The sequence below is a fragment of the Aricia agestis genome, chromosome 10 (assembly GCF_905147365.1).
Source record: "Aricia agestis chromosome 10, ilAriAges1.1, whole genome shotgun sequence".
Taxonomy (NCBI): Eukaryota; Metazoa; Arthropoda; class Insecta; order Lepidoptera; family Lycaenidae; genus Aricia; species Aricia agestis.
The window spans coordinates 12,563,406-12,675,111 of record NC_056415.1 but is presented as its reverse complement, the minus strand read 5'-3'; the positions used below and the strand labels follow the sequence as shown (position 1 = coordinate 12,675,111).

The window sequence follows — 111,706 nt, the reverse complement described above, 5'->3', positions numbered from 1 at the left end:
TATAGCGGAACCACAAAACCCAACAAGATATTGCATTAAACGTTTACTAAACACTTTTATTATCACTCTTTAAACATTAAATATGCAGACCTACTCCTTTGTTATGTCCTGGGAGGTAGGACATAACATTACACGCTTTTGACGTTTATAAGGCGATATGAGCTTTCTCTTTCACTCAACTTACCGCATCGTTAGTCAGAAAGAGTAACAGTATCAACTGTCAAAATATAAGGCGCCCTTGACCTCATTGGATGACACAGATTAAGGATAATATTATAATATAGAGTGATGACAACCAATAACGACTAAGCGGCCATTTGCAAGTTACGTTAGATTGAGTTCTCTTCCCCCGCATTGGGGGCGCTGATTCCGCTTCAAATAGGCACAAAAAGCAGGTGGGTATCATAAGTCCAGCGTACTTGTATAATGGAGGTCAGTGGGGGGATGTTATCCATATTTTGTCACGGCAAACATGTTTTTGTGCTAGGCCACGCCACCCCTATACTGTAGTTTGTATTGCAAACATATTGTTTATTTTATATAATACGATGTTAGAAAACACGAAAACACGGCGCAGCGGAGCCGGCTTTATGGATATATTATATGGATAAAGACGATCGTACCGCGTAATCTATATTTACAACTTACGAATTTTGAATATGGCAACAGCGATTAAAAATGAAAAATTTGAACTACGGACTACCTATGCCAAAAACATGTATCCAAGCAAGACGCATATTAAAAAAATAGATATGGATTTTTTTCGCGCCGGCGCGAACGATAAACGCGTACGTGTCCGTTTCTGCTCCAAATATAATGTTTTAATATTGGCTTTAGCATGAGTTCCATGAGTTAAATAATTTGTTAGCTGCAAATTCCAAACATGTTTTTATTTCTTAGATTTGAAATGTGACAACATAAAAAAATTATTAAAAAAGTACCTAAAATTTCCTCGACTACTTGTAAAATATTAAATTAATAATGGGTTCAATAGTTTTAAAGAGTTTATCAATTCTTCTTGGTGTATTTTTTATTTTCGTTGGCATCACGAAATTAACACCGTTTATTTCTAAGGAATTGCACAAGGATTTGGTAAGTGCATAATTTATGTACCAATCTTAAACGTTAGTCTCTAAAATATATAAGTACTTACTTAATTAATAATTTCGTTCTATATATTTTTAGGAATAAAATTCAGAAAGGTCGCTAGGTGCATTAATATTTTGTTTCGGAGCAATACGCCTTTCTATTTTAGTATTTGGCCTGCCGCCTAATATTTCGTTGCTGTCTCGTGTTGCCGCTCCGAAGGCAAAATCAAATAATTTGAGTTACTTATCCATTTTGTAATAAAGGTTCAATTAAGATAAGCTTGAATTTTATGTATGAAATATAATTATATTGTATGAAAGGAAACATATTTCTCTTTAAAGAACACATTTTTTTTATAATTAAGCGCATGATACAGAAAACCTCCAAATTTAATGTTTTATTCGCAAGTTTATAAGTGTGAGTGGCGATATCAGCTGACCACCAAACCGAGATATCTAAATACTGTTCGATCGGGATGGCATACTGCGGGATTACGCCCGTACGCGTACCTAATTTGTAGACTGTAGTCTATGTAGAGAAGCTAGATTCACTAGTCACTAATCACTACACATAAAGATAAAGAATGTTTAATAACTTTCATAAACGCATACACCTATTATTATTTTTAACAAAAAATTAAAACCGACTTCCAAGGTAAAAACAATGAGAATATTAACTAAAAAGTATTAAATAATTCTTTCTCTAATAGTATTTAATACTTTTTAGTTAATATTCTTATTGTTTTTACCTTGGAAGTCGGTTTTAATTTCTTGTTAAAAATAATAATTTTAAAATTTAGCCAAATTAGTAACCGTAGTACCAAAGTGGTGTAATAATCTTATATCTTTAAACGAGAAATTCTTGTATATATATATAATTGGAATCTCGGAATCGGCTCCAACGATTTTCATGAAATTTAGTATATAGGGGGTTTCGGGGGCGATAAATCGATCTAGCTAGGAATCATTTTTAGAAAATGTCATTTTATTCGTTTTTTGACCGAGCAAAGCTCGGTTTTAATTTACGAAACGGAGGAGTGAGTAACGTAAAATTATAATAAAATAATAAAATATAATAAAAAAATAAAATAATAAATAATAAAATAAAGTGTCTTTTTTGTATTCACTTGCATACAAAAGTGAGACTTTCCGTTACTCACTCCTCCGTGTTGTTAGTAACTCAGTGATTAACTCACAAATGTACGATACAGAATCGACCAGCTGTTCTTAAAACAACGCCGAAACTTTTAAACGTGCATCTATAAGGAGTTAGGAGTTCTCTCAGCACCTTCGGAACCATGGCATACCTTGATGCAAAATCTTTCAATTTGGTAGTTTATGCTTAGAATACTTCCCATAAAACCTAAATCACCATATGTTTCCATATAAATTTCGATGAGTTCTCTTGGTTACTTATGGTCCATGGATCCCATCATCAGGTCACCATACATAAATTTTATAAACATGGTAGCAAATTCGAGTTAAGCCCTTTACAATATAAATAACGCTCGAAAACCTCGTCTCAATCTTAAAGATTATGAAAATTACTAATAATAGGGCCATAATGTGATGATGCATGGTGTAATGTTAGTGATGATGATTATGATGAATATAAATTACACGATAGCATATGCTTTCTGTTCTTAAACCAACGCCGAAACTTCTAAACGTGTATCTATAAGGAGTTAGGAGTTCTCTCAGTACCTTCGGAACCAAGGCATACCTTGATGCAAAATTTTGCTTTTTGGTAAGAAATGCTTAGTATACTTCTAATAAAACCAAAATCACCATATGTTTTGATTTGAGGAGTTCCCTCGATTACTAATGGATCCCATCATCAGGTCACCATTTTTATGAACATGGTACCAAATTCGAGTCAAACCCTATACAACACAAAAAGAATTTTGAAAATCGGACCACAAACGGCTGAGTAATCGTTGAACATACATTAAAAAAATACATACAGCCGAACGTATTACCTCCTCCTTTTTGGAAGTCGGTAAAAAAGTGATTCTTCGTGAACTTGGCCTTCATTGTATTGCGAAGACGAAAGTTATGTATAAAATAGTGTTACGGACCTACAACATATAAGTGTCATCTAGCGTCAAACCAGCGAAACTTATCGAGTGAACAGAGACAACATGAATCCCCTGCTCAATACTAGATGGCGTTAGGTTCGCGAGTACATGCTCGAACTTTGTAGCAACATTCCACACTTGTTTACGCGAATCGGGTAAGGAACGATCGACGACGAGGAGCGATCTTCGAGACGACTTCGGAGTGAAAACAAGTGATCAATAGTGAGTGAACCAATGAAACCTACGACTTGTCTACGACCTAGGACAGTGATAGTGCTTAGTGTTTTGGACCTAGTGCTTTGTGTGACCTAGTGTTTGTGAATAAAGTCTTTAAGAGAGTCACCAAGTCTTTCTCTCCAAATCCTTCGAACCCTAGCACGTAACATTAGTAATCCCTTACTCGCAAAATATTTACACAGTTGTAGATATAATGTACAGACGCGACATTGTATTTATATAGAAGTTTTCGACCTTATCTGTCAAGCCACATTTCTAAAGACAAACATTATATAATTTTAATTTCCATAGTAGATACACTCGGTGTAAATATTTTATTACTTATTATTTTTTTTTTATGAAATAAGGGGGCAAACGAGCAAACGGGTCACCTGATGGAAAGCAACTTCCGTGGCCCATGGACACTCGCAGCATCAGAAGAGCTGCAAGTGCGTTGCCGGCCTTTTAAGAGGGAATAGGGTAATAGAGGAGGGTAGGGAAGGGAAGGGAAGGGAATAGTTGAGGGTAGGGAAGGGAATAGGGTAGGGGTTAGGGGATTGGGCCTCGGGTAAACTCACTCACTCGGCGAAACACAGCGCAAGCGCTGTTTCACGCCGGTTTTCTGTGAGAACGTGGTATTTATCCGGTCGAGCCGGCCCATTCGTGCCGAAGCATGGCTCTCCCACGTATATTACTTAAGTTTATCTCAAATATGAACCTTACAGGTTAGTTAAAAGTTAAAACCCTTGGCGGTGACCCTCGCTTTCGGTCTTCGGCTCAGGCTTTTACTGTAGATTGATTGTTATTCGTGCGAAAATTATTAAAATTATTGACATTTTCATTGCAGCGAAAGGAGTACGTCAGATATGCAAAAGTGTTTCCACTCACTGAAATGCTGGACTTCAAGATACCGTCGAAATGGTATCGAAGGGTGGTCGGGGGCCTGGAAATATTCTTCGGATTGGCGCTCGCTCTTATTCCTAGCCGTAAGTTTATTTTTATTTTTCTTCTATTTTTTTCTGACTACAGCTGCAAAACAATCTGGTCTCCCACACGGGTCCTCTGTTCTTCCTCTCTTATATCAAACATATTTGCCCAATGTGCAGTCGATCGACGCAGTCGATGATATGCAGAGCGAATTTGAAACCTGTTGGTACATAATGGTTTAACTAGATTTAATAGGCTTGACGGAATTGGCTTTTTCGCTTATATTAGGTTGGAGAAAAGTTTCTTCGCATTTTATATAAAAATTCAAAAGATTAGCATTAACACCTCCCAGCCAAACTCCCGTAATTTTTGCTGAGTGGCTCAAGATGTGTGAAGTCTAGCGTTATCATGGTAAAAAACCACACCCCTTCTGTTGGTTAATTCCGGCCGCTTTCTCTCAACTTCTTGCTTTAATCTCATCAGTTATTCGCAGTACAGTTCAGAATCGATGGTCCTGCCTGGCGGTAACCAATCCCAATCCCACCACACACACAGCATCACCGTGTTGCGAGTTAACCCGGGTTTCGCCACAGTCTGTGAAGCCTGACCGGCCTTTGACCACGATTTTTTTACACGTTCTTGTCTTACTTGATCCACTTTTCATCACCAGTTAACAGCTTCTTCAAAAATGGTTTGGTTTCATTACGTCGTAATAAAGAATCACATATGAGCACACGGTTCATTAGGTTTCTGTCAGTGAGCTCATGAGGCACCCAAATATCGAACTTTTTTATGTACCCAGTTTTTTTCAAATGCGCCAAAACCATTTTGTGGTCAATCCCCAGGTCTTGGGCTACATCGTAACTACTAATATACCGATCTTGCTCCACTTTTTCGAAAATGGCATCAGTTTTGTCCATAACAGGGCGACCAGAGAGATGTGCATCTTTGATATCAAAATTTCTGGATTGAAAACGCTTAAACCAAATTTGCGTTACTCTTACAGATACTACATTAGGTCCATAAACACGCAAATTTTTTTTGCGGCTTGTGTTGCATTTTTACCTTTGTTGTACTAAAGTTTTAAAATGTATCGAATTTCTTCATTAGAATCACTCATTTTAACAATAAGAAAAACAAATGAAAATCTCACATTTACCTAATTTAAATTTGGAATTGTCTTCTGTAAAATTAAAACTCTTTAATGATACCAAATTCCAAAATCAGCCAAATACAATTGGTATAGTGACTATAGTCCAAGAGATTTTATGACAAGTTCATACATACTATAATGCGAAAAGACTTTTTCCCCAACCTATTATACAGGGTGTAACAAAAATAAGTGATAATACTTTAGGGTGTGTGCGTGTTTTTCAGTATTGTATGGGGAAACTCGTGACGCTCAGACCCTTGCCCATACAAAAGTGAAAAAAAATTTTCGTCTTTCAGCACTGCTACTTTCACAGTGAACTTTCTACAAGGAACACGTACACACCCTAAAGTATTATCACTTATTTTTGTTACACACTGTATATGTTACGCTCAAAGACCGAAAACGCTCAGTGAGCGAAAAAATGGCTCACAACGCGTTGTGGTAATAGTGAAACGGCCACTACGGCCGTTTTCACTAGGGCGTTCTGGTAATCACAGAAATACCACAAAGCGAAATTCGTGTCGTGACTCGTGGCTGACGTGCTAATATTCTACCACAACGCGTTGTGGTAATCGAGTAAAACCATGACGCGTTCTGAGCATTCAAAAACAGAACGCGTCGTGGCCGTTTTCATTAGGGCCACAACACGGATTCGCGTCGTGGCTGTTTTTAAATGCTCAGAACGCGTCATGGCTTTTCTCGATTACCACAACGCGTTTTGGTCGAATAGCATGTCAGCCACGACACGAATTTCGCTACGAGTATGTGGTATTTCTGTGATTACCAGAACGCGTCGTGGCCGTTTTCACTAGGGCCACGACGCGAATTTCGCGTCGTGGCCGTTTCACTCTGACCACAACGCGTTGTGAGCCATTTTTTCGCTCACTGAGCGTTTTCGGTCTACTATCTGACTTAGAGCATTGAAATAAAGAATTTATTTAAGATGAAAACCTCCTCTATTTTTTTTAATAAAAAAGAACCAGTTTAATGTGCTAGATTTTTCACAAAAAGCCATTAATTAAAAAATGCACAATTTTTTTTCTTAAACTTTGGTTTTTCTATGTTTGATTCCACGAAATGTATAACATATTGCCTGTGTAAGCGTAGTCCACAAGTTTAGCTATCAAATGAGACCTTTTTATCTTCATAGGATATTTACATGAGAAGTACTGGATTAGTGTGAATGCCCGAGAAAAACTAAAATGGCTGCCATTTTACAACCGTGAGAGAGAGAAAAAATTTGAGAGCCAATTTGTCGATAAAATATGCCATAGATCATGACATTAAAGGATCGGACACCGGTGTCGGGACACATTGTATAAAACTTAAAGGTGACTGACTGACTGATTGACATAGTGATCTATCAACGCACAGCCCAAACCACTGGACGGATCGGGCTGAAATTTGGCATGCAGGTAGATGTTATGACGTAGGCATCCATTAAGAAAGTATTTTGATAAATTCCAACCCCAAGGGGTTCAAAAAGGGGATGAAAGTTTGTATATAATAATACTTCTTAACGCGAGCGAAGCCGCGGGTAAAAGCTCGTCAAATATAAAATAAGGACAGAAGCTGATATAAATACAAGGGAAAAGAGAGAATTAAGTCATTACTATCCAAAATATTTTTTACGATCACAATAACGTCTAATTTGAACGCACTATCTATATCTATATCTATATATAAGTATATAAAACTCAAAGGTGACTGACTGAGTGATTGACATAGTGATCTATCAACGCACAGCCCAAACCACTGGACAGATCGGGCTGAAATTTGGCATGCAGGTAGATGTTATGACGTAGGCATCCGCTAAGAAAGTATTTTGATAAATTCCAACCCCAAGAGGGGTTCAAATAGGGGATGAAAGTTTGTATACATAATACTTCCTAACGCGAGCGAAGCCGCGGCACAGAATATATATTAGTAGTACCAAGCCGCGGGCAAAAGCTCGTTTCCTATAAATTAGTACGTCTACTGTAAACCAATGATATTGTATGTAAAACTATGTAGAATATCATTGGTCATATTTTTACTGTACGATCATTACTTTAGGAAGTACAGAGTATTAAAGGTGATAAAAACAAGAAGCTTAATCGTTTTACAAATTTAAATTCTAGATTGTTAAACTTGCACAAGTATGCCGACTTATCAATCAAATTGTGTTTCATCTTCGTCATCTTTATCATTAACATTGATGGGGGCTCCATTAGTACAAGCTCCTAGGTAGCCGTTACAGATAAGACTACACTATGCCCGCTTTGTGATGTGTGGGGTGTCGTTGGATAGGTTTTTTTAAATATTATTAGTATTCATAGATCATTTTCCGATTTACGGACCCATTTGTGAAATATTAAGTTTTAAAGTGGAAAAAATCATTAGAGTCCAGTGTTCCCCACTTCTATCAGCTAAACGGTTGTTTCAGGAAATGTGAAAAAATTTAAGGGAGTAGGAAATATGCTGAATTTATAAGGAAAACTATCACGGCTAAGAAGAATGCATAAGTCATTGAGTAGGTAATTATAGTCGATCAACTACAAAAATCTATTCGGCGAAGTATAAAGGAACTTTTCGTTCAAATTCCTTTGATCGTAACTGAGATGATGTTGTTAGTTTAAATACGTTATAAAATATGTACATTCATTGACTTACGTGGCGTGGCGCACTTGGCCGGTTTTAAACCTAGTAGTGGTATGTTTTGAATGACAGACAATGTAAGCGAACGACTGACTGAAAGAGAGAGCAAAAATCGGCCGCGCATTGTTACCCATAATTCATAAAGTTAATATACAGTTATAGCGTAATAGAGCAACAATCTCGATCTGTCAAACGAAACCAAAATTGGTTTTCATCTGTGTGAAAAATATGTGTACGTATACACTTACACAAGCATGATTGAACATGAATTCTATGAGATTAAATTGTCAACGTGCGGAACGTGCCGACTGGACGTCATAAAAAGAGTGCTTCTGTCATGTATCAGACGTCTCTTTTTTCCACGCAGTGTTACTGATAGTGACATCTCTCTTGTTCAGGCCTTTGTTTCTCTATTCCGCTAGGTACATTAACTTTATGTTGTTACCTGATCCGCCGTCCAAGGATGAGCGGTATGAGGGAGGGGTTAAACTACTACTGTGAGCGTAAATCTAAGGTGTATTGTCTAAGTCAAGACATTCGCTACCTTTCTAAGCGCAAATAAATCTTACCACATAGACGACAAAAACTACGTCGGTAACGCCGGTCTTGTACATTATTTCAAAATGTACAGTTGTTAGGGGCTGGGCGCCATATAACTTTTTTACCTACTCACTAAGAGCTATCTATGGCACAGAATATATATTAGTAGTACCAACAGAATTCCCACTCGTGAAACCCGTTTAAAAAAATAACAACTCATGCTACGATACCTACTATAAAGTTCAAATTCCGACCGCGCAGTGCTAGGTGCCTACAATTATATTTACCTACATGTCCGCTCTCTTTCTATCGCGTAAGGTAAGAGGTACCCTTTCTGACGAAATCAAGATTGTCACCTTTTAGAAAATAATATAATCTTCTTTTAATTACTATAGCTACTAATAGCAAACTTTTTTATAGTAATAATAAAATTTTAGTAACCCAACGTATATTTTATAATAGTTTTACAGGCCTGTCTATGGTATATATTTTATCTCTGTTGAGACCTCAGTTGAGACATATACCAAAATGCCCATGATCCTTTGTTTTATGGTCGGTCGATTGGCGGGGTACGGGGCATTCATTTTTTGCGATTTTTGATTTTTTTATTTATAAGTAAATTTAGAAAAAAAAACGAACGTAGATAGCTAGTAGTAGCTTTAACATATCCCAATGTTGTATAAAAAATAATTTGTCTAGACGCATTGTCCAGGGAGTAAATTGGGGAATACGTTTGTATGGAAAAACAGTGCGAGCGTACCCTTTTAATACTTTGTATTTCCTAAAGTAATGATCGTACAGTAAAAATGTTTAGACGTAATTCATAGGAATGTAGATAATTAATGTAGAAATCACTAAAGAGATATTATAAATAATTTTCGAGTCACAAGCAGAAACCTCGAATAAGAGACCTTTCCCCCCTCCCCTACCGCCGGCTTGTCTCTCTCCCTCGGGAGTCGGGGACTTTTAGTAGGTACGGTATATATTAATCTGGGCACCTTTGGGAACAACTGTACCAACTTTCAAAACTACATGAATTATCTGGTCTGAATTCCTTAATTTTCCCAGGCTATATTGCATAATAAATATAATCCAAAGCGAGTAACAAAACGCAAAAAAATTGAGAACGATATTATTTTTATAAGTTTCAGTTCTATTTTTTTCAGCGTCCAGCCGTGTGATATCGTCAGTAATTATTTTTAGACGCATTATTTTACTTTGGTATTTAGACGCAGGCATTAGGAAGTTTTCGGTCTCAGTTTCCGCTGTAGGAAATGTACGGCCTGTCGCCTGAGGCGTAATAATTTGATGTACGTAATATTTACTTACATTTTCTGTAACTAGTTTCTCGAATAAAGGGAGCCGAATCGACGAGAAGAAAACATATACCTATGTATTACTAGCGACCCGCCCCGGCTTTGCACGGGTAAAAAATATATAGCCAATGTCACTCACTGAATAAATGAGTTTTTAATCTAAACCAATATTATAAAGAGGTAAACTTTGTTTGTTTGTTTACTCATAGATCTACTACTACTACCCGACTAAGAGCTGATGACCAAATCAGTCATGACTCATGACTCATGTAGCTTCAGCTGTGTTAAAACTCCGTTAGCTACTTCCCTGAACAACCCTTTCTGATAATCTGCGTGCTGCGTGCAGATTATCAGAAAGGGTTGTTCAGGGAAGTAGCTAATGGAGTTTTAATACAGCTGAACCTACATTATTTCTTTTTTTCCCCACCCCACTACTCCCGCACCCACCGCCCACGGCCTGCCAGCACGCAGATTATCAGAAAGGGTTGTTCAGGGAAGTAGCTAACGGAGTTTTAATACAGCTGAACCTACATTTTTTCTTTTTTTCCCCACCCCACTACTCCCACACCCACCGCCCACGGCCTGCCAGCACTCAGATTATCAGAAAGGGTTGTTCAGGGAAGTAGCTAACGGAGTTTTAACACAGGTGAAGCTACATGTAACATGACTGATTTGGTCGTCAGCTCTCCGTCGATACTACTGATAGATACATTACTACTCAATAGTCAATACTCATAGATCTAAACTCCCCTCCCGCGGGCGCACCCCCGCCTTGGTAGCGCCCACTTCGAAACGGGCGTAAATCGCAATATTTTAATTTCGCCATAACTTCTAAACCAAACGTCCAATTTTAATCATTCAGAGACCAAATATTGTCCACATAAACTGTACTTTGAGATGAAATAATTTATTTTGATAAGGATTATTATCATGAGTAAAATAAATGCATTTAAATGTAGTCAAAAAAAAATCAAGATTTTTAAATAAAAATATGGTTGTTGTGCCTCACTTGACATAGATAGGTATAGTGTGTCGCGGACATTTTTGTAGATATTTATAAGATCTACATTTACTTAGAACATTGTATGGTTCTATCTTTTATAGTTTAGGCAGCGTACGCAAAATAAGTAAATTTTCTGGTTGTTTCCGAAAAACTGAAATATCTTACGGAACCCTTTATTTTCCAAAATAAAAAGTAGCCTATATTACTCGTAAATAATGTAGCTTTCGGATGGTGAAAGAATTTTTAAAATCGGTCCAATAGTTTTTGAGCCTATTCGTTACAATTAAACAAACAAACAAACAAAGTTTACCTCTTTATAATATTAGTCTAAATGTATATGCAAAATTGACCATAAAATTTCTACAAAATGTACCTATACGTTATGTTTTATGAACAAAATAATAATAATGTAATATAATATGCAAACATGTTATGTTTGCATTTAATATAACTTTACCACCATCAAAACAGTGTTTATATTGAGATGCTGGATGTACTCTGGTTAACAAGTGCCATTTTCGCTAAAACCTGATCTCATGCACCGAAAATTATGATTTTGATCTCATTCGATTCGGAATACCATCTACAACATTCTAACAAAATTACAAGAGGGGCTGAAAAAAAATGCAAAAGTTATAAACATTTAAGTACTTAAACATAAAAAGACGGGTTTTGTTTTTTTTAACATTCCGAAAACTATTTGAGATAATCAAAATTTGAAAATAGATCCTTAAAGAGCAGGAAATTTCCTAAGAACCTGCCTTTGATTGTTCATTAAAAAGTGAAAAATCAAAATTGTTCAATTTTTCTAACGGATATCTCTTCTAAGCCCTTTTAAGATTAGCTCAAAAGAATAATAAAAATTTTTAGATTTCTTGTTTTGAAATAATCAGAGTTTTTATGTTAACATTAAAATGGAGTCACCATTTTAATGTTAACATAAAAACTCTGTTTTTATTAACAAATTAACAAAAGCATAACAATTAAACAAATTGTGATAATTTATTTTTGTTGACGGATTATTGTTTATTGATATGTCTACTTAGTGCCCAAATTTTACATTTTTTATTTCTTTATATTAATATTTAATCAGTTAAAATATATTTTTTAGTTCACGTGGCAGATTGCGGCAAATCACGCGAAACCCGAACCACGCGTTTTTACTGTTACTTTCGTCGCTCAATAGCTATAAGGATTATTGATAAGGTTCCAAAATCTAGGGTTTTTTTAGGACATTTCCTGCTCTTTAAGGACCTGTTTTCAAATTTTGATTATCTCAAATAGTTTTCGAAATATTAAAAAACCAAACCCTTCTTTTTATGTTTACTTGTTTATAACTTCTGCATTTTTTTCAGCCTTTCTTGTAATTTTGATAGAATGTTTTAAATGATATTCCGAATCGAATGAGACCAAAATCATAATTTTTGGTGCATGAGATCAGGTTTTGACGAAAATGGCACTTGTTTTTTTTTTAAATAATAATAATAATATCTATGGACGCTTTACACCACGTCAGTCTGGCCCCGTGGTAAGTACCTGAAGGACTTGTGTTACGGGTACCAGACAACGGAAATATATTTAATACTTTTATACTATACATACATTTAAGATTTTTATTATATGATACACATATTTAATACACATTCATGACTCAGGAACTTTTCGTCCCCCGGCTTGAGCTACCAACGTGCTCACCACTGAGCCACAGAGGTCGTCAAACCAGAGGTTGTTAACCAGAGTAATGTGCCAGTGTTCGTTTTTCCTATTGTTACTAGTCTGCAATCCATGCTTACAGTAATTTACATCAACGAAAATTCAAGAAGGTACCTAAGTCGTCTAAGTACACACATTAAAGTAACAACAAATGGCTTTGCTACTAATAAAAATGTTTCACCTTGAAGGCATATTATTTAGGTAAGTATTAAAATAACTCACGTAATTTTCTAGATAAAGTGAAAAATGCGGCTAACATCGGGCTGGTGCTGCTGATGATTCTTGCGGCGTACTCCCACTTGATGGTGGGGGACCCCTTCGACCGCTGCGCGCCCGCTCTTGTCTTCTTCTTCATGCTCAGTGGACGGCTCGTTGTGTGGTAAGATCACAGACATAGATCAAGATAGATACCGCATGTGTATGTACTTCGCGTGCCATATCGCGTTCCCAAACGACGAGCAATGCTCGTCTTTCGAAAGTCTTTTCTTTAGTCTGCTACCGAACGTCAATCGGAATTTTAAAAATGCCTAAATGCCTAAAAGTGCCGTTTTGAGCTGTAGAAATTCAAATAGAAACGTTGAACTAGATAATGGACACGTTTCATATCATCGGTACATCACAATAGCACAGACGGTAGGTAGGAAAAAAGTGGCACGCTCGTTTTCATACAAATGGAGCGACATTTTCGGTGCCGTATAAAAAGCATATTTTTCAATCAACATTTTTATGGGTTTCTACTGTGTAAAATATTACATAGTTTTTTTTGTGAAAATGAATGATTAAGAAGCGATTAGCATGAAGAAAAAAAGTAGGTCAAGTAGCCTATTCACAAGTCGATCGGTCAAGAAGATAACATAGCAAGATTTAATATGAGCTATTGGTATTCGTGCAACAATGATAAGCGTTGATTGACAATTAGCTTTACGATATTGGCATCGTCAACTTATCCTCTTCCCTTTTATCTCATCTCAATCATCAATTTGTTTCAACTCTGAACAATAAAGAGCTAGGCAACCCACCTCACTCTCTTAGGCTTAGGCTCTTAAGCTTTAAAGGCTAGCCGCTAGATGTTGCCTTTAAAAAGCCATTAAGGAAATTTGGATTCGACCTTGAAATCAATGTCCACCTCAAGAAAATCTCACACGATTAGAAACCTATCACAGTAGCTTTAGTTATTGCTGATCAGCGCAGACGATGATGATTTAATATTAGTAATCGGATCACTGGCATAAATATATAATCATCAGCTATAAACAGTGGCGGCCGTTTGGGACGTGGGTAGTAATTGACGTCACAATTTCACGACATAGCTCATAACACTCGTTATTGATTGCTTTTGTACCCTTCGCTGAAGTTATTCTTTAAACATTTTGAATGGTCAGAGGTTACAATGGAATGAAATGGAAAAAACAAAAAAGGAATCATATCAGGGGATACTTACATGGTGGACAAATTACAGAATGTTGATCAAATTTTAAGAGTAAGATTATAGGTATTTTTTCAATTACATTTCGTATTTGTTCAAGACTTTTAAACGCTTATTATGTGAGAACGCATTTAAAACGCAGTTAAGAGCGGATGTTGATTTATACGGAGGAGTAAATTATTTCCATAGACCTTGGCTAGTTTTTATGGAATGTAAACAGGGATTTACTACATAAAATTAGTTCTATCGCTGACTAGCCCACGAATCACGATTGGCACTCGGCCAAGATTCCGCCGTGAAGAATTGCTTGTCGCGAGTACAATATTGTATGGATGTTATTAATCGTTCCTCGTTACTATAATTTGCACCTCGATTTCGTAATCGAACGTACTAGTTTATTATATTCAGCAGTAACGGTTACTTGAATTTAATCAAGATTTGCAAATGTTACAATGCAAAAACACGTGTACGGTATTCGAATTTGCGAATAACTGTAGAGTTTGTTTCAGGTACCAGACAAGTCGACGAGAGGAGATGGAGAAGGCCGCCGCCACGCAAAACGGGAACGGACTCAAGAGGGACTAAGACTTATCCCCGCAATAACCTATTACTAGTCTGTAGTTAGTGTTTTATATACATACAAACAAATAAAACCCAGCGCACTTCATTTTAATAGAGGCACAAATTATAGTTCGTTTGCTACCACTGTGATTGTTGCTAGTCATTGGACGCGAGTTCCGACGCTTTTTTAAATGTATCTGTAACGTTTTAGACATTTTATGACCGAAAGGTGGATTGACATTTTTTACATTTTCACAAAACGTTTTACGTAGGTAAGAATTTATACTTTAAAGTGATATTATTGTAAGCGATGCGTACTAGGTTCGTTTTGTGTGAATGTGTTTGTAGTGTGAAGTCTGTGTGGGTATTGTATTAGATGGGCCGAGAAACTGCCACTTTATAGTACATTTAGAATTAATATACTTAATGCACATGATTAATGTTTGCTCAATAAAAACGATTACCTGATAATATTTTGCATGTTGAGATTTGAGAAGCCAGTGGCGCCATCTATTGTATTGTCAATTTATAACATTGTGTTGTAAATTGTAAATAATTATAGAAAAAAAAACTGTCAGTCATGATGGCTGATGCAGTATTTTAACTTTTACGGTTATTGTAGTAAGTAACGCAAAAAGACTAAAATATTGTTTTCACCATTCGAAAAAAACTCATGCGAACAATAATTATTATAAAATGTACCAGTAATGATATAATAAATAAAATATAATTAGAAATTACAATATTTGTTTATTTTCAATAATAATATAAATTTTTATTTGCACATGCCACATAGCACTACACACAAGGCTTTTACTTGTTTGCCAACTTGGAAAATATGTATTTACATATTTAGATAAATAATTAAGTATACTTATTATACAACATAATTTATGTTTCAAACATTTGATAGTAATTTTAATATTAAATTAATTGTACAACTTAACCTTCAAAATATTAAAATAATACACATTCTTTAACTTTTATGATACTTTTTCATCAGTTACATTTTAGGAGTATTTTTAAAATTTGTGAAATAAGTTGCAGTAAAGCTGAGCATCTTGAATGAAACGACTATAGAGCTAGATTTGTAAGAAATTGGCAGAGCATTCATTTAAAAGGCACATTATTTTTATGCAATTTTGAATGCTCCTGCTTGCAAATGCTAAAATTGCATATAATTCAAAATTGAAAGCCACATTGCTCGTTTCTAAAGAATCATTTGTCACTACTCACTACCAAAGTGAAGATAGCATGTTTTTATTATTGCCAAATCAAAATATAATTTATAACAAAATAAGCACTTACTTTTCTTAATTTAAGCAGGATCACGTCCAGTCTGCAGCAGCTCTAAAGCATTTTTAAGATTACCTATAGCGGTTTTGACGTCGTCATAATTCAGGGCACTGCTTGCCCATTTACAATATTTCTGGGCTTTGGATATTTGGTCCGGCGTAAGTTGAGCAACGCTGTCGCTGTAGACCATGGGTGTCGGTGTTGGTTGAGGTTGCTGGGATGGATCATACGGCACAAACCCACCAGGGTTAGGATCCGGAGTGTATGGCACCGGTGGCAGCTGTGAAGCGGCTCTCAAAGCAGCATTAGGGTCCGGTAAGGAGTTATTAAAACTGGTGGGTACAGATGGTGGAGGTGTGGGATCAACAGGTGGAAACCCAATCGATGGGGGTGTATTTGCTGCATCAGAACTGCCCATATCTCCTGGGTTGCCTTCACTTTCAGTACCACCTTCTTCAGACTGCATGGGTCCTGAGGAATTAAAACAAAAAATGGTTTGATATTTTATAAAAACTATAGGTTGAAAAGTCTGGCTTTTAAGAAATTACTAAATTCACCATTTGGCTGGGTTGGTGAACAAGAAACGAAACCTTAATCCATACAGCTAAATGCGAAAGTGTGTCTGTCTGAGATACTTTGAGTCCCAGATGATGACATAGGATACTTTTTATCCCGAAAAAATGTACGGTTCCCGCGCGGTAAACGAATTTTGGCGCAACGTAGTAGCGTCCTGCGTCAATTGACTATAAATGAATAAAAAATGGAGCAAGAAAACATGTTGAATAAATTAAGTTGAAAAAAATACCAGGTACAGGAGTTTCCCCATTTTTAAGGCAATTATGAATGTAGGCAGCCTTCCACTTGGCATACTTCCTATTTTGTGCAGCTTCATCTGTCAGTTCTCCAAATGTGGTTAGCACATCATATATAATGCCTGCTGTGTAAAATGCTTTTACAATGTTTCTGTAAAAATCAATAGTTTCATGTAAGTATGTTTAGTAACCTTGCATTTCATAAATAAATTCACACATCAATTTTGTTTATCTATACTAATATTATAAATCCGAAAGTATCTCTGTCTGTCTGTCTCGCTTTCACGCCAAAACTACGGAACCGATTGTAATGAAATTTTGTATACAGAGAGTCTAAAGCCTGAGAAAGGACATAGGCTACTTTTTTACTAGAAAAGAGTGTTGTAAGGGGGTGAAAATGCGTAAATTTGTTCAAATTAAGTTAGTTTCATAAATGCATAATAGATGGCGCCGTGCGTCTCTTACATCGCGCTAACGCTTGCCCAAAAGTCTTTCTATAAGAGGTATTTTTTTCGATTGTTATCGATTGTTATCTGCACGGGATGGTGCACGGGAGTGCCCCCGCCAAGATGAGCCAAGCGAAGCGCGCAAGGGCACTACCTACATTTTTTTTATTTTACGTTATTTAATAAACCAGTACTTTATCTATGCAGTGACGTAAACTTAAACCTATCAATGATAAATAGTTTATGATAAAGTTGTGTAATTGGGGGGCTAAATAAGCTTTAAAATTTGGCATAAAATATAAAGTTTACTTAAAAAAATTGAAATATTATGTGCAGTTGTTTTGATTTAAGGGGTACCAGGGTTTTTTTTTTATAAAAGCTTTTGACACCAATTTTGTTAAAATCGCGCGCTATAAACTGAAGTCCACGCGGACGAAGTCGCGGGCAACAGCTAGTTTATTCATATGTGGTATAATAAAGTTGGGTTAATTATTAAATTTCAATAATGAAACAATTTAAATACAATTTAAATTGCTTCTCTTAGTGCAAAGTGCAATTAAAATGTGACTCTCACTGAAAACTTATGACCAATTGGATTTGAACTCAAGAAAATTGTGTGGAATAATAACACAATTTACATTTCAGGAAAACAAAAGAGTGTCCATTATGAATTCTAGCATTTACCAAATATAACATATTGTAATATCTTAATGTTAATTCTTCAAGCCCAATAAGAGCACCGGTGATCACAACAACAATAGAATACAAAAGCATTTCCTGGAATCTGCGATCGAAGTATTAATTAGAAAATAGCAAACAAACAAATTGTTAATTCCATATGCAACAGACAAATAAAAAAAATACTTACTTTCCATAGTTTTGTTCATGATCTTGTTTGTCAGCATAAAGGAATAATCTCAGAGCATAATTTTCTAAATGAGCCTGGGCAACTACCTCATTTGATATAGCATCATTGTCTTTGTAAGTTGTCTTCGCTTCCTCTAACCAGTCCATGATTGCTGTTAAAACACAATTTATTTGAGTAGGAGTGCTTACATGCCTACTTACAAAGATCAATGACATTCAAAAAGTAAAAACGGAAGTAGGTACATACTTTAAAAACTATATTTGTTTACTATAAATTGTATAAATATATTATAATTAAAGAACTGTGTTGAGTTAAAATTGTGTATTATTAGAAGCATCTTATATATTCACTTACCCATTAAAACTTTTGTTTCTTCTGGAGTTTTTTTTGTAGTAATTTTAAGCCCTGTCTGAAGTGCATGTAGACGGCACCAATAAGCAACAATGGGGTCCCTTGTATCATGTTCAGCAGCAGTTTTAAGATAATGTTGAATTGACTTTAAACTGGGTGGACACTCCGGAATATTCGCAGACATAGTAGATAGTAAAATATTAACCTTTAGATTTCGTTCACTATTATATAAATAAAGTAGAAAGCAAAAAATTTACGCAGAAATAATTTAACCAAGAAATTAATATATTCTGTTTTTAATTTGTGAAATGTGATGATTTCATACGCCTTGAGTTATCATGTCATGTATTGACATGTCAAAGTCAATTAGCTTTCAGTTGTCACTGTCATATACAGATTTTTTTCTTAATATGGCACTTCGGCTATTTAACCAAGGTGAATGTGAGGTGAGGTGAGTGAGGTGAATCCATAGACTTAATATAATATATACTGTAGCATTATAGGTTTATGTTAATTCCATGGGTGGTTGGCAGCATTGGTTTTCATGACATTTAGTTTTGACAGCTAAAATAAGTTTGGCACTGTGTGTGATTGATTACAATTTTTAACAAAAACACATTGTATTATTAAATTTTGCATGCTGTGTTATTAAAATAAATAATAAAAATGCCATCTAAACAGAGGAAGATTGCTATGATGGGATACAGATCAGTCGGTAACGTATTATTTTCTGAAACATTGGTACTCAAACAAATGCGTCACACTATTCATTTATTGTTATGACGTTTTATTTTAATATTGAAAAATTTTCAGGAAAGTCGTCGTTAATTATTCAATTTGTCGAAGGACAATTTGTAGATTCGTACGACCCAACCATCGAAAACAGTAAGTTTGTGTATTGTTATCATAAATTACTTTTGTTGTGGAGAATCTGGTCACATGTTTGGATTTTTTACACACTATACAACGCCTGGGGGTGAAACCCATTCATGTTTGTGTTTCAATAACAAATGATACATCACATTTTTATTTTTTCAGCATTTACAAAATTCATTCGTTTAAATTCTACTGAATATGAGGTGAAACTTGTGGACACTGCTGGGCAGGACGAGTATAGTATATTCCCACTGCAATACAGCATGGACTTCCACGGTTATGTTTTAGTCTATTCCATAACATCAAGTAAAAGTTTTCAAATTGTACAAATTATATATGATAAACTTCTTGATATGATTGGAAAAATTCAGTAAGTATATTTTATGTAATTACTGAAGTTTGAAACTTTGCAACTAAACATTAAATATTATGTTATCAAATGTATAATAGTGGAAATTTTTTAAATTTTATTGAATGTATTTTCAGTGTGCCAATTGTATTAGTTGGTAACAAGACAGATTTACATTTAGAGAGAAAAATAAGCACAGAGGAAGGACGTAGACTAGCTGAAAAATGGAATGCCGCATTTGTAGAAACTAGTGCAAAACAAAATGAGGTATGTTGACTTTCTCTCTAGAATATTTCAAGTTATGCTTGTATAGTAAAAAAAACCATTTAAGTAATCTAAAATTAATTTTTGTTTTTGCTTTTTTCAGTCTGTAACAGATATGTTCCACGCAATGTTATCTGAAATAGAGAGATCAGACGGACATATTCCTGAGAAGAATGGTTGTATAATTTCTTAATATAGATACTAGGAATGCTTATTGTATGCTTATAAAAGTTTGTATGTATAATTATTCATGCACAGCTATTTAAATAGCAATAAATGACATAGTACTCATTAATAGATAAAATCTATACATAGTATATTAATAGGTCAACATTTTAGTTTGGAGGTTATTAGTGTTAAGTCCAAACTTTACACAATTAACAGCTTAAATTTAAATTTGCAGTAAATCATTAATCACCTATGCAGTTAACTGTCCTAATTTTACTACTAGCAGTTAGTGTTAGTTATTTTTTAAATTCCATACTATTGTTTTACTAACCCAAAAGAAAGAGAGATATTAATTATGTTGCTTTAATTAATGATTAAATTAATCGAGAGTTTGTGAAACTGGCCTCACACTTTTCAGATTAAAGCAAGGCATTTTGACATTTACATGAATGACTCACTGTATATATACTCTGTAGGTTTTTATATTGCCTGACTCACAGTCGGGGTATATGAAATCACTGTAGTGAGTGGTGTTCTCATGCTCATTATTATCTGTCTGTAGATACTAGATTGTGCAAATCATGAGATGAGTGGTTTAAAAAAAAAATCATTTTTATGCATCATAGTTTTTTTAAACAACATTGTCTACCACCTATCAACTTTTTTAGGGACTAACAAATTCATAATATGGCCGTCTTTAACTGTCTTTGTCTTCTCTCATCTCTTAATGAGTGAAGTTAACACTTGGTTATACTTTGATTCTGATTAGATATTTGATTTATTTAATTATGGTTCTGTTACAAAAATTAACCTCCAAGTTAAAATATGGGCTTTAAGAATATAGTAGTAAGATGATAGTTACAATGCAATAGAAACAGCAATAGGTCTAATGCTTAGTACCTGAAGATGTTGAATATGAACTGCGGGGCTAAAATGGTCACATTTAGCAATTCCTCTCAATCAATTCAGCAAATGAATTGTCAAAACTGTCAAACTGACAAATGTCAAATCAGTACAAAAATACAGAAATGAATTGCAAGCAGAGTTGCATTTTGCGATTTTAGAAAAAATGAATCATATTATGATTCATATCATGATTCTTCAAAGCGATCATTTTAGCCCTGCTGTATTTTGTTTCAAAATCATAACCAGCTAAGGAATAATATTAAGTTGATTGCGATATAATGATATATCTTGGAATATCAAATTCATTTTATAAATAAGGCAAATCCTTTCTTCTACTTAATGTTTGGTAATGTAATGGTAGGTAACATCTGGAAAGTTAAATATGTTACTACTTTAATGGTGTTCCCGAAACCAAGACTATACATTAGCACTTAGCAGGGTTGTGTTTTGGGTATGTTGGTCGTCATGTGACCAAACCTAATAGCTGTAACAAACCAGTCAGCTTAGCCTAATATTTGTATAAAGTAACCATTGATTCTTACGGAATATTTAGCAGCTTCAGTTTAAAACATTGATAGGATTTTGATAGCAAATTATTATAGATGCAAAGCCCATCCAATAGCCGGCCTTTCTTATTTTTGTTCGGACACGCAATAAACAGGCCTCCCAATAGTATCACTATTCACTATTCACTACATATTATAAAACAAAGTCGATTTGTTCCCTACGCAACGGATTTTGATGCGGTTTTCTTTAATAGATAGAGTGATTAAAGAGGAAGGTTTATAAGTATAATAACATTCAGATGGTATATTATGTCCATCTCTTATAATGGATATCCCACGATAATATTTTTTTGTCATTTACTTTTAAGTTCAAATAATGGCTAATTTTTTAAGTGATTTTAGCCAATACGGCAATAATCCTTATTCAATTAAATACTTTAAATACATTATTGATTTAATATATTATGGCCCTTTACAGCATAATATGATTTAAATGAATATTTTCGAACATATTACAGATTTATAAATTCCGGCACGTAGCTTTTGTGTCGGTACCGACCAATGCGGGCCACGGGTAGTAATGAATATTATAATTATAAAAATTGGCCAAGTGCGAGTGGGAATTGCGCACGAAGGGTTCCGTGCTGTTATAGAGCAAAAAAGAGCAAAAATTGTGTTTTTTGTATGGCAGCCCCCTTAATTTTTAATTTGATTTTATTAATATTCTTAAATATTGAAGTAGACATAATTAAGGCCTTTGTGAAAATATCAAGTGCCTACCTGTTGCTTTTATTGATATCGAGCAAAAAAGGCCAAAAAAATCACGTTTGTTGTATGGGAGCCCCCTTTAAATATTTATTTTATTTTGTTTTTAGTATTTGTTGTTATAGCGGCAACTAATATACACAATCTGTGAAAATATCAGAACTCTAGCTATAGCGGTTCTTGAGATACAGCCTGGAGACAGACAGACGGACAGACAACCAAGTCTCATGAATAGGGTCCCGTTTTCACCCTTTGGGTACGGAACCCTAAAAAACTACTGAGTCGATTTGATAATTTCTTCAGTGAGTGACATTATAGGCTATAATATATTTTATACCCATGCGAAGCCGGGGCGGGTCGCTAGTATTTGTATATGAGGCATATTTCTTGCAAGAACAATACTGTTCTGCACAATAGCCTTGGCTTCAAAGTTCGAAAGTTATAATTATAACTTATATCTGTGTGTCCAAAGTGTCTAAATTCTAAACCTCACTTGCTAGTCGAGGGTTTCGTCAATAGTTGTAAAAACATTTTTTTATACGAAAAAGAGAGAGAGACATTGTATATCATGATATTTAATCCACAATCAAATTGGAACAAGTGGCTAGAAAGCTATAACAATCTAAATTATTTTTAAAATTCTGAATGCTCATAAAGTTTATGTAAATACCAAAGAACATAAGGACAAGAATTTTTTAAAGCAATACATTGTATTGGTAATTACCTACCATAACTAAATAATTATTATTTAAATTGTAACTATATTGTATGATTTATAATACTTGTGCACAGTTTTATTGTTTTTCATGAAGTTAAAAATATAGTGTCGCCTGTAATTACATGCTGTATAATGTTCAAAATCTGATTTTTAAAAAAACTCTTGATTCTATCAATTTTGATCTAAATGGAAACAAAGCTCGCTGCTGGACTCGTGGACCTATCAGACAGAGAGTGCTCACGCGGTCAAGCATTCAAGCGGTCACTTTTGCATTCTTGGTCTTGTGTTGTATTACGTTATAAATAGAGATACTCACACAGGGGGCGTTCTGACCGCGTCATAATTGCTCCTGTCTGTCTGACCGCTCGAACGCAGAATACTTGAACGCGTGACCGCTCTCTGTCTGATAGGTCCCTCAGAGGCATTTAATGACAACTTAACTTGAATTAAACAAAGATTTTGACTTAAGACCCTGCTGCCAAAATATCAAAGTACGCTAGCCCCGCCTACATACCCCGCTAACCTCCAATCGTGATATAATGATTCCATGAATCGTGCCCGCGAGGATTGTACTTTGCGCTGCAGCTAATAGTGAACAATATCGCGTAACAACGGTTCCCGCATTATAGCACGAAAGTAAACGTCGTAAGTCCCAAAACTGTTTTTGATGATTTCTTAAAAATTAAATACAATACTAATATTTCCTTTAGCCATTATTTTATAAAGTGTATGATTGTAGTAGTGCAAGTTATTTAATGATAGTACCTAAAAGCCCGGAAAGATTCATAATTCTAAAAATATAACTATCGAGTCAAAATAAGTGAATCATGTTTTCCGTTAGGCAAATATCAGATACAATGATTAAATAAATCTCAATTTCATTTGAGTCAATCGTCTTCCGGGATCGTAATACTTATTAGAAAACACAGCAAAATTTGGCAGCCCGCTCTTAAACTCTATACATGTTCTGTCAAACTATTCCTTAAATTACAGTTACTGAATAATGATTAAGTGCAGGTCTACCAGGATCTGATGGCAAAAAGTGAGAAAAGAAATATCGGGGTAGTTGGAATTAAACATTTTGGTCTTTTTTTTACCTTATTAAAGCGGCTGATTCTGTGTGTGAAACATGCAAATAAACAAATTTATCCAATGATCAAGGATATTTTTTAAAAATCTGCGAACCAAATTTGCCGTCAGACCCTGGTAGACCTATAATCATAAATGTCTCTTGTTTCGGCCGCCAGTCAATCAGCGTCTATGTATAATTTTACCAATACATATTATGTCACATATTGCCGCGCAATAAATTAAGTGCAGTGATATAATATTATATTCAATATTGGCTGAATTTCAACATTTTGTTTACATTTAGATGAAAATTAATTAAAACTGAGTATTCAGTAGGTACAAAATAGTCCATAAGTTTTTTTGCTATATTAATTAATATACTAGTAGTATAATAATTATTCACTGGTAATGTAACTTTTCTTTGTAAGTGTAGGTACGTGATTTATATGTAATATGTTTTCAATCAAGCTTAGTATATGAATGTGAAGTGTCTTGAAATAGTTGAACAAAATATAGTTGTATGTTTATGATGTAGAAATGTATGTATTTAACAAAGCACACCTATGCACGCTACTATTTTTCTGCCTAGCTACGACTATGGAAGTCTGTTAATACAGGGTGCAATCAAACCTTCCTGGCAAAATTTTTCCAGGGCTTAGGTATCATTACGAGAGTCGATTCAACCAAAAAAAATTGGGTGTTATTTTTTTAAATTACATTTACACAACATTTACATACACAATTTCAAATGAGCGGGGGAGGCGCGCGCTCGGGGGCATGTCACGCGCGGGTGACGCGACGTGTCCATTAATTATAGTGTTTTTAGGATAACTTTCGGAAGCAATTTCTCAACATTTTAGTACTGAGTGATTATAAAAAAAAAATACGTGTATTTTTATTTTTTACAAGGATCAATGTATCAAAATTTGGCAGGAAGGTTTAATTGCACCCTGTATTTTTAGTATGAGCCACCACATCCGAATCAAAATCAGAGGTTCGATTCACCAGCCGCTTTTATCGCAGACTGTCTTACGCGAGTAACACAGCTTAAAGGCCTATTCGTCGAGACCTTATCATTTTGAAGATGAAAGAGAACTACTATGTAATCTAAATATATTATATTATTATAACTCAAAGGTGACTGACTGACTGACTGACATAGTGATCTATCAACCCACGGGACACGGATCGGGCTGAAATTTGACATACAGGTAGATGTTATGACGTAGGCCTCCGCTAAGAAAGGATTTTGATAAATTCCACCCCTAAGGGGATGAAAGATTGTATATGTTACGCTCAAAGACCGAAATCGCTCAATGAGCAAAAAAATTGCTTACAACGCGTTGTGGTCACAGTGAAACAGCCACGACGCGAAATTCGCGTCGTGGCTCTAATGAAAACGGCCACGACGCGTTCTGGCAATCACAAAAAGACCATAACGCGAAATTCGTGTCGTGGCTGATATGCTATTCGTTCTTCTTGATTTGTTCTTGATTGATTAATCGTCCATAGGTAACGAAGATTTAATATTAATAGATATATATATAAGGTTAAAGGAGAACTGTCAAACACATGTCAACAATGACGTTTTTCTATGATAGAAGCGTTTAGTTCTTTTTCTCCCCACGTTCAAATAAAGCCTTGTCGAACTGTAGGATGATTTTAGAGTCACGCTGACTACGCGCACCGTCGGTGCTGATGGCCCGAGATGTATAAAATTGTAGGAAGCGTTTTTGAATAACGCGTATCGGTCAGCGCTGATATTTCATACATTTCGGTGTCGGCGCCGACGACGCGACTGTCAGCGAGCGGTCAGCGTAACCGGAGCACACCTGTTTCGAGATGGTCCGTCTGGTATATTGATACAAAAATTCATGAAAATTGACTTATTAATCTGACTGAAAAGATATTTTGTTTCCAACACTTTATTTTGCGCAGAGTAGGTCACACGTTTTGAATTCCCACTTGCCAGGAAAATTGACGTTTATTTTATCTTGTAGTATCTTCTAGGGGGTGGGGCAGCCTTGCCCCTACCTGGGTACGCCCATGGCCTTAATTTCAAATTATTTTCTTATTTTAAATGTAAAGCTTTATCCCTTTATAAATATTTAAACAGTGAATGACTATTCAGTGTACAGGGTCTACTTGTCTTCTGGAACATTCGAAAAGTCGTATTATAGACAAAGACTAGAGAACGTTGAATAGCTGCTATTCGCTGTGCATCTATTTAAAAAGAAAAATGATGAAAGTATGATTAAGTAATTATTTAATTATAAACTGATTAATATGAACATAATTTTATTTTGTTGCTAATTTCAACAAGTACCAAAATAAATCATGGTAATAGCAGTAATTATTGTATGAGGTAATGCCACATGCGTATATTTAGTTCATGTCCTATCTCCATTATTATTAAGTTTAAATAATATCATTCTTATGGTTAAAATTGCGAAATAACTGGCTTATTAACCGACTTTCCTAAAGGAGATATTATAATAATTATGATATATGGGTTCCTTATACAGCATGACTGGTGAGATATTATGTTCAATAGGTACTTGAGGACGTGATATTTGACTATTATATTAGTTGAAAAAAATATATAAAAATTATATCAATTGATCACTGAGTAAATGTAGCTTAAGAGGAGTCCACGCCGCCCTTTTTGCCATACAAACGTTGTCCCCTGTTTCCTCCCTGGATAATGCTAGTAGAGTTATAATTTTTCCCTGAATATCTACGGCCACTAATACAATGTCCCTATGTTTTCTTTTTTTTTTCATAATTTAATTATTAAATAAGATACGAACGATCAAAAACCCAAAAAAATGGCCAGATTTTCCGCTGTGTTCAAACATCCAGAAAACAGATTTGGCTAGATTTTACAAAAAAAAAACAAAACATAGGAACACAGCTCAAGCCTTTCTTTAATCTTTAATGAAAAAATTACTTAAATCGGTTAAGTTTTGGAGAAGGAATCAGGGGACAACGAATCGTTGATTTTCCTCAGTTGTCTCTATTGCGTTCTGCGGTATAGGCTGGAGGTAAGCGAGACAGCTATAGATATTACACGTACTTTTTTCATTTCTCTAGCCCCTGGTGTATCCTCTTAGAGTTAATTAATTATTTACCCAACGCATGATGCGCCCCGCGCCGGCGGCTTAGTAATTTCAAATTTATTAAGTATCCATGATTCATTTATTTAAAGGGAAATTTGTCCAAAAATTAAGTATATGTTTTAAATACTTTTCTTGTCTTGATAAGTGGGCTTTAATTGCATTGTATTTCCACTGTCTTAATCACAGAGAGTGTAGTTTATGCTAATTAAAATGTATATTTATTGTTTACTAAAATATTTTGTTAAAATATGTATTAACTTTAACAACAAATTTCAGATAAAAAATTTAAATTCGCCGTGATGTTGTTTGAACGTATATTAATTTGTATGACTGTATACTAATATGCAATATTGTACGTTAATCTTAATTAGGTACGTTAATCTTAATTTTAATAAGGAGAGAGTCCTTAGTTACCTCTAATGACCAATTAAATTTTTGGTTTGGGTGGGTTGTCAGTAGTTTTCAATGTAAAATTCAAATAAGTATACTTATTTGAATTTTACATTGAAAACTACTGACAACCCACGTTAAATTTTTACTATACATAGTAAAAATTTAACGTCACCGGAATATTGATTTTAACCCAGTGTTGCCAGATGATCTCGGTGCCGTACCCCTGAACTAATTTGTTTTCCCCCTAGAAATTCCCTAGATTACTTTTTCTTTTAAAATTAAAAAATATATTACTAAACTTTATTACAGCTCGACAAGGATTTATATGAACTTGGCGAGAAAAGGAACTAACGCTTCTATCAAACGAAAACGTCATTTTTGACAATTCTTCTTTACCAGCAGCGCCCATTGACATCATTGACATATTCATTTAAAGCCTTGTCGAACTGTATTCATCTTTTCAACATCTCGAATCTCGACCTCGATTAGTTGTTGTGGCGCTCAAGTAATTTAAAGATGGTAAAAAAATATAAGGGACGTGATATTTGACAAAAAAACTGTATTTGACGTGTATTTTGAATTTCCCCTAAAAATCGCCTAAATATTTTCCTCCCTGTTTTGCTCTTAACTTGGTCGAAAACCCTCTAAATCTAGGGGAAAATCCCCTGATCTGGCAACACTGTTTTAACCGTGGACTACGCAGTAGCGGCATAAGGCGATGGGCGACCGCCCAGGGCGCCGTACATAATTTGAATACCTACTAAGGCTGCCTTCACATTAAGTCGCGAGTAGTGCGGCAGCCGCGCTACTGCTATATTTCTACATTATATTGGACAGTGTTTAAGAATCCTTTAAGATCATGTATAAGGTACGGATCTGAGGTACGGATAGTATATTATTATGTTATCTAATGAGATTCTTGTAAAGTTTTTAGTTCGGTGATCTGAATATTGGAATACTTAACTACTGTCTTATTTTTGCTAAAAGATCGCATAAAATAGCTGATATACTCGATGCGCGAGCTCCTAAGATTCTTCAAAAAATATTAAGGGGAAGGAAAGGGTATTTTCTCATTAAATTATAGTAATTTGCGGCTCGGTCTTGGCCGCTCCTCTACTCCATATTCGTAGCTCGCAGGCAGAGTAGATATCCTGCGAATAAAAAGTACTATATAGATAATATCCCGATCTAGGTATCCTAATATGATACTTGTGTTCGCTAGCGATTACAATAATTATTTAAGCTTTTTTTTAATAAAATATGGGTTATAATCTAATAACTGATTATTTTAATTAAGTTTAACATACCAATTATTTATTAAGCTAATACGGTAAGCTAAATAGCGAATGTTGTACAGATTTTTTATTTGTAAATAAAATAGTTATCATACATCGTCTTTTTTCTTTAATGCTATATATATAAAGCTCGGTCAAATAGCTAGTGTACTAAAAGTTCTAAGGACTAAGACTGTCGATTTCACTAGTTTGAGTTTAGACTTTAGACCGATAACTGCTGTCTGCTGCTGCCTGCTGTACTGAATAAACGCTACAAAGAAATCCAGAGGAGGCAAGTTGTCTCTCTTTTGTTGCACAAATCATCCACTTCCAACCGTGTTCTAAAACAGATACAAAGCGATTAGCGAGCAAATGTCTCTGATATAGTCCGGGAATATAATCGCCGAAGCTCAGCAAGTCTAAGATATAATAATCACCAACAGGTACGACATTAATATAATGTACCCTATAAATAATTATAATACCCAATATTGCCCAATAATTTATTTAAACGAAAGCTGCTTATAAGTTGAACTGAGAGTCTGGCGGTCCTAGGGGGTGGCGAACAGGGCAATCGCGGGTCCTCGCTCTTGCAGGGGCCTCACAAAGTATTTTTTCGTAAGACAAAGACCTGCTGTCAAGGGACAAGATCTTCCGCCCGGGGCCTCGCAATGGGTAAGGCTGCCACTGCTTAGAGGCTAAAGACTTAAAAAAATAAAAGTCACTTTGACATTATTGTTTGTCAAAGTGATTGTTGTCAGTGTTGCCAACTTAGCATATTTTACATAGATTAAGTATTATAGTATAGATGTCTTAGCCCGTCATCGCGTGGCCATTTTGTGCTTATTTTCATACAAGTAGTGTGCGTTTATTTTCTTGAATATTTCTATTTGTCGATTATTCCGAAGCACTTTATGATACAGGAAAGAAAGTCAATTAGTTCATGATATCGATTTACTATAGTTCAAGTGATAAGAATCCGTAAACACACGTAAAAAGCTATGCAATTTTTATAGCCAAATTATTAATTGATGTGACATTTTTAGCCCTAATCCATACTAATATTATAAATGCGAAAGTATCTCTGTCTGTCTGTCTGTCTGTCTGTCTGTCTGTCTCGCTTTGAACCGATTGCAATGAAATTTTGTACACGGTTATTCTAGAGTCTGAGAAAGGACATAGGCTACATTTTGATGTGGGAAAATATCTTATTTCCATGAAAATATAGATGAAAATGAATTTTCATTGCGCGTGGCCTGCGCTCATCCCGGGGGTCCTGGGTTCGAGTCCCGCAGGCAGAACAAAAAGTTTTCAATGTTCCTGGGTCTTGGATGTGTATTAAAATAAAATTTCAAAAATCTTAAATATATTTTATGTATAATATTATAAAAAATCCAGAAATATATCGACGCAATGAACATTTTAGTTCTAATACGATTCAACAGATGGCGTTTTATTTTTTACTTCATTGTAGCATAGAACTAATCATACTTATTAGTTACTAGCTGTTGCCCGCGACTTTGTCCGCGTGGACTTCAGTTTATAAAGCGCGATGTCAACAAAATTGGTGTCAAAAGCTGTTATAAAAAACCCTGGTACCCCTTAAATCAATACAGCTGTGCAGTGTGCACACAATAAATATTTCATTTTTTTATATTAAATTTTATATTTTATGCCAAATTTTAAAGCTTATTTAGCCCCCCAATTACACAACTTTACCCATAAACTATTTATCATTGATTGGATTAAGGTAACGTCACTGCACAGATAAAGTACTGATTTATTTAATACCGTAGAATAGATTTAACAATGGAAAAAAATCTAAACTTAAATGTAAGATGATACCACCTGTTATAGACAGACTTTTGAGCAAGCGTCAGCGCGATGTAGAAGACGCACGGCGCCATCTATTATGAATTTTTGGAACTAACTTAATTTGAACAAATTTACGCATTTTCACCCCCTGACAACCTTTTTTTCCTGTAAAAAAGTAACCTATGTCCTTTCTCAGGCTTTAGACTATCTGTATACAAAATTTCATTACAATCGGTTTGGTAGTTTTGGCGTTTGGCGTGAAAGCGAGACTGACAAACAGACAGACAGACAGAGATACTTTCGCATTTATAATATTAGTATAGATTATGTGCACACTGCACAGCTGTTTTTGGGTATTTTGATTAATTAAGGACCGCGCTACACCGGAATGGCAGCGGCGAGGCGAGCACTTTCAGCGCTGCCATTCCGGTGTAGCGCGGCCCTAAGAGGGGTAACACTTACCAGGGTTTTAAAAAGTTTTTAAATTTGACACAAATTTTGTTGACACCGCGCGCTATAAACTAAAGTCCACGCGGACGAAGTCGCGGGCAATAGCTAGTGCCTTATATAGCACGAATAAGGGATTAATAAACTTATAAATTATCTTTTTAGCTTACAAAAATACCGATTGAAAAGCCTAGAAACCGTTGTTCAAAACTTACGTATTTAATGTTAAATCCACGTGTTTGAGGCATTCTTTGGCTATTCTTATGGTTTATTATTTAGCGGAACCACAAATCTCAACAATATCTAGCATTAAATGTTCACTAAAAAGCTTTATTAACACTTTTATTACATGAAATATGCCGACCGACTCCTTTGTTATGTCCTAGTAAGTAGGACATAATATTACACGCTTTTGACGCACACCGATATAAGGCTCTCTCCAGTATATAGTACCTCAATGATATTTTATGCTAAATTAGGTATATTTTTACGTTGTTTTGCATATTTATTTGTTGTTTAGCATATAGCATATTTTTTGGAATATTATTATTTTATAAAAATTGAACCATGAAACAAACGATCCGACTTAATTACTAAAGCGTGTGTTCTAAAACAGAGTAATAAAATTGCTCTGACAAGAATATGTATTACTCATTATTATTACTACCATATTCCAATGCCGAAATCAAACGCGTTTTCAGCCAAATGAATGTAGTTAAAACCAAAATTCGCAACCGGTATACGATGAAAACTGTAAATGCCATTTTATACATCAGATTCGGCCTAAGAGCACGTTCAGACGTGCGCGTGTTCTGCGCGTATTCTACTATAACGTATAAGAAAACACGCGAGCCGCACGCGCTGAACCCGCGCAGAATCTGCGCGCAGGCCGCGCGCGTGTTTTCCCATGCGCTATAGTATTTTATTTTATTTATTTAAGTAATACAAATTATAAGTTATGTCTAATTGAGAGTGTACCATAAACCTGCAAGGTTTGTCTGGTACAGCTTAAACACGCGCACGTAGAACACGCGCAGAACACGTGCACGTCTGAACGCGCCCTAAAGAGGATAGGGAAATGCTGTTATTCTTACTCAGTTCATAGGTAGGTACCTATGAACTGAGTAAGAATAATTAAATTGTCCAAACTATAACTCTCCTAGGTAGGAGAGTTATAGTTTGGACAATGAATCTTCTATGTCTACATGTAAAGTCTCTCAAAAAAGTGAAGAAATATCAGCAGCCTCAGCCGCTATCTATGAAGACAAAGATATTAATATTTTGTTCGATAACGTAATTGATTAAAACATAAAATAAAATGAGATTTCCTTGATTAATAAAGATTTAAAACAAACCTACCAACACCCAAACGGTCGAATTCGACCATAGATTTAGAGCGGATTCTTGGAAATCTATCTAAATAGATTTCCAAGAATCCGCGATTGAGGGATAAAATAACGTTTTATTTGACTTTGAAGAATGTTAGCATAATTTTTTAGCATAATTTTATAGTAATTGGCATAATTTTGGCAAAATTTTAACAGCAGTTTAGCAAATTTTGTTTTAGTCGTGTTGGCAATACTGATTGTTGACAACTTTGGAGCAAAGGACTCGTTTCCAGCTCCCAATAAATTAAAAAAAAATTATCAACTTGTCGTCTTGTCATATGTCAACAAATTATCGGTGTGAAGATGGCGACGACCGGAGTGGGATTTCGTTGGTTAGATATATTAGAAAAGGAATTTGATAAAGCATGTGTCGAATTAGATACTTCTATAAGTAAGTATTCCATGTTATAATTCTTTGTTGCAATTTTGGTTACAAGTCTTAAGACATTTCTTTGTTAATCTGCCACATTAATAGATCACCATTGCTATCAGTTTTTGTTTACGAGAAATTTAAGCAATAATATTCGTATTTCTATTCCATAATAAAAGATAAAGCTCCCCGTACTATGTTTAGTTTATGGTAATCTTTTTGAGTCTGTATGTAGTAGCTTCAATTACAAATACCCTTTTATTAGGTAACATAAATTATTATTGACTATTTGTACTGCATAAATTCTTGTAAATTGTTAAGAATAATGTATCGATAGATTTCACGTTAGTGAGTTAAACTACAAAGGGGCAGCTTCACAGGAGAGGCTTCTAAGCTTTTAATTAATTTTATTTTATGGTATTTATTAAAATTGATAACATCCTCATGTTATCATTAATGTTTTTACTAACCTGAGTCTAAAAAGAATGTTTTTACTGTAGTATTTAATTGGAATATGATCCAAGAAAGAATTATTTCTGTAATGACTTATAAAGAATATATTTTCAGCGGAGTTGGAAACGGAAGATCCAGAAATTGTTTTTTCTGCCCGTCAGAAGGTTGCTACATTGAGTTCATGCTTCGCTCAGCTAACACACAAAGCTCTTACTATTTTCCAAAATAGTGCTAAGCTGGAGGTAAGTTTTTTAATGCTAAAATTGATTAGTTCCTACATAATTCTTTCAAAACATTGCTGCTCTCTACATGTTTAAGTAAAACTGGTGTCATATTGGTGATGGTGTGTGTAATGTGTTCATGTAACTAATCTTATATCATATAATACAAGCAATTCTTGTATATATATAATTGGAATCTCGGAATTGGCTTCAACGATTTTCATGAAATTTAGTATATAGGGGGTTTCGGGGGCGATAAATCAGGAATCATTTTTAGAAAATGTCATTTTATTCGTGTTTTATCGAATACCGAGCAAAGCTCGGTCAAATAGCTAGTCTTATATCTTCAAGCAAGCAATTCTTGTATATATATATATTTATAATTGGAATCTCGGAATCGGCTCCAACGATTTTCATGAAATTTAGTATATAGGGGATTTCGGGGTCGATAAATTGATCTAGCTAGGAATAATTTTTAGAAAATGTCTTTTTATTCGTGTTTTATCGATAATCGATAAACTGAAAAATATGACTCTTCCTGACATCTATTGGGCTTAAACAACACAACAACAGCTAAAGCTATTCCAGTGAAATTTTGTTCATTGTAATTTGTATGGTTAAATACCATAAAGTTTTTGTATTTTTTACACAAAACCTAATTGAAACTGAATAAATTAAACCAATTTTTTAACATGTTAGAAATGTACCATGGGCTTATAAACTGGTGGATAGAAAATGAAATCTGGGCCTAATCATTATTTGAAGTGGATTATTATGAATAGTGGATATGTTTCTAGTATTTTTGGGATTTAAGGTAAAAAACATGAACATATAATTATGTTACACGTTGATACCAAAATACCAGTTACTATCAATAGTAAATAGGTTGGGGAAAAAGTCTTTTCGCATTATAGTATGTATGAACTTGTCATAAAATCTTTTTGAATTCGGCGCATTTGAAAACAACTGGGTACACAAAAAAGCTCGATATTTGGGTGCTTCATGAGCTTGCTGAAAGAAACCTAATGAACTGTGTACTCATTTGTAATTCTTTATTACGACGTAATGAAACCGAATCATTTTTGAAGAAGCTGATAACTGGTGATGAAAAGTGGATCACGTACGACAAGAACGTGCGAAAAACGTAGTATGGATGTATGGATTGTCGAGTGTAGAGAGGAGATTGTGAGGAACATTATTTAATCCTTTAGAGCAGCGGTAGTAGGGGATTCGAACCCGGGCAATTTTTCTAATCCCGGGATTTCGGGATTATCTACAATCAATCCCGGGATCTCGGGATTATATTGGTAATAGAAAATGACAACTAATACTCATCTTTTGGATCTATAATGACTAAGAATGCACTGTTATTTTTAGGGTTCTGTGCGTAAACGGTAAAAACGGGACCCTAATGCTGAGACTTCGGTATCTGTCCGTCTGTCCATCTGTATCTATGTCTCCAGGCGGTATCGCAATCTGTATCTAGAACTGCTATAGCAAGACTTCTGAAATTTTCACAGATTGTGTATTTTAGTTGTCGCTATAACAAAAATACTAAAATCAACATAAAATTAATATTTGAGGGAGCTCTCATTCCACAAATGTGATTTTTTGTCATTTTATGCTCGTAATTAATAATGACAACAGGTAGGTATTTGAAATATTCACAAAATCCTTAATATTTTTTTTATTTTAATAATTTATAATATATTTTTTTATTAAATAAGGGGGCAAACGAGCAAACGGGTCACCTGATGGTAAGCAACTACCGTCGCCCATGGACACTCGCAACATCAGAAGAGCTGCAGGTGCATTGCCGGCCTTTTAAGAGGGAATACACTCTTTTCTTGAAGGTTTGCAGGTCGTATCGGTCCGGAAATACTGCTGGTGACAGTTCATTCCAGAGTTTTACAGTGCCCGGCAGAAAGTTACGCGAAAAACGCACTGTGGAAGACTGCCACTCATCAAGGTGATGAGGATGGTATGTTTTTCGCGTGGGACGATAGCGAAAAGTTGCAGGTGGTATGATTCCGAACAATTCCTCAGAGCACTCCATATTATAATTTGAGGGCGGCTCACATAAAAAAATACATTTTTTGCCTACTTCATAACTATGTATATCTTAAGTTACAAAGGTTCGGAACCCTTCGTGCGCGAGTCTGACTCGCATTTGACCGATTTTTTTAAATAAATTCATTGATTTTCACTAATTAACACAAATGCCAATACTTACACGACGTAAAGTGTGGGTTTTACACATAAAACGATACCGGTCGTTAGCAAAAACAAATGAAATTAAAAATAACAAGATGATGAGTTATGTCGGCCGACATAACGTCAAAAAAAGTAAGTGCATTTTGTTTCACGCACATTTTTATCATCTTAATTAAAAATATTTATCAGTCCCGAAAAATTTCGGGACTAAAATATGACCGAAATTCCGGGATCGAATCCTCTAAGCAGTGGGCGACAGGAGGACCGTAAAAGGTCGAATCTCGGACCGCGAAATATTGTAATGTATTGTATACCAAGTACCAATTAATAAAGTATATGTGTAGTGTACATACCTTTAATAATTAAAATAATATTAAGTGTGTTTTTTTCTGGACCTCGTTAAAATTTTCCCACAGTATCTGGACCCCACATAAAATTACTTGCCGACCCCTTCTTTAGAGATTCAACCCTGCACTGTTAATTCAGGTAACAAAAAAGACCATAGTTAAAATGACTTTATTTTTATAATAAGTACAAACAATAGTTTATTTGCCCGTGTACTCTTTCCAAGTAGGTCCCCGGTCGTATGGGTGTTTGTGCAGATGTCTCCGGTGCGGTCGTGTGGGTGCGCTCTCTGTCGTGGTTATCTTGTTCCTCTCCCTCATCATGCTTTTATACTCCTCCTCTTCGATGAGATCGTTCATACTGTCCAATCCAGTGGCCTCCAGGTCTTCATCCCAAAAGTCATCTTCTTCCGAGCTCTTCTCGCTTCTAAAACATAATAATATATTGTGAGGATCAATCATAGAAATCATTGTTTTGTGGTTAAATATTGCATGTGAGCTAGACTATTTTATTAGCAGTGTAATTATAAAAATATTTGTAGTATGATTATATTTGACATAAATATAAAAAAGGTTGAAAAACCCTGGGCTGGACAGTATTTTCACAGGATTACACTGGTCATTAAATATTTAATCATTAAATGCAATATGCACATTGTACACTGCAACAGGATATCAGTTGCCTTGGCATTAATTGCTATGTAGTTATCACCGTACTAAAAGTCTTTACAAATTGTTTTAGTGCTCTAGCATTTAATGCAAATTCTCATATGCTAATCAAAGTTAAAAACACAGGACGGCAACTTACTTGCATCGTTTCGATCTTTAGGAAATAAACTGGTTTGAACTTATTTAAAAAGTATTCTTATTCTTATTTCTTGGTTTATTGTTTTATCGACAAAGAGCTGACGACCAAATCGGTCATGTGGCTTCAGCTGTATTAAAACTCCGTTAGCTACTTCCCTGAACAACCTTTTCTGATAATCTGCGTGCTGGCAGGCCGTTTTGATACAGCTGAAGCCACATGACCGATTTGGTCGCCAGCTCTCCGTCGATTATGTACCTACGGATATGGAGAGTTCAGCCTTTACCAAGGCTGTTGGAAAAAAGCCATTTGGCTTTTCTAAGCACTTTTCTTATTCTCGAAGCTATTTCTAGTTTCGAGAATAAGAAAAGTGCTCTGCCACAAACTCCTAAGTGCTTAAAACTGTTGTATGGACTGATTTCTTAAAAAGCAGGTAATATAGCCTCCCATTAGAAACCAGCTTATCACCAGCTCATTTACGATGAATTAAAACGATCACTCTCAAAATATGAGTGTCCATAATTCGCAGGCCAAAACTATCTTCTACGAACATGAGAAAAAAATTACAAAAAATCCTTTATGCAAGTGGTTAGCGATTCTACCGATACTACAATTATTAGTAGAAATAGTCACCTAATCCCGTTTAGCTTATTGAGCAACCTATCAGCTGCTGCTGTCACTTCGGATGGTTCCGCCGGTCCGTTTCCGTCGTCGCTAACTCGGGATTCCAGCTTCTGCAGAACGGAGTCAGCTCTGTTGGTCAAGTCTATGAACTTCTCGGTCAGTTGCTGCAACTCCTTCCCGCTGGAGGTTGACGGTGTTGTGTTTCTAAACATGTTCTCTATCCGCTTACATGTTACGTCGTTCTGAAAACAAAGCGAACGTAAAAATTCTAATACAATGGGCATTGTCCAAAAAAAATCACATGCACTTTTTATATTTATTTTCGTTAAAATAGGGTATTTTAAGAATATAAATTAAATAATTTTGAAATTTATTGGCTAGTTTTTTCTCAATAAATTTTTAAAGTTTCGCTCTGACGTCATCATCAGCGGACAATTGACCTCTGAGTATGTTTTAAATTTCCTTTCAATCTTATTTATAATGGCTGGTGGATCGTCAAATGCAAGTTCTCATTATGTGAAAGCTGATACGAGAAGCTTACCAAAAGTTCGAAACGTACTGTTGGTCGAATTTATTGCTAATTTAACGCCATTGAAGGTCAAACAAAGGTTAAACATATTTGTTCAAAAATATAAGTAACTAATGGGTATTTTTTTCGTTTATATACAGAAAAACGATCACTGACCTTATTCCTCGAAATGTTTTTGTAATGAGCAAAATTAAAAAAAAATGGACAATCCCCATTTTGTTAGTTATAATTATTAGTAGTCTTTGCCAGACCTGAATAAGAATAATATGATGCTTTCTTTTGAATACAAAGAAAAGTAACTATACTTTATCCATTCCCATACCTTTTGCCGAGATAGTGTCCGAACCGGTGGTGGGCATGATTTAGGATAATACCAAAAATTTTCAAAAACATTTGGATAATAAAGGATAATATTCTTTTTCATTGACTTTAAAACCAAAGTTTAGGGTTGTCCTTTTTGTTTCGAGGTCAACTTTTTACTATAAAAATCATCTTCTCTTAATGATATTAATTAACTCTTAATTTATTCAATTTTAATGGCTATAAAAGCGAACGTGTGAATTAGTGAATTTCGTTTACCTGTGCTGGCCGGGTGTTGAGTAGTTTTATAACTTTCGTGTCGTGATTTCTCATTGTGAGTTGGATTTTTTGTAATTCATGGAATGTTGAAGCAGTCCTGTAAATAATAATTGTTAGTATTTCAGAGAAACGATGAAGCACATACTAGAGATAACATAGATGACACAAATCCTGACCTAATCAAATGACACTCGAAAACCGTATGCTTAGCCCCAATTTCACCAACGACTGTTAAAGCTAACGCCGGAATTAGTATGACGTTACCTCTTTAGATTTTTATATGAATGAAAGAGAAGACATTACATTTTAACAAGCTGTTAACACTGACATACGTTGGTGAAATTGGGGCTTAGTTTAGTTTTTAACTTTGTTCATAAAAAAGGAGAAATATAACGCCGCGATACCGTTTTGTTTTAAGCAAAATTTTCAGAGTTTCTGTTGTAAAAGAACTTACTTATTAATAAGTGAATCAATCAGCTTGCCCAGCACATCGGCGACGTGAGTAGGGTCGTCCAGCTGAACTCTTTGGCATGAGTCGATGAAACGCTTCTGAGCGTCCAACACTTCTTGCATCTGTGAATATAAGTTTCGATGTAGAGTAGGATATTTACATAGTAAAAGGAGGGAAAGTAAGTTATCTTCATACAAAGGCACCGCGCGCGGCTTGTATGCGTGTGCCATAGTATCAATGCGTCGCAACGTACCACACACAACTAAATCTCGGCGGTACCCCGCGCCACGAAGCTAAACTGGCCGAGATTTTGTTGTGTGCCGTACGTGGCGACGCATTGATGCTATGGCGCACACAAATAAGCCGCGCGCGGTGCCTTTGTATAAAGATAACTTACTTCCCCTCCTTTTACTATGATATTTATGCCCGTTTTAAGCAACCGCACCCTAAGAATAAGTTTCTCCTAGCAATCATTAAAGCTCTGAAGTTTCTATAAAGTTATAAAGAAGAGGATTTTATTAACGCACTTAAAATACACTTTAAAATTAATTACACTAAAGTGTCGTAACTCGTAGCCCGAAAAATAACAATTTTTCAGTGGTTACGAACATAACTCGCACAGAGTAAACACAACAAGTAGTACAAAATAACAAATTAATATGAAATAGAGAAAGTGGATGACATTTTGAAATTACCAGTTAAATGTTAAAAAATGCTAAAAGTTAACATTACTTTATCAAAAACCATTCCTTCTTCAAAAATGTAAAGGTTATGATAAGGCTTCAGTGATATTTAACATTTATTTACGACTGTCTTAAAATTAATATTTAAAGTTGGATGCAATGACTAAAAATATGAGCATTGCTTTGTGTGAGGATTTGCATGTGTCCGCTAATGCAAAGGTATGTTGTAATCACTTACGCGGACCTTCGTGGGCCCTTGCCACACAGTTAAGGTAATAACTTTACACAAAATTATACACACCGACCCCACGTGATTATTGTATAAAATGCAGCGAACATAATATTCATGTACTTTAAAGCTTTAATGCACTTAGTTGACATGTGCAACATGGCGTACCGCGTAATGTTAGGAAAGATTTTTATAATACCAATTTCTTGTTGTTTGCTTAGTCTTTATTTCTCATGTAGAGACTAAAAAAATCTGATACATGGAACCACAGTCTGCTACTCTTCAAATATCTAACCAGAATAGTTAGATAGATGAGAAATAAATATTAACCTAGCTTAGGACCTAGTCCATAAGTAAATATCAGACTCAATTCCAATCTGACTGACATGTAGATTTGTTCTATTCCAATTTCGAAAACTAAACTAACTAACCTTCAAGTCAATTTTGAAATTGTTCTCGTGTATTCTCTTGGAGAAGGCCACCTCCAGGTCCGCTGGGGTGAGCCTGGCGTCCCTCTGCCGCCTGGCCAGGGCTCGCAGGCCGTCGGCGAGCTCTCGCCGAGTCACGTTTATCAGGGTCATGCCGTCTCGAACCATCGACTCGAGCAAGAGACCTCGTCGCCAAGTGTCCGTATAGGAACCGCTAACCTGGACAAATTAGTCGAGATCGGTTGAAGATACTTCAGTTAATTAGCCGTCGAGAAGCTTAGGCTCCAGGTTCTTATAGCCAATTTGTAGTGAAGAATATTGCGACTATAAAAGTTTTATGTTTAACCATTTCGTTATGAAATATTAACTGCAAATTGCAATGTTATCTTCTAGCTATATAAAATATTAATAATTTATATTTAAATTAGTATAGGCTATTAATAATAAGGATAACTAATTTGTACCTTCTCCAATAGGTGTGTATGGGTGCTTAAGTGACTCGTTAAGTTCTGAGCGATTTCAGCTATTTTAGTTTGACTTTTTTCTATGTGGTGGCTGCTCTCCTTAATTGTTGTCTGAAAATATATTTGCATTTTAATTATGTTTTTTTTATAAAAATTTCAAATATAAGTACGAAGATAGCCATCACGTTATGTAAAACTTACTTGAACTGTTGTTTCCAACTTGTGAAGTCTATGCTCTAACTTTTCAGCAACCAATTGAGCTCTTTCTAGCTTTAGAGATAGTGTGGTTTCTATACGATCTGGAAATATGTATACATATTAAATTATTTAAAGAAAAATATTTCATTAAGACGTTCTCACGACTGCGCTTAAGGGTACTTAATAATAATTAATAACTTTAGGAATAAACTTATGGAAGATTCTAATTTCTCAAAAAGTCTCATATTATACATTTACTATCAAACTCTACATTACATAACTGATTAAGACTTAATTAAGCCTAAAGTAATCACAAAATATGTCTCAAGTGCGGTCGTTAAAACATTTAGTACTGCTGCAGAAGCTGCTTGATTTTAATGATATTCACACAAGCATTACACAACCCTAGCCTTTCAATTACATTAACGCAGTAAAGTGTTATTGATGTCGCATAATATTTTAACTTTATGCTCTAATTAATTGATTAAGCACTGTTCCTGTTCATGAATGAAATGGAGCAATTGAAATTGCTCCTATTAAATGCGATGATATTGCGAAAGCTGTCGCAGCAGCCATTTAAAATAGGTTGTGACACGGCCGAATGATTCAGGGGTGTTTAGAATTAGTGAATTTTCATGCAATTGGCAACACGATTTGGGTCAGAACTTCAAACAGCGCATCCACGTGCATGGTAGGAACTTAGATATAATTCAAAGTTTGTGTGACAGCCGACGCGGAGTTTCCCTAGAATTGCACTTCTATTTATTATAATATGCAATATTTATGGATGCACTTCCCGCAACGTTTGAAACGAAAACGATATATAAACAAACAGTAAGTTTAAGAGACGTTTATGATGAAAAGAATGATAGGGACAAACAAAATAAAGAGATAGATTCCTATTTACGTTAAGATTACCAACATCAAGATAATGATAATGACAGCCAAAACAAGTTAAACAATGATAAGTGCGGGCGTGCAAACACCAAAACATACCTAATTTGTTCTGTATGACGTCTAGGCGACGTGCTTGCTTCGCTTGCACCGTGCTAACGGTCTCTATAACTCGCAATCTCTCGTCAATGCTGGCTAAGATGTTAGCAATATCCTGCAAAGAAAGGAAAGTAAAAAAAAGGATGTACTTATTATTATCAGCCCTCCATAGGGCTCCATAGGTGAAGCTAGCTTTGCCTGGCAGTGGGATATTATAGGCTGATATAAACAGCATAAAATAACCAAAAACGGCATAACGTTTATACAAAATTCCTTTTTGATTAGACATTTAACTTGATTTATTACTGTAGCGTAGATCATTATCGTATTAGATAATTATACCGTTACAATTTTTGCTACTAGAATTAACAAGTTTTCTAACAAGTTAACGCAAATAACGCTTATAAATTGTTCACATTATAATCCTGGTTTAATGACATTATTATGTCGTTACTTTAAAATCTTAATTTATAGTGAGATTGATCTATTAAAATAAACGCCTTTAATGTGTAGTCTTGTAATTAAATTATAAACTTGATTCCAAGTAAATTGAGCCACAAAATTGTACGTTATTCACATTTCTGCTGATTAGTTTATCGTGTAACTTTAGATATTTTAAGCGTATCCCCTTTACATAACTTAAAGGTAAATTAAATGGCTTTTGCGGAGCGGTAAATTATCAACATTTATATCAAGCTGAGGTCTAGCAGTTATAACATATTGTCTGGAACTTCAAAGATGAATCTGACTTTTTGGGTGTTACAAATAGGCAACCAATATTATTTATGTTTACGACTGTGGTCCTTAATGTTGTCTCAGTTAGTAAAAAAATATTGTTGAAGCAAGTGCTCTATTGATCTTAATCCTATTTTAACCTTAGGGCCTGCCGCCACTTTATCTGGAAAGATTTTGTCACGGCTTTCTTATTATAGTGTGATGGAGGCAAATGCAAACGAGCTATCTAGCTTACTCTCATAGAAGATGCGTAAATAGGCCCTTAGCCCTAAGAATAGCTTACCTTATTGACGTAGGAGTTGACAGTGTATGCACGTAGAGTGTGCGGTTCGGCCGGCGAGGTTCGCGCCAGGCAGAGGCACGCGAGCGCCGCCACGGTCGCACTTAACATCGCCCCGCCTGCAAATTACACCCAAGTTTTTGAAGTGAAACGCGCTGAGGGTAAAATTTCATGGTCGCGCCATGAAAAAGAGGGTAGAAACAACAATAATATTACGTCACCATGATTTTGGACAGAAGTAAGTACTAAGTACCACTTCTGACACGTGTAATCTGTACACAAACTGACTTTTATATTTAACTAGCTGTCCCGGCAAACGTTTCTTTGCCATATTGAAGTGGCTAAACAAGTATGTTACCATGGCAACGTCCATCGCTATCCTGTCGCGACTCGCGCACAAACAATGGTCGCCGTCAGTCTCGAGTTGTAATAAAATTTACTATTATTTATTCAGCAAATGCACTTATCAATATAAAAAGTACCCAGTAGCCGATTCTCAGACCCACTCGTATGCATATATAAAATTTGGTTAAAACCAGTAAAGCCATTTCGGAGGATTACGCGGCCTAACATTGTGACACGAGAATTTTATATATAAGAAGATTAATTCTTAATAATTTAACGGATTTAATTAATGTTATGTATAATGTAATAAGTAATTATTTAATTTTAGTACTTTTATGATAATTATGTTAATGCCACACAATTTAAAATTATTTTGCACGCCACTTATTAGGCAGACCGCAGAATGTTGGAACCATTTAAGCAAAATTGTAAGACTTTTTGTATCACATTTATGCAATAAATTATTCTATTCTATTCAAATGCATTTTTAAACTGGCAATTGCCCCTCCACACTTTCCCACCACATTGCAACGCATGTGTTTGCAGGACCAACAATGGTAACCACGAAAACCCTTTGATATCAAGGTGCCCGAGGGTCAAGTTAAATGTGTCTTAGGACATTTGGGACCCGTTACGAAATTAATCAGAAGAGACATAGGAGGAGTATGGAGATATTCCAATTCTCCTACTCTTTCTCCTATTCCAAGGGTATTGCTTCCGAGGAATAGAATAAGATGTACTGAGTCTAAGGAAATTACGTCCAAGGAATAAACTTCCGTTGTCAACACCCCGACAAATTAAGGCACACTGACTGGTTTCGTCACCCGCCGTCTCAATACCTGGTCTTGCAAATGCTCATCTTATTGTGAATTTATGCAAATGAACGCAACTGAAGATAATTGTGGGCAATCACATAATGCTCTTAAGTGATTGTATCAAAAAACAATAAAATAATGTGTACGTGGTATAAGTATGGTATTGATAGAGACTAGAAAGAAGCATGCAAGTAAAAAAGTGGTATAAAACTCATGAAATCAAACAACAAATTGTTGTTTATGATGATGACGGTGGTTGCACAGATTTTTTAAACTATCATGAACTTGAACGACGTTTCCCAAGAATCTCTACATGAAGCGCGGAGTAATGATTCCTGACACATGATTGATGATCATATTCACCGCGCCTGCAATCTCGGCGTTCAAGAAAATTTGTGTTTATTCATGAGCCACATTAACCCTAGAAGCCCAATCTACGTCGTTTCGACGTATACTCCGACGAAAATCTGCTCTCTATTTCTCGCGCAAGATCGGATCGCCGCAAACTCCTGAACCAACTTAGTAGCCGCCGAGACGAAACAAGGGACGGTTGTTTCGCTTTGGTAAGTGCCGCCATTTTGTTGTTACACACATGTTGCACGTCGATTCGACGTATGTTTGGGCTTTTTGTAACTTTTGGTAATAGCTTTGATGATTTATTATTCTGATTTTTATTTAATTATATTTTGTTTTGAGTGGTTTTTCATTCGATATTCACTTTTTGGATCCAACCATACCATGACGTCCAGTCGGCAGCTCAATCAAGATGAAATTGCTGCTATTTTGGCAAATGAAGATGATGTTTTGGCACTTGATACAGAATCTGAAGATGAAGATTGTGTTACTCATGACGATGTTATGGGTGACGTAGAAGATGAAGAGTTGGATTACGTGGAAAATACAAGTCCAGAAAATGGACCAGAGAACCCACAAAATCCTGCATCTTTTCCGGAATTAGTTTAGTTCTTATAGGAAAACTTATAAGTAGCCAATGGCGGTCTTCTATGGTATTTTAAACATGGCTTTTGTGAATTCCTATATTATATATTGTCATAACAAAGTAAACCAAAGGGAAAAACCAGTTAGTCGTACAGACTTTATGAAGATATTGAGCACACAGTTGACGGAACCGTGGATGGAAAAATATTTGGAGTCACCTACTTTGTAGAAGAATTTGCGGCAAAATTTAACGAATATAATAAAACCTGCACCACAGACAACACCACGGACATCATGTGATGAGCCTGAACCAAATAAAACGACGATACCGTGGGTTTTTTTCCTATAAAAAAGGCGGATGACCAAATCGCAGTGCTTGAAATGCAAAAAGGCGGTTTGCGGAGAACATAATATTAACATTTGTTAATAATGTATTTAGAGGCTGAATTACATACATTTTCTTATTTATTATTGATAAGAGATGATTTAATTTTTAGGAGAAACATTTAAAAAGTTGATTTATATATAAATTTTATTATTATAAGAAAAAAACCTGAGAGGATCTCATTTTTGTTATTTTTTTTGTTCTTTTGTCTATTGTAGTATTCATAAAAATTATATATTTTTAAAATTGCATTTTTTCATTTCATTATAACATACTTTAAATAAAAAAATTAAAAAATCTGCATATTCTAAAATAAAAAGGTGAAATCGAGTGACTTCACTATATACACGTCGTTGTGACGTATGATTGGGCTTTATAGCTGGAAAAATATGTTTGGGCTTCTAGGGTTAAGCTCGTCCATTCATAAATGCGTTCCGAAGTAGCGGCCACACTAACCGTATAAGCAAGCTCCATTGTTTTCTTGTTTTTCCGATTATACCACCTTTTGTGTTTCATTGTTTATTTTGTTTACTTGGAAATTGGGAGCTTTGAAAAGAAATGCGTTTACAAATTACAAGTTGTTCAAAGGTGTGCTCGGATTTACAACTGCTTTCTCGAGATCAATGGGTGGTTCTGGAAGGGCGATCTAATCGCGCCGTGATCCGCTCCATTATTCGAGGCGCGTGCACGTCATTGTTTATTCCCGCATCATCGGCAGGTGTGCTCTTTCATCCTGCTCATGAGTGTCTATTTATTTGCATTCCGTCGTAGTTCATGGACCCTGTGGGATTACTGTGGATTAATATCATTGTCGGATCGAACCCACGCGCACGAGGTCGACCTTTCATCGGTCCTGTGATGCCTGCTCGACGCTCGTATCGGGTTACGAAACCTTTGTCATATTATTGTGAGATTTTTTCACTATAAATTAATTGAACCCACCATTAGCCATCAATTGCATGGCGTATATCATTTTAATAACATATTTTGTTAATGCATGGTGTCTATTTATACTGACGACCGTTTTAATGTCGGTGTTTGTTTAGTATCACTACTAAACGTTGGGCAATGCTTTTTCAATATATGTACATAATATCAACTTGGCACTCGATCATATTTTGAAACTGGAAGATACGCTTTGCGACATGTCAGCGACATTCATCCATGCAAAAGCATTTTAATGATTGCATATGACAGCCTAATATTAATAGATGCTTCGTTTCGTCATGTTAAATCTTGGAGAATGCGTCCTAATTTGATAAGAAGACGTGTACTTGAATTAAAACTTGCGTTGCGCAAAGATTCTGAATTCGACAATGTTTTATGATATTTTTAATGAGTTTTATTGCTATAATGGCAAATCTCTTCAAATTGAAATTAATTTTGAGTCTTAACTATTAAAAGGGAAAGGAATGCACATATTTGAAGTGCAATGACCTACCTATGTGAAGTTAGCAACCGAGTTCAAGGTAAATGATTTTTATATATGTCATTCGATTGTACCCGGAGTGTACCCGATTGTACCGCAATTAAAATCGTTTGTACCTCAATAGGGTACAAATGGGGGGGGTGGTAAAATTTGCTTAGCAACCGACATAAAGATACCGGAATTTTAATGATGCCATCTGGAAGAGTATCGTTTGTACCGGATTGTACCCGTTTTTAAAGTTAATTTTTTTTTGATTTTACGAAAAAAAAACAAAAAAAATTTTTTTCCCTAAAAATAAGGCTTTGTACGGAGTAGAAGGAAAGAAAGTATATAAAGCAGTTCAAATGTGTAAAAGAAGTTATTTTTTGAGGTAGATTCGTTCGGTCTTGACGAATTTTCCAATATCTTACTATAAAAGTCGGAGTTATATTTTGCAGTTTTTTTGTCGTTTGTACCTCGCCAAAACAGAAAGATTATAAAAGAAGATACTATTCACTTTAAATTCACACAAAATTTTTTGAGACAACAACGACAGAAATTCGATCGGTCTTGACGAATTTTCGAATATCTTACTATAAAACTCTGAGTCAAATTTTGCAACTTTTGTCGTTTGTAACTCGCCAAAACAGAAAAATTATTAAAGAAGATACTATTCACTTCATATTTACACAAAAAAATTTGAGGTACAAACGATTTTTCATATAGTAACAACGTCAGAGATTCGATCGGTCTTGACGAATTTTCGAATATCTTACTATAAAACTCGGAGTCAAATTTTGCAAATTTTATCGTTTGTACCTCGCCAAAACCGAAAGATTATAAAAGAAGATACTATTCAATTCATATTTACACTAAAAAATTTGAGGTACAAACGATTTTTCATATAGTAACAACGTCAGAGATTCGATCGGTCTTGACGAATTTTCGAATATCTTACTATAAATCTCGGAGTCATATTTTGCAACTTTTATCGTTTGTACCTCGCCAAAACCGAAAGATTATAAAAGAAGATACTATTCACTTCATATTTACACAAAAAAATTAGAGGTACAAACGATTTTTCATATAGTAACAACGTCAGAGATTCGATCGGTCTTGAAGAATTTTCGAATATATTACTATAAAACTCGGAGTCATATTTTGCAACTTTTATCGTTTGTACCTCGCCAAAACCGAAAGATTATAAAAGAAGATACTATTCACTTCATATTTAAACAAAAAAATTTGAGGTACAAACGATTTTTCATATAGTAACAACGTCAGAGATTCGATCGGTCTTGAAGAATTTTCGAATATCTTACTATAAAACTCGGAGTCAAATTTTGCAACTTTTATCGTTTGTACCTCGCCAAAGCCGAAAGATTATAAAAGAAGATACTATTCACTTCATATTTACACAAAAAAATTTGAGGTACAAACGATTTTTCATATAGTAACAACGTCACAGATTCGATCGGTCGTGACGAATTTTCGAATATCTTACTATAAAACTCGGAGTCAAATTTTGCAACTTTTATCGTTTGTACCTCGCCAAAACCGAAAGGTTATAAAAGAAGATATTATTCACTTCATACTTATATAAAAATTTTTGAGGTGCAAACGATTTTACATATAGTAACAACGTCAGAGATTCGATCGGTCGTGACGAATTTTCGAATATCTTACTATAAAACTCGGAGTCATATTTTGCAACTTTTATCGTTTGTACCTCGCCAAAACCGAAAGATTATAAAAGAAGATACTATTCACTTCATATTTACACAAAAAAATTAGAGGTACAAACGATTTTTCATATAGTAACAACGTCAGAGATTCGATCGGTCTTGAAGAATTTTCGAATATCTTACTATAAAACTCGGAGTCAAATTTTGCAACTTTTATCGTCTGTACCTCGCCAAAACCGAAAGATTACAAAAGGAGATATTATTCACTTCATATATACACAAAAAAATTTGAGGTACAAACGATTTTTCATATAGTAACAACGTCAGAGATTCGATCGGTCTTGACGAATTTTCGAATATCTTACTATAAAACTCGGCGTCAAATTTTGCAACTTTTATCGTTTGTACCTCGCCAAAGCCGAAAGATTATAAAAGAAGATACTATTCACTTCATATTTACACAAAAAAATTTGAGGTACAAACGATTTTTCATATAGTAACAACGTCAGAGATTCGATCGGTCGTGACGAATTTTCGAATATCTTACTATAAAACTCGGAGTCAAATTTTGCAACTTTTATCGTTTGTACCTCGCGAAAACTGAAATATTATAAAAGAAGATTCTATTTACTTCATACTAACAAAAAAAAATTATAGGTAAAAACGATTTTTCATATAGTAACAACGTCAGAGATTCTATCGGTCTTGACGACATTTCGAATACCTTACTATAAAACTCGGAGTCAAATTTTGCAACTTTTATCGTTTGTACCTCGCCAAAACCGAAAGATTATAAAAGAAGATACTATTCACTTCATATTTACACAAAAAAATTTGAGGTACAAACGATTTTTCATATAGTAACAACGTCAGAGATGCGATCGGTCTTGACGAATTTTCGAATATCTTACTATAAAACTCGGAGTCATATTTTGCAACTTCTATCGTTTGTACCTCACGAAAACCGAAAGATTATAAAAGAAGATTCTATTTACTTCATATTAACAAAAAAAAATTATAGGTAAAAACGATTTTTCATATAGTAACAACGTCAGAGATTCTATTGGTCTTGACGACATTTCGAATATCTTACTCTAAAACTCGGAGTCATATTTTGCAACTTTTATCGTTTGTACCTCGCCAAAGCCGAAAGATTATAAAAGAAGATACTATTCACTTCATATTTACACAAAAAAATTTGAGGTACAAACGATTTTTCATATAGTAACAACGTCACAGATTCGATCGGTCGTGACGAATTTTCGAATATCTTACTATAAAACTCGGAGTCAAATTTTGCAACTTTTATCGTTTGTACCTCGCCAAAACCGAAAGGTTATAAAAGAAGATATTATTCACTTCATACTTATATAAAAATTTTTGAGGTGCAAACGATTTTACATATAGTAACAACGTCAGAGATTCGATCGGTCGTGACGAATTTTCGAATATCTTACTATAAAACTCGGAGTCATATTTTGCAACTTTTATCGTTTGTACCTCGCCAAAACCGAAAGATTATAAAAGAAGATACTATTCACTTCATATTTACACAAAAAAATTAGAGGTACAAACGATTTTTCATATAGTAACAACGTCAGAGATTCGATCGGTCTTGAAGAATTTTCGAATATCTTACTATAAAACTCGGAGTCAAATTTTGCAACTTTTATCGTTTGTACCTCGCCAAAACCGAAAGATTACAAAAGGAGATATTATTCACTTCATATATACACAAAAAAATTTGAGGTACAAACGATTTTTCATATAGTAACAACGTCAGAGATTCGATCGGTCTTGACGAATTTTCGAATATCTTACTATAAAACTCGGCGTCAAATTTTGCAACTTTTATCGTTTGTACCTCGCCAAAGCCGAAAGATTATAAAAGAAGATACTATTCACTTCATATTTATACAAAAAAATTTGAGGTACAAACGATTTTTCATATAGTAACAACGTCAGAGATTCGATCGGTCGTGACGAATTTTCGAATATCTTACTATAAAACTCGGAGTCAAATTTTGCAACTTTTACCGTTTGTACCTCGCGAAAACTGAAATATTATAAAAGAAGATTCTATTTACTTCATACTAACAAAAAAAAATTATAGGTAAAAACGATTTTTCATATAGTAACAACGTCAGAGATTCTATCGGTCTTGACGACATTTCGAATACCTTACTATAAAACTCGGAGTCAAATTTTGCAACTTTTATCGTTTGTACCTCGCCAAAACCGAAAGATTATAAAAGAAGATACTATTCACTTCATATTTACACAAAAAAATTTGAGGTACAAACGATTTTTCATATAGTAACAACGTCAGAGATGCGATCGGTCTTGACGAATTTTCGAATATCTTACTATAAAACTCGGAGTCATATTTTGCAACTTCTATCGTTTGTACCTCGCGAAAACCGAAAGATTATAAAAGAAGATTCTATTTACTTCATATTAACAAAAAAAAAATTATAGGTAAAAACGATTTTTCATATAGTAACAACGTCAGAGATTCTATTGGTCTTGACGACATTTCGAATATCTTACTCTAAAACTCGGAGTCATATTTTGCAACTTTTATCGTTTGTACCTCGCCAAAACTGAAAGATTATAAAAGAAGATACTATTCACTTCATATTTACACAAAAAAATTAGAGGTACAAACGATTTTTCATATAGTAACAACGTCAGAGATTCGATCGGTCTTGACGAATTTTCCAATATCTTACTATAAAACTAACAGTTAAATTTTGCAACTTCTATCGTTTGTACCTCGCAAAAACCGAAAGATTATAAAAGAATATTATATTCACTTTATATTTACACAAAAAAATTTGAGGTACAAACGATTTTTCATATAGTAACAACGTCAGAGATTCGATCGGTCTTGACGAATTTTCCAATATCTTACTATAAAACTAAGAGTTAAATTTTGCAACTTCTATCGTTTGTACCTCGCAAAAACCGAAAGATTATAAAAGAATATTATATTCACTTTATATTTACACAAAAAAATTTGAGGTACAAACGATTTTTCATATAGTAACAACGTCAGAGATTCGATCGGTCTTGACGAATTTTCGAATATCTTACTATAAAACTCGGAGTCAAATTTTGCAAATTTTATCGTTTGTACCTCGCCAAAACCGAAAGATTATAAAAGAAGATACTATTCACTTCATATTTAAACAAAAAAATTTGAGGTACAAACGATTTTTCATATAGTAACAACGTCAGAGATTCGATCGGTCTTGAAGAATTTTCGAATATCTTACTATAAAACTCGGAGTCATATTTTGCAACTTTTATCGTTTGTACCTCGCCAAAACCGAAAGATTACAAAAGGAGATATTATTCACTTCATATTTACACAAAAAAATTTGAGGTACAAACGATTTTTCATATAGTAACAACGTCAGAGATTCGATCGGTCGTGACGAATTTTCGAATATCTTACTATAAAACTCGGAGTCAAATTTTGCAACTTTTATCGTTTGTACCTCACCAAAACCGAAATATTATAAAAGAAGATACTATTCACTTCATATTTAAACAAAAAAATTTGAGGTACAAACGATTTTTCATATAGTAACAACGTCAGAGATTCGATCGGTCTTGAAGAATTTTCGAATATCTTACTATAAAACTCGGAGTCATATTTTGCAACTTTTATCGTTTGTACCTCGCCAAAACCGAAAGATTACAAAAGGAGATATTATTCACTTCATATATACACAAAAAAATTTGAGGTACAAACGATTTTTCATATAGTAACAACGTCAGAGATTCGATCGGTCTTGACGAATTTTCGAATATCTTACTATAAAACTCGGCGTCAAATTTTGCAACTTTTATCGTTTGTACCTCGCCAAAGCCGAAAGATTATAAAAGAAGATACTATTCACTTCATATTTACACAAAAAAATTTGAGGTACAAACGATTTTTCATATAGTAACAACGTCAGAGATTCGATCGGTCGTGACGAATTTTCGAATATCTTACTATAAAACTCGGAGTCAAATTTTGCAACTTTTATCGTTTGTACCTCGCGAAAACTGAAATATTATAAAAGAAGATTCTATTTACTTCATACTAACAAAAAAAAATTATAGGTAAAAACGATTTTTCATATAGTAACAACGTCAGAGATTCTATCGGTCTTGACGACATTTCGAATACCTTACTATAAAACTCGGAGTCAAATTTTGCAACTTTTATCGTTTGTACCTCGCCAAAACCGAAAGATTATAAAAGAAGATACTATTCACTTCATATTTACACAAAAAAATTTGAGGTACAAACGATTTTTCATATAGTAACAACGTCAGAGATGCGATCGGTCTTGACGAATTTTCGAATATCTTACTATAAAACTCGGAATCATATTTTGCAACTTCTATCGTTTGTACCTCACGAAAACCGAAAGATTATAAAAGAAGATTCTATTTACTTCATATTAACAAAAAAAAATTATAGGTAAAAACGATTTTTCATATAGTAACAACGTCAGAGATTCTATTGGTCTTGACGACATTTCGAATATCTTACTCTAAAACTCGGAGTCATATTTTGCAACTTTTATCGTTTGTACCTCGCCAAAGCCGAAAGATTATAAAAGAAGATACTATTCACTTCATATTTACACAAAAAAATTTGAGGTACAAACGATTTTTCATATAGTAACAACGTCACAGATTCGATCGGTCGTGACGAATTTTCGAATATCTTACTATAAAACTCGGAGTCAAATTTTGCAACTTTTATCGTTTGTACCTCGCCAAAACCGAAAGGTTATAAAAGAAGATATTATTCACTTCATACTTATATAAAAATTTTTGAGGTGCAAACGATTTTACATATAGTAACAACGTCAGAGATTCGATCGGTCGTGACGAATTTTCGAATATCTTACTATAAAACTCGGAGTCATATTTTGCAACTTTTATCGTTTGTACCTCGCCAAAACCGAAAGATTATAAAAGAAGATACTATTCACTTCATATTTACACAAAAAAATTAGAGGTACAAACGATTTTTCATATAGTAACAACGTCAGAGATTCGATCGGTCTTGAAGAATTTTCGAATATCTTACTATAAAACTCGGAGTCAAATTTTGCAACTTTTATCGTTTGTACCTCGCCAAAACCGAAAGATTACAAAAGGAGATATTATTCACTTCATATATACACAAAAAAATTTGAGGTACAAACGATTTTTCATATAGTAACAACGTCAGAGATTCGATCGGTCTTGACGAATTTTCGAATATCTTACTATAAAACTCGGCGTCAAATTTTGCAACTTTTATCGTTTGTACCTCGCCAAAGCCGAAAGATTATAAAAGAAGATACTATTCACTTCATATTTATACAAAAAAATTTGAGGTACAAACGATTTTTCATATAGTAACAACGTCAGAGATTCGATCGGTCTTGACGAATTTTCGAATATCTTACTATAAAACTCGGCGTCAAATTTTGCAACTTTTATCGTTTGTACCTCGCCAAAGCCGAAAGATTATAAAAGAAGATACTATTCACTTCATATTTATACAAAAAAATTTGAGGTACAAACGATTTTTCATATAGTAACAACGTCAGAGATTCGATCGGTCGTGACGAATTTTCGAATATCTTACTATAAAACTCGGAGTCAAATTTTGCAACTTTTACCGTTTGTACCTCGCGAAAACTGAAATATTATAAAAGAAGATTCTATTTACTTCATACTAACAAAAAAAAATTATAGGTAAAAACGATTTTTCATATAGTAACAACGTCAGAGATTCTATCGGTCTTGACGACATTTCGAATACCTTACTATAAAACTCGGAGTCAAATTTTGCAACTTTTATCGTTTGTACCTCGCCAAAACCGAAAGATTATAAAAGAAGATACTATTCACTTCATATTTACACAAAAAAATTTGAGGTACAAACGATTTTTCATATAGTAACAACGTCAGAGATGCGATCGGTCTTGACGAATTTTCGAATATCTTACTATAAAACTCGGAGTCATATTTTGCAACTTCTATCGTTTGTACCTCGCGAAAACCGAAAGATTATAAAAGAAGATTCTATTTACTTCATATTAACAAAAAAAAATTATAGGTAAAAACGATTTTTCATATAGTAACAACGTCAGAGATTCTATTGGTCTTGACGACATTTCGAATATCTTACTCTAAAACTCGGAGTCATATTTTGCAACTTTTATCGTTTGTACCTCGCCAAAACTGAAAGATTATAAAAGAAGATACTATTCACTTCATATTTACACAAAAAAATTAGAGGTACAAACGATTTTTCATATAGTAACAACGTCAGAGATTCGATCGGTCTTGACGAATTTTCCAATATCTTACTATAAAACTAACAGTTAAATTTTGCAACTTCTATCGTTTGTACCTCGCAAAAACCGAAAGATTATAAAAGAATATTATATTCACTTTATATTTACACAAAAAAATTTGAGGTACAAACGATTTTTCATATAGTAACAACGTCAGAGATTCGATCGGTCTTGACGAATTTTCCAATATCTTACTATAAAACTAAGAGTTAAATTTTGCAACTTCTATCGTTTGTACCTCGCAAAAACCGAAAGATTATAAAAGAATATTATATTCACTTTATATTTACACAAAAAAATTTGAGGTACAAACGATTTTTCATATAGTAACAACGTCAGAGATTCGATCGGTCTTGACGAATTTTCCAATATCTTACTATAAAACTAAGAGTTAAATTTTGCAACTTCTATCGTTTGTACCTCGCAAAAACCGAAAGATTATAAAAGAATATTATATTCACTTTATATTTACACAAAAAAATTTGAGGTACAAACGATTTTTCATATAGTAACAACGTCAGAGATTCGATCGGTCGTGACGAATTTTCGAATATCTTACTATAAAACTCGGAGTCAAATTTTGCAACTTTTATCGTTTGTACCTCGCGAAAACTGAAATATTATAAAAGAAGATTCTATTTACTTCATACTAACAAAAAAAAATTATAGGTAAAAACGATTTTTCATATAGTAACAACGTCAGAGATTCTATCGGTCTTGACGACATTTCGAATACCTTACTATAAAACTCGGAGTCAAATTTTGCAACTTTTATCGTTTGTACCTCGCCAAAACCGAAAGATTATAAAAGAAGATACTATTCACTTCATATTTACACAAAAAAATTTGAGGTACAAACGATTTTTCATATAGTAACAACGTCAGAGATGCGATCGGTCTTGACGAATTTTCGAATATCTTACTATAAAACTCGGAGTCATATTTTGCAACTTCTATCGTTTGTACCTCACGAAAACCGAAAGATTATAAAAGAAGATTCTATTTACTTCATATTAACAAAAAAAAATTATAGGTAAAAACGATTTTTCATATAGTAACAACGTCAGAGATTCTATTGGTCTTGACGACATTTCGAATATCTTACTCTAAAACTCGGAGTCATATTTTGCAACTTTTATCGTTTGTACCTCGCCAAAGCCGAAAGATTATAAAAGAAGATACTATTCACTTCATATTTACACAAAAAAATTTGAGGTACAAACGATTTTTCATATAGTAACAACGTCACAGATTCGATCGGTCGTGACGAATTTTCGAATATCTTACTATAAAACTCGGAGTCAAATTTTGCAACTTTTATCGTTTGTACCTCGCCAAAACCGAAAGATTACAAAAGGAGATATTATTCACTTCATATATACACAAAAAAATTTGAGGTACAAACGATTTTTCATATAGTAACAACGTCAGAGATTCGATCGGTCTTGACGAATTTTCGAATATCTTACTATAAAACTCGGCGTCAAATTTTGCAACTTTTATCGTTTGTACCTCGCCAAAGCCGAAAGATTATAAAAGAAGATACTATTCACTTCATATTTATACAAAAAAATTTGAGGTACAAACGATTTTTCATATAGTAACAACGTCAGAGATTCGATCGGTCTTGACGAATTTTCGAATATCTTACTATAAAACTCGGCGTCAAATTTTGCAACTTTTATCGTTTGTACCTCGCCAAAGCCGAAAGATTATAAAAGAAGATACTATTCACTTCATATTTATACAAAAAAATTTGAGGTACAAACGATTTTTCATATAGTAACAACGTCAGAGATTCGATCGGTCGTGACGAATTTTCGAATATCTTACTATAAAACTCGGAGTCAAATTTTGCAACTTTTACCGTTTGTACCTCGCGAAAACTGAAATATTATAAAAGAAGATTCTATTTACTTCATACTAACAAAAAAAAATTATAGGTAAAAACGATTTTTCATATAGTAACAACGTCAGAGATTCTATCGGTCTTGACGACATTTCGAATACCTTACTATAAAACTCGGAGTCAAATTTTGCAACTTTTATCGTTTGTACCTCGCCAAAACCGAAAGATTATAAAAGAAGATACTATTCACTTCATATTTACACAAAAAAATTTGAGGTACAAACGATTTTTCATATAGTAACAACGTCAGAGATGCGATCGGTCTTGACGAATTTTCGAATATCTTACTATAAAACTCGGAGTCATATTTTGCAACTTCTATCGTTTGTACCTCGCGAAAACCGAAAGATTATAAAAGAAGATTCTATTTACTTCATATTAACAAAAAAAAATTATAGGTAAAAACGATTTTTCATATAGTAACAACGTCAGAGATTCTATTGGTCTTGACGACATTTCGAATATCTTACTCTAAAACTCGGAGTCATATTTTGCAACTTTTATCGTTTGTACCTCGCCAAAACTGAAAGATTATAAAAGAAGATACTATTCACTTCATATTTACACAAAAAAATTAGAGGTACAAACGATTTTTCATATAGTAACAACGTCAGAGATTCGATCGGTCTTGACGAATTTTCCAATATCTTACTATAAAACTAACAGTTAAATTTTGCAACTTCTATCGTTTGTACCTCGCAAAAACCGAAAGATTATAAAAGAATATTATATTCACTTTATATTTACACAAAAAAATTTGAGGTACAAACGATTTTTCATATAGTAACAACGTCAGAGATTCGATCGGTCTTGACGAATTTTCCAATATCTTACTATAAAACTAAGAGTTAAATTTTGCAACTTCTATCGTTTGTACCTCGCAAAAACCGAAAGATTATAAAAGAATATTATATTCACTTTATATTTACACAAAAAAATTTGAGGTACAAACGATTTTTCATATAGTAACAACGTCAGAGATTCGATCGGTCTTGACGAATTTTCCAATATCTTACTATAAAACTAAGAGTTAAATTTTGCAACTTCTATCGTTTGTACCTCGCAAAAACCGAAAGATTATAAAAGAATATTATATTCACTTTATATTTACACAAAAAAATTTGAGGTACAAACGATTTTTCATATAGTAACAACGTCAGAGATTCGATCGGTCTTGACGAATTTTCCAATATCTTACTATAAAACTAAGAGTTAAATTTTGCAACTTCTATCGTTTGTACCTCGCAAAAACCGAAAGATTATAAAAGAATATTATATTCACTTTATATTTACACAAAAAAATTTGAGGTACAAACGATTTTTCATATAGTAACAACGTCAGAGATTCGATCGGTCTTGACGAATTTTCCAATATCTTACTATAAAACTAACAGTTAAATTTTGCAACTTCTATCGTTTGTACCTCGCAAAAACCGAAAGATTATAAAAGAATATTATATTCACTTTATATTTACACAAAAAAATTTGAGGTACAAACGATTTTTCATATAGTAACAACGTCAGAGATTCGATCGGTCTTGACGAATTTTCCAATATCTTACTATAAAACTAAGAGTTAAATTTTGCAACTTCTATCGTTTGTACCTCGCCAAAACCGAAAGATTATAAAAGAAGATACTATTCACTTTATATTTACACAAAAAAATTTGAGGTACAAACGATTTTTATAGTAAGATATTCGAAATGTCGTCAAGACCGATAGAATCTCTGACGTTGTTACTATATGAAAAATCGTTTGTACCTCAAATTTTTTTGTGTAAATATAAAGTGAATATAATATTCTTTTATAATCTTTCGGTTTTTGCGAGGTACAAACGATAGAAGTTGCAAAATTTAACTGTTAGTTTTATAGTAAGATATTGGAAAATTCGTCAAGACCGATCGAATCTCTGACGTTGTTACTATATGAAAAATCGTTTGTACCTCTAATTTTTTTGTGTAAATATGAAGTGAATAGTATCTTCTTTTATAATCTTTCAGTTTTGGCGAGGTACAAACGATAAAAGTTGCAAAATATGACTCCGAGTTTTAGAGTAAGATATTCAAAATGTCGTCAAGACCAGTAGAATCTCTGACGTTGTTACTATATGAAAAATCGTTTTTACCTATAATTTTTTTTTGTTAATATGAATTAAATAGAATCTTCTTTTATAATCTTTCGGTTTTCGCGAGGTACAAACGATAGAAGTTGCAAAATATGACTCCGAGTTTTATAGTAAGATATTCGAAAATTCGTCAAGACCGATCGCATCTCTGACGTTGTTACTATATGAAAAATCGTTTGTACCTCAAATTTTTTTGTGTAAATATGAAGTGAATAGTATCTTCTTTTATAATCTTTCGGTTTTGGCGAGGTACAAACGATAAAAGTTGCAAAATTTGACTCCGAGTTTTATAGTAAGGTATTCGAAATGTCGTCAAGACCGATAGAATCTCTGACGTTGTTACTATATGAAAAATCGTTTTTACCTATAATTTTTTTTTGTTAGTATGAAGTAAATAGAATCTTCTTTTATAATATTTCAGTTTTCGCGAGGTACAAACGGTAAAAGTTGCAAAATTTGACTCCGAGTTTTATAGTAAGATATTCGAAAATTCGTCACGACCGATCGAATCTCTGACGTTGTTACTATATGAAAAATCGTTTGTACCTCAAATTTTTTTGTGTAAATATGAAGTGAATAGTATCTTCTTTTATAATCTTTCGGCTTTGGCGAGGTACAAACGATAAAAGTTGCAAAATTTGACGCCGAGTTTTATAGTAAGATATTCGAAAATTCGTCAAGACCGATCGAATCTCTGACGTTGTTACTATATGAAAAATCGTTTGTACCTCAAATTTTTTTGTGTATATATGAAGTGAATAATATCTCCTTTTGTAATCTTTCGGTTTTGGCGAGGTACAAACGATAAAAGTTGCAAAATTTGACTCCGAGTTTTATAGTAAGATATTCGAAAATTCTTCAAGACCGATCGAATCTCTGACGTTGTTACTATATGAAAAATCGTTTGTACCTCTAATTTTTTTGTGTAAATATGAAGTGAATAGTATCTTCTTTTATAATCTTTCGGTTTTGGCGAGGTACAAACGATAAAAGTTGCAAAATATGACTCCGAGTTTTATAGTAAGATATTCGAAAATTCGTCACGACCGATCGAATCTCTGACGTTGTTACTATATGTAAAATCGTTTGCACCTCAAAAATTTTTATATAAGTATGAAGTGAATAGTATCTTCTTTTATAATCTTTCGGTTTTGGCGAGGTACAAACGATAAAAGTTGCAAAATTTGACTCCGAGTTTTATAGTAAGATATTCGAAAATTCGTCACGACCGATCGAATCTCTGACGTTGTTACTATATGAAAAATCGTTTGTACCTCAAATTTTTTTGTGTAAATATGAAGTGAATAGTATCTTCTTTTATAATCTTTCGGCTTTGGCGAGGTACAAACGATAAAAGTTGCAAAATATGACTCCGAGTTTTAGAGTAAGATATTCGAAATGTCGTCAAGACCAATAGAATCTCTGACGTTGTTACTATATGAAAAATCGTTTTTACCTATAATTTTTTTTTGTTAATATGAAGTAAATAGAATCTTCTTTTATAATCTTTCGGTTTTCGTGAGGTACAAACGATAGAAGTTGCAAAATATGATTCCGAGTTTTATAGTAAGATATTCGAAAATTCGTCAAGACCGATCGCATCTCTGACGTTGTTACTATATGAAAAATCGTTTGTACCTCAAATTTTTTTGTGTAAATATGAAGTGAATAGTATCTTCTTTTATAATCTTTCGGCTTTGGCGAGGTACAAACGATAAAAGTTGCAAAATTTGACTCCGAGTTTTATAGTAAGATATTCGAAAATTCGTCAAGACCGATCGAATCTCTGACGTTGTTACTATATGAAAAATCGTTTGTACCTCAAATTTTTTTGTGTATATATGAAGTGAATAATATCTCCTTTTGTAATCTTTCGGTTTTGGCGAGGTACAAACGATAAAAGTTGCAAAATTTGACTCCGAGTTTAATAGTAAGATATTCGAAAATTCTTCAAGACCGATCGAATCTCTGACGTTGTTACTATATGAAAAATCGTTTGTACCTCTAATTTTTTTGTGTAAATATGAAGTGAATAGTATCTTCTTTTATAATCTTTCGGTTTTGGCGAGGTACAAACGATAAAAGTTGCAAAATATGACTCCGAGTTTTATAGTAAGATATTCGAAAATTCGTCACGACCGATCGAATCTCTGACGTTGTTACTATATGTAAAATCGTTTGCACCTCAAAAATTTTTATATAAGTATGAAGTGAATAATATCTTCTTTTATAACCTTTCGGTTTTGGCGAGGTACAAACGATAAAAGTTGCAAAATTTGACTCCGAGTTTTATAGTAAGATATTCGAAAATTCGTCACGACCGATCGAATCTCTGACGTTGTTACTATATGAAAAATCGTTTGTACCTCAAATTTTTTTGTGTAAATATGAAGTGAATAGTATCTTCTTTTATAATCTTTCGGCTTTGGCGAGGTACAAACGATAAAAGTTGCAAAATTTGACTCCGAGTTTTATAGTAAGATATTCGAAAATTCTTCAAGACCGATCGAATCTCTGACGTTGTTACTATATGAAAAATCGTTTGTACCTCAAATTTTTTTGTTTAAATATGAAGTGAATAGTATCTTCTTTTATAATCTTTCGGTTTTGGCGAGGTACAAACGATAAAAGTTGCAAAATATGACTCCGAGTTTTATAGTAAGATATTCGAAAATTCTTCAAGACCGATCGAATCTCTGACGTTGTTACTATATGAAAAATCGTTTGTACCTCAAATTTTTTTGTTTAAATATGAAGTGAATAGTATCTTCTTTTATAATCTTTCGGTTTTGGCGAGGTACAAACGATAAAATTTGCAAAATTTGACTCCGAGTTTTATAGTAAGATATTCGAAAATTCGTCAAGACCGATCGAATCTCTGACGTTGTTACTATATGAAAAATCGTTTGTACCTCAAATTTTTTTGTGTAAATATGAAGTGAATAGTATCTTCTTTAATAATTTTTCTGTTTTGGCGAGGTACAAACGACAAAAGTTGCAAAATTTGACTCCGAGTTTTATAGTAAGATATTCGAAAATTCGTCAAGACCGATCGAATTTCTGTCGTTGTTGTCTCAAAAAATTTTGTGTGAATTTAAAGTGAATAGTACCTTTTTTTATAATCTTTCTGTTTTGGCGAGGTACAAACGACAAAAAAACTGCAAAATATAACTCCGACTTTTATAGTAAGATATTGGAAAATTCGTCAAGACCGAACGAATCTACCTCAAAAAATAACTTCTTTTACACATTTGAACTGCTTTATATACTTTCTTTCCTTCTACTCCGTACAAAGCCTTATTTTTAGGGAAAAAATTTTTTTTTGTTTTTTTTTTCGTAAAATCAAAAAAAAAAAATAACTTTAAAAACGGGTACAATCCGGTACAAACGATACTCTTCCAGATGGCATCATTAAAATTCCGGTATCTTTATGTCGGTTGCTAAGCAAATTTTACCACCCCCCCCATTTCTACCCTATTGAGGTACAAACGATTTTAATTGCGGTACAATCGGGTACACTCCGGGTACAATCGAATGACATATATAAAAATCATTTACCTTGAACTCGGTTGCTAACTTCACATAGGTCAATGACCTAAATGTATTAAAACTTGCAATGCCAGTATGCCTGCTGTCGATACAAGGACAAGTTTTTAAACTTCACGTTTAATGCGTCAATGTTAAATTAATTTGCATGGACGTAGCGAATATTAATTGCTTTAAAATATACTAAAAATATGATGGAACGATTGTATGGTAACATTGATGTTAAAACATTACGCTAAGAAGACATCACGGCTTAATTTATCAAGCCCCATAAGGACACCGGTGACCGACAACAATAGAATAACAATAGATTTTCAAGAATCCGCGATCGAAGGAAATAGTCTAGCTGTATCTCTACTTTCTAGTCTTTTATTAAGTTCTGATATTTTTATCTCATTAATTAGAGAATAGCTTAAACGTGTGGGTGAAAAGTATCAATTAATTGAATATAAGTATACAATAAATCGTCGGATCGTTTTGTCTGGTCGAAGTGTGGGTTGTGGTATATCTAATGGCGATTTGTAGCGGCGGCTTGTCAAAGTTCAGTGGGGCTGGTGGTGCGCCAAGATCTGGGGCCCACTGCCCACTTCCAGGTGGCGGACTTTTTGTTTTATTAAGCTGTAATTAAACTGCGCCTGTCTATATTCAAATGGCTAATGAGTAATGACATGTAATAAAAGTATTATTGGACGCAGATTTCAAGACCTACATGAATTGCCAATGGTGTCTTGATATTGATATCGAGGTGAATATCTTCCTGCATATCAAGTATTGAATCTACGAATACGAAACAATATTCATAATATAGTGTTTCCTCATGTTTGTTTGTGTGGCTCACAATATTGATTTCAAAAGCTTTTATGCGTATTGTGTGGTGCATTTATACATGTAAAGGTTAATAGGCTGTCACATATGTTTAGAACCCGCCACGGTGTTGTGTTCCGTTGAATTAACGTCACAAGTAATAATTTGAAAGGTTTGTGTGTAAAAATAAAAGTTTAGGAGACATCGAACAGGAAATAAAACTTTATTCCTAATGAGATTATTTAAAGTCTTTCTAACTCAAATAAGTTTGTTTTCACTTGAGTCATTGGCCTCCGCGTTCTTCCCTCGTCCTATTGTATCGTGCTTCCTGGTGAGATCACGTTTATTTGTAAGCTTCCACTCTACGCAGGAGATTCTTCTTTGTCTACGTGGCTGACCTGTTCCCACATTTCGAATCAATTTATTTCAAGGGACGAAGACACTTTGTACGGAAGAAAATTAACCGCGTCTACATCGCTGAGTCATGCGGCTACCGTTTTCAAATTAAAATGTCTGAATGGACGATACGACGCTTTGTAGTCGAAAGTCCTTTTCACATGTTTCACGCTGACAAATTGGTGAGACCATAAAAAGTAAATTACTTTGTAATACTTTGCGTGAGTCTGTCAATATGAAAATGTGAAATTGAGTATTTTGTTTGTTTGTTTTAAAGCTTTTACATCCAAACTACGCGTCGTAAAACAAATTACCACGTGCTGTTCTCGCGTTGGACGCTTGGTTTTTTCATTAGCATCATCATCATGATTGATTGTTTCGTCAACAATGGACACGAGCTATTTAAATCAGCTCTAAGTCGGTCAATCCGGATGCTGCCGGCCACAATCCTTAACAGACTGTTCCACTTAAGCTGCACAGAACACTTTTTATGTGGTAGTTCCTAGTTAGGGTTACGAAGCAAATAAATCTTCATTAACATCAGGGTTCAGTAAAATTTTTGATTTCGTTACTGATTTATATTTATAAAATAGTGATTTACTTTTATGTGATTTTAATTACGGCTGGGAAGGTTTAACATTATTTATTTGTAATTTGGCAATGTTTTAGAAGCTATAAACTCATCATGTTCTCACTTCTCAAATTGGCTTTAGTCTGTTGCTGGGATAAAATTAATTTAGCTGGGTTAATTTTGATTCCCCAAAACAGATAAACTCATCGTATTGTTAGTGCAACTCACGCCAACACATTTCATTGACTAATGTGATGTCACTGGTAACCAATAACAGTTTAGTGTACAAATCTAAACACCTTATATTAATGGGATAAATATGATTAATATTTTCTATTTAACGATCATTCATTACTAAATACTGTAGCCTACGCGGCATCAGATTGATAATCTGTCCTATCCGTCCCACATTTAGATCTGGAGGTCGGAGATATTAAATTAGTGTGGCCGATTTCATAAAAAAACTTTTATCACGCCGTATTACCATAACTATAGCCTAATAGCATTAAAAGCTTTCCTATTAAACCTCTAATAGTCCTAATGCTGATCGGTCGAGGTCACCGAGACGGAGTTAAAAGCCAGCCATAAAAATATCATATCCTCATCCTAATGTATGAAAGTTCATCTATCGATATGATTCGGTCGAGTGAAACTCTTTAGGAATTAGTTTTATAAGTACTTGTGTTATTTCTTTACAATTAAATTATTCATGGATTATATTGATTGCAATTTAAAAATCTTCGATATATTTTACGGCATTCAATCGATATATTTTATGTTACAGGCCTTTTACGGTTCAATCGCGATTTGTGTAAAAATTTTTGAACCACTTAAATAGAGATTCCTTTATTCCTTTTTGCCTATCTTTTTATTCAATGTCTAACAGCTACTAAAGTCACCTAGCTATGCCTAGTAATACAAGTAGGATATAAAAGTAATTTCCATAGTAAGATACGGCGAGTCTGTTACCTGCAGCGTGTTCCGTGGAATGTCGCCGCCCGTCGAGACTCTGATTGTGAGCTTTTGCAAACATGACTCACTGTTGCCAATTTATTCCAATAGGAATTATTATCTTTTGTAATTATTATTTATTTATGTTCAACAGTTTCTACAGGTAGGATGGGTATACTAGGGGTATAGGGATATACTAACCATCCTAGTGTCTAGTAAATAGTCTATAGACTATTTACTAGACACTAGTATTAATATCACGGGGGCCATAATATCTTTACAATAGAAAGTATCCACAATCCATATCCTAAGTTTTGAATATTATTTTTGCTGTCGGGTGTGAAAGGCTTAACTCGCGTCCATAGATTTTATCTACCCTTATAAAACTCGCATTCGAATTTATCTGCAATTTACTAGGATGCACCAAATGCATTGCATTGCGTGTTGTCGGTGACGCGTCGAGTTGTTTGCACTTGTAATAGCAGCAATAAACCTTGCTGATATCTCCGACAGGAATGCTTCTATAGCCTTATCAACTTGGCTTAGGTCGTGTCGTCCTTTACAAAACACAAATGCGTTTTGTTTGTATGTAGCAATAAATAAACGAAACGGTGGTTGAGAAATGCACGAGTGCTTTCCTGGAACTTTTCAATTACGTAGGCATTCGCTATTAAATTGCAAACAGTGAAGGAGCAAAACGTAAGCTAATTGTGATGTTAAGTGCATAGGGCGTAAGTGGGTTAAACGAATACGACAGACTGCGCGGCGGCGGTTGCCGGCCGACTGACCAGTGGCCGGTCTGACTGTAGTGCCAAAGATAAACTGACCTTTTCTTACCATTACAACATCCACTACAATTTCATTAAAACTCTCGTTCGACTCGTTTTGCCGCGTTTAACCCGGTAAAAAGAAAATACATATTTAACGAGACACGTGCAAGACGCTAGAGAGAATTTCGGTCAAAGTTGATTGTGGAATTTAAAACATAGTCCATATTATAAGCTAAAACTTTAAATTACATAAATCATTTAAATAATGACGTGCTATTTCAAATATTTTATTGCGAATTTATTTTTTATTAATGGATATCATTCGTTTGATTTACGTCCACATAATGGACATTAAGTATTCTAGCAAAAAATACACGAATTAACAATCACTTAGCGGATAATAAATATTCCAAGACAGGAATTCAGAGAACGCACGCCTCTGCCTCCAATAATATTTTCGACTCTAAAGCTCTTATGAATTTTAAAAGCGCCACCCTTTTTTGTTTTTACTAATCTGACATTTACAGCATCGTACTAAAACAAAGTCTAATGGATTGTATAAGCTTTTAAAATATGGTCCGTCGATTGAATGCTGACAAAAAGGGAAGATAACTCGTGGATTTTTGTGATTCCTTGTCATAACTAATAATCGAAATGCGGTCTTTACTTTTTTGATTGATGTTCTTACTAAACACATTTTATATCACTAGATCTTTTATAAAGTCAACTTCAATCCTTCTGCTAACTACTTCCTTAACGGTAGAACTCACTTCCTTGCGTGACTCCACCCTATTTCCAATGTCTCGCGCCGCGTCGAGTTCTTTTGTTGTATTTATTATAATATTATCATGTATCGTAACTATTTTATAAATATCAAAAAACCTTGTGGACCCACCCGAGTATAATAACGTGCGCGTAATTGCGTTCCACGCACTTTTTGTTTGATAATACCATGTTCAGAGTTTTGGATGATGTCTTAATAATTACTTAAAATCTTGCCAGGTAGGCGAGTAGCTATTCAACTAACCTATTCCAGAGGTCAAACCAAAAGATTCGCAGCTTATAAGATGACTTCATTCAATTTCAAATCAATGTGATCGTGGATTAAGATCTTTATGATGTGCAATTGTAAAAAGAGATGAGGCATCCTCACCCAATCTATCATACAGTTATGTATTGCTGTGTCGCCACCGTGTAGAAAAAAAAAACACTGCCCAGTTTAGTTATCGCATATCAAATATAACTGCATAATGTATTAGCCCTCGTATAGAATATCGCAGAGTTACATATAATATAAGTATAAACTTAAAAAAGATCCCATTGAGCTTTACGGCATGCTCTTAAAAGTAAACACCTTCCTGTTCCAAATATTAAAATGATTCGACATGTTTTCTTAGATTGAGACTGACATGAATTACGACTATCCTGAAAGTTAACTATTTTCATAATATTTTTAGTCTTCAATAAAATTGGAATGGTTCGGTATCGGTTTTAGTTTTTATATGCGATGCTTTTTGTGTTATGAAATTTTATGATTCTTTAAGTTTCATTTCTTTTTTTTTGGCTTTTGGTTATTCTATTTTTAATGTAATGTGCAGAAATAAGTTTTTTTAAGGTTCAATGCCATACCAATATTTTGGGAGTGTAAGCATAACTTCTTAGTGCTAATTTCAATTCAGTATATTTTCGCTTTCTTAGGTATTATAATAGATTAGGTACTTGGAATTATGCTAGCATATTGCAAATTACAATAGATAATGTGGGGTGTGTCGTAGGCTTGTAATGACACGGTAGATTTTAACCACAGGAATTTAGCGTCAGCTGAATCACTCAGCTTTGTCTGGCGTGCTGCAGGGTCACCGTGTGTCAGGTTCAATGTCTTTTTTAATGTACCACCTTTGTTATGCACCTTTTAAAACAACGAACCTTAAAGATAAAAGTGAATACGCTTAAGTGAGTACCGTTTCTGGGCTTCTTGACACAATGGAGGTGAACAAAGACACACTCGTGAATGCTTTAATTATTATCTTCGAAATTACCATATGTTTAAGAGGACCCGACTCACTTTTACTTCCTAGTTCGTGGGTTTTCTTAGCTAAAATAAATTTCTAGTATTTGTTTTCAAGATATGCAGCGTTTAAGTTTATCCGTGGTGTGTAATTGTTTAAACGAGCCGACTATGCGGTGAACGAGCGTGTAAGGCTAACTAGCCTATAACTAGAGGTGCTGAAATTGTTTCTCGAGAATATATTCAATCCAATCTGTCTGCTTAAGCCCCGTCTCATTATGTCGGTGCAATTTTCGCGTTGCTACGATTTCCATAAGTCTTTTAATCTCTGGTTCCGAAACGAGTTTTATCGCTCTACATGTAAATTACCTTATTTACATAATTATATTAAATAATGTCCCAACGATTTACGCATATGATTTTGTATCGCTTAAGTAAGGCTTAAGTGCAAATTCGGCCGCGCCCGTCAATTAGATTCGGCGAAGATATGCGCCGCAATTTATGATTCATAAGAAGCACCACTTGGGTTATGCTAATATTTGCGAACGATGCTAAAAATGTATAGTTTATTGCTGTGTGTGATACTATATGTATGTTCAGCGGTACGGTTTCTACATATTTATTATTAATAACGGTTTTACGTTTGCTGTTAAAATCAATTACGGCTTCTTTTAGATATTTAATTTTTAGTATCCTTATGTTCAAGTGTAAGCTACGGTTATTATTTTTTTGCAATATAAGTACACCGTTGCATTATTTAATTGTAAAAAGTTATCTTCAATGCAGCCTTTGTAGACACTAGACAGTTGTATTAACAATCACAGTAGGTACCTACTGCAAAATATTAGCATACGTGTATTTAATAGACCTTGCTCCATTTACATTTTACAGTCATTCAATTAGAACTAATCTATAAATAATAATATTATTAACATCGTTTGATATTTAAATGATTTTATTGCCTAATAATCCTACTGACATGTTTATGTTTTAACATATTAAAACTGCCACCTTAACTAAAGAAATCAGTATGTTAATGACTACATTAGGTCAGTCTTAAATTTTATGACAAGCAAAGAAAATGTGATGGCGCTTTAAGGTTCTACTTCTACAGTCACTGGCATAGAACCTATTTATTATAATATGTAGCTATGTGAATGTGATTCATAAATCAGTCAGCCATAAATTATTTCTTTTTAAAATTTGCTTATGTTTAAAATAAAACATAAAACTTTAGTTTAAAATTTGTTTTTTTTATATAAATGCCAAACATAATAACACTAACGATGATATATTTGATTGGAGTAGTCAATAACTTACATATATGATAATGCCCTATGGTCGGTAATGTCTTGATCGATAGTCATAATAGGAATTTTCAAAACATAATTTCTGCGTTTGTTAGTTTTTCCGAAGGTAGCTGTGACGTAATAACACTTTCTCCTCATCTTGCAATTGATTTACGTGTAAAGGAAGGAGGTTAAGATAACAATGTTTCTTCTTCACACGAATAATGGCAGACCATAATAATATGTGTGATGTATGCCCATTAGATGATAGATGTAACCTAAAATATGTAGGAGTAGCACACAACGTATCCCAAATCTCAGAGGAAGATCAGTATCCAAATTAGTATCCCAAAAATGTTTTGAATACCTAGAGTAGATATTATAGACTAGACTTTAGATCGTGCATGTAAAAATCCGGCATGAGGAGCATCAGGCGACGGTGCAAGAAATTTTAAAAAAAAAACTTAAAGGATCACGACACAACTCTGTTAGCGTGACAAAATGAACGAGTACACACCATATCCAGTAGCTTAGTATTTGTTTGGATACCTCCCCAAAAGTGTTGTTTTTTGTCGGGACATTATCTGTCCAGACGAAGTGTCGGGAGCATTGTTTGTGGTGGGCAAATACAAGGCACTTGTGGCACGCGGGAGCCAGCACCTGAGTGTGTGCGCTACGTTGTCGTGCATACCTCGGAAACTAATAAACTGCTTCCACAGTATTTGTACGCGCGTATTCACAAACGTTTCGAAATGATTTCGACTCGAATGCAATAGTATGGATACCAAGTCGAATCCGAGGCGCATTGTGTTTTTGAATAGAGCCTTTTCCTCAACTCGAAGATTATATTACATTCTTTTATTGACGCTCTTGCAGGCGGCAAACACTTAAGTACCACATATTAATTACTATAATTCCATGCTTGCATCATTCTAATTCCTAAGGTTAACACGAAAATTATGCGATCTCTCGTTACTACGTCTTCGTAACAAGTGAAGGACAAAACCGAATTACAATCGTTCCGGGTAATAAACAGCTGGCGTATGCAGTAATGCGATTATACGTTGAGTCGTATTCAAAGCTATTTTGCCTCGAACCTACTGTGAGATTGATTCTTATATCCTAGGCATAAGGTCTCGTGAAAGGTAATGCTCCTCAGAACGGACTTATGTAAAGCGTTTATGGGAAGCAAAACGGGTGCAAGGCTGGAATGTAATTGATTATGAATGCAATTTCTTCAACCGTCGGAGTTCGGACGTGCTCCGGGAACACAGATACAGTTGCAATCTTCACGTTTTACACTCGTGTGCTCATGGATACCCATTTGTTAGGTAGAGGCTAAGCTGCTTTAACTTTGTAGAAATTGTAATAGTTTATAATACGGTAGCAATTTTAAATAATTATGTTATTAACGGCGCTCCTTGTTGAGTTTATCACTTTAAACACCACCCGGTAGTTATAAACCAGCGTGTCGCAAAGGTGTCGCATTTTACTATCCCTCAAGTCATTACTATCGAATAAAGGATGGTAAATATAATGTTTTATATTATATTTACCATCGCCTATTATTATTTTACATTGGCTACTGCATAGTAAACGGTAAATGTTTTAAAGGTATTTGAATATTGATGCTACTTTGCTACAAATGTAGATTCTGCTCAATTAACATTGTCAATTCGAATTTATGGTTATATATATAATACCCATAAGGTCGGTTATAGGTTTGCTTAGGCAACCTTTAAACTGATGTAGAGAATGTACTCTAGAAGTCGGTTCTTCTCCTTGGAAGAGCTGAGCACTTTCTTCTCTAAGACAATGGGTGTCGCTAATTGTAGGTGGGTAGACAGTATGAAGTCTGCAATTTGGCACGCTCTGTTCTATGATGATCACAGTATCAATTGATTTGCGATCATAGTGTGTGGGATCCATGGCGCGGGTCACAGTCTATATTCATCCACTGATCTACTTGTCAAACTCGGTCAAAGTAGTAATTCTACCGCGAACGCATCAGTCTATCTAATATTTTAATGATCCCGGTTATTATTCTGTTTTTGACTCGTAAATTCTCCGCGCGGACAGTGAATTACGGTTTCAACGCCGTAAGTGTCTTGTTCGCTGTGTAAAAGGTGACTTTATTGGCAGTGTATATGCTTGAAATAAAATTTGCAACAGCTGCAATAGGATTAAAAAAAAATAATAAATTAAAATATATAACAATTTTCCTAGCACCTACGCTAAACGCGAGAGAATTACACGAGTGATGTTTTTTTTTCCAAATTGCTCATACACTGATTTAAGAATTTTGCGCTGTTATTCGTATCATTTTTAGGGTTCCGTACCCAAAGGGTAAAAACGGTTACTAAGGGGGCGTCCACAAATTACGTGAGGTGTTTAAGGGGGGGTAATAATATAATAGTGATAATTAAGGCTTGCTTCTTCGTGCCGTCCTTCGCGAGTTCACCTTAGTAATAATAATAGCAGGCGCAAAGTGTGTGACCGAAAGCGTACCAGCCGAACCTTTGCGCCTACTATTTTAGTTTTTTGATCGTCGTGTTTTTTTATACATCAATTAAATCGAGTCAAAAAAACGAAACGCCCTAGATATATTCTTTGTCTTTAATTCAGTGCAAAAATTATCTGAAAATTCCAAATAATTTGGACATATTATGGCAATTTCGTTAAAAGAAGAGGTAACTTTGGGATTTTTTCTATCGAGTGAAGTTCATGATATTGTGTAATGGAATAAAAATTCCACTGTGTTAGATTAGATGTGTGATTAGAATTTTAATTACTATATTTTTGTGTCTACTGTCACTTTTAAATCTTGAAAATCGTCCGTTTCTGGGAATACAGGGCCTTAATGATATTTGTACTTTAATAATAAAATAAAATAAAGTAAATATTTAAGAGGGCTCCCCTACAAAAAACATGTTTTTGTCTACTTTCGCTGTATCCGGTATACGACGTATACAGCGAAAGTACGGAACCCGTCATGCGCGAGTCCGACTCGCACTTGGCCGATTATTTATATCTTGTCTATGCTATGTTTACAATAACTGGGAAATCTTTAATTTTTTAAAGATTTATGTTTGCTACCTGTTGTATGGGCGCTTGCCCATACATAAGCGAAAAAAAAAAATTGCTCTTTCAGCGCTGCCACTTTCACAGTGAACTCTTTATAAGGAACACGTACATACCCTAAAGTATTGTCACTTAGTTTTGTTACACCTTGTGGCCTGTATAACTGTTTTGTATTTGTTGACCGACTTCCAAAAAGGAGGAGGTATCGACTCATTGCATTTACTTAGTCATGTCCGATTTTGGGGATTTCTAAATCACTGTGGGACGCCAGGTGTAAAATCAACCAGAAAAGTTACTTATTTTGCGTACGCTGCCGAAACTATAAAAGATAGAACCATAAATATTAGAAGTAATTATAGATCTTATAAATATCTACAAAAAAGTCCGCGACACACTATACTTATCTATGTCGAGTGAGGCACAATAACCATTTTTTTATTTAAAAATCTTGATTTTTCTTTGACTACATTTAAACGCGTTTATTTTACTTATGCTATTAATCCTTATGAAAATAAATTATTTCATCACTGAGTACAGTTTATGTAGATAACATTTGGTCTTTAAATGATAAAAATTGGACGTTTAGTTTTGAAATTATGGCAAAATTAAAATATAATGATAGTGGGCGTCACCAAGCGGGGGTGCGTGTGCGGGAGGAAGACAATCTGTGCAGTGTCCACTATATGCATCCCTTCGGATAATGACTGCGACCGCGTCGTCGATGTCAGTGTTGGAGTCTGTGAATTGACCTGGGAATCATTTTGCTGACCGAGTCTTTCCTGGATAGGCTTTTTGCAGCCGTAACCGACATCCACGCAGGCGGAGCCGCGGGCGACCGCTAGTAATAATATTATGCACAACTCTAAGACAACGAGCTATAAGTAATATAGCCTTGTGGTTTCATAGGTAACTTAAAAGGGTGAAATTATTATTTTTTAACAAAAAATTCAAACCGACTTCCAAGGTAAAAACAAAAGTAATATTCTTAAACATAATCTAAAAAGAATCAAATAATTCTTATTCCTTATTATAGTGCCGTCTTCAGACTTCGCCTAAACCTCATTCACGCTTTTGAAGTCGGTACAGCTTACCTTAGCGTAAGTTCTATGTCAAGGATCTCAGAACTTTTCCAGGCTGGTAGCGACTTCAAAAGCATGAAGATTGAGTACAGAAATAGTTGAGGTTTAGGCGAAGTCTGAAGACGGCACTATAATAAGGAATAAGAATTATTTGATTCTTTTTAGATTATGTTTAAGAATATTACTTTTGTTTTTACCTTGGAAGTCGGTTTTAATTTTTTGTTAAAAAATAATAATTTTGCTTTTGTAATTATATGACGCACTGGTTACCATGCCATGTTATGAGTGGAGGTACATGGTTTCAATTTTAACTTGTCGTTATTCGTTGCGAACAATAGATATTTCAATGATAGAGAGTGAAGTAAATGATTCCAAACAATCATAAAACCGGCACAACTTGTGGTCTACAAAATACAATACATAGATTAGTTTTAAGAATCGTTAAATTGTTGAGAAATAACTAGATTTTAATAAATATGAAATCTAGGAATAAACTTAAAAGTAACATTAAAATTTAAATGTACATTCTAAAGAGTTACGGTCTTACTACAAAATATTTAAACGTCTCTTGAACAGTTGATTAGAAAAGAAATCAGTACAAAATGGTCTCAAAACAACTGTTGACTGTTCAATAGATGTTTAGGACATTTGTGGTAAGACTAGGGTAAGACCGTTATTCTTTAATTAGAAGCACGTTAAAGACTTTAAAGGCTGATGAATCCTGTTTTAAAAGGTCCATGTACACACAATAGTGACAGTAGGACAGAAAAGGGCAACTTTCTTCATTATTGTCAGTATATTGATTGGACTAATAGAAGAAAGTAGATGTTAACAAGGTAAAAAGTCCACATGTTGTTTTCCTAAAATATGTTTAAACAATGTTTATGATACCGTTTAGGCCCCTGAATTAAAACATATTGATATGTTTTTGGAGTTTAAGGAAGTATAATTATAATATTATGATATTATTTATTTATTGACAATTTGCATTTTGTCATCAAGGTTAGTATCGTTTTAGTTACATGTTTTAGTTATTTATATATTATTTGTACCAAAACCGGCAAAACGTGTTTAAGTAGTTTTAAAAATTTATATCAAATCGAGAATCGTAAAATCTTTGTATGTAAATTAAATGTTTAGGCTAAAAATAATTGAAATATTCAGTGCAAAGTTCTGTGACCGATCGAAAGTACCGACTACCGTGGTATTATACCTATTTCATACTATTAATTATACTACTTTCCACACGTTGTTAGTAGTTTCTGACAAACTGACTAGACAAATTGACTTAAAAGATTTTATCTACGAATTGTCTTGCTTAATTTAAATTATGCTTACCTATATTTGATGGCAAAAATTGCGAAAGTTAGTTACTCTTGTCTCTACATTGGAATTTGGAGACACTGTCGCGTTTATTGTTCGCGCAATCCTATGTAAATATTGTGTAAAATATACGAATTATCGTTATTTAAAAACAGGCAGGTCTTCAGTATGTAATTTCACTTAACATTAATCTTTATTAGTTCGTAAACAGAGTTTTATGGTTGTGTTAGCTTTAGAATTGCACATAATATAAAACACGTTTATCCTAAAAAATAAAAATGTTTCATGTTTTTAGCCGGATTTTTGTCTGCAAAAATTCTTATATTGTTTTTTGTTACATTAATTTTACTTGTTGCTATTATGTCTTGTCCTAAATAAATCAATTTTCCTTGTATATTGCAAATTAAACGTTCTCGTGGTAAGGATATGAATTATATTTAGACTATAGAGTATCGGATTGATAAAATACTCACTTAGGGATAGGTCGGGGAGCGTAGACGCAATTACTCTATCTATTTGCAGTCACTGTCACTGAACATTCACTGTTAATCATTTCACTGGTGCGATGTATCGCGGCGGGCGCGGGCAGCGCGACAGGTGCGTGCGCCGCAGCATCCGCGAGCGGTCTGGCGTGCGCGGCGCGCGCTGCGTCGCGACGCTCGTGCGTACGCGCATACGGGCGGGCGGGGCGCCCCACGTCTGAAGCCTTTTCAGACGTTTTCCTCTCCGCGTTTCACTTTCGCTTCCTAGTTATTGATCAATTGAACTGCTCGTCTCTGACTGTGAAATGTCCACATCTTTATTCTTGCTTTTCGTATGAATTTCAAAATTAATATTAGCTTAGATAATATATTACTTATGATTCTTCCATTGTTATTTATTATTTTGAAGAATTGTTTTATAGCAGAATATTCATATTGAAAGGTTTTAACCATGCTGAAGTTTCTTATTTTAATAGTTTTACGACTGGTTTTCTCGCAGCATAATTTCTCATCCAAAAAGATTTCTTTTAATTTTTTTCTTGAAAGTGCTCAGTTATGTTCAATGTTCATAAGCAAATTCGTAACCGTTTCGTAAGTAGGGCTCCCGCTTATTAATTTTGATACCTCATCGACTTTGATGCGGCGGATATCAAGAATCGAGATGATAAACATTTTTGACCCACTTCAATTCGAAATGGACATCGTATGTCATAGTACGAAATCGACTTCAGTAATTACATTTATTACGAGCGCCATAAATATTATCTTCAAAGGGAACGATCATAGGCCACGATCTAAGTAGCGACCATAAACGGTTGCTGGATCTGGCGCGCGTGAGAAAGTTCCAACTCTATAAATCGTCTATTGGATTATACTAAATGAGTCCCTTGATTAGATGCTAATAGTGAAATAAGAAATCTTTTTGCCGTGAAATGCAACTTGTAACTAGCCGGCGAGCTCTATATTTAAAAAGCTTTTATCCATCGTATTAAATATGGACTGTCTGCTACTTATTTAACTTTCTACTATCGATAGGTACATAAGTTTCGCCATTAAGTGTTCAGCATACAGTAGCAATGACGTAATGATGATTAATCAGATAAAAATTTCCCAAGGTAGAGTCGATCTTTTGCCAGCGGGTTCAACTGTCGGAATCTATTCGATAAATAATGACCAAAAAATAGAGAAGCTCTTACACAATTCTCAATATTTTGATAAATTCAACATTTTGGCGCCATAGAAGAGCCTTGACTTTTGCGGTTGCTTCATCTAATCCCTTTCCTGTTTCGAAATGTAGATGGATGTTAACAAATTGATGAAGGTCGCATTGATGCCAAAAATAGAGTTTGTTTTATTGGTAGAACTCTAGTCCTAGACGCTACCCACTGATAGCCTCATGATAGATCAAAAGCCTCCTCAAAGTCCTTTAGATCGAAATAAATAAAATGTAACATATTAATAGCAATTGGCACAGCATATTAACCGCAACTGTGTAACTCGTAAGGCTATTTTTCAACAAACACTCATCTTCTCTCTAGAAATTTCGTCACATATTTACTTTGACAAATAGTTGATAGCAGGGACAAACATTACCCACTCGCAAAGTCAACGGATAGGTATTTTATAGTATCATCAACTCAAGTACCTATTTTTATCGCCATGTTATATAATTAAAACAAATATAAAATACTCTAATTTGAAGGTTATCGCTTAAAAATGGTTGACACAAACACCGGTTGAAAAGAATCACCGCACATGATACTTACCATGTGACTAATTTACAGTGGTTATCGATTTGGATTTAAAAATTCACCATGGTATTGATCAAAGCTTAGTCTCATTTGACAAACAATAATAATCGCACAACGCGCAGTGGCTTTTTGCATCTGAGCCGAATGGGAATTGTGAATCAACGCACAGAGCACCCAATTGCAACATTTTATTTTGTTTGGTTTTACGCTTATTGTGATGCATCGAATCGTGAATCAAGTAGACAGATCTACAGTCCGTTCAGACCTATTTTGCCTCTAGCAGGATCTTTTGAAGACCACGTAAGGATCACTCTTACTGAAACTCCGAGGTGAAATATCTGAATGGATCATACATGAGATCACCGTCTATTTTAATGGCATTTAAAAATAACCTCAAGTTATTAAAGAATGTGACGAGTTAAGTATATTTATGATACTCCATGTAGGGATATTTATTTACCTGGCACATACACCACTCCCCTGATGGCGGTCATGCCGACTGCACATGTCATATCTTATTTGGTCTGACTCTTGTTATTACCAAGGGCATGCTGGTTTTAGAGGTATTGCAAGTTAGAGGTATAAAATCTTTGTTATATTTATTTGCTTACAGGTTATGCTTACAATTTACAGCAATGTTTGATTCTGTATTGTTTACTTTGGGTTGTTAAACAATTTATTTTGCTATAAATTTAAACTACGCAACAGGAGCCTGGTATTCTCGTATATTCATAGCCTGTCTGGCGTTGCTATGCGTTATCATTAACGCAATGAGTAATAACCACAATTTTAAAAACCTGTGGTTCACAGAGCAACCAACCTGATAAAATTTTCCTTTACCCAAGGGAAAATAATATGCCACATATACCGAAGTAATCACAAATATGTGGTATGTATATGGAAAAACCTATAGTCCCTGGCCACATTTGTTAACATATTTATAAATAGTAACTATTAAAGCTAATCATAGCCTATAATTGTATGCAGTTATGATAATAATAAATTAATTAATGACATAAGCCTCAGACCTCAGTTACAAATAGTAGAAACATAAGTTGTTTATGAAATAGGTGTACAAAGGTATCTAGTATACGACATACACTTTAAAAAGATACCAAATTATAGGCGATGAAAGTGACTTGTTAAGACTCCACAAGTCCCTACAAACTGGCAAAAATACAGTAGCGTCATCGCAATCAGTCTCGCTAATTTCAGTGCGCGGGCGTCCCTCCGGACAGGTTCTGTGTTCGCCTGACGAGCTCGCCCCGCCGGGTGGTCACCACTCGTCTCGTCTGTCGGAAACGACCGCCTTTGTTTATACTGCTTTACTGCCTCAGCTGCCCCGAGGTCAAACGCATAAGCCACTAAATCAGGCTCGATTGAAGGTCTCTTTTTATGGACATTAAAATTATAGGTAATCGATACGTGATACAATGTCTCGGTGACTTTAAAGCAGCAACGTATTTGTAATTATGTTTATAGATTACTTATTTTATTAGTAATGTTTTAGCAAATATAATAATCTATTTATAGTAAAAGCAATTGGTTTTTAAATACAAAAGTAATATTAAGGCTAGTCCAAGATAAATAGGATCTCGATGGCTAATTAAGTGATTAAATAAAGCAAGTTATATTTCTAATGATATTAATTGGACAAACGTTACAATCACAGCATCTCCAATCTTATCGTTTGAATCGTGCAGCTTTTACGTACCAATTAGGCAGCGGGGCGGACAGTTTGGGATGCGAATAACGTTAATGGTTGATATATTGCCCGCTCGCGTTTCACTATCCAATATACTCAAATGATAAAACGATAAATCAATTATGTTAAATGCTAGTTAAACTGCGTAGACATGTCATTGTCCTATTAGGGCAGTCGCCTTTATCACCGCTAGCGTTCTAAAATCTAAGGTTACATTATGATCTAGAAAGCCCGGGTCGAAACGTTTCTAGTTTGTATCGGTGTGATTTATTGTATTGGATACTGGATACACAATTTATAGTACAGTTACATTGCAACGATCAGAATCAGGAGCTTGATAACTTACTCTATAGTCTATGCTTTAGAATTATTATTCTGTGTTCTGGTATTTCTGATCTTTTCAATAAGTTATTAGGTTAAATTATCATCACATAAATTAACCCATGCAACACCTTGTAGCAAAAAAACAACATAACTAAAATCGTACTTTAAAGAAATTTTTTATTATTTATATGTGTTACTGTTGTTATGTTTAAATTAGAAAACGTGTTAATGCAAATTGCATCTCCATTTTACGACGCTTTGTCGCCACGCCAACTTTTACCAACCTGTCACCTCATCAGTGTGTCTATAAAATTGATTTTCTTTCAATGATTTTTACAGCAATTTTTCGCTTTTGCACATTATTCACTAATTATATTTTTAGTTTTTGATAATAAATACATAGGACTTAACATAAAAATGTGACGGTGAACTCTATGCTAGTATTTAACAAATTTTTTCATCGCGTTAAGCTGACATCTAATGTACCATCGAGGAAGTTGATTCCTATGCAATTGATAGACCAACGTTATTTGGCCGAATATGTCAATTCAATGTTAATTGTGATCTGTCAGCTGGGTTTGACGTAACGCAACCAAACTACTTAGGGTCCCGATTTGCATAGGAATCAACTTCTCTGATAGTACATTGGTTGTGTCTTCAATAAATTAAGTTTCTCCGCTGGTAGTAGTAGCGTGATAACAAGTAGATTATGCAATCTGCACAGATTAAGCGATATCAGCGAAGTCATTTGTAGTATCAGGTTGCAGTTTAGATTTTGCAAATGCTTGGTCCAGTTCATGTTTGTCGAGTCGGATGACGTCACTTAAGGATAACATTCCTTGTGGTTTATATCTGCACCTTATAGTTTTCATTTGCATAACGAGCAATAAATAAGAATTAATATTGTCGTTTATTGTTATCGATACGATCACTGACTATTTCTACGTAGTTAAACCTCAGTTGGTTACATCATCCTTAAATTTGCTCGTTTTATACTCAGGATTTGAATTATTATAGTCAAGATATTCTTTTGTCCGTTGCTTTTTTACAATCCAAACTAAATAATCCAATCAAATAAAAGCAAAAGTATCATTATCTATCGTAGTTCATTATTAAAGTACATGACATAATTTGCAACAAACATGTATACTAAGCGCAGTTGCTCTGAGTAATGTATTCAATAACAATAATTTATTCTATTAAATACCATTGAAATGTTTATCAAAATGTCGTTTCCAATTTATCTTGGAATGTTAACTACAGGAGCGAAAGTCTAATTTATCTAGGAGTTGCTCCGACAACTGCACAATATTTGGAAAATCATTATCGATACCATAATTTTTACAGTCATTCATTCATTCATATTTTTTTATTCTATTTTACGAGGAAAATAAATAGTCACATAATTATTAACATAAAAAAATAATATGCTAGTTCAACATCCAAAACAAATCAAAGAAAAAATCTCAAAACAGCGATCTGTAAGTTTCTGTTGATGATGTTTAATGATTAAAAATAATAATTAGGTAAAATATAACGGTTAACAAAACTCTTGATTTGTATAGCGGTAATGTTTAAAATGATTTCAATCAACATCATATAACATTATTACCTGCAATTAAGCAAATTTTGGCTCATCAATAACGTAGAGTCATTCTATAGTCTCTTATCGTTGCATTTAAGGCCGCTAATTTCTTTACTTTCTCTAACGGTTTCGGACGTTTTTTTTTATATTGAGTAGGTACTAATTGTTGGAAGATTATTTAAAAATATTTATAAACTCCTTAAACTGCATTACAACAAAAATCGTTACGTCCAATTGATTTTTTTTTTCAGTATTAGGACGATTGATTTCAAAAAGTGATAAAATTTGGAATATTTTATACGTGGGAGAGCCATGCTTCGGCACGAACGGGCTGGCTCGACCGGAGAAATACCACGTTCTCACAGAAAACCGGCGTGAAACAGCGTTGTGTTTCGCCGAGTGAGTGAGTTTACCGGAGGCCCAATCCCCTACCCTATTCCCTTCCTACCCTCCCCTATTCCTTCCCTTCCCTACCCTCCCCTATTACCCTATTCCCTCTTAAAAGGCCGGCAACGCACCTGCAGCTCTTCTGATGCTGCGAGTGTCCATGTGCGACGGAAGTTGCTTTCCATCAGGTGACCCGTTTGCTCGATTGCCCCCTTATTTCATAAAAAAAAAATATATATATACAGGGTGTAACAAAAATAAGTGATAATACTTTAGGGTGTGTACGTGTTCCTTGTAGAGAGTTCACTGTGAAAGTAGCAGCGCTGAAAGACCAAAAATTTTTTTCACTTTTGTATGGGGAAACTCCGTTGCGCCAAAATTCGTTTATCGCGCGGGAACCGTACATTTTTCCGGGATAAAACGTCTTTTGTCCTTTCCCGGGACTCGAAAGTATCTCTATATAATATATAATTTCGTAAAATCCGTTCAGCAGTTTGGGGGTGAAGAGGTAGCAGATAGACAGATAGACAGACAGTCACACTTTCGCATTTATACTATTAGTATGGATATGAATACACCAATGTTTGACCATTAGGTTTCTTACAATGTCGGCGTACCTCAAGAGTAGAGACAAAGTAGAAGTAAGTGCTATTCCTAAGAAGTATTGAGGATGTAAGCCGGTCAAGGCTGTCTGGGGCGTGAAACCTCTTGTGATGTGCGATGTTAAAAGCATATAAAATATGCGACAGGTGTTATTTGCGGCGCAGCAAATATTAGCAGAAAACTTTATGTTCACGTGATAAGTCGCAATCGTAGGGCCTTACGCACAAAATACATTCTAAGATATTTTGATGTTGTGGAAATCGCTACTGATGTTTTGTGTTTTTGTGTACATGTTTTACATTTCCAATTCTTAGATAAATCTGGCTCGAAGGACCAACAAAAGTTAAAGAAGCTTTCAGAAATAGCTTTGTCTGATATGGAGAATAAGAAATAAGAAAAAAAAATTAAGGCCATGACTTTGATCCTGTGACCTTGTTTAAATAATCACTAGTCTTGGGATTATTTATATCTGTTTCTGTATGTTAATTGTCTGTTTTGCATCTGTCAACGGCGTAAATGCGAGCCTAATGACCTGTAATAACAGGTATTATGCATTTGGTATGTAATTTCTTGCACTTATGCCTTAATGGATGTAGCTTGCAACTTCGTTGAACAAAAATCATTTATCGGACCGGAAGTAATATTCTTACGTGATTAAAACATTAAGTTCTTATTTCTAAAACATATGAATATGGTAGGTATGTCCTTTCTCAGGATTCGAAGTAACTCCATCCTAGATTTCAACCAAATCAAAATGAATAAATATTGTTATAGAACATAGATTGCCTCTCGCAAAATTGTAAGTACTTACTTACGAATAAATTACTTCAAAATATACTTATTTGTTAACCGTTATCGCTCCATCTCATTCAAGTTAAGTACAAAATCAATGCCAGTAGCATCCGCTGTCAAAGGTCTGAGTCAGGCGAAATTTGTTATCAAGGATGTTATGTCATACGCGGGTGCATAAATAACAGCAGTAAATCAATCTTCTCCCGCTGTCAATCCGTAGATGTCGGAAGAAAGATGAAGCCTCGTATACACTGGAACGTAGCGCCCAACATGCATGTTTTTAAACGACTTAAAAAAAGGAGGTTATCAATTCGACGCGTATGTATACAGTATGTAATATTTGCAGAACTGCCCAGTTTTTGTATAATTATGTTAGTCTACATCAGTGTCTGAACAAATGTGCCAAATTTCAAAAGTGTATGTATGTATATTGTATGTGTGCATGTTTGTGTTCGTATATCTCCGGAACTACAAGGCTGATTTGAGTAATTCTTTTTTTGCTGTATAAGGATTAAGGTCCAAGTATCCACTAAGGGAATACTGCAAGTTTCATCAAAATTGGTTCAGTAGTTTTTGAGATACGGAATTTTAATTCTTAATTAGGTACGCACAATTTTGAAGTCGGTTTTATCTTTTTAAAATACTATTATTAATTCCGTATCTTCTAATACATATGTATTATGAAAATTAACTTGTTGGAAATAGGAGGCAAAAGTCCATATTGGATGATGGCTTCAAACTTTTTTATTTAGACTAGCGTCGAGCGTCTGCCGACGATCAATGTTTGGCCAAAGATGCAGATAGATCGTCGGTCGAATTTGATCATCATCACATGCTGGACGATTTGGGACGACCAAACCCTTCCCAAACTTCCTTGAACCTTTTAAAATTGAACCTTTTGATCAGACCGTAATATCCTTGACTAATCTGATGGACCAATTTCCACGTTTGATCAAAACAATGTCAAAATCAACACTTATTTTGAATGTGCAGTAAATTGCTAGAGTCATACAAAATCGACAAAAACTACACAATACCACTGGACTACTATAGTAGTTTATAAATTTCTAGCTGTCCCGGCAAACGTTGTTTTGCCGTATAAAGCATTTCGATTTTCGCCCATATTTTATAGAAGTGACTAAATATGTATGTCACCATGACAACGTCCATCGCTATCCCGTCGCACAAAAAATGATCGCCATCAGTCTCGAGTTGTAATAATTTACTATTATTTATTCAACAAATGCACTCATCAATATAAAAAAGTAGCCAGTAGCCGATTCTCAGACCTACTGAATATGCATATAAAATTTGGTAAAAATCAGTAAAGCCGTTTCGGAGGGGTACGGTAACTACGTGGGAGAGCCATGCTTCGGCACGAATGGGCCGGCTCGACCGGAGGAAATACCACGTTCTCACAGAAAACCGGCGTGAAACAGCGCTTGCGCTGTGTTTCGCCGAGTGAGTGAGTTTACCGGAGGCCCAATTCCCTTCCCTATCCTCCCCTATTCCCTTCCCTTCCCATTCCTACCCTCCCCTATTACCCTATTCCCTCTTAAAAGGCCGGCAATGAACCTGCAGCTCTTCTGATGCTGCGAGTGTCCATGGGCGACGGAAGTTGCTTTCCACCATGTGACCCGTTTGCTCGTTTGCCCCCTTCTTTCATATATAAAAAAAAAAACCTAACATTGTGACACGAGAATTTTATATGTAAGATAATAATCAAAAGCTCAGTCGGCTTTTGATTGTGTGAAACGTCGCCCGGTGGACACAAGGCTTGGAGCTTCTCCCTTGTTGTAGGTCCGATGTATCGCATGATAGACGTGTTTGTTCTACTTAATTGCTTCGGTAATGAGATTCAAGAGTTTTATTGGGATTTTTATTGCTCGTTTCTTCACTGTCTTGTATACGAACGTGATGATAACGCACTTTACATCGTTAACACTAATGAAATCTAATGAAATGGTATTTAGAGAGCTTTCTGCGTATCTATGGTTTATGTGTTTTTAGTAGGTGATAAAACTGTACTTTGATTACGGAATATATCATAATTTTAAAGCTTTTACCTAATTATTCGGAATGTTTTGTTACTGCTACGAAATGGTTACGGAATTTTTGGTTTAACACATTTTCCATTTTCTTTGTTTTTACAGCGTTGGGTTAGGTTAGGTATAGGTATGCTATTTACTGTGTCTAAACTCTAAACTCGAAGGATGTTCTCTACAGCGTTTGTGGAATATATTTAGCTTAGGAATAGACGTTGCATTCGCTTGCCGTTCTCTCGAGTCGCAACCGCATCACGAATAAATTCGAATGAATGAATAAGACAGACCTTCTCCACCAGCATTGCTCAGTTGAATGTAAAGCGAATAACAATTACACACGTCTGTGCAGTGGCGGATTAACCAGCAGGCTAAGTAAGCCTAGGGCGGCAAATTTTAAGAGGCGGCAATAAAATAATTAAAGCTCTCCTCCTCGCGCCTTGTTCCACATGTCTGAGAGTTGTGAATAATTGTGAATCACCTGTAGGATTTTGGCGGTGGCGATCTTTAAGCAGATTGCAGAGCTTTATAAATCGTGACCGAACGAACGTGACTACACGAATATATACATACTTTAACGTCTCTACATGAACAATCTAACCGCTCTTTAAACAAATTTTATCATTATCTACTTTAAGAATATCGCATCAGGAAAAAGAGAAAATCTGAAAAATCTACACGTCAATACAAAATACAATCTACTGCTTTGTGAATCCGCCACTGCCTTTATAATTTAGAAGGTAACCATGAAGTTTACCGTACAATCGGTTTTGGTGCAATTTGGCGTCGTCCAACTTTGATTTATAATTTAAGTCCTCGTACGTGACCCCTGAATGGGTCTGATCATCGTCTGTCAGCCAAGACACGCTATTTACGAAACAAGGTATCAAATAATTTTGGCGGAATTCTTGTTCACTTTTTTCCTATTCTATATTGTAGACTCTACAATCTAGAGCAGGGGTTCCGGGTTCCCAAACTTATTTTGTCTACTGCCCACTTTGAAAAAAAAAATGTTTTAGCGCCCACCACTTGTTACAATTTGTATGCATCCAGATGAAATGAAATTACAGATCACCCCCCAAGCTTCTACACAATGCCCCCATATTTTTTTTATGGGTCCCACACCCTTTAGACCTTCAGCGCCCACAAGGGGCGCCCACTTTGGGAAAGGCTGAACTAGATTATACTAACTTACTGCAACGGCAGCTGTAAATACCTATGGCGTGCTATGGCTTTTAATCGAGATAAGTTATTATTCTGAATACAGTGTTTGTTGTACGTCGGGCGGTTTTTATGGATTAAGCGACCACCTAATTTGAACGAGCTTTTCGAAAGAGAAGTTCCCGGTTTTGAGGTTTTATGGCAAGAGTTTATACATAGCGTTTTTAGCGTTTATATATTATAGCGTTTCTGAATGGCATAACGCCAAAACATTAACCAATCAACGAAACTGTTGAACAGATAAACTACTGTCCATAAAATTGACAAAACCCTTAATAGATCATTTATTCAGAAATTAGCAGCCAATTGATATAAGGATACTAACGTCGTATCTTCCCTTGGAAGGCCAAGGGCTCCTTGCGCAAAATATACCATCTAATTTGCAGTCCACGATGCGACAGTAGCTAGTTGCGATGCAATTACTTAGCGTCATTGTTCCCATAACGAGCGTGTCGTGACGCGTAGTGTGTAATGTGTTCCCTGGACCCACACTCGGTTGTCGGTACAGGAAGGCCGGCATCTTTGTGGTCCGCTCGACCGTGCCTAGACATCCTCCGGCTGCGACCGCAAACAACCTGTTCCAGAGGTTCATTGATTACTCATTCCCCCGACGCGGTGTCTGACCAACGATCCATCATTGGAATACGTAAAATGCATACGTCTGCGAATGCGCTTATGTCTGCTCGTAGACTAGGTTGTATAAAACATTCTGTCAGATATCCATATACATACTAATATTATAAATGCGAAAGTGTGTCTGTCTGTCTCGTTAGGGACTCAAACCGCTGAACTGATTTTGCTGGAATTTGGAATGGAGAAACTTTAAGACCCGGGACATAGGATATTTTTATCCTTAAAAATGTACTCTTCCCGCGTGATAACGAATTTTGGCGCAACGGAGTTGCGGACGTCATCTAGTCTATATTTTATAAGAAATAGGGTTTGAAGTAGGAATTTCAAGAAAGGTAATAAGTATAGAGTATTTTTTTAGAAGCGGCCATAGATTTTTTTAAATCAAGCTTTAGCTTTACCCTAGTTAGACTAGCACGAGTCGGCGCATGAGTACCGAAAACTATTCCACCTCAATTTTTTTATGCGATCCTCTTCAAATTGCCCTCCTGATGATATAAATGCATGTTGCCAGGGCGCAACCCGGTGCAATATTGTTTAAACAAACATTGTTTAAACAATTGCAAGGAATTGTTATTTTTCAACCGAACAATTTTTTTTATATTCTTTATTGAAATACCAATAAAAAAAGTCCTATGACTTTTTACGATAAAGTTAATATTTTTAAAGATATGAATTTTTAAAGGTTCGAAAAACCTCAAATTTGGGTACTTTCGACCGATGAAAAATATATTTAAAAAAAAATCAAAGTAATGTAAATTTTTTAATTCTATATACAATAGTTAATAATATTGTTAATAGAGATTTCAGAAAATTTCATTGTATATATTATTTTTTTTATCTTAGCAAAAGTAGACAAAAAATTGTGTTTTTGTATGGGACTTAAACAATTACTTTATTTTAATTTTATTATTTTAATTATTAAAGTACAAAATATATAATTAAAGATTTCATAAAAATTTCAAGTGCCTAACTGTTACTTTTATTGATTACGAGCAAAAAAGGCAAAAAAAATCACGTTTCTTGTATGGGAGTATCCCTTAAATAATATACTTTACTTTATTTTTAGTATTTGTTGTTATAGCGGCAACAGATATACACAATCTGTGAAAATTTCAGAAGTCTTAATAATAGGGTTTACTAAGACTTCGTTTTCTGTCCATCTGCCTGTTTGTCTATATGTCTCCAGGATGTATCTCAAGAACCGCTATAGCTAGACTTCTGACATTTTTACAGATTGTGTATGTCTGTTGTCGTTATAAGAACAAATACTAAAAATAACATAAAGTTAATATTTAAGGGCCACCCATACAAGAAACGTGATTTTTTTGGCCTTTTTTTGCTCGTAATCAATAATAGTAACAGCGAGGCACTTGAAAATTTCACGATATCCTTAATTATATTTGTACTTTAATAATTAATAATAAAATTAAAATAAAGTAATTGTTTAATTCCCATACAAAAAACACAATTTTTTGTCTACTTTTGCTAAGTTAAAAAAAAAGATATAAAATGAAATTTTTTGAAATCTCTATTAACAATATTATTAACTATTGTATATAGAATTTAAAAAAAAAATATTACTTTGACATTATTATTTTTTTAAATCTCAAATTAAAAAAAAAATATTTTTTAAATTTGAGGTTTTTGAACCTTTAAAAATTCATATCTTTAAAAATATTAACTTTATCGTAAAAAGTAATAGGACCTTTTTTATTGGTAATTTAATAAAGAATATTAAAAAAAAATTGTTCGGTTGAAAAATAACAATTCCTTGCAATTGTTTAAACAATGTTTGTTTAAACAATATGGCACCGGGTTGCGCCCTGGCAACATGCATTTATATCATCAGGAGGATAATTTGAAGAGGAACGCATAAAAAAATTAAGGTGGAATAGTTTTCGGTACTCATGCGCCGACTCGTCCTAGTCACCAAATGTTGACTGACATTTAAAATGAAGTTGTTTTACTCGCCTCGTGATTTGAACCATATCATATTAATTAAGCTATAGCTGATGTTGATCTTGTGAAAAGTCAAACAACAGTGATTGATATTGGACTAGATCGCATGTCGAACAGCTGGTCTATTATGCGGCTAATACGTGGAATTGAACTACATGTCTAAACTGAAACCTAACAACTGGACTTGATGTGTGCAATGAACCTTAATAACCGATATAGGCCTACTGTTTGTGTAATTAGGAGCAGATTGATTACTGATATTCTATTTTTAAATGTTTATTATATTCTATAGCAACAGCCTCTTATAAAAGTACTTTAAAACTTTACTTAAAAATTGATTTATACTCTACTCTGTGGTGTGACTATCGACAGTTAAAATAAACCTTCGCTTTCAGAAAGTAAAGGTCGTATGCAAGTTATGATATAATTGATCGACTTCGATAGAGGTGTGTATTCGCTGTAGTGATTGCTCTTATTGACATAATACGCCCAATAAAAGCCTCGCTCGTGATGAATGACAAAGATAAAGGTGACTCTATTTCGAAAATGTTACGTCTCTTGTTTGGTCCACTTTAGGGTTGCCAGGCCTCCAAACCTAGTAGCCGCACAAACCAGGTAGCTCAGCCGGGCATTTGATTTTTAACACGTTGACTGCCCAATATACTTCACCTTCAGTAATTGCTCCCATGTCCAATACAATCCACAATGGTCTTTTGATCCCACCGGTGATGCTCATGGCAGCCAAAGTGTTAAAGGCCGGACACCTACTGTTGAAGACTTAGCATCTCAACTAGAATAGATGTAAACTTTTACTGTTTTTACAACAGGTGGAAACGCAAATAAAAAAAGTCTGATAATACAGTTGCCAGATGTCCGGCTTTTTCCGAACGCCTGGCAACCCTAGCCCACTTTAATATCTTTAGTAATTGATAGGAGAAAGCATCACTGTTTTGGCTAATGATGATCCTCTATAATATAGAAAGTATTCATCAATTTTGGCTTTAAAATTAATCATTATAATGTTGCTGGCTCGCTACGTCTAGACTAGACACCAGACAGACTTATTACAGTCTGTGTGCTGCATTAAAAATTACCTTGGCTGCTATCAATTATCCATACTATGTAATTTTAGATAATATTGGCCATTTTGAAGCCCCTGTAGAAGGAAAACTGTGGCTCAAAAATCAGAATTTGGCCAACACGACGAAACCGTCGTTCGCAGAATCATTTCTAGTTTATGTGCTGAAGCATTCTACTAATGTGGCTAGTGAATTTTATTGTTACCAAGAACTGCATTCACTTTATGTATTTATTTCTTAGAAACATTTATTGAACTAGTAATTTAAGTACTAATTGTCATGATAGCTGGTCAAAGTTGTTGAGATATAGAGAGTTGTAAAATTTCCATCTTAGCTTTTGCGTGTGCGTTTAAATGCTATCAATTATGTGTACTTAATGGTAAACACAAGATAAAAACTGTATATTTTTGATGCATATATTATTTAAGTTATATTTTCTAGTTTTCATCCAGACTCCAGAGGTATATTAGGTGTTAAAACATAATATGTAGAGAAAATTATAAACTTGGTGTTTGAATTGTTTTATTTCTATTGTTTTCTTCACACCGCTGCAGAATTTCCAACGCGTGATGAATTTAAATTAAAGAAGCTCTTGCAAACTAATGCTAGATTCATCCATACTAATATTATAAATTTTAATGTGTCTGTCTGTCTGTTACCTCTTCACGCCCAAACCGCAAAACCGGTTTTGTTGAAATTTGGTATACAGTTACTTTGACACCCGAGAAAGGCAACGATATCAAAATACTCTTCTAATTCTATGGAGAAAGGACGTTGGATACCTTTTATCCCGAAAAAAAGGCACAGTTGCGGGCGACATCTAGTAATTTTATGTTCCTGCGAAACGATTAGGAATATAATCATAGAGGAGTCAATGGCCAGGTTCAATGGAATTGCATTAGCAGTAAGTTTAATTAATGGCTTCCATATCACGACTTCCCTTCCCATTCTGAAGTTTACTACTATCATTTGATGTTTATTGCTAATTTTACCTGATGCACATAAATGGATAGGTAACGTTCGTTAAGTTTCACGACACGAGGTCCGGGTACTAAACATCGTATATATCCGGTTGATTTATTTAAAATATTTCTACTCGCCCTTTTGGTCATCGAAGAACTCTGAAATAAATCAATCGTTAGATAATCATAGAAGTTGGCAGTTGTTTGATTGCCTTACTGAATTCCTGATCGACTTTTCATACTTCATCTTTCAATAACTTCGTGATTTTAACACTAATTAGTATGAAATTTTAATGAGCAAACTCCATGTAAGCCTGTCTGTAGAGGTTGTTTGCGCTAAGTACATAAGCTCCTTTTAATTACTTTTGCCATGTAGTTAACTAGCAGTGTCGTGCAGCACCACTAACCACCGGCTGGAGTGACGTTTACGACCACGACATTAATAAAGATACCATCTAAGGAAGACAGCGAAGTGCCTTATATCAATCTTCATTTTGCATATTTTGTACTGCCTATCCAGTGTTCCGGGTTAGCTAGCATTCCATTATGTCAGTATGTCTGTTAGTTGATACATTTCAATGAAAGACTGGTCTACTATGGTACTCATGGTAGAATATTCGCCAAACAGATTCCTTTCATGAATAGTCTTTCTTAACTTAAATAAAATTATCCGAGAACTGTTAAATGGTTGGCAAAACAGCACGAAATCACGAATTCGGCATTGTTAGCTAGAATTTTAAATCCGACGCTCGGCATTATAGGAATGCATTACTTTCGCATGTCGTCATGAGTCACGGGCATCAGATGGTGTACCGGGAAATGTCGGTGCAGTCTGCGCGTCTCACGTACGCCCGCGTCAGCGTATTGCCCAGGTGGTTTAGCCATAACAATTTCTCGGCTACTATAGACATTTTGGTAGATGTTTGCTATTTATATACATGTGTGTTGTAAATTGTTATACGTATACTTGTGTGTGGGCTCAAGGGAGAATTTGATTTGAGCTAATCTTGTATGATAAATGCAATGACATGAAATGCACCTTTTATGTCCTTGTTCGAAAATTTGAAAAATATTTTTTACATGGCGACTTCAATTCTGGTTACTGATGTTAAAGCCGTGAAAGGGTAGAGAAACCTTATAATAATCGCTCAAGTTTTTTTTCTTACTGCACGTTAAAGATCTCTACCGCCCACGGAGCAAACATTGTTACCTCCCAGACGAAATGAAAACAAAAATCCAAATCCCAGGGCTTGTTACGACGTCTCAACAAACGTCCGACTGTCTCAGCACGCTAATTGCTTATTACAATCAAAGCGAACATTTAATGAATGCTAATTATAGCTTTATATGTCCGGGACGTAGCGCCACCGTCTCGCATTACTAGTACAACAGGGACAGCTTGTAACCCGCTTCTCTATTCCGCGTGCATTGTTCACGTCTGGTGACATTTTGCATACGCTTTGCACTCACAATAAATCATGCCATCGTTGGTTCTTGAATATTCGAGTGTTTCGAACGAGGCCTAACCTATAGTGTCGTGACTCGCTACTGTTTTTGTCAACATTTGCATAAGAATATTGTTCCTGTCGCAGTACTAAAACTCTACGCTGAAAGGTTATACTTATAACTATGCAATGAATTCTGACGCAATGCTTCGGTAAACTAGAGATGTTCCTTAAATTAATCAAAGGCCAAAGCTTTTCTATTTGTTTTCCGATATCTCAAATCAAGGCTACTAGTAGTAATCATGGATTCATAACTAATGGACTCCTTTGTTTACCGCACGTAGCCCATAGCATTTACCGAAACCCCGCCGTGATTGCGACCGTTAGTTCCCCAAACGCCTTTCCATTGTCTGCCCCCATTGCCTAGGTCGCATCGAGATATTCAAATCGGAGCGATGTAGGCTGTGTACCATTTAAAATAACTTTTATGGTTATGCATCAATTATCCGTTCGACTGCTGAGCGATCTCAATGCATCGGTTTCGATGTAATTGCACAATCGGTCAAGTGCGTGCGGCGTGGGTGCGGTACTTCAGAATCCCGCCTAGAGTTGAGATTTCAAAATAGAAACAGGCCTTAAGAATTTTTTACTACCGATCGAAGATAAGTTTTCGAATAGGAACAATGGTTAAATGAAAACATGTTGTGTAGATAGCTGATGTAATGATTGTGCTCACGCGAGTGACGTAGTCGTTTTGGGAGAAATAAAATCTTTGAAGCGAAAACTCCCAAATAGAAATGAGTATATACTGAGGGCCTTTAAAAGCCGCGTCGACGGATATCCGATACAAGCATCTTTGCTAATAACCTGTCAGCTAAGATTAAAGCCGAACTTTTATCGGTGGCTAGCCGGGACTTGATTTCCTTTTAAATATTTAATATTTTTTTCGTATTCCTAGAAACCGTGGGTGCTCAGAATACCTGCAACTGATTAACCTCGGCTGCCCTTAAAATGTCGTTTAACAGTTACGGAGAGGATCGCCTGCATACACAATAAGCGAGTGAAAAGCGAAGGACAATGCAGCCAGGTGCTACTTGATCATTTACATCGCTAATGAGAGTTGAGACATTGTTCGGACATTGCCATGTGAAATCATTCTGGCCTGTGTTAGGACATTTACATTTCACCGCAATAGCTGGAATAATGATGATGATTCCTAGCGTGATTAGAAATTAGAAGCAAGTGAACTCACAGAAAACGTTTCGCCGAGTGAGTGAGTTGACCGGAGGCCCAATCCCCTACCCTTTTCCTTTCCCTACCCTCCCCTATTTCCTTCCGTACCCTCCCCTATTCCCTTCCGTACCCTCCCCTATTCCCTTCCCTACCCTCCCCTATTACCCCTTAAAAGGCCGGCAACGCACCTGCAGATCTTCTGATGCTGCGAGTGTCCATGGGCGACGGAAGTTGCTTTCCATCAGGTGACCCATTTGCTCGTTTGCCCCCTTATTTCATTAAAAAAAAGTGAAAATGAAGTTCATTTGTATCCCACAAAACTATTTGCGATCTTCTTCCTTTTTAAAGCGCACGAGCGGTGGTAGAAACTTATTACGTTACAGGCTATAATATTACTTATCTCCTTTTTCTTTCTGATTTTTTTTACAAAATATTATGCTTGAAAACTTTTGGTCGACATGCCCATTTTATCAGCAATCCTTTTGTATTTTCCTAGGGTTCTCTAATAAATGTTTTGAAAGAAATATATAAGTCTAAACGTCTAAGCAGAAGGAAGCTTTACCGACAGGGACATAGAGGCACAGAAATTGAAGGTAAAAAGCATAGAATAGGTTAACTCCAGCAGTTTCTACTTAAGAGGAAACGCTAATACAGTAAAATTTGAACGAAGAAACTATTGCCATCACGCTTCACCCTGCGCCGGCACGTGTATTGTGAATTGTGATAGAGACAGATACAGTAAATGGAGGTAACGTATTCCTCTGATTCCTCGTCAAAACAGAACCTACCTATTTTTTGTTAAATCTTTTCAGAAAGGGTGAGTCTATGCCTCAACGTTTTTATTTTACCTTAAAGATCTTTCAAATTTGTTTTATGGTCGGTTGATTGGCGGGGTACGGAACATTCATTTTTTGCGATTTTTGAAGGGTCATATTTTTTTATTTATTAGTAAATTAAAAAAATCGAACGTAGAAGCATAGCTTTCACAGATCCCAATATTGTATAAAAAAATCATTTGTCTAGTTCTAGACGCATTATCCAGGGAGGAAATTGGGGAATACGTTTGTATGGAAAAATGTGTTAGCGTATCCTCTTAACAAAAGTCTTTGATAAAGCGTTAAACTAGATAGGCGATTAAAGATTTCCTTACACCAATAACGTGTGATTTGCTGACGTGTGGACAGTTTTAGTGTTATGTCGTATTGAAGAGCATTAATACAATACCCTATTTGGATAAGAGTTGAATTACATTTCGTAATGTGAAGATATACGTTGGTCGAAGAGACGAGGCGGTCTGACGTGGCTAATAACTGTCGTGTGTTTCTCTATGAATCAATCTCCTTAACTATCAAGGTTTGCCTCTTGACATTATCTGAAATCAACCTCTACCACGAGCTTTTACTGTTAATGCGTATACGAATTAACGGACGCAAGCAATGTATGAGTAATTAAGTAACTAATACGGAACACCCGTACTAAGAATTACTTTAAGGTTTTTGTCATAAGCTCTACTAGTAGAAATAAAGCATCATCACTCAAAAGCTAGGCTAGCTTAGTTCGGCCGGATACTGATAATTGGTAATTAAGTGATGCTCAAATTTCATGCTGTCCTTGTCATTTCCAGAAGAAACTACGAGCTGCTCTACGTGCTCCTAATTTTAGTGTCGTGTCGTAGTGTTATTAAAAGCTATTAGCCAAGGATTTGACGTTCTCTATCAAGACCAACACCATGGCCTAAGCCACACCGCGCCTAGGGCGAGCGGGAATGAGCGTGCGTTCCAATTTTATCCGTAATTTAATTAGAGAGATAGGAAAGGGCACAGCCGTGTCATCCAGCCTTAATGTGTGTCGCCCTAGGCGTTACTATTGTGCAGATAATGTTCTGTATTGTACTGCAAATTGTTATTTGATGGAGATAACTGTACTGTATGTAATGTCTTAATAGTATTGTTGTCCATAAGATTTGGTATGCTATAGCTGTTGTAAATTAATACATTTCTTCCTATGATTTCTGCTTTTAAATTTGTTATTTAAATTTCGTCGTTTATACATTTTTCAAGTTAAGACCATTGACGACTTCTTATTTTATAAATTAGTAATGGATATTAAAACATTTTTTTTTAATTAAAACATTTTCAATAGCATGCAAAATAATACCGACTTCGTAGCCGACTTCTAATGTTTTACTCTATGAATTTGTCATAAATTTAATTTCTGTGATAACTACTTTAATCAATTGAAAAGTTGCTCGAATTGTTTTTCATTCATTGTATTCATAACATTAATTGAGATAATACGTATGAATTTTTCCACTTTGTTCATATTAATATTCACAATTGTAGTCTCCCACTCGGTCCGCGATAATGATCTTGCGCGTAGGTGGCGTTTATGGGGTATCGTTGGTCTATGCTGTATGCACGTTGCATCGTCTGTTTTCTTTACAATTTCGACTACTGTCTTAGCTCTTAATTACGCACTTCCCGTCCATTTTTGGAACTCTTTGTGTATCTGCCCACGACTCATTAGTAATGTTTATACAGGGGAAATTAACGAGTTTCAAATAAATCAATTTTCATGGGCTATTTGTGTTTATACTTCAGTTATCGCGTCAGTTAAAAGTTTAAAAGCAACGGGGTGATTGCGTCGATGATGGCATTTTAAGTGTAAAAGGATCTCGTGATAATTTCTCGCCGTATTGAAGTAATCGATGATTTACGAATTGACGATTTTGTATTTACTGTTTTCATAGATGACTTTGTTTAACGTCTTATGCTTGTATTGTTATTTGTTTCTTACCCAAATCTTACTCATTCGTTTTGTTATTTTCTCAAATAAATAAAGAGCAAGTCTTAGAATATCTAGGTTTGTTCAATGTTCACTATCCCTTAGTAAATCTGTAAGAGCCAAATACTCTACTTAGATTTTTTATACTCGTACTTCATTAATCATTACATTCAAATTGTGTCTCTATATTATGTTTAAAATGTAGAGTAACATAACGAGTGTGTGTGCACACCTTTACGGTTGTTGAAAATGCAGAGATACATGTTTATTAACGTGCGTTTACTAGAAGAGTTTATCATAATCGTAAACACAGCCCACGCGCATTTAATCAGCACCTAGAGCGGGTGCAACGGTGCTTAAGTCATCTGTTCCGTCTTCAAACTGCGCCATAAGCCCATAAATATTGAGAGCACCGTTTACTTTTCTCCCTGATACAGCTTCCTGAGGATTGCCTAGGCGCCATCGCCTGTCGTGATGATGAAGCTAGAAAATTTAGATTTAATATGTTATATGGTGCTTAAATAAAATTCGCTGACTTATGGCAGTTTACAGCGGTCACGCTTATGAGGATATTTGGTTTTAGTAAAAAAAAAAACAAAGTTTACTCGCTACGGATGTTAATGCCGTATAAAGTCCTTCAAGAAAGTGAAGAAATTAAAAAGTGGCAACATAGTAGTGTCATCCCTTTTATCTTAGATTGATTTGAATGGGATGACACTACGATGTTGCCACTTTTTAATTTCTTCACTTTCTTGACGGACTATATGTGCGTCAATAGTTAATACTCGAATTCGATAGAGTATGATAATATTTTGGTTGACATAATATGTAGACTAGGGTAGCTAGATACGGTAGTGACATTTGGACTTGGGTCCCTTTAGCTAGTAAGCGGAAATAAAATTCCGCTTCCGAAGTTGCGAAACGCAATTGCCGAAATGGACCACGGGAAGTTGTAAAATTGACATTAATTAATCGCGGCTGACGATTGACATTGACAAACCCGCGCCCTACCCATGCGAATAACTATAAAATTAAATCGAGATAAATATCTTCTACAGGGTGTAACAAAACTAAGAGGTAATACTTTAGGGTGTGTGTACCTTATATGTATAGAGTTTACTGTGAAAGTAGCAGCGCAAGAGTAATTTTTGTCTTCTATGCTTTTGTGAGAAACGGGCTATGAATTTGCCCATACTGCATACAATGATTTAAAAAAGTAACTCTTTTAGCGCTGCTACTTTCACAGTGGACTTCATTTAAAGACAGATAGGCGATAGCCTAAAGTATCATCACTTATTTTTGTTACACCCTGTAATAATATAAGTAAATAAATATCAGTTGTTACTTTACGCCCGCAGGGTTGTCTGATGTCTCCAAAGTACTGCCATTTAAGTGTGATAAATTGACGTCATCGGCCCCGAGTTAACGGGAATACATAAATAAATAGAAATCGTATCAACTGTCAGCCCGCTGGGGTTGGAGGTGATAGTGGTGAATTGGCTTTATTGGTCAGGAGATGGCAACCTTTGGTTTTAAATTACATGTTCTATGTGATGTTTAATGACGATACACTGTATTTTTAATAAGATCAAAGTTTAGGAGTGGTTACTATAAACTTTAACAAGTTACAACTCTTACGGGTTGGTAGTATGCTATCTAAAAATATAATAATAATTGCTTTTTTATTTAAGAAAGGGAGAGCGTTCACCAGATACATGACATAATATGACAGTTGTAGGAGTGGTTTACGTACAAAATTAATGTGCGCACACTTGAAACAACGTCTCATGACTTTACCTACTTTTTAGGAACGACTCAACTGTAATGAAATTGTAGGATTTTTAGTAGTAAGACAGATAAAAGTAGTCTTAGTAGTAAGACAGATAAAAGATAGAATTGTTGATGTAAATTGGTAACGCTGCATCCAAGTTAACGCTTGCTGAATTTAATTATAACGAAGACAAAAGTACAATACAAGTGTTCCAATAAAATATCAAGAAAATTAAAGGTGAACCACTGGTCTGTAACACATGGTGTTGTAGGTGGCGGGATTAACGAGCGCGCGTCGTGCGCGTGCGACCAAATTGCGCCCCATCTGTCCCCGCCCGTTCAGATTGTGCGCGTCATTGATTCGCGCGCTATTGTGTGAATCGATATACGATACGTCATTTATCGGGCCTTGCTCTATTCTCTATGGTTTCATGTTTTTTAAGCATGTTCAGAGTTATTTTACCTGTAACAGGATCTTTATGCGACCGTCATAAGCGTCACAAAGAATCTCTGATACCTCTGTACACTGTTTGAAGGCTCTGTAATCTTACGCGCCCTTTAATGCTCCATAATCTACGGTCTCATGTTTCTTTTTTTCTGCTAATCTTTACCACCTTTTAGTACTCCATGTTCTAAGTTTCATGTTTCTTTTTTTACAGGCGGAACTTGTGGATATGCGCGCTGAGCTGATACAAGCGAGAGCGGCTGGTAAGTTTTTTGTGGTTATTAAAAAGTATCAATTTACACAAATTTTGGGTTGTTTGAACACGGCTGTTTATTAACATATGGGCATGTTTTAATATACTTAACAATAGTTTCCTTGAGTTTTTCCTGGGGCAGTTTTATTGCAGTAGGTATTCAGTCGTTAATGTAAATGTTGTTGAGGCTTGCACTTAACTCTACGTAACATAATATTATGTATTATTAAAAATAATTATACATATTTAAATACGTGGGCGAGCCATGCTTCGGCACGAATGGGCCGGCTCGACCGGAGAAATACCACGTTCTCACAGAAAACCGGCGTGAAACAGCGCTTGCGCTGTGTTTCGCCGAGTGAGTGAGTTTACCGGAGGCCCAATCCCCTACCCTATTCCCTTCCTTACCCTCCCCTATTCCCTTCCCTACCCTCCCCTATTATCATATTCCCTCTTAAAAGGCCGGCAACGCACCTGCAGCTCTTCTGATGCTGCGAGTGTCCATGGGCGACGGTAGTTGCTTTCCATCAGGTGACACGTTTGCTCGTTTGCCCCCTTATTTAATTTAAAAAAACATATTATGAACTCTAATTATTATTATGAACACTTTAGGCCATGATAAATAATTAGCCACTGAAGGTTCCTAACGAGCAATTCTTGTAAGTATATATATACAAGGTGTAACAAAAATAAGTGATAATACTTTAGGGTATGTATGTGTTCCTTGTAGAGAGTTCACTGTGAAAGTAGCAGCGCTGAAAGACCAAATTTTTTTTTCACTTTTGTATGGGCAAGCGCCCGAACGTCACGAGTTTCCCCATACAAAAGTGAAAAAAAAAATTTGGTAAACACATACTCACCCTAAAGTATTATCACTTATTTTTGTTACACCTTGTATACAATTTGATATAATGATTGAATTATATATAATTTGAATCTCGGAATCGGCTCCAACGATTTTCATGAAATTTAGTATATAGGGGGTTTCGGGGGCGATAAATCGATCTAGCTAGGAATAATTTTTAGAAAATGTCATTTTATTCGTGTTTTATCGAATACCGAGCAAAGCTCGGTCAAATAGCTAGTATAGTATACATATACACCAGCTTTTGCCCGCGACTTCGTCCGCGTGGACTTTATAGTAATTGTTCCCGTACAACGATTGAGTCGCTTACGCGCAAATCAGAAAAGTATATTGAGTAGAAACCGCACATTTTTCCGGGACAAAAACATTCCTTGTCCCAGATTCAAATTAGTATCTCCAATCTCCATGCCAAATTTTATCAAAATAGATTAAATAGTTTAGGCGAGAATCATAAAAGTTTATTGTGCGGGAACCATATATTTTCCGGGATAAAAAGTATCCCTTGTCCTTTCCCGAGACTGAAAGTATTGCCATACCCAATTTCATCAAAATAGATTGAATAGTTTAGACTTTAGGCGATAATCATAAAAGTTTATTGTGCGGGAACCGTACATTTTCCGGGACAAAATTAGTATTCCTTGTCCTTTCTCGAGACTCAATAAAATATAGCCTATAGCCTTTCGCGATAAACGGGCTATCTAACCTGAAAGAATTTTTCAAATCGGACCAGTAGTTCCTGAGATTAGCGCGTTCAAACAAACAAACAAACAAACAAACTAACAAACTCTTCCGCTTTATAATATTATAGTATAGATTGTTGTATAGCATAGAGCAAGGGTCACCAAATGGCGGACCGCCGACCCATTGTGTGCGGACCGAACATTTTAGAAGATGAACTTCGTTAAAAATAAATTTCGGTCTTGACTTACTGATGAACATCTCCAGGATTTAATGTCAATAGCTTGCAGTTTGCACCAATATTTCACTTCTGAGTGATAATTAGCTACAAAAATTGACACTATTCTCATTGATGTAAATTCCGTAATTACCTTTATTTTTTGTTGTTTTTATGTGTGAACCGCGAAGGTCATTTCATTTCTTAATATGGAACCCGAGCGAAACTAGTTGGTGACCTCTGGGCCCTGACATAGAGTATCTACTAGACAATCGACATCAATCGTGGCAGTTACATATTATGATTAAACGTCGATGGCACCTCTTCTCTTGCCGTTCATAATCGCTTTTATTGGTGCATCATGGGCCAACGTGGAAAAGTCGTATTACATTGCATAATAATATTATCATCTGTGTACTTGTTGCAGTAGCGTGTAGAGACGGCGACATGATCTCCAACGTGGCTGAGAGCGTGCGGGCGCGGACGGAGGCGGCGCAGCTCGCGCGGGAGAACGCGGCGCTGCGCGAGACCGTGCTGGCGTTACACTCCGAGCTGTTCGGTGCCAGGTACACTCATACCAGCTTAAACATGGATACGGTACAGGGTATTACTGGATAACGGTGTTGGATCTGCATTGTATCAAGAAAATACATTAATATACCGCATCGAGCAATTTATAAACATGTTTCAATACAGCCCAGCAGTGGCCAGAGGCTTGCGCCAACTATAAATGTATAACTGGGTTCCGCTAACGTTGTATTGAATAGAATACTAGATGTTGCTCAAGATTGAAAATTGCTTACAATAATATAAAAATATGTTTGAATCCAGTTATGCTTGCGTCTGCTGCTGCATTAATTGTAAATCAGACTTTAGATTCATAGTCAACATATCACAGTTCAGGCTTGACGAATAAGAATAATCCTTATTTCCAGATTAGCAACAAAATACCTGGACAAGGAGTTGGCGGGACGGATACAGCAGCTCCAGCTGCTCGGCAGAGACATGCGCTCCGAGTTGAGGGACTCGCTGTGGGCACAGGTAAGGAGATTCCTTTAGAGTATATTTCAGATCTTCCCTATATTGACAACAATACAGGGTAACAAAACTATGATGTAACAAGTTTCTACTGCCATACAAATGTTATAAACAAGAAATGGAGATTGTAGAATGTAGATTGTGTTTGGTATACCAAAAACTGCCTATAATAATAATTATTGATTATAGTCTAGTCAGTAGTGTTTTCATACTGTGAAGTCTCGAAAGTTAAGCAAGTCGCTATTAGGAGTCAATATTAAAGGACATGTGTTTGTGACAAAATAAATTTGTATCAGGTGGAGGCGGAGATCCTGCTGCAGCGTCACAAGACGCTAGTGCGCGTGTGTCGCGGTCTGTCGCCGCGGCCCGCGCGCCCGCCGCCCGCCGCGCGCTCCCGCCCCCGCACCGTGTGCGTGCGCCGCTCCCCGCACCTCGGCCTCGGCATCTCCGTCACGGTAATGTGCCAGATGTTTAGGTTAGATTATTATATTATTATCAAAACTTGTCAATCCAAAAAAAAAACATCGTGGTCCAAGGGGCGCGAGGCTCCTAGGATCGTAAGGCCGTAGGTGGTGCACAGTGCACACTGCATCGCCCACGCCTTACGCCGCCTCTGGCAACCAACGTTTATAAAAATTTTCAATGTGTCAAAGATTCGCAATGACGTAGATGCATTCATAAAATTCAGAGTTCTTGTACCATTCACGAAATTGATCAGTATGCATCAACTGCTACTTTATCAATATGTGTGATTGTGTGAGTCTAGCAATGCTTGGAAAGTTAAAGGAAAGTTGTGTTCAGGGTGGTCGCGAGCACGGCGTGCCGATCCTGATCTCGGAGCTGGAGGCGGGCGGGCCGGCGGCGCTCACCGGCCAGCTGTACGTCGGCGACGCCATTCTCGCCATCGACGACTGTGATCTCACGCAGGTGAAGTATCTTACCTCTCACTATACAGTAGGGCTTTCAATTTTAATACTGAATTGTACTACCTGCTAGACATTTTGTGCGGCCCACGTAAGTAAGGAATTTTGTGGGAACCAATAAGAGCCTTCTCCATTGTGTACTCCTAGTAATACCTCGATCGTGGGAATAGCAGACATAATATATTTTCAATTGTTATGCGACAGCCTGGTGCCGCTTGGGGATTGATAGGTTAAATCAACTTCGTATTTTGTTCGATCCAGTTGACGTTACGCATCAGCGAAGAAGTCTTACATACATCAAGCGAACGTTACTTTAGGGCCCCGAAGTTTTAAACTTAGTGTGGCATGTATTTGTAGGCGTGCCACAAGGAGGCGGTGCAGGCGCTGCAGAGCGTGAAGGGGGACTGCGCGCTCTGCGTACAATTCATAGCCACCGACGACGACGACCGCATGTCAGAGGATAATTACCGGTAAGAGGGAGGCCACGTCGCTAAATCACGTGTAAATTTGCCACTAGAGGCGCTAGTGTCACGTAAGGTCCATCAAAATTCAATTCTTTTTTTCGTGGGCTGCATGACCTGTATATTTCATTAATAATTTAACCGTTAAAAAATTATCTCCTTAGTTAAATTATCACAAATATGTATAACTTACGATTAATGCAAACGCTTTGAAAGCGGATTAAAAAATGTATGAAAAATAAACGCGATATAATTTATAATTAATTCATTGATGAAATTTTTGATTCTTATAAAGTCACCTTTTAACATTGTTAATAATAATATAGTGTTTCGCGTTGCCACGTTAATATGTATATTTAATGTGTGCAGGTTTCCGTTGTACCCGGAGGAGGGGTCTTACGGCGAGGAGGCGGACGGCTCCGGCGCCACGCCCACCGCGCCGCGCACGCCAGACTACACGCACAGGTACATGAATAATAATTGATTAGATTTTACGATTTAAAACTAATATGTATAATCCTGTTTGGTACAAGAGATAAATGATACTCGACTGTAGGATCAGAAGTGCGTAATTTATTTACAAAACGTACGGCTATAAATACAAAATATTATTAATTAGAGTGAGACAATATAATATACCAAGATAGAGACAAAACATAACACACATGAAAGAGACAAAAGGTGATAGGGAACACATAATAATATTATGAATGAATGAAGATATAACACAGTGTGAAAGAGATAAAAATTGAGAAGGACATCTGTGAGGGAAGACATGTGAGTCAACCTCAGCAGATTTGCACGGGAACAAATGTAACCACAATCCTATAACAGTTTGATGCAGTCTAAGACGTCAAAAATCATAATTATTCTCGCATACATTAAACAAGTGTAAGTAAAACTTGTCTATGATAAAACAAATAATCATCGTTTAGTGTATCATGTAACTTTTCGAATATATCAGACGAAGACAGCATGCCTTGTAATTAAATAGTTGATAGCACAATGGAAATGGAAATATTTTATAAGTAACTGATGTCCTATTTCAGAAGAGGTTCAATAGGCGACGGGTACGCGGAGTACAGCGCGGTGCGCAACAACCTCGCCATACTGGACATGGACGACGACTCCATTAAGATTGAGGCGCGCCTAGAGGTATAATGTCGTGCCATTGTTGCCATGTCAAACGTTCTTGTGGCGAGTTTTTATAGCAGTTTATTTATTTACTACGACTTTTGATTGGCTGATGTCAAAATATTAATTCAAAAAATCAATAACTCTTTTGAATAGATCCTGACAAATAACTTCAGAAACTTAAGCACAAGTCATAATATACAAATAATACATTGCAACATTTATAAATTATAATCCACAATGGTGTTACCTCTATTCGTAAAACAAAAAGGAACCCTGCGGTGTTATCATTTATCGCTCTCTGAATTCATAATCTGAGGACTAATTCATTTGAAATAAAATAAAAATTCAAATAGCCTTGTGGCGGTACCCACAATGAGAGAAAGACCTGCTGACACTCTTAAAGACTTTATTCACTAACACTAGGTCACACAAAGCACTAGGTCCAAACACTAAGCACTATCACTATCCTAGGTCGTAGCCATAAAGTTAATATACCTAGCGGAATAGAGCAATAATCTCGAGCTGTCAAACGAAACCGAAATTGGTTTCATCTGTGTGTAAAAATATTATGTGTACGTATAAACTTACACAAGCATGGTTGAACATGATTTCTATGAGATTAAATTGTCAACGTGCGGCACGTGCCGATTGGACGTCAAAAAAAGAGTGCTGCTGTCATGTATCACACGTCCCTTTTTACCACGCAGTGTTATCTCTCTTGCTCAGGCCTTTATTTCTCTATTCCGCTAGGTATATTAAATTTAAGATTAGTAAGTTTCGCTGGTTTGAAGCTAGATGGCACTACGTGTCCGTATCCGTAACAGTATCACGTGGGCTTCGGCCTGACCGAGCATAACACCTCGCTCGGTTGGGAGATCTTCCTTTGTGGCCACCACCCATATTCCCACAATGGTGACCCTCGACAGAACACGCCTCCATCATCATCATTCCCCGATATACAGATGGCGCCGGTGTCAGCTGTGTCGGCGGCGTCGGGGGTGTCTGTGTACTCGTCCGCGTCGCCGGTGTCCACGCCCGTGCACGCGCCCCGACCGCAGCTCAAGAAGAAGAGGAAGCCGCAGGTATGACCTGTCCTGGGACTCGCATGTCTCTTTCAGGGAAAAATCGGTGCAGAGGTTTAAGTGTGAAAAGGTAACAGGATAATAATATGTCCATACAAATAATATGAATGCCAAAATGTCCATAGTCCATGACTACATACCATATAGTATGAGCCATGAAGTGGTTATCGTACAAACCATGTAATAAAATAATATTTTCGGAAATTTCTTTCTAAGGATTGGAGAACGAAAGGAGCGTACTGCGCCATATCGCCTGACGCGCCCTCCTCCGACGAGCCGCCGGACACCGCGCTCGACGCGACCGACATGACGCACGACATGTCCGACACCCCCCACAATACGTTGCAGAACATGGCCAGCAACATCACGCAGAATATCACCGGCAACATGTCACACAACATATCTAATAACTTAGCCCAGAATATGACAAACAATTTGATGCAGAATGTGTCTCAAAACGTGATGCAAAATTCCCACAATATGACAAACAACACGACGCAGAATATGTCAAACAACATGCCTCAGAGTATGTCGAACAACATGCCGCAGACTATGTCAAACAATATGACGCAGAGTATGTCAAACAACATAGCGCAGAATTTGTCGAACTATACGTCACAGAACGTGACGCATAACTCTCACAGTCTCAACAATATGGTGCAGAATATGAGCGACAACGTGCCGCGACAAGACGTGTCGCCGGATGTGACGCACCACACGCGAGAGGCAAACAACTGCAACAACAACATAGATCACAGTACGTTTTTATTTTGCAGCGATTATTTTATGTCAATATTTAACCGATTCAATGCGGCGCACCTTTTTGAAGACTTTCAGTCGTGGTGGCATACAATTTTCTCGTGACACGTGAGCCGTGTCATACGCCATAGAAGTAGATGACACGGCTACCGTGTCCCCCCCGCCACGTTCAAAAAGGTTTATTGTTTTTCTTGGTTTTTACGTGTTTATTACCTTGATTTATTTAATTGAACCCAAACCATTGATGTTAACGAAAGGGTACGTTGTTTTGAGTCGATTTCGAGTAGTTTTACTAAGTTTTAACTTGAAAATGGCAGGTAAGCGATTTTTTTATTCAGATGTTGCAAACCTTTTCTAGGTTTCAAAGCTAGAAAAATGATAGATCTGGGTTTCCGATGTAAATTATACGTTCGTAAATACATTAAGGCGAGGATAAACCCCAATTTGTTATTCCGTGACTCCCGGTTTACCTAGTTCCAATATACTAACGAAGTGTTAAAAATATGAGATATAAAGCACAATATTTAAAATACCTTAAACCATAAACATTTTAATAAAACGTAATACTTTGGCTGTAATTAATTTACAAACTCACCTCCGATAAAAATCTATTTCATTGAAATATAAGTATTAACTATGATAATTATACATTTTATTTGAATAAATTGTTAGTAAATCTATATTAAAATCTCTTTAACTGAACAGTTTTGTTTCTTAATGTTTATTTCCAAAGATATTTAAAAAAAACATGAAAAATAGACAAAATCCGCTTTATGCAAGAACAGTTTTATGCTAAGCTAAAATGAATCTTATTGCGATGCGTATACGCTTGGTATTCGGTTGTGTGCAAGGTTATCGTTTTGGATTGAGATTAATCCCCGCCTTAAAAGAAGTTCGTTGTTAAGTTTTTTAACCGACTTCCAAAAAGGAGTAGGCTATACGTTCGGCTATGGATATTTTTTTATGTGTGTTCAACGATTACTCCGCCGTTTGTGAACCGATTTTCATAATTTTTCTTTTGTTGTATGGGGTATTTGTTCCGATTGATCCGGTTCCGAGTTGGTACCATAATCACAAAAGTGGTGGTCTGATGATGGGAACCATGAGGAAATAAAAAAAATATATGAACTAGCCAATTCCATACATAAAAACTATTATTTTCTCGATATAATATTATAGCGATTTTCGATAAATTTTATAAACACGATAATTGGGTTCCAGTTATAAAGCTTATAGGTACAATACCACTTTTAACCGCAGGGAAACGTTTTATTGATATTGGATGAGGAAGTTTGCGAAAACAGGTAGTTAGAAATATTTTCGAAAGAAACAACTTAGATTAAAACAAAATCGTTAGTGGATCAGTAATACTTTGATGTCAACGCAAGTATTTTTCTACATTATTGTTTAAAAAAAATGCGAGAAATTGAAAGTCTAAAATAATATAGAATAATATGGGCTCCCAATATTACTTCTTTATTTTCTTAAAAGTTTACTACTAAAAAGCCCGACCGCACATTATTCGAATTTCTGATCAGAAAAATACATTTTGATACGTCAGAATTCTGATAGTATGCGGGGTCCACAACAAAATGTATGAACAGAGTGCGTTCCGGCGGGGGTCCGGCGGGCGTACGGCCGGGCTAAAAAAGAAGACAGCCCCTACTTTTTTCAATTCCCAGAATATACAGAAACGAAACCTATACGCTTGTTTTACGTGGAAAATTAAGACGGTTTTGTTCGGAGTAGAACCTTCTAAAGTGTAATTTGAGGGAGATACAATTGCTTTCTAAATGACACGGCTCACGTGTCATACGCCACACGTTAAAAACCCATAAGACGCAGCTGCCATGTAATCCGCACCGTTTAAAAAAGGTTGACGGCTCCTACTTTTTTTTCAATTCACAGAATATTCAGAGGCTAAGCCTATAGGCTTGTTCTACGTGGAAAATTAAGATGATTTTGTTTAGAGTAGAACCTTCTAAAGTGTAATTTGAGGGAGATACAAGCGTTTTTTAAATGACACGGCTCACGTGTCATACGCCACACGTTAAAAACATGTATGACACGGCTCCCGTGTCATCCGCACTGAATCGGTTAATCAACTTATAATTAGTAGTGTTTTTAAGCTGACAGAATACTAAATTCCATAAAACATAGTGAAAGCTTGATATTTGCATGAACCAATTCTGATTCTATGATATTTTTTTTTTTTATTTTTTTTTTAATGAAATAAGGGGGCAAACGAGCAAACGGGTCACCTGATGGAAAGCAACTTCCGTCGCCCATGGACACTCGCAGCATCAGAAGAACTGCAGGTGCGTTGCCGGCCTTCTAAGGGGTAATAGGGGAGGGTAGGGAAGGGAATAGGGGAGGGTACGGAAGAACATAGGGGTGGGTAGGGAAAGGAAAAGGGTAGGGGATTGGGCCTCCGGTAAACTCACTTACTCGGCGAAACACAGCGGAAGCGCTGTTTCACGCCGGCTTTCTGTGAGGACGTGGTATCTCTCCGGTCGAGCCGGCCCATTCGTGCCGAAGCATGGCTCTCCCACGTCAAAATTTTAGATTCTTATTTCTAAGCTCTCTTGCTCAGCCTCGCTTCCCAATTATCCTTTTAAAGTTCTTCCATTGATTTTTATACAGCTAAGGCCTCTGCCTTAAATCGTTGCGGTAGGACGCAAGTACCTTTTGCCGTTACTCGCGATATTTGTTGCTCCATATAGAAATGCGGTTTTTTATTTTTCAGCATCCATCGCCCTAGACAACGGTATAGACTCCTCCAACTCGCAAAGCGCTAACGATACGCCGACATCCGAGTTGAAAGCAGCGAGCGTGCCCGTAGCGGACCTCGTATCGACGTCGGACGAGCCGCTAGTACAAACGCCCCAAAACAACGCCACCGCCACGAGAAATGTCCTCAAACCGCCCAAACTAAACGGAGACTCCCGATTGAGGAGAGACACTAAAGGTTTTCGGTAAGATCGATCGATCAGTTTATTTATTGTTACACTTACATACATCACATTGCACGTTTAGGGGCAACACTAAAACTCGTGCGGGCGCACGCTCGCGTGTGTATAAATGAAAAATAGTATGGGCAGCACAGGCGCGTGCGACGGAGTGATGCCGCGGGCGACGACACTGCCCATATTGTTTTTCATTTAAATACACACGCGAGCTTGCGCCCGCGCGTGTTTTAGCGTTGGCCCTTAAAGTTGACCCATCTGAAGTGTATCTAAAAATATGATGTTAATTATTAAATAAAGCTAAATTAGTATTACTTGACTGAACTCTTTCTTTTCACTAGAATAGGGCACTTAATTGTCTTTCTTTTTTTAATATTGTCTGTTCTTCGTATATTCCATTAACAGGTTATTAAAAAACAATACAAACGTTATATTTTTAGGATAGGTTCAGCTCGACGCGTGACGGAGGCGGAGCCCCCGCCGGCCACGCCCTTCCCCGCCTCCCGCCTGCTGCCCGGACACGGCGACCCGGACTTCGGCACCCCTGTCTAACCGCAGGGCAACAGTAAAATGCGATTTATAAGCTAAATGTCACAGCCGAAACTTAACAGTCTACTTAATTTCGGTCGCTTATTATACTGTGCGTAGAATTGCGTATTATACTGCCCATAATGGCGTGTCTTTGTCACTCGCTTATGAATTCAAAGCTATCGCACTCCTATTGCACAATTGCGAAAACACTGCAGCATCTTAATCGAGTGTGAAAAGGACAAGCTACGATGAGTATGACTACAATAATAATAGATAAATAAATCACCAATTATAATCAAATTGACATTTTATACATTGAGCTTATAAATCGTTTTCTCATTTGTTTACTTTGTAAGAAGAGAATAAAACACAGGGGTCATGCTCAGTCCATTCTTAATGTGACTCAATAAAAACGCATCTTGTGATATCACATAATATTACGTATTGGTAATATATTGTGGGTTTAGTAATATTATGTATTTGAATACATATAGATCGCTGTCAAATAAATCCTTAGGGCGACAGTTTTAAGGCAGCAATAAGACTGATTTATCAGATTTAGTCAGAACTGACTAAAGACTGTCGTGTCATAGAGGACCGGCAAGCCTTTTTTAAAAAATAAATAAACCGTAATTTCTCGATAAAAAAATTACCGTTTCGAGATAAAACAAATGTGACGTCACAAGTTTGCTATGTATCAATCTCATAATATAACGTGCGACTCCGAGTCATTTAGTGAGACTGTACTCTTATTTAGTTGTAATGTAAGACCTCGCCACCTTGGCAATATTCTAGACTTTAGGTAACAGAAACATTCACATAATATTATCATTAGTAAAGACTACCCTACTAAACTTAACCTCTTTTATTTGTAAATATTAAGCTTGGGGGATTATTTTTCTTCACTTTTAGACTTATGTAATGTATTATAATATTATGTTTATTTTTTATTTATTGAAGAAACGTTTAATTGTCTAGGTAATTCCTGTTGTAACGTGAGTCGTGACTGTATTTAATTTCAAAATATTCTTTTTCGAAGACAGCAGAAACATTGACAGCTGTCAAACTCAATGCTGCCAGTAAAATAATTGGAATCTATATATTAATACGTGAGCCAAAAACTTTGTAACCCTTTTGACGAAAAATGGGGAAACGTAGGTGAATGAAATTTTGCACAGTTAAAGTTTATATATATTGAAGGAGTGCATCGAGCTAATATTATTTTGAAATTATGCTTTTATCATACATTTTTTTAACAAATAAAACATTACACATACTACAACACACATACTAGGAAAAATGACAGATTTTTTAGTGACAGCCCTATACATACGAATTATACTCTTTTATTTATGGTTGAAGTCTGTTGACATCAAGGTGACAAATTGAAAATGGTTTTTTTTTTATTAAATCTGAGATATACTATTAGACAATGCTTATATACGGCCATATATGAGTATAGCTTATATGAGTCCCAGAGACAAGAATTGAAAAAAATATGATAGGCCCCATACCCACTCGCGCGCGAACCGCGCGCAACGCCACGGAATTTCCGCGAAACGTGAATGTGGATCCGGTTCGCATATGTTTCGCACTTCGCGGCCCGTTCCCCGATTGTTGTCGGTTTTCTGTCCCGCGACAAAGAGATTTTTTTAAATCTTATTTTAATAAGGGCTTTTGCCATACAAGACATGCCAGCATTGTTTAGTGAACATAATATAATTAATCCTACTTTATTACTTTATCCATACTCCATACTAATATTATAAATGCGAAAGTATCTCTGTCTGTCTGTCTGTCTGTCTCGCTTTCACGCCAGAACTACCGAACCGATTGTAATGAAATGTTGTATACAGATAGTCTAAAGCCTGAGAAAGGACAAAGGCTACTTTTTTATTGGAAAAAAGGGTTGTCGGGGGGTAAAAATGCGTAAATTTGTTCAAATTAAGTTAGTTCCTTAAAATTCATAATAGATGGCGCCGTGCGTCTTCTATATCGCGCTGACGCTTGCTCAAAAGTCTTTCTATAAGAGGTGGTATCATCTTACATTTAAGTTTTGATTTTTTTCGATTGTTATATCTATTCTACGGTATTAAAACACTCAGTACTTTATCTGTGCAGTGACGTAACCTTAAACCTACAATGATAAATAGTTTATGGGTAAAGTTGTGTAATTGGGGGGCTACATAAGCTTTAAAATTTGGCATAAAATATAAAGTTTAATATAAAAAAATGAAATACTTATTGTGTGCACACTGCACAGCTGTATTGATTTAAGGGGTACCGGGGTTTTTTTATATAAACTTTTGACACCAATTTTGTTGACATCGCGCTTTATAAACTGAAGTCCACGCCGACGAAGTCGCGGGCAACAGCTAGTACTTTATATACTTTATAATATTATAAAGGCGAAAGTTTGTTTGGATGTATGGATGTTTGTTACTCTTTCACGCAAAAACTACTGAATGTATCTTAATGAAACTTTAAAATAACTAGCTGTTTGACCGAGCTTTGCTCGGTATCTGATGGAAATGACATTTTCTAGAAATGATTCCTAGCTAGATCGTTTTATCGCCCCGAAACCCCCTATATACTAAATTTCATGAAAATCGTAGGAGCCAATTCCGAGATTCCAATTATATATATATATATATATATATATATATATATATATATATATATATATATATATATATATATATATATATATATATA

The 111,706-nt window shown here is 35.4% G+C and overlaps 5 protein-coding genes across 6 annotated transcripts; 3 read left to right on the top strand and 2 right to left on the bottom strand.

Annotated features, from left to right (window-relative positions):
* Positions 1–749: 749 nt before the first annotated feature.
* LOC121730851 (novel acetylcholine receptor chaperone) lies at positions 750–15,206 on the top strand. The gene is made up of 4 exons (XM_042120043.1): positions 750–1,092; positions 4,230–4,368; positions 12,906–13,050; positions 14,607–15,206. Exons 1-4 carry the CDS (start codon positions 982–984, stop codon positions 14,680–14,682), a joined length of 471 nt encoding a protein of 156 aa, XP_041975977.1. The 5' UTR covers positions 750–981; the 3' UTR covers positions 14,683–15,206.
* Positions 15,207–15,340: 134 nt separating this feature from the next.
* Positions 15,341–18,753, bottom strand: LOC121730849 (vacuolar protein sorting-associated protein VTA1 homolog). 2 transcript variants are annotated; one of them, XM_042120041.1, is made up of 5 exons: positions 18,435–18,753; positions 18,081–18,231; positions 16,760–16,917; positions 15,933–16,425; positions 15,341–15,356 (listed from the first exon to the last, which is right to left on the bottom strand). In XM_042120041.1, exons 1-4 carry the CDS (start codon positions 18,613–18,615, stop codon positions 15,977–15,979), a joined length of 939 nt encoding a protein of 312 aa, XP_041975975.1. In that variant the 5' UTR covers positions 18,616–18,753; the 3' UTR covers positions 15,341–15,356; positions 15,933–15,976. The 2 variants fall into 2 exon arrangements, with proteins under 2 accessions (XP_041975975.1, XP_041975974.1); XM_042120040.1 differs by lacking the exon at positions 15,341–15,356 and having other exon boundaries at positions 15,392–16,425.
* A 242-nt stretch (positions 18,754–18,995) lies between these two features.
* Positions 18,996–20,708, top strand: LOC121730850 (GTP-binding protein Rheb homolog). The gene is made up of 5 exons (XM_042120042.1): positions 18,996–19,146; positions 19,245–19,316; positions 19,470–19,677; positions 19,794–19,923; positions 20,024–20,708. The coding sequence occupies exons 1-5, from the start codon at positions 19,098–19,100 to the stop codon at positions 20,111–20,113; spliced, it is 549 nt and encodes a 182-aa protein (XP_041975976.1). The 5' UTR covers positions 18,996–19,097; the 3' UTR covers positions 20,114–20,708.
* Positions 20,709–32,793: 12,085 nt separating this feature from the next.
* On the top strand, positions 32,794–110,123 carry LOC121730955. The gene is made up of 14 exons (XM_042120199.1): positions 32,794–32,881; positions 33,428–33,555; positions 98,296–98,344; positions 100,522–100,660; positions 101,030–101,135; positions 101,429–101,587; positions 101,934–102,059; positions 102,413–102,525; positions 102,886–102,981; positions 103,566–103,671; positions 104,616–104,735; positions 104,952–105,492; positions 108,241–108,469; positions 108,901–110,123. The coding sequence occupies exons 1-14, from the start codon at positions 32,794–32,796 to the stop codon at positions 109,010–109,012; spliced, it is 2,112 nt and encodes a 703-aa protein (XP_041976133.1). The 3' UTR covers positions 109,013–110,123.
* LOC121730956 lies at positions 36,257–75,519 on the bottom strand. Its single transcript, XM_042120200.1, has 10 exons — positions 75,353–75,519; positions 43,094–43,209; positions 42,079–42,190; positions 41,086–41,183; positions 40,885–40,995; positions 40,424–40,639; positions 39,084–39,202; positions 38,630–38,726; positions 37,531–37,763; positions 36,257–36,519 (listed from the first exon to the last, which is right to left on the bottom strand). Exons 2-10 carry the CDS (start codon positions 43,199–43,201, stop codon positions 36,294–36,296), a joined length of 1,320 nt encoding a protein of 439 aa, XP_041976134.1. The 5' UTR covers positions 43,202–43,209; positions 75,353–75,519; the 3' UTR covers positions 36,257–36,293.
* Positions 110,124–111,706: the final 1,583 nt, after the last annotated feature.

Coding starts and splice junctions, on each gene's coding strand:
- LOC121730851 (XM_042120043.1), top strand. CDS start 982: ATGGGTTCAATAGTTTTAAAGAGTTTATCAATTCTTCTTGGTGTATTT. Junction 1,093..4,229: donor AGGAATTGCACAAGGATTTG/GTAAGTGCATAA, acceptor TTTTCATTGCAG/CGAAAGGAGTACGTCAGATA. Junction 4,369..12,905: donor GCTCGCTCTTATTCCTAGCC/GTAAGTTTATTT, acceptor GTAATTTTCTAG/ATAAAGTGAAAAATGCGGCT.
- LOC121730849 (XM_042120041.1), bottom strand. CDS start 18,615: ATGTCTGCGAATATTCCGGAGTGTCCACCCAGTTTAAAGTCAATTCAA. Junction 18,232..18,434: donor AGAAACAAAAGTTTTAATGG/GTAAGTGAATAT, acceptor GTGTTTTAACAG/CAATCATGGACTGGTTAGAG. Junction 16,426..16,759: donor TGGGGAAACTCCTGTACCTG/GTATTTTTTTCA, acceptor TTAATTCCTCAG/GACCCATGCAGTCTGAAGAA.
- LOC121730850 (XM_042120042.1), top strand. CDS start 19,098: ATGCCATCTAAACAGAGGAAGATTGCTATGATGGGATACAGATCAGTC. Junction 19,147..19,244: donor GATGGGATACAGATCAGTCG/GTAACGTATTAT, acceptor AAAAATTTTCAG/GAAAGTCGTCGTTAATTATT. Junction 19,678..19,793: donor GATATGATTGGAAAAATTCA/GTAAGTATATTT, acceptor ATGTATTTTCAG/TGTGCCAATTGTATTAGTTG.
- LOC121730955 (XM_042120199.1), top strand. CDS start 32,794: ATGGCGACGACCGGAGTGGGATTTCGTTGGTTAGATATATTAGAAAAG. Junction 33,556..98,295: donor AAAATAGTGCTAAGCTGGAG/GTAAGTTTTTTA, acceptor CTTTTTTTACAG/GCGGAACTTGTGGATATGCG. Junction 105,493..108,240: donor CAACAACAACATAGATCACA/GTACGTTTTTAT, acceptor TTTATTTTTCAG/CATCCATCGCCCTAGACAAC.
- LOC121730956 (XM_042120200.1), bottom strand. CDS start 43,201: ATGTTAAGTGCGACCGTGGCGGCGCTCGCGTGCCTCTGCCTGGCGCGA. Junction 37,764..38,629: donor TCAACACCCGGCCAGCACAG/GTAAACGAAATT, acceptor CTTTGTTTTCAG/AACGACGTAACATGTAAGCG. Junction 36,520..37,530: donor AATAAGCTAAACGGGATTAG/GTGACTATTTCT, acceptor ATTATGTTTTAG/AAGCGAGAAGAGCTCGGAAG.